The sequence below is a fragment of the Microtus oregoni genome, unplaced genomic scaffold (genome assembly GCF_018167655.1).
Source record: "Microtus oregoni isolate MIOR12 unplaced genomic scaffold, Mior012 000000F_ref0000247, whole genome shotgun sequence".
Lineage (NCBI taxonomy): Eukaryota > Metazoa > Chordata > Mammalia > Rodentia > Cricetidae > Microtus > Microtus oregoni.
This window is the reverse complement of record NW_024543059.1, coordinates 81,318,184-81,462,362: the sequence shown is the minus strand read 5'-3', so window position 1 is coordinate 81,462,362 and position 144,179 is coordinate 81,318,184. Positions and strand designations below refer to the sequence as shown.

Sequence of the window (144,179 nt, the reverse complement as noted above, 5' to 3'; positions counted from 1 at the left end):
TAACCAGAGACCCTTGGTTTCTAGAACTGACTTTATTTCTGGAAGATACTTTTTGGCGTTTATTTCGCCTAAAAGGAAAGGGAGTTGGTACATATTCTTCAACCTCATTTCGTAACCCCACAGTGTCCTGGAAGAATTCTTTCCCTTGGGACCGAATTGCTAACTTGTCCAAGAATGCATGAAAGAGAGAATCTGAAGTGTAATCTTTTGAGTTTACATTACAAGGGAGGGAGACTAATCCAGGCAAGGATAAGCAAAGCCTACCCTTTCTGAGGTCCAGACGCCTGTCGTCAACATGAGACGTGAGTACCGCAGCGTACCCAGCTTTTGCAGTTTACCGAGCTTCCGCAGCGTACAGAGCTTCCTCAGGCTGCTGTACAAGAGACTGTTAGACGAGGACCAGAAGACACTGGAAAGATGGCTCAGTGGCCAAAAGCCCTTGTCACTGATTTCCACAGAACCCCAGTTTGGTTCCCAGAATCCACATCCCAGCAGTTCACAACTGCCTCTAACTCCAGCCCCAGGAGATCCAATGCCCTTTCTAGCCTCCTCGGGCAACCCCGCACACTGTCATAAACATATATTACACATAATTAAAACAAAACAAAAACTATGCAGGTAGAACCAATGGCTAACAAAGAATTAAAACACTACACTGGACCACTGACAGAAGAGATAAAGGAGCAGGGCAGAGTACAAAATGATCTGATAACTGGTCTTCACAATGGTTCTTAGAGTCAGCATGACCACTGGGACCTGACAGTCACTGCTCTTGTGTTTTGTAAGGCACGGGCACCCAAGAAGTCTAGACAAACCTTCCATCGGAAGTGTTTCCCACCGTCTTGAGTCCCTCAGTGAATATGAGTTAGACCAGAAGTTCTCAACTTATGGGCCATGACCATCAGACATATTTCTTAGGGACCCCCAACTCTACATTTATTTTTGTTGCTACTTTGTAACTGTAATTTTGCCACTGAGCGGCGTCTCAGTTCCTAAGAGAACCACTGAGTTAGATACTTGACTATTTTATTCTTCTGAAATGCCTCATCCCCATGATGGTCCCAGACAAATTGACTGTTACAGTATAATATAGCTGCTTTGTGGTGTGTGGTGACACACATTTCAAAACATAGCACTCGGAAGAGGCAGGAAAATCTTGAGTTTGAGGCCAGCCTGGGCTACATAAAAAGACCCTTCCCAAAGGGTGAGGGAAGAACCCTAAAGTTGTTGCTTCAGATAGCAAACGACTTTAGCGTAACATTTACTCAGAACTATATTGTTGCGGTCCATGAAATAAAAATATCTTTACTCGATGATCTTCTAAAAATCTTAAATCATTGGCAGCGAATGAAACCTTGTGTGATTTGCTGTATTCATATACACACCCAAAGCACCGGTTTATTTATTTATTTTTATCCGTTTTTAGTTTTCCACAAATCAAGTTTTCAGTGAACACCAAACAAGACATGTTTTCTCTAGTAAAACCCAGCATATTCCCAGTCCCTAAGGCTCTTCAGCTGGTTAAACATTAAGGGACAAGAGAAGTCCCATGAGGGAGGCGGCTGTCTGCTGGTCGGGAGGGGGACCCCAGCTTCCTACTTCATCCCTCTAGAAGAGATCAGCTTTCCAGCCGCCTGAGTTTGGGACAAGGATTCTGCCTCATCCCAGCCGGCCTCCTGAGCACCTCGATAGAGCTGCCTGCTCCAGGATAGGCAGAAGAAGGCTAGCAGGCTTTGCTGCATAGGTCAGTAGAGACTCCTCCTTAGCAACATCAGCCACAGGTAAGCCAACTCAGAGACCAACGGAGTGGTTGTTACCTGCTCAGGGTGTCTCCCGTTTGGAAAGAACAGAATGTCTCTTTGGAAGCTAGACACGCCTCTCGGAAAGAACAGATTGTCTCTTTGGAAGCTAGAAATGCCTCTAGGCTATCTTCATCAACAACTTCTTATAGACTGTCTCCTACAGAATGACAGCCATTTAATACTGTTTGTTTTAGACGGAGCAGGAATGGAAATCTACTGTGTTAATCTCTTTCAAAATCTTTCCTGACTCCCTACTTCCTCCACAGTACGGCCTGGGACCCTTACTATAGACTGAAAAGTCTAATATCAACTAAACTAACTTCCCATACTTCTCTACTTCATCCCACCCGAAGTTCGTACCAGCTTTATTCTTCCTGCTCATGCTCATGCCTCCCTCCACACATGCGCACACAGTCACCCTCCACACATGCGCACACAGTCATCCTCCACACATGCGCACACAGTTCCCCAGCTCCAAAGGCTCTCAGCTGGTGACTTTACCTCAGGTTCTCTCCGCCCTCACCTCACTTTCCTACTTCTGGGTCATTCCTCAGAGTGACCTCTGTGACCTTCTGTGCTCCTGAAAGACAGGGCCATGTCCACTCCTCTTTGCAGCTTTCGAGCCCTGTCTGGGTTTTTTTGCCTGGAGCAAAAGATCGCTAACTAGTAGAGCTTCTACTCAGGGCCCATGGACCAGTGCTCGTATTCTAAAAGTCATGGAGCTAGACCTAGCCGCAAGGGAAAATGGGCAGCTAATACCGAGGGAGTGGAAGACAGCTACCGGCCCAAACAACTGGCAGCCTCTGCCGTAGGTGTTCAGTAAAAACCTCACAGATTCTGTTAGGGTCTTCTTTGCAGCTGGACACTCACCCCCTTCACCAGAGGGGGAAAAAGGATCAGGATGTAGGATGGAAGCTTCATCTACCGTCCACGCTGAGATGTGGTGACTGGCTGTGCGTCTCCAGCTGGCTTTACCGCAGTTCTGTTTGCTTTACAGGGAGACTGACAGACGGGCTAACATGCGAAATTTTTACTGCCACCTGGCTTTAGTGGACAGACATTGGCCTGGATGCCTGCAGGGCAGAGCAGACAGGAAAACTGTTGAAGTCAGTGTTGAAATTGCTGGCAGTACAATGTTCGCTTCCGCCTAGCTTCCTGCCTCGTGGTTTCTTTAAGGATGCAGGACTTGAGGTCCCTCCACTTGAGTTCAGCTACGATTAGTGACCTTCCGCTTCAGGTAAGACCCCAGACAGGGCTTGAAGGCTGCAGAGAGGAATGGAGCACGGAAGGTCATACAGGTCACTCTGAGGAACGGCCCGTAAGTGGCAAAGTGAGGGGAGGGCAGAACAGGAGGTTAGGGGACAGTCAGGAAAGAGGAAGCATTTGAACTTGGTTTTGAAGAGTAGTAGGAATAGTGACCCCCAAAGAGAGCCCGAGTGTGAGCAAGAAAGAGCAGGAGAGACCCTGAGGCTAAGTCGTGAGTTTAGAGCCTTTGGAGCTCAGGGAGACCCTGTGCGCACCTGTGGAGACAGACTGTGTGTGCATGTGGAGACAGACTGATTGCGCATGTGTGGAGACAGACTGATTGCGCATGTGTGGAGCTGTCATCATCCAATACCTTCTAAGCTCTGGAACTTTTGTGGCCAAACTTCTTTCCTATGACAGAAAACTACACTTTCTGTCACAGGCATCCACATCTAAGTCAGAGAGAGACTTTTCTCACCCCTGAGTTCTTTCTAAGAAACCACTGACGTCAGAGCATTCTTTATAAAGCCTCTACAAGTCCTCACCTTGAGGCACTAAAACACCAGGTGTATCAGTATCTACCTCTTTTGCAGCTCAGCTTGAGCGGTTTAGCTGGAATTTTGACCCGGGTCCTTCAGCGCATGTGCCCTTCCGAGTTCCTGTCCTAGAAGGACTAGAAGACAAACAGCTGGTGGGATTGAAGTGAGAAGTTTTGTTTCTTACGGAGAGTTTGCTAAACGCCGGTCACTGCATAGAGTCCCTTTATGTCTAAGGACCCATGTGATTGTGACAGGTGTACAGTGTAAGGTCACAACCTCTTGCTGTGCTGAAGGAAGCCTGAGGTTCAAGGAGGTCCAAGGAAGTGAAATGTCTGCCCAAGGTAACACAGCTCCTCCGACAGAAGGATCCATGTCCAGGTTGTCCTAGCTCTGGAGTTGATGACCTTGGTCACCCAACGAGAGCACACAAGCCTGGGATTGCAGAAGTATTTCTATGCAAAGGGTGGAAATGAAGTTGAGAGGTAAAGCACTCGTCTAGCATATGCAAGAAAAGAAGAAAGAGGAGGGAGAGGGTGGGAAGAAGGGAGGGAGGGAGGGAGGGAGGGAGGGAGAGAAAAATGCCTGCCCACACCTTTGTAATCCCAAGACTTGGAAATGAAGGCAGGAGAATTTTCATGAGCTTGAGACCAGCCTGAGCTGTAGAGTAAAACTGTCTCAAAAAACAAAACAGGGGCTGGAACGATGGCTCTGTGGGTAAAAATGCTTCCAGTGTGAGCCTGATGGCCTGGGTTCCATCCCCAGCATGCCTGTCTGGAGTCTCAGCCACCTTCAGGACGTGACTGATGGAGACAGGAGAATCACTAGAGGCTCAGAGCTGGTTGGCCTAGAATATGCAAGAGGCAGAAACAAGGCAAACCTCTCCCTGAACAGGTGGAAAACAACAGACTGTAGGAAGTTGTCCTCTGACCGCCACATGCACTCACTGTACATATGTGCACATACATCATCACACACATGCACACACACATGCATCACATACACATGCATATACACATCACCCACATGCACTCACTGTATATATGTGCACATACATCATCACACACATGCACACACACATGCATCACATACACATGCATATACACATCATCCACATGCACACACAAACATCACATACATGCACACACACATGCATCACATACACATGCATATACACATCACCCACATGCACACACAAACATCACACACATGCACACACATGCATCACATACACATGTATATACACATCACCCACATGCTCACACAAACATCACACACATGTACACACAAACACCACACACACGCACACACAAACATCACACACATGTGCACACAAACATCACACACATGCACACACAAACATCACACACATGCGCACACAAGCATCACACACATGCGCACACAAACATCACACGCATGCACACACGAACATCACACACATGCATGTATACATCACATACATAAACACACATCAAATAAACTTTTGAAAACCTAAAAAAAATCCTATTTAAAGGCTAAGAAGATTGTTCAATCAGTGCATACTTGCATCTCAAGCATAATGACAAACTTTGTTCTTCAGAACACAGACTAAAAGACAAACAGCAACAAAAATAAACCACCAGAAAATAAAATTGGGCACGGAGACAAGGGAAGCTCTCAGAACTGGGGAAAGGGTTCCTAGGACTCCCTGGTCATTGAACGCAGTCTATATGGTGAGTTTCGGATGGAAGAGAGAACCCCCCCCATCTCAAAACATGAAATAAAATGTGGATAGTGCCTAAAGAACAACACCAGACATTGTCTTTTGGCTTCTGCATGTATGTGAGCATGGACACATGTAACAGCACACAGGAAACGGGAAAGATGGGGGTGGTTGGAGGGAGAGGTGGGGAGAAGGGGGGAGATAGGAAAATTTCTCGGTTATTCATCCTGCTTTTATTCCTGCTGCCCTCCAAAGCGGCATAAGGACCCTTTCCTGGGCCTTTTCCTCTTCACTCCCCAGAAGAGAGGGCAGTGGTCATGAGCTTCCTCTCCTCTGGTCCTCAAGTTGTGTGAGCAGCATGGGAAATATGCTTCTGCCTCACAGCTGATCCTAGGAGTCTGGCCTCGTTCTGATTTTCCCTCCTAGGTAAATACACACTGAGCTGTGTGGTTTTGCCTTAAGTGGCTAGAAGTTACGGGGATGTGCACATCAGCACCCGGAGCCACAAACAAAATCCATCAACTGCACCAAGCATTACACCAACACTCTGACCGGGCACGAGACTCAGTCTGTCTGTGACTCTTCAGAGCAGTGACATTTCCAGGTATGTTTCCAAGGCGACTTCAGAAACCACATCTTAGGACTCTTGGGCCTGCTCACCACTCAGGAGACTAAAGAGCCTAGAGCCTGGGGAGGGAAGAAAATTCTCGGGAGTGGCCTTAGGTGGACAGTGCCACACAGTGCCCACTCATGCTGAATGCATCCTCCCCCTCCAAAGGGTGCTGTTTATGAGCCCAACATTTGGGGACCAGGGTCTAACCCAATGGCTTTTCCTTATGCCCTCTCTGCTCTTTCATGACTTTTGTTGTCTTTTTCCAAGGTGTCCTGTGGCCATTTTCCTCTTACTTTTCTCCAGGGTACACAGAGGGAGAGCTTGGCCGACCACTTGGTTTGGAAGCTGTTGTGTGGCTGCGCTGCCCAGCACTGCAAGCCTGCTGGGGGGGAGGGCTAAGTAGCGCTGTCAGTGGACTACTGGGACAGATGGGCTGGATTACCATGGATTGTGTCCTAAAGGTCACTGGGTGTGTCTAAGAGATCCTAGCTGCAAAAGTTGGCTACACACGCCTGGTGACAGAAGAAGAAATGACAGCTACCTCCAAGCAAAGCTTCCCTAAACTGGAACCAAAACCACCATGGAGGGGACTTCTCAGTTAAGAGTCTACCAAAGCACTCCCAAGACATCAAGAGCCAGAGTATGGGGCACTAGGGTATAACTTCCAACTGCAGTGAGATTTTCCTTCCCTCCGCCTTCCTTCATCATTCCCTCAGAAGAAGCTAGCCTGACCACCGCCCAGTTCTCCAGGGCTAGCTTCCAGCTGGAAGGACAAAACATTCTCCATCTTCCCAGGTTCAGAGGTTTGGTTGCTCTCTGGGACTGGACATTCTGACTGCTAAATTAAGTTAACGTTTACTGTTTACAGAGATTCAGAATTGTCCATTACATATGAGTAAGCAAGTCATGCCTGGAAGGGAAGGGTCATAACTAGAAAGTAGAAGATAAGGAACTTTGAGAATCTCCAAACTAGTCTGCCTTCTGTTTACCTTAAGAGTTGGCTTGTGCTCACCAGTGATGTTTAGACGGTGGTATTCATGCAAACGCAGCTGGCTGCACAAACAGGAAGGTCTATATCACATAAGAGGGGACCACTCAGCTTGCTATGACATGAGTCAAGAGAGGAGGCACATCCTCTGTGTGGGGAGGAGTCTTGTTCTCAGTGTTCCTTTAGAGTAAGGGTTCCATTCCACAAAGAAGGCCACCAATGAGCTCTGACCACACTTCTCACTGGACCCAGGCAGGATCCTGGGTGTAACTGGGCCATTAACACAAAAGACTATGACATAATAATATCAAAGCCATTCAGGAGAGGACATGAGGCCCACAGGTGCCAAGGGATACTGGAATCCTATAGGTAGTTGCTCTTTCCTTCTTTTTCCGTGGGCGTAACTTTATCCCTTCCCTGGAGAGAAGAATGAAATGCCTCTGAAATGGTTTCAGGGCATGAATTTTGGGCTTTCCAAGTGCCTCAGCTTGTAATCTCTCTGCACCAACTCTCTATGACATGTCCTCCATCTAGGAAAGCAATATGGCTGCTGACAAGTTGTCCCTGGGGTTCACCTAGCTAGGTACACAAGTGACATTCTCAAATCTGACACAACATTTTAAAAATTGGGTTAAAACTGAAATAAGCTAAAAGAAAAGTAATCTATACTTGGAAGTAGCTTCAGCATACAGGGTCCTTGCATTCTGGAACCATTACTTCTGGCCACACATTGGGGGTACTGCTGGCACAGAGTCCTCCCCCAGCTTCTCATGGCATTGCACTAGTAGCTCCTGGGGACTAACAGCACAAACCTTGACTATGGTCAAGTAAGAGCAGATCCAGGGGAGGTGGAAGGAGTTCATGCCATTCTCAGTTGGGTAACAGAAGTGGCTTGAGGGGGATTCTCTATGGAATGCAGTATTATGGTAGGATCCACAAGATACTGAGGCATCATTTACAGATACAATGACAACTGGGCCATGTCATGTCAAGCTCAGGTTACTGAACAAATAAGATGCTTCTTCCCCTTTGGAGTTCACATTCTAAGAGGCAAGGCAGGTACAGAGAAGATCTATGGGGCAATGTAGCCCTTTAGGCTCCATAGGAAGCAGAATCCAAGGAAGGGTTCGTGAGCACCCAGGCTGTCCTTGAGATCGGTGCTGTGGGAGGTAGGGGGAAGCAGGATGAGCAGAGATGTTAAGCTGTGGCACAGGCCTAATGACAGACTCGGGAATGCCAAAGGAAGCTCTGGCCCTGCAGAGTCGTCCCAGGTTGTCCAAAGACAGACTTTACGTTCTGTGCGAATCGACTCGGCCAGTTGCTGCAACCCTTAATACGTCTCTAGCTAATGATGTTCTATCCACACAACTTCTGCCAATGAATGACTGTCTGAGCCGTGGCTTCCAGACCACACAGGGCGCTCTCAGAGGGGAGCAGTGGACAGCCAGGAAGATCCATGACTTTCTTGAGAAGCATCTTTGAGGAAGAGAAGTGGTTTCTAGGCAGCAAAGGAGGTACATACGGTGCATTCGGACTGCTGTCTGGTGGACTTGGAAATGGGGAGCGCGGGGAGGGGGGTGTTAGAGGAATCAAGAGAAGCAGTTCTCGTGCTACTAGGAAGATGTGACTTCCTTCTCTCTCTATCCTTTCTGCGTTGGGCCAGACACACTCAGCACACACCATAAACACCACAGGAGCACACCTTTTACGTTAAGTTGCTTTGTCCAGGAAGAAATCAAATCATGATTACCTGGTGAGCAATTCGACTGGGTTTTCAAATTAGCAAATATTTAGTTATTAATAGACTCTGCTGCTTGTGCAGCTAGCCAGCTCACTTCCTTCATAGGACAGAAATCTGGCAGCTTCCACAGTGGAAAGGGAGGTTTACACCACACAGAGCCAGGGCCCAGGTTTGACTCAGCTGTTTATTTTCCTGACTTCACCTTTCCCAATTTTGTGTCTGATATCTGTAAACAAAACCAATCTACTGTCCAGGACTGTTACACAGCGTACATGGAATGAAACCACGCTATGTCTGGTGGGCCCCTCACACCCGTTTGCCCTCTTGAGCAATTTTCTAGAGTTACAGGAAGGGAATTCACCCCCCTTTAAGGCCATTGTTTTCTTCTCTCACTCTGTCTTGAGTCAGTCCCCTTACGGTATATTTGGGGGACACTTTTGTATATTCACAGTCTGCTCAGACAAAGCCATAATGGGTAACGAGCAAAGACTGGGAAAATCAGTGGCCTCATTCTTTCTCATCTTGCTAGATCTGGACTGCAGTTAGGAGTGGTTGCTTAGTGACAGCGTTAATTCATCAGTGGGAGCCACAAGCCCAAAGCTCCCCCTTCTCATTAGGGAGGAATGCCATCCTATCAATCAGAACTCTGGTTCTTAGCATTACTTGGATGCCTTACCCAAAGCAGGGAGGGGAGCCCTTCTGGGGTAAACTGGGGACATGCCTCTGCTGGGAACTATCTCTAGGAGGGAAGGGGAACAATGGGATGTGAGGTTGGAGGTGAGGGATGGAAGCTGCGTGGCGGGGGAGGGGGGCCTGCCCACTCTTCTCATTAAGCCGATTATTCCTGATTATTCCGGAACAGAAGCAGGATGACCAAAAAAGAGCTGCACAAGTGGGCTTCTGTTTCATGCTTGGCAGGGGGAGCTCGTGATCCTTTTACTATTTTAAGTAGCAGCCATTATCCTACCGCAGCAACGGGAACTAGGCCGCTAAGCTCCAAGAGCGGCACCGGGTACGAAAGATGAGCCACGGCATCTCTGATTATGATGGTGCCACACTGCGCTGTAGGAGGTTCTTGAAACGCTTCCATTGCCTTGTGGTCCACTCTCCTCTCCGGAGAGGACATTTGGACGTCTCATTTAATCCTTCAGCAGCTCACTGCCTAGATCCCTACGGCTTCTGCAGGTTAAATTAGGTTACCTCGAGGCCTTCACAGTCAGGTTTTCCATAAAGAAACTGGAAGAAATGAGCCGTGACGTTTTAGGAAAATACCGTTTCCTCAGTCGGCGAGCGGTTTCAAATACTTTCAAGGTGGAACAAAGCAGCCAGTCAGTTCCACCTGCTTGTCTTAAGACTGACTCACAAAGCAGGTTTTCCATGAGAGAATTCTTTTTAAAATGAGAAAATGCACGAAACCAACTCCCAGTGAATTCTATACGGGGAAAAAACCAACCAACCATAAAGCATTCAACTGTGCGAGGAAGACAGAGCAAAAGCCCCCGAGAGATTGTCGGGGTTAATGGCTCTGACCCTGGACTTTTCTACTCTCAGCAAGTGTGAGTACAGGCGCCTTCAGCACCTCCCACACAGGGACAGAACTTCCATAGGCCCATGAAAGACGCCAGGTGAGCTGGAACCGCCCTAAGATCAGGGTTATTTGCTGAGACATTTTTCTTTTAATTTTGGATGACATTTATTTATCGGAGGGGTGTACACATCCCTGCAGAGTGCGAGGAGGTCAGAGGACAACTTGTAGGAATTGTTTCTTTTCTACTCTGTGGGTCCCCAGGACCGAACTCAGGTCATCAAGTTTCATAGCAAGCATCTTTACCCATTGCATCTTCTACTGGCCTGCTTTTCTTGATTCTAATACCTAGTAGCTGGCAGAATCAAAGTATATAGTGTTTTCTGTTTCCTACCAAAACATGTCCTCCTCTTCCTTTTTTTAAAAATAAAAATATTGCGTGTATTTTTATCTCACATGTATGGGTGTTTTGCCTGCATGTGTGTCTGTGCACTGTGTTGTGCCTTGAAGTCCAGAAGAGGATATCAAACCCTGTGGAACTGAAGTTACAGATGGTTGTGAGCTGCCATGTGGACGCTAGGAACTGAACCTGAGTCCTCTGGAAGAGCTGCGAATGCTCTTAACCATTGTAACCAGCTCTTACATCATCGGAGGTCAGCAGGGCACTCCAGGTCACTTCCTGTGGTTGGAGGCCTGGAGAACAGATCTTGCATATCAGATAGGACTCAGGGTGGTCCTTTTGGCAGCAGCATTTGAAGAGGTGATGTTTAATGTATGCAAAGCCTTGGTTCTGGCTAAGCAAGACAGCCTTGGCCATCTGATTTGATGGGCAAGCGTATCTGATGCTATTTCCCTTGCATAAAATTGTTTCATGTTCCAAAGAAATAAACACAGACAAACTGCGAAGTGTTTGCAGTATTAGTGAGCTTCAGGATTTGGTGAGAACAAAGTTCTGGTTTAGGAGAAATAAATAGACTCCACAGACTGTCTTGACTTTTGACCCGGAAGTTCCGGCTGTGCAGAAAGGAACCTTTATGTTTGCTAGAAGATGACTCAAAGTTAATGAACAGGGGCTGTTCCCTCAGAGCCAGGGAGTCCTGCTGGAGGACGGTGCCTCACTGGCTCCCACCTGCTGGGTGGAGAGCTGGCTGAGCAGGGGCTTGAGGCTCTCCCAGACTCTCACTCAGCTCCTTCTGTGCACGCACGAAGGGGCCCTCACCTGATGTGGTATCTGCTTCTGAGAAAGGGAGGACTGACTGGCAGGTTTTAGAAGAGTCACATTTGGGAGCTATAATCCTCAGCCTCCTTGTAACAGTTACACGTGTGTAAACTGCACCATTGTGCCACGACTAAGACAGTCTTGCTTCTTGGAGGGTGTGTGTGTGTGTGTGTGTGTGTGTGTGTGTGTGTGTGTGAGAGAGAGAGAGAGAGAGAGAGAGAGGAGAGGAAAGAGGGGGAGAGGGAGAGAAAGGGGGAAAGAGAAAAGAGCGGAAAAGAGTGTGTTTGTGTGTGTGTGTGTGTGTGAGAGAGAGAGAGAGAGAGAGAGAGAGAGAGAGAGAGAGAGACTATAAACCCATTACTGCTGAAGTTCCTAAATCCAGTGGCTGCTCTGTGGGATGCTGGCCCTAGTGATGGCTCAAGCCAGCTTTAGAAGGGAAGTGGGCTTCTCTGCAGAACACTGGCTAACCACAATTCCTGCTACTTTGAATATCGGACTTTAAAAACAGAAGGGCTCTTCATTTATAAATTCAACTTCATGACTTTGCTATTATTTTGGCACTCAGTGTATGCAGTTTCTGAAATGTGAACTGTGCACACGCATGAGAAGCACAGATGTAGCCATGAAGCCAGCCAAGAGTCCAAAGGGCCTGCCCTGGGGAACAGTGTTTGGGAGGAGAGAAAAGGTGGCATAAGAGAGGGTATTTTTCTTTTCTTTTTTAATATTTTATCAATCCTTTGAGTATTTCCTAAATGTATTTTTATCATTTTTATCCCTCCTTCCTTCCTCCTCTGAGATCCAGCCTCATCTCCCTCTTGATCCAACTTTCTGTCCTCTTTTCTTTTTGGAAAATCTAATAACCCATCCACTCCAGTTTGCACTTTCCATGTGTGTTCTGGGTGTGAGCTGTCTACTGGAGGGTGGTCAACTGCCAAGAGCAGCACTCTCAAAGAAAACTGACTCTCCCTCCCTCGGAAACCATCAGTTAAGCATGGGGCCTGTGAGTCCCTTCCCAGTCGTGCTGGAAGGCTGGCTGGCTTGATCTGGTGAAGACCTTGTGCGGACAACCGGACAACTGCAGCTGCTGTGTGTTCTTGAGGGTCGCCTCCTGTCATGCCCATCAGACACTGCTTCCATCCAGCTCTCCTGGACCCCCGGCTCGTAAAGTCTTCCCATCCCTCCTCCTGCTATTTGAAATAATTCAGGACAATTTTTAAAACTGGCTTTAAAAATAACATTCACAACTGGACAGTGGTGGCCATGATGGCGCACACCTTTAACCCCAGCACTCGGGAGGCAGAGCCAGGCAGATCTCTGTGAGTTCAAGGTCAGTTTGGTCTACAGAGTGAGTTTCAGGACCACCAAGGCTACCCAGGGAACCCCTGCCTTGAAAAAACAAAAATAAATAAATAATATGATTTAGCCAGAACAAAAATTATTGATGCCATTTGCAAATGTGGGAAGAAACTGAGGAAAAGAGAAACTAGAAGGTGTCTCTTGTGCACAGCATAAATCCACGAGGACTTAAATCCTTCTGCCAGACTCAACAGTGCACAGCTATAATTTTCTGTTTCCATTTCATAGGATGCCTGCTAAGATGTTACATAAACTGAAGTTGAAGGCAAGACTAAAATAACTTCACTAAAATATAGAAGAATGAATTGCCCATGCCAGCCCAGGGTCACATTGGTGATCATGCTGTAGAAGAACATGGCCCTTCCTGGTTCAGCCCCACAAAGGACGTGGTTTAGTTGCTGGCTCACATGATCCTGGCAAGAAAGATCCATTCTTGAGAAGTCCAGAACAACAAGCTGTTATCAGCACCCAAATTAATATTATAGACATCTGGAAGTCACTAGCCTTCAAAATGACAAGCCCTTGGTTATGCTTATCAGGAATATCATTATGTAAAGTTCCAAAGAGTCTTGTAGGGTTACTGCTTGCCATCAATCACTAAATGCAGAAGGGCTAAGTGATAAGCAAGCAGTATCAAGCAATAGTACGAAGGGACTTGGGCCATTGGGGTGAGTCACTGACTTTCCACAAATCATTTTTTAAAAAGGTTTCAGATAAAATGAAATCTACAGAAACTATACATACAGTGTATGTATGATTTAGTTAATTTTTTAAAACAAAGAACACAGTTGTGTAACCAGTACCCAGAGTCAAAGAATATAAAACTGCCAGCACCCCAGATGATCCCAAGGTCGGAGTCTTCATCCGCATTCCTTTTCCTGTTTCTGGATTTTAAAAAATAACTTATTTATTTTATCTCATGTGCATTGGTGTTTTTTCCGCATGTATATCTGGGTGAGGGTATAAGATCATCTGGAACTAGAGTTACAGGTAGTTGTGAGCTGCCATGTGGGTGCTGGGATTGAACCCAGGTCCTTTTGAAGAGCAGTTGGTGCTCTTAATGGCTGATTCATCTCTCCAGCCCCCTTTTCTGGATTTTATGTAACAAAAATCACATAGCGTTCATCCTTCTCTGTTTGGTTTCTTTTCTTTTGTTCATTTGTTTAAGACAGGGTTTCACTTTGTAGCCCTGGCTGTCCTGGAACTAGCTCTGTAGACCAGGCTGGCCTCAGACTCACAGAGATCTGCCCGCCTCTGCCTCCTGGGTGCTGGGATTAAAGGCGTGCGCCACCACCTCCTGGTTTCCTTTACTCAGCCGTATGTTTATGAGAGTTACCCATTCCACTGTGGCGAGTCTGTCCCTAGAATATTCTACTACTGGTGTACATTTTGACTTGCATGTTGTGAAGCAAAATTTATTCTCTGATTTTGGAAGGTCAAAAAAAGTTTCCCTTGGGAGTTGTACGCTCAGATGGCAGAAGAGGATAAAGCGGCTGCTTCACTTGCCCAGACCTTTTGGGTCTGTTTTGCTCTCTTCCTCTCGGCCTAGCAGACACTTATGAGAGCAGAAGTGTAGCGGAGATGAGGTCTAGAGTCTTGGAGAATTAGGGAGAAGCCATGGAAGTCTCTGGAAGAAGTTTTCACAGAAAGCCGACTGTGTGCAAACATGGGAGACGCCCTGAGTTCTCTCGGAAATTCTCTGTAAATACTTCCAAGTGACAAAGACCCTCCTCCTTCAGCCCCAGGTGGCTGTGGCTCCAATCTAGTTTCTCAGCAAACTTGAATGCCTGGCTACTTCTTATCTCCGAAATTCTTAAGAAAAAGACTGTGGTTAGAGATTAGATGCCAGCACTTAGGTCCTGGAAGATTTATCTTCCTTAGACATAATCTAGGCCAAACCTTTCTGCTGCTTTGCTCAGTTTTATTCCTTTTTCTAAGAACACAGTAATTATCTGCTTAAAATTACCCTTGGGATTCTAAAATATGAATACGTTTCCAATAATTTGAGGCAAAGCTGGTTCACTACAGTTTATGTTTATCCTGGTATAATGATTTACAGTTTAGTCCAGGCCTGATGGTGTTGGTTTGTAATCCCAGCTACTTGAGAGGTTGACCTGGTAGGATTGCAAATTCAAGGCCTGTTTAGCCTACAGAGGAAGTTCAAAGCCAGCCCAACTATTTTAGTAAGACTATCTCAGAGCAAAAAGTAAAAGGAGACTAGGGGATATCGCTCATAATATAGCACCTGCCTAGAATGTACAAGGCTCTAGGTTCAATTTCTGGTACCAGAATAAGTGTGTGTGTGTGTGTGTGTGTGTGTGTGTGTGTGTGTGTGTGTATGAGAGAGAGAGAGACAGAGAGAGAGAGAGAGTCAGAGAGAGACAGAGAGAGACTTGGTTTTCTCTCTGATTTCAGTACATGAAATCAAGTACCACTGGTGAGAGAGAGAGAGAGAGAGAGAGAGAGAGAGAGAGAGAGATTGTTCATTTGATGGGGAGGCTAGGAAAATAGAAGATACAGTAGTGTTTGTATTCACTGGTTTAAAAGACTTGGAAAATATGTCTGTAGTGAGGATTTGTTTATGCCTAGCTTTTCAGCAAGGCTTTGAAGAAACTGTATGTGTGTCCTCAAAGATTTTAAACATTTCACTAAAAGCATGCTACTGTCTATACAAACAAATATATGAGACTCTAGCTTTTTTTTTTAAAGGCTTAAGGCCAAGAATTTAGTTTTTGAACTTGCTCTTGTCTCTCTTCGTCTGCACATTAGTTTTCACTGGGTTTCTTCCTGGCTTTGTAAGCATTGCAGCGACATGAAATCTCAGTCTGCAGAGTGTTGCTAAAAGGACATTAGCAAAATGAGTAAGAATATCGCAGGTTGAAAAGTACCCATGCTGTGGTCCAGAAGCATCCTTTGCTCCATACAGCTCGTATACAGACTGAAGACCCCTAAAAGGAATCATAACTCCACTGTGTGGGTTGCCGGGAAAGAAGAGAAATGGAATACTCTTTTTCTAGTTCATAACTACCAACCATTTGAGCTAACATTTTCCATAGTTTTAACTTTTTTGTCCTAATTATTGTATACTTTAATACATTTGACAAAAAAAGAATGACATTTTTACAGTGACTCTCTGAGGTGGGCAGTGGCATCACCTTCCTTTTCCAGATCTGGAAAGTGGACTTAAAGAGTTAACACTTGGCAAAGTGACAGGGCTGTGAGTAACAGAACCAGAATTTGAAATCAAACTCTCGCCAAAAGCCCAAGGCTTCACCATGTAATGCCTAGCTTCCTTATTCATCTAGGCAAACTGTCCACAGGGCTGATACCACCTGAACACAGAGACTCCTTAAGGGCCTAGGGAACTGAAGACTTAAGTTGCTAACTCCAAAGAGTGGATATCTTCTACTGAATTTGTTTAAAGTAATGAAATGTAGCTCTCTAACGATTAAGGGGGGAAAGTCAGTATCAAATTTGGATTGGGTTTTGGCTCTCTGTTAAAGCAGGTGACACAAGGAAGATTCCACTTGGAGACCAAGAGCTATGACATCCATCTAGTATTCAGGCTGCTAGAAACAGGAACGTTAACAAAACACATCGGCGCGCCCACAGTGTCTGTTCTTGGGGCAAATATGGCTGTGAATGGCGGCTTTAACTCAGACATCTGGATAGACTTGCACAAAAGGAAGTTTTAGAAATAAACTTTGGCTCATTTTGCCCATCCCGAGAGACAAGAGTTGGTAGACTGGAGGAAGTTGTCCAGCACGGCCTCCTCAGGCCCGTGAGAGTGTAGCTATGCCTCTGGGAAGCACACATCCAGCTGAGATGCTGAGTCCCTGGAACACTCCCCTTTGCTTCCGATTCCAGCAGCGCTGGGTGGACAGTCTGGCCCTCTGTGCAGCTTTGCAATGGCGGAGGCCAGACCGTGAGCTTGTTTTGATTATGCCTCTGATATTTCCCATCGTGGAACATCAGTTGACTTTACTGTTGGAGACAGCAGCTGGGCATGGATGGAGCCCACATACGTAATGAAGCGCAGTACAAAATGTGTTTTCTTGTCTATACAACTTGCAAGGCAAAGGCTTTAAACTAAGCGATGATTGTGTCCCTTCTCCCAAGACCCCTCCATGTCATTGAATTCCACAGCCTTTCCATACGATCTGCAGCAGTAGGCCAGTCATGTCCCAGTCCAGCAAAGGCACCCAACTTGAAGTCTGCAAGTTAAGCTTGTTGAACACTTTAACAGCTGTGGAGACTGCAGGTGTAAGGGGGAGTCGGGGCTGAACTATTATCCAGCATCTGCTCTTGGGACTTAAAAAAAAAACACTGTAGTTCTGTTATGCACCTTTTGATGTCTAAAATATCAAACCAGGATTGGTCTCTCCATATTCATGCATACTCAACAAATATATACTGAGCATCGGCTGTATATCAAGCCCTGATCTAACTGCTGGAGGCGCAATTAGTGATGACCATACAGGGATGTCGATATCTGTGCTCAAGGAACTTAGTCTGGGAGGGAGGGAGGGACGGACGGACGGAGGAGACCATCAGTCAGCATCTTTTCTTTCTCTTTTAGGAACAATTGTTTGGGGGATAGATTTTATTTAAAGTTTTAAAAACGAATATAGCCGGGTGTGCTGGTACATACTTGAATCCCAGTACTTAAGAGGTGGAATCAGGAGGGTCAAGAGCTGAAGGCCAACCTTAGTTACAGAGCGCTCTAGGAACCAGCCTGGGATACAGGCATCTTTGTCTCAAAAAGGAAAAGTGTTCTAAAAAGTCAAAATAGAGCAAGAGAAGAATTTGGAATGTGCGCTAGGGAACTAAGGCGTCTCCGAACACTGACTGGCTCGCCTCCACCTTGAACCCTGACCCGAGGGGTACGCAGGTGACTACCACAGACGCTTTTGGGGGACTAATCTGAGAAGACCTCCACACCAGGGAGGAAAACAGAAAGGATTAGCAGACTATGACACCTGTTCTGAGAAACGACAGGTCCCGAGCCCTGCTCTCATCAGGAGCCACTGCGGAATGAACATGCGGTCTGCTCAACTGCTAGGACTTGGGAATACACGGAGTCTGGCTCTTTGCCAGTTTGCATTCTGCTAACTCAGGAGTGCCCGGCACCAACACTCACCAGTTTCTGCCATCTGCTCTCAATGGGTGGGAGCAGGTAAAGACCTCCCCAGCTGCTAATCAAGGCCCTTAGTCACCCTCCATGGCAGAAGTCTCTCTGTCTGAGGAGCACCAAGGCCCTTTGCTAACCTGCTACGCCAGGCTGCTCCCCCCTGAGTGTCCTAGATCTATACCAGTCAGCCCGCTGAGCAGAGCCTTCGGATGCAGGCTCCCTTTCCACATTTCCCAGCCACGTTTCTGGATGTTAGACTTCGTGAAGTTTCGATCCAAGTTGTCACTGACTTTTCTTTTTGATTCCAGTTTAAAACACTAAAAACATTCAACAAAATTGTTAAATAAAATCAATGTTACGCTTTCTTATCTTAAATCAGGTCCTCCCAACAGAGCTGGAGCTGGAGTAAGCACGACCTTGAAGCTTAGAGTTTGATCAGGCTAGAATTCATAATGAGAAAACACCTGTTCAAATCCCTCAAGGTCATGCACTTCCATCAGCACCTTTCAATATTTACCTGGTCCTCTGCGTTATGAAAGTCAAACATTACAAATCTTGACTCCCCCCCCCCCTTTTTTTTAATTGTATCTTATTTGTAAGAACTAGGCAATCAAGCATGTGATAGACAGGCCTAGCGAATAAACACAGAAAAGAACTCACTTAAGGAATAGGATTTTTGTAGAAACAAATTTATTGGGGTTCTTAAAGGATCTTGTAAGTTATTTCCAAGCTCGTCTGGAAATAAAAGAGAGTTGCTTTTGTGGTCTTGAGAGGCCATCTTAAAATGAGGTCACCTTTTATACTGTGGGGATGGCAGAAGGGAAGACAAGGTCTTAGGTGCTGGCTTGTCACTTCCACGCCCTGGGTTTTCCTAGGGGACAGTAGGGGACAGCTACTTTAAGAGCCCTGCTGTCATTCTAAGAGGACCCCCCACTGGCAGTCAAGCCCAGGGTGCCTCAGAGCCCAAGGCTCTTCCCAGGACTCCTGCTGCCTGGAAGAAGCAGCTGGAAACCCACAGCAGGGGCCTCTTCCGTTTCTCGAAAGGATGAGGGGACTAACAGTCAATGAGTAACACAGCACCTTCTAAGACACTGAAAAAAAAGCAACAAACAAACAAACAAAACCCTGTCTTCAGAGTATGTTATTCATTCTCATTTATGTAATTATATAACAAACAGAGAATAATGCCCATGCAGGCTCCAGGGGTGTATGAATATGTATGCACACAGGCAATGATCTGGACACATAGAGAAGGACTCACAGCTATGGAGAGGAGAGAATTAGTGGGGAGCAAAGGGGACTTTCAATCTTTCATACATTTTCCTATTTCATTCAAATTATACAAGAAGGGTTATTTATTATTTTTAAAGTTTAAATTTAAACTCACAGTGTACTCATATAGCTGTTGGGTCAAAGTCTTAAGACTAATAAAATTTTACAGATTATTATCTGGTTTCACCTATCCCAGATGCCTAACTAGAAAACATTTTCACGTTGGGTGGTGGTAGCGCTCACCTTTAATCCCAGCACTCGGCAGGCAGAGGCAGGCGGATCTCTGTGAGTTCGAGGCCAGCCTGGTCTACAGAGCTAGTTCCAGGACAGGCTCCAAAGCTACAGAGAAACCGTGTCTCAAAAAAAAGAAAGAAAGAAAGCATTTTCACTTAAAAACAAAGCTTGTAAAATGTTTTATAGGTGCTACTTTATTCAGCTAATAGGCAAAAGAAGGCAACATAGGACACAATTATTTTACAAAAAATATTAAAACATATTCTCTCATTTAATGACTGGACAGGGTTATATGACTTTGTAAACAAGTACTGAGCATTTGTCTAATATGTCACAAGATGCCAGAATTAGTTAGTTGGCATTCATGCAGGATCTGGTATGCTGTTTAATAAATCATTAAAAAATACGGTTTATTTTTAAAATCGTACTTTATCTTATGTGTAGCAATAGCTGTTCTGATTGAGAGCTGTGAAATTTTTATAAAATGAACTAGGCAACAAAAGAAACACAAATATTTTGCAACAGTATTTTGGGGGCGGGGTGAAGAATGTAAGAATGAATTGCTTACAATTCTACCAGTTCAGATGTGGGCAGGATGCAAGGTAATGATTTATTTACAAAGCAAACGTGAGGGTTTTTTTTTCTTTTTTTCTTTCCCCCCTTTGAGTTACCTCATAGCTATGAACTGACAGCCAAAGCCATATTTCCTACAACTAAGGTGGGACTTGCCAAATTCTCATGCTTAAACAGAGCAGACTTGGTGCAAGGATTGGTTGCAAAGATATGGAAGAGCAACCTCAAGAGAAGCAAGAACGTAGTTCCATCCTTGGGGTCAAGGAATAACAGGAGGAGATGATTCTGCCGAATCCCAGGAGCAGATTTCCCAGAGGGTTCCAAGGAGGCTCCCTCTGTTCACCAGAGCTAGGGCTGAGAGTAGGGAGGAATGGCCTCCTACTATCCCCTTCCTCTCAACAGCCTTCCATATTCCTCTCAACGGTTGTAATGTCCTGAAGCCAGAGAGCAAGGAATCCTGGGAAATGTGCTTCCCTGTCTTACAAGAGTAGCCTCAAATCTAAGGCCAAAACGCAAGTGATTGGCATTATCCTGAAATCAACAATGAGGTAAGGGGTAGGTTGCAGATATAGTAAGGGAGGTAGGGCTGGGGAAGAGAAGGGCTGGACACCATGACGTCACATCTTCTTCCGCCATAGTCCCAATGCAACAGGGCCAAGCAACCATAGATTAATACCCCTCTAACCACGGGCCAAAATAAATAAACCTGTCCCTTTTCTCAGTCGAGTGTCTCAGGTATTTATTATAGTGCAAAGCTGACTAACACACTTAGTGCCAAGTACTTTAAAGTTCTTTTTCTTTTAGGAACACGGGGAAGAGGCACAAGAAGGGGCCAAAATTAAGTATGATCCCAAAGACACTCCGCAGAACAGTGAATGCATTCTTGATCCAAAGCTAGGTTTAGAAACAGCACTAAATTCTGGCGCCCACAATTCGTGGTGATGAAGCTGGTAGACCAAGGAAGAGGTCGACAGCTGTCAGAGGAGGATCTGCCAGACCTGAACAGTCAGCCCCGCCCCACAGAGCTGAGGGTGGAAGGCTGAGCAGCCTGAACATCCGGGTCTCCATGTCCGCACGTCCAGGGTTGCCGAGAGCGCTGCCCAGGCTGCAGTTCCTGAGGCCTGGATGTCCCGGAGGTAAATACCCATCGGTACATTCATCCATTTCACAGAAATTCACGGAACCCCCCACAACACCCTAAGAGCCGCAGAGAACAGTCTAGTAATGGGGATATTCCAGCATCTCTATGAGTCAGAGCGCTGTTGTCCAGCCCATCTGGAGTACAGGGAAGGGCGCTGTGAGGACAGGGTTTGGCCAAAGAGAAGCTCGGACACATACCTCCTCCCTTGTCAAACTCAATGTTGTGAAGATTTCCCCCATGTTCCTCTCTTACATTGTTTTTGCTCTGATATTCAGACTTCGTTAAGTTTTTTTTTTATGCAGTGCATGGGCCATGGATTGAGTTTAATCTTCAGTGTGTAGATATCTAGTTTTCCCATCATCCTTTGTTAAAGACTGGCTTCTCCTCACTGAGTTCTGAGGCACACGTGTGTGCCATAAGGACACAACTGCCCCACTAATAGAGATAATACCACAAAACCAATTACATTTTCTCCTAGATTCTGGTCTATTCTCCTCACTTCAACAAACATCTGTGGTGGACCAGCTGGGTGTCTGGTGTTGGTGTTGTAAACATGACATGGTCTTTAAAAAACGGTCTCTTCCCTCACCAAGGCGGCAGTGGTGCATCTAGGCAACTTCAAATCCAGACACTGTTACCAGAGACCTGAGGGTTCCTCTATAGGTTTCTGCGAGGAGGGGTGGACACTGGTCGGGGCCATGGGAAGCTGGGCTGAGGCATCTCTGTAGTTCTCCAGCTGTCACGGGAAAACCTTTTCCTCATAGAGTGTCTTCAGGATTCAAAACAGCCAGACAGAGCAAGACAGGCTTCCAGCCTCTGCAGGGCCCTGAAGAGCCTCCTTCCGGTTCTCAACCACAGAGGCCTCACAGTCCGGCTCTTCCCACCCGGAACGAGGCAGAGAATAGAGACCAGGATATCTATTTTGCATTGGCATCTGATTTTCTTCTCTTAGAGTAATGCTTTATAAAAAGTACCTGTGTAATTTAACCCAGTACTATAATGTATTTCTGACCTATTAATAATTTTAAAATATACACTTGATAAACTCTTTGCCAACCCTTTTCTTTAAAAACAAAAGTGTTCACATGGTTGACAAAGGGCTCCATTCACTCCACGCATGTATTTACCTCTTCTGTACAGAACTGCATTCCTAGGGTGCTGCTGCTGGATCTTAGGGCACAGACACACTCTATTTCACAAGAGGGAATGAGTCACATCCAAATCTAGCCATTTGGGGCGTAGAAAATTTGCTTCTTGGAATACCAATTTGCTTTGAAAAGTTTTTTTTTTTTTACACACAAAGAAAGATTATGCATTTTCAAAGCATAAGCAAGAATGTAAGCAGCTGGGTGTCTCCACTTTCCTCCAGGATGTGGGATCTCAAGTGGCATTTTGCTCAGAGCTTTCGAACCATTTGTTTCCAGAAAGCACAGCAGGACCCTTGTAGTCCTGCCGAGATCTCCCCAGCCCTCCACCTCATGGGGATTTGCAATGGGAAACTCAGAAGGTCACCTGAGATACCAGTCTGCCTCTCCTGGTCTCCTTTATGCCTGTCCAGGGCTGACCTCCTAACCCCTAGCATCCCACGGTCCTGCTGCCTCATTCTGGGGGAATTTGTTTAGAAAAGAACCCCACCTGATGTGCCGTCAGAAACTGCTTTGTAATTGTAATATACAGTGAGGATTTTTGTTGCTTTCAGCACCTGAAGTCATCAGCAAAGTTTTAGGCGTTGCACAATGAAACCAGCTATTGTCGTTGGCTCACGCAGCCAAGTCAAAATACCACACATCACTCAAAGGAGTGTTTGGGAAATGAACTTGAGGGTGGGGTGGACTGGGGGCTTGTTTGCTTCTTTGACAAGTTTTGTTGACTGAAGTGGCTGGGCCTGTTGAGCGGGTGCGGGAAAGGGCGGATCTACTTACGGGAGCATCCCTCCTCCACCCTCCCTCAGTGTTAACTGAACACTTTGTCAACATTAACGCCTTTGGAGTTAACAAAACAGCCAAAGCTGAATTCACCTTTGGGGGGAATAGACAATTAGAGAACAATAGAATAAAATGAAAAGGGGTTTAAAATTTTCCCTGTCTCCCATGGGCCTTGAGCACTTGAAGCCAGCATAGTTTTTTTTTCCTTTAACAAAGGCACTTTTACTAGTTTTCTAAGTCTGAGTCATTACTTTAATATATAAATCATTTTAGCCTGATGAGATTGAAAGGAAAAATGCTTCCCCACGAAGCTGAAGGCTTTCCCCAGGCCTCAGCAACACTCTTCTTCAGTATGTGTCATGAGCGTGTCACAGCGCTCTAGAGTGATTCTGCCCTCACCCTAGGCTCTGCGGGACTCGGGGTGCCCTGCGGGACATTCTCCTGTGAGGTGCTTTTCAGGAGCTTAGGCACAGATGCTAGCAGTCTGTGGCGGGGGCTAAGCTCACATACTCTGGGTCCACACTGCTGCGAGCAGAAGCTTTATCCAGCCCAGCCCCTGATCCCAGGCACTTGGCATTAGTCTTGGCAATCCACAGTTTTCTCAAGGGGAAAATGAGGGTAGTTGGAGTATCTGCTTCCCAGGGCTTACATGAGCCGTAAATCAAACATTGAGAGTTTTATTAATGACTAAACATGAGCGGCCCAGACACACCTTATCAATTCTGATGAAAGAGTGACCTGTTTATGGACTGGCCAGGCTAAGGGCACCCTGCTGATTTCAGCAGCGCTTCATGAAGGTGGGAACCGGAGGATGCCTACTGCTGAGGAAACTTCACCAGGCCATCTACTGTCAGCAAGAGAACAGAAGAGTTGCAAGGCCGGAGGAAGTTGGTGATGGAAGAGAGAAAGCAGTGTGTTTGCCTGCAGGGATCCTGCGCAGGGATAGTCCCAGAAAATTGCTTGCCGCCTCCCTCTCTGGCCTGCACCTCTCAAGTTCTCTCAGCCCCAAGGCCCTTTCTCAGAACAGCATGGTAAGCTGCTTACAATGCAAAATGATGGTACTGATCAACAGGGGTGGAGCCTCGGATCCCTTTATGTGTAGGGTGCCCACTTGAGTGGTCTGCCCAGAGCTAACTAATAGAGACCATGTAACCATAATTCCTGCATGTGCCAGCACTGATATAGGACATCCAGACCCACAGGCAAATGGTCCCCGTGTCTGAGTTAACTGCAATGAGAAGAAATGAAGAGGCCAAGCTGGCTGTCAATTCTCAGACCCACGCTGCACCTGAATACTTTCAACAAGTCACTTCAGAAGGTGTGTTCAGAGGAACTATTAATCATAATCATTAAAGATAAACTTGGGCTTAGTCATTACTCGAAACAATTAGCACAGGTCAGCCGTGAAACTAAGTTCTGACCCAGAGAATCAAGGTTTTAAGTAGCAGAGCACAGAGTTCAAAATCAAAGCCCTTGTCCCATGTTCCCTGGTACAGAGAAGCTTAAACTCTGAGAAATTAAATGGTAAGGACACAGTACACACACACACACACACCACACACACTTCTCTCCCTTAGTGTCAAGAGCAGCTGTTCTTTTCCCTATCTGCGCTCCATCTTGACAACTCGACTACTTTGCATGACCTCATAACTCAGTGTTCTTTGCTCCCGGATGAACTGCGGTAAATGTCTAACTTGTAATCATTTCTTTGAAATGCTGACTAAAGTGAATTTTAGTATCCTGCCCAACAGGTCACAAGCACAGAAGGAGGCCAAGACCAGAACATTCCTCCGCAGCAATTACAAGCAAACCCTGGAACCGTGTGTTCATGTGCCCGTGTGGGAAGGTAGCGCAACATTTCAGAGATGAAAGGTGGCCAGGAGCAAGCCTGTGCTACCAGGGGTGCCACTGCTGTTAGAAAGAGAGGCAGAGGCAGGAGCTGACCCAGATTGGAGGAAGCCATTCCCGTGGGTGTTTTAGAATGTGTGGGTTTCTCTGTGATAGACCCACACCTGCTGTCTTCATCACCCATCATGGTGGAGGCCGTGATCAACTGTCCCTCCTCACTAGACTCAGGCGCTGGGACATGAGAGACTGCGGTAGAACGTATCACCTCTGAAGGCAGGCAGATGACTTTCTCTCATCTACCGTTCAGTTTTCTTTGATCTCTTCTTGGGGTATTTAGAGATTTACTGTAGCTGTTTGATTTGTTTCAATCCAGACTCCATATGCCTTGTGATCATAAAGTTAAGATTCTCTCTTTTGTCCCCTAAATCTTCTCCTCATTCTGCCTCCAGGCAGATTTGTTCTCCTGTCATTGCTCTTTTTTTGTTTGTTTGTTTTTTGGTTTTTCGATACAGGGTTTCTCTGTGGTTTTGGAGCCTGTCCTGGAACTAGCTCTTGTAGACCAGGCTGGTCTCGAACTCACAGAGATCCGCCTGCTTCTGCCTCCTGAGTGCTGGGATTAAAGGCGTGTGCCACCACCACCCGGCCTGTCATTGCTCTTAATAATGTCAGGAACCTGCCTTCTAAATGCCCAAGTGCCTCGGAGGGGAGGGAGAAAAAGGACACGTGCTCAGGCTCAGTCAGCCCTGGGCTCTGCAGACACCAACGGCATTTCTTTCTTAGACTGCTCCACAGGTGGTATAACAAGAGCACAGGGTGGCCTGACACCTGGAAGCAGAGCTGTCCAACCTTTCCATGGGGCCGGAGAGGTGGCTGACTAGGTAAGAGTGAGCATTGCTCTTCCAAGGGTTTGGTTCCCAGGGCTCACATCTGGTGGCTCGCAACAATCTGTTACCCTAGCTCTAGAGTATCCAACACCTTTCCTCTACAGGAACCCACACACATGTGGGACAGATTCTCTCTACCTCCTACACACACACACACACACACACACACACGGGCAGGATAAAAAAAAATCCTTCAACCTGTCCCAGAGGCAGGCTCTGAGGTCATAACCAGGAAGACTAGACTAGGTTTATGAAAACAGGTCAGTAGTGGGGGCTACTGGACATCTCACAGGAGAAAATGACAGACCTGGGGAGACTCCCTCCAGAGCTTGGGTAAGGAGGAACCACTACACAAATAGAGCACAGCAAATGCAGGTAACCACATCACACGTCCTATCTTGAGCCAGGGTGGTGGCATCATGATGATGATAAAGAGACACAAAGTGATGGGTAAGAGGAGCCATGTGGAATGTCAGGATGATATGTGGAAGTGAGCACGATCAAACATACTCAGAAACTCAATCAGCAAGTCTGAAGGGCCTTCCTACCCCAGGGTATTAGCTGAAATCATGAGCCATATTTCTCAATGAATAATAGACACAGCTGGGGGCATTGATGCCATGTTCCCAGGGCAAATGAGCCATTTTCAGGTACAATTTCTTTTTCTTCTCTGTTCCGGGTAGGAATGCAACTTGAATGCGTAAATAGAAGAACAAAATAAGCTGGAAACAAAGCAAAAGAAAGAGCCCTTTCTTCTTGACCAAGGGCAGGTTTGGCTTGGTTTTCTTTTGGAAAATCGCCATATTCGAAAGCCAGGAAGTCCAGAGAGTTTTGGCGTCACAAGGTAGGAGACATTGAGGGTGGAAAAGAAATGGACTTGAATCCGTTGCTGCAGTTTTTACAGTGCTTCTATGGGGAGTGAGTTGTCACACACTCAGCGAGGCGGGTAGTGAGCGCTGTGGTCATGGAGCTATTCTGGAGCTCCAATGGTTAGGTGCAACATCAAAACAACTTGGTCAGCCATCTTGGGCTTCAGCTAACCCATCTATAAAATGAAAATTTCTCTCTGTGTCAAATGGGATTCCTATAAAGACTAACTGAGTTAATACGAAGTGGCTAATACATGGTATTTTCTGGCCATTTTCAATGGGCAGGAAGATCGTAGCTTGGTCCTGGGATTCACTCTGAGTTTCCTGATCAGCTGCTCTTCCACTGGTGACATGATGTCACTGAAGAAATAAAAGAACAGAATTCTTTGTAGAGTTCCTAGATTCTGAGATGATTCTGCCCATGACGGAGACCATTGAAACCATGTCTGACCTCTTCATTCATTATTGCCTGAGCCCTACTGGTAGAATCTGAGCATTTGAGAGTTGTATAGTGATTTTCTCTGAACTAAAAAATTTCATCCTGCAGGGAAGCTCATAAATATTCAGGAAAGTGTGTGTGTTTGTGTGTGTGTGTGTGTGTGTGTGTGTGTGAGAGAGAGAGAGAGAGAGAGAGAGAGAAAAGTGCTCTTAACTGCTGAGCCATGTCTCCAGCCTCCAATACCTTGTACGTTTTTGAGTTGTTTGTTTGTTTTGTTTTGTTTTTCTGAGACAGGATTTCATTGTGTAGCTCTGGCTGTCCTGTAGCTCACTCAGTAGACTAGAATGGCCTCATAGAGCTCTGCCTGCCCTTAAGGTAGACTATTTAAGACTTAGAAATAAACAACTCAGAAGTCTCAGGAAGTCCCTGAATCTTATCAGACTCACAAAGCTCCATTCTCCCAATGGTTGTAGAAACAGAAGAGATGGGGTGACTGAGGAGGAGAGACTCTCCCACCAGTCAAGTTGGCTACAAGTTATGGAAAGAGCTCCAAGGCCCCAGCTTCTGAGTCTTCCTTCAGGCTAGGGTGGGCTTTAGTGATAAAGCTGCCTTTAAGTCATCCTTACTTCTGTAAGAAACACTTCACCCATACTTTCAAAAAAAAAAAAAAGCTCATTTGTTACCAAATTGGACTTTGGTAGTATTAGTACTTTGATCTGTCACTAGTTCCCTATCTGGGGTGAGCAGACTATTATTCATGTCTCCCCAGAAATAATTTCACACCAAACCATGTTTCTAGGCTTTAAAGTACTGATAAAGGCAAATTCCTAGATGAATGAGGCTTACTTAGGTCAGGGCTAGACAGACACCATGAGTAACCTTGATGATAAAGAAATCAAAAAAAATTGGGAAATTTGTCTGAATCACTGATATGTATCTCTCAGGTCAGCAGTAGCTTCCTTTCTTGATAATCCAAAGACGTGAGAAACTTGACATGATTCATGTGAATTTATCCTTTGTGGCTGTGTCCTTGAGTAGCTTTCAAAACCTCACATACAACTGGATTTTTGCCATTTTAAGTTTCATGATCTTCTCTTTCTGCAATCTTTAATCTCCTGTCCTTTTCCATATCTCTGGATAGTCCTCCATAGTCTCACAGGCCACCTTCCTCCTTCAGCCACACACTAAGGACTTCTTTGTTGTAGGCCCAGCAGTAGCTCTTGTTCCTGTCTGTGAGGGTCTGAGTGAGAAGTGTCCCCATAGGCTCATGTGTTAGGACATCTGGTCCCCAGTTGGCAGTACTGTGTACAAGGCTATGGAATCCTTAAGACTCTTGCTGGAGGAAGTACATCACTGAGGATGCGCCTTGAGGATTTGTAGCCTCACCCAACTTCCTACTCCCACTGTCTGCTTCCTGTGAATGGATGAAATTCTATCTCTCTGATTCCTAACTGCCAGTCCAACCGCATACTCCTGCTTCTTTGCTTTCCCCGCACAATGGACACCTCTGCCTCTGAACTATAAGAACCTTTACCTTTAACTCACTGTTTGCCAGGGTCTTTTCTCACAACCTCAGGAAAGCCACAAATGCACCATCTGCCCCGTAACTCTACCAACCTGTTCTTCTAGCTTCAGACCCACTCTCTGACTCCAAAATAGGTCACGTACATGCCTCTGGCAACATTGCCAGAGGAGCATTTCCTGCCTCAATCAGGGACAACTAGACTCCTTCAGCAGTACTGGTGATTGTATCCCAGGGTGCCAAAACCAAGAGGATGTGAGACTGGGCTACTGATGACTTATTTCTAGGCACTGCAACACAGAAACTGACTAAAGGAGAAGTGGGAGAAGATTCCATTGGTTCTTTTTTTTTTAAGATTTATTTATTTATTAAGTATATAGTGTTTTGCCTGCCTGCATGCCTGCAGGCCAGAAGAGTATACCAGATCTCATTACAGATGGTTTTGAGCTACCGTGTGATTGCTGGGAATTGAACTCAGGACCTTTGGACGAGCAGGCAGTGCTCTTAACCATTGAGCCATCTCTCTAGTCCTTAGTTTCATCAGTTCTAATGCTTCCTGGGCTCATAAACTGTAATGTGCTTCTTTACATCAAATTGAGCAGCTCCTGTTAGTTGTTTCAGGGTTGCTATCACTTTAGATGCTTCTAGGAGACTTTGTCCAGCATGGCTTCCCATTTCTCCCTCCAGCTTTTTTCCCCCTCTGAGCTATGGCCCACTTCCTACTCTATGTTAGCAGTCCCAGGGGGTCCCTCGGCTTTGGCATCTCTAAGTTTATCTAAGCTGCCCACCTTTGTGTGGTCTTGCCTGTGGTGATGCCTTCCTATGTCCCCAAACCTGCTCCTCGCTCTTCCTGTCCCACTCACGTCAATCACTAGACTCCACCACTCCTTCTTTCATGGTTTCTTACAACTGTCCTTTCGGCTGATGTCCTGCCGCTGTGTAGGCTGGAGGCTCTGTTCTGTTTGTTTGTTTGTTTGTTTGTTTTTATGTGACCTCAACTCAGTTCTTCAATTCTCAATTCTGCTGACACTTTATAACCAGAAGAGTGAGCTTCCTCAGGGATAGCCTGGTGACACCAGTCTCTTTGCACTGGGGCTTTAATGTGGAGACAATTGTCGCATCTGCAGGATTCCTATTCCCAAACCTGACCCACACCCCTCTGCCCACAGACTCAGTCCTCTGTCTCCGGCTCTGCTCTTCCTCTGTTCTCCAGCTAACCATGATCTGAATGTTGGTGAAAATTCATGGATTGGAACTCCATGCAGGGTGCAATAGTATCAATGAGAGGTGTGTGGGGGGCGGTTCTGGATAGGATTAAGTCAAAAGGTCTTGTTCTCGTGAGTTATATAAAGAACCAATGCCCTTATGAAAAGGCAGGGAGAGGGGGCGGTGGTTTATTTGTCCTCCCCTGCTCTGTGAGGACACAAGTCACCATCTGTGAAGCCCAGAACAAGCCTTTGAAAAACCCTGAATGGGCTGGCACTTTCATCTTCACGGCTGGCCTTCTGAGCCTCTGGCACTGGGATTTCTGTTGTTGTAAATTATACAGTCTGAGGGCGTTTCCCCCTCCTCCTTCTGTCCGTCCTGTTCCCTCCCCCCACTCCCTGCCCCCCCTGTTCCTCCTCTCCTTCTTGTGTATAGGCTGCCAAGTGAGCACTAAGGTATTCTCTTAGAGTAGCCCAAGTGGACGAAGATATGGCCCAAACTCTGCTTTCCTTCTAAGAACTTTTTCTGATGACCTGGGTGGAAAAGAGTTCTCCAGAGGGTCCCTGAGCAGCTTTTATGATGTGAACAATGCTTTAAGGACAAGGGAGCCTGCTGTGTGCCGGGAAGCCTGTGTGTTACCAAAGCTAAAGCAGTCTCCCAACATGCTCTCAGTCTACTAGTGAGACTTGGCAATGTAGCGCAGACCTCAGCTCTGCTCTTTCCTTGTAAGGGTTCTGTATTTGCCTTTTCTCTCTGACTAACGTATAGGCTATTTTCCAAAACAGACTCGAACATAGTTCCTGGTATATTGTCCCATATGTGGTAATCTCTCGATAAATATTTCTTAAGTTATGTAAACCAGGATCTTGATTAATACCTAGTGGTAGGAAGTGAATAAATGCTTTTCTTAAAATATAGATCCAAGCTTAAGGCTTGCCACATGGCCTGTTGAATAATAAAGGTTAGCAAATTCTGAGAAACCGTTCACAACCATGCTACCCCGAACACCCTCCGTAGCATAGGGCCTGCATCTGACTCACAACAACAGTACTATATTTTGAGTGACTTTACAACAGAATTTATGTCTTGTGGTCCTGCATATTCATAGATTTAAGATTAGGATTCTGATAGATTTGGTGCCTAGCAAAGACTGGCTTCCTGATTCAGTTTCCTGGTTTACTCATGGCCCATCTTTTCCTCGTATCTTTACGTGGAACAAAGGAAGGGAGAGCTCTATAGAATCCTTTAATAGGGCACTAATCCCATTCATGAGAGCTTCACCCCTGACTTATTTATCTATCAATGGTCCCACTTCTTAATCATGACATAGAGGATTAGGACTTCTACCTAGGTATTTGCGAGGAAAGCAAGAGAGAGATATATATACTAACTATAGCTTCCTGCTATTCCCCTAATGGGAGAGAATAACAGCTATTCTGTGTGCTGTTACAATATGCTAAGTTAAACGATAAAGACTTAAAATGATAATTACAACCAATTAAATGTTACCAATGGTACTGTAACACACACACACACACACACACACATATATATATATATATATATATATATATATATATATTCTTCAGTTATTAGAGAGTTACTCTCTGCCTTGAGGGTTTCCTTTGAGCTCTTGACTCAGGATAAGATGAAGCAGCAACATCAAAGGCAAAAGTGACTGGATAGACTTCAAAACGTAGAACACCAGGGAGCTAGGCTATTGGGAAATGTCACCAAGGAAATATACAAACAGGTTAAACGCACTTTCGAGCCGGTTATTTCATTCATTCGTTTCACTCCCTCAAGGAATTTTCAAACCCGTAGGTAATTTTCCGAGTGAGGGGTACCTGTTTGGAGCTGGGAAGATGGCTCAGTGGTGAAGAGGATGTACTGTTCTTGCAGAAGACCTGAGATGGGCTTCCAACCATCTGCAACACCGTCTCCAGGACATCCAGCTCCGTCTTCCTGGCCTCCACAGGAACCTGAATTCACGCATGCGCATGTGAGCACCCGTGCACTTAAGAAATAACGCAAATCTTTTTAAAATGCCTGTTAGAAAGACTGACCATGGCAGGTTATTTAAATCTTTTTGCTTAGGAGGAAATAGAAAGTTTATCAATAAACAACACTATTGAAAGTGTTTTCTCTTTTGCCCATCTGCTGACAGAAAAGCATTCATACCATTAAAATCTTGACCCAAGTAAGAAAGAGGGACTTCTTGTTTTATTCCGGACATTCTAGCCCAGAATTCAGCAGCTGCTCCGGCATTTGAGATCTGTGGAATGATTTCAATATATCACATTCAGAAGTCTCAGAAATGAAGGACTGAAGCTTTCTCGCAGAAAGGGCTAGCCTACAAAACTTGAAGCCACATGATGTTGTATCAATAAAAGTACAGGTTAAAGGTTTCTTCTCAGCGGATTTTGTTACTAAGATCATAGCTGTGATCCATTTGTAATTTATCATCATTGCATGTGCACAATAAAATGTTAACTATTGATCACCATGAAAGCGTGTTTAATAGGCAATCTACTAAACCTTGAGTTTGAAAAAAAAAACAATTCTTAGACTGAAGATGTTTCTCTAAAATTGGGTTGTTTTTTTTTGTTTTTGTTTTTGTTTTTTTGTTTTTTTTTTGGTTTTTTTGGCCAGGTGCCTTAAATCCCAGCACTCAGGAGGCAAAGGTGGGTAGATCTCTGTGAGTTGGAGACCAGTCTGGTCTATACTAGTTCCAGACTAGCCAGGGCTATCTAATGAGAACTTGTCTCAAAACGAACCAACTGAGTAATTAAAAAAAACAAAACAAAACAAAACAAAACAGTGCTGTGTAATGACTGGCCTGGTGAGCGGCCAGGCTGGTGAGCAGAAGCAGGTTGGACAGGCAAGGGAGCAGATTCTTATCGCACAGGATTTCAACTAATTTTGGTAGAAACATAACTGTTGAATAGTGCATAATTATTTTCACAAAATCCACAGCCACAGCTGGCAATCTCTCCATGACTAACCCTGCCAGATGTTTCTGGTTTTGCTGAGTCACTTTTTCTCCCCCACTCAGAACTCTGTGTTCTCACCAACTCTGAATTCCCTCTGGTTTCTTCTCACATTTTGCCTTTTACCTGCATTGGGGAGGCTTTAAATTGCTCTTTCCCCCTTCTCCCATGCATATTACCGTTGTTTTTTTTTCTAAATTACTCTAATTTTACCTTTTGTCATAAATCTTAACCTGTTCCTTCCCTAGGAAGACAGACGTTTTGAGGAAATTACACTAAACAGCCATTAAGCCTGTCTATCAACAGTCTCATCACAACCCATGACTAGGCAGATTCTGAATCACCCTAGAATGTAGGCTGCTAGAAAAAAAGAACAGCTCCCAAACTTCTTCGTTCTGTGCTGAAACTACCTCTTCTCCAGTTGGAAGTCCTGGGAGCCAGAAATGGCCGGCTGTGGAACAGCGCGGAACAATACAGCCGTGCCGGTGCCTTTGGATTCGCATAGATTTGCGTTTTCTCACCCATCCGACCGGCTCACTGCCTGGCTTCAGGGACAGAGTGCGTCTCTTGAATGTTAATTAAAACCTTCAGCTGTGTGCATGGCTGCATAATAATCTTCACTGATTCAAACCTGCGAGGCACCTCCTAAGAGCTGGCAACTTGTCCTAAGGGCTAAAGGGAGAATATGTGACTCCCCCACCCGCTGAGAAAAGCTTGAATGGGGTAGACTGACAAACTATGTCAAGTGCTTGATGAATTGGTGAAGCTGGGAGCATGCTCTACAAACGTGCACAGGAAGGGCTGAGAGCTTGTCATGGTCATTTGCAGACTCCTCATCAGCCACATTTCACCACTGGTTATGCAAAAGGAAATCGCGCTTTCTACGTGTCTTCATGCATGTGTGTTTTAGGGAATAGCCAACAGGATATTTCTGCCGACAAACAATAGGTTCCCCAAACTGCAAGTGTTTTCCGCGCCATGGCAGGACACTTTTGAGTGTCTGTGAATGGAAAAATTGATCATTCTCTGAACCGTTTTCTTGATGCAATCTTCCTTTGCTCGGTCAGGAGTAGAAGGCAAGAGGGAAAGCCCCTGGCATAAGGGACCAGATAGCGCCACGTTGTGCCTGCCGTTAGGCCAGTGAGTCCATAGGAGCGGCTGGCCGCAGGGTTGGTATTGTAAAAGGATGTCGAGGAGGTTCTGCCCTGTCTGTTCTCAGACATAATCGGGAAGCCTAATCAAAGTCACTGTAAGTGTGACGACAGTTTAGTGCCTTTTTACACTCCTCAGAGCCTACAAGGTGGACCTGAGCTTGACTTTACTGAAGGAAGTGGGGAAAAAAATGTAGGAAGCAGTGTTTCTCAACCTGTGGTTCGCAACTCCTTGTGGGGATTGAAAGATCCTTTCACGAGGCCGCCGAAGACCATAGGAAAACGCAGATATTTACATTACAGTTCATAACAGTAGCAAACTGCATTTATGAAAATAATTTTATGGTGGGGGTCAGCACAACCTGAGGAAGTGTATTAAAGGGTCGCAGCGTCAGGAAGGTTGAGAAGCACTGCTTCTCAAAGGAAGGAATAAGTTGAATACTCAACCAAGAATGAGAAGAAATCTCTTGACAGGACGTTGGCCAAATGCTACCAATAGGATCAGTGACGTCCTCAGACCCGAACAGCTTCACAGCAAAACCTAGAAAAGGAAAGCGGGAAACAGACGAAAACCAAAGCTTGCGCGGCGACACCTGGCTGCGGCTAGGCTCAGTGACAGAGGTGTGCTTGGCACGGGTGGCCTCCTGGGTCCATCCCCAGCATCTAGAGAGGAAAACAGACAACTGGAAGCCCCAATGTCATTTGTTTTTCAGTTTCATTTTTTGTTTCTCTGCATTTTGGAGGAATTCGCTCTAAACCCACAGCTGTCTTCCTCAACGTGAGTGAGAACCATTTTTCCTGGAATCCCCTAACTACAGACGTCAAGCTCAGATTCTCCCAGACTTCAAGCTCCTCGGTCCCTCTCTGAAGCTGGGAACCGGAACCCGGACGGGGTGAGGGTGGGGGAGATGCCAAGTGGCCTTTAGACCTAATCCAGGGCATTTGTCCATGGCAGACACGTGCATTTACTGCATCGCCCTGCATAACATACCAAGGGACTGACTGAATGTTCTGCTAACCACGGGGTGCTCGGGCAGAGTCTTGGAACTGCACTTGTCTACTGGGAATGATCCGGTGAGCCTGATATATCTTGTGCTAAGGGCGCAGCCTTCAAGGAAAGCAAAGGGAAAGTAAGGCTCCCTTAACTTTCAACTGAGGTCCCTCCAGCACGACTCCTTTCTCCCTCCCAGACTACCAAGGCTGTTCATCCAGGGATCGGCCGGCAGCCTGGATTCGCAGCACCTGGATCCGCCTGCGCCGAAGGGGCAGCTGGGTGCTCGACGGCGCTGTTGAATCACGGGTGAGTCACCCCTTTCGGGGTCTCGGAGTTTCCTATGGGAGGAGGCGGGGCAGGGGTGTGGATTGACCGGGAGCCGCCCACCGCCAAGATGAGTGACCGGGGCTGGGGGGCGGGGAGTCGCCGGCCTCTGCGGAGGCGGCGCGGGGTGGAGAGGCGCCCGTGGCCGCTCTGCCCTTTATAACGCGCCCCGCGCGGACCCCGGCAGCCTGGGTAGAGCCGGTACCCATCACCCACTCCCCCCGATCGCCTCCGCAGCGCAACCTCCGCGTCGCCACCGAAGCCTTGCGACCTCCCGCCACCAGCCCTCGGACATGGCGATCCCCGTGCTCCCGCGCCTCCTAGCGGCGCTTGCGCCCACCTTTCTCGGCTGCCTCTTCGTCCAGGTGGCCCCGGCTGCAGGTGAGTGGCACCGATCATGAAAAGCCCAGAGCACACGGGAGACAGGGGATGTACCTGGCTAAGTGGGGGTTGCTGTGGTTCCTTGGGGACCCTAACGTGTCCCGCCCCACCTGTGGACGTGGACTCGGCTGCGCTTGTCCTGAGGGTTTGAATGAAAACAGGACGGAGAGGTAGTTGATGCCCAAGCCGGCTTTTGCCGCCACTGGAGATGCCTGCTCTGTGCGTTTACCACGGTTGCACAATGATCGGTGGTTCCTGCTTTGACTTTGAGGAAAGAGCTGCCTAGGAAGTTGAACCCTTGAAGGTAGCGGGTGCGTGGATCCGTCTCTGTCCAAGTCTGCGTGCTTCCGGTGGCTTGCATTTTATCTTTGACAAGGTGTGCGCCTTCCCGTAGCAAACAGCTATTCTTGCGGCCTTTAGTTTAGATCTGGCAGAAGCAATCCTGTTATAAACTCAGGCAGACAGAGTTCATACCCCACATCTACCCAATGTTTGGGGCGAGGCAGAGACTGAATGAATCCCGAGGACTTGCAAAAAGAGACGTTAATAACAGAGTATTTTTAATGAAATGGCATCCCACCACGTGACAGGTGCCGCGTGGGTCACGCATCTACTTTGCTCTCCGTGGGAGTTTCAGTGTAGAGATATTTTAGATTACATTGTCAAGTTTGACTTTTTTCGTTTATATACACTCCTGAATCGTCTTACCTGTGTGGAACGTGCCCTCTTTGGAATTTATTCAAACCCACCTTTGCGTCTACTTTGATCCTGTGTCAGAAGGGTCTCTGGCACGTATGTAGACCTTGGGTCCTCTTACCACGTCGCCATAAAGTGGGCTTTCCCTTAAATAGTTTAAACAAGGACTTCAGGGTCTTTAGCTACTTCCACGGACTGTGGTGTGGATGTTACCAGGAGCACGATATGGGTCTAGAAAAAAAATGGACACACACACACACACACACACACCGTCTCTGTTCTTCCTAAGTTAGCGATGTTTTGTAATTGACATTTAAAATGTGCTCCTTCTGCTGGCGGTCGCTGAGTAGGTGTTTCATGAACGAAGAAGTGCATGCAATTATAGTTCTCTTGTGTTCTTTGTAGGTACTCTACAGAAGGCGTTTAATTTAACTTGGAAGTCAACTAATTTCAAGACCATTTTGGAGTGGGAACCCAAACCCATCGGTTATGTCTACATTGTTGAGATAACGTAAGCTAAGTTCAAAACGAAAAGATAATGTTTTTGTCCTTACTAACTCTTTAAAACTGTTGCTAGGTCGGACTGTTCAGCAAACGATAGAGATTTCATGGTATTTTGCCAGGCCGTCATGTCCCATCAAGGTGAAAATATTTCCATACTTTCAACGGGTATGACAGGAGCTGGGGATGTACCTCAGTTTGTTGAGTGTGCATCTTAGCACATTTAAAGCCCTGGGGTAGGTCCCTGGCACTGCACAGAATTGGTATGGTCTCACCCAGGAGGTGGAGGCAGTAAGATTTAAAATTCACGGTCAGTCTTAGCTATATATAGGAGTTCCAGGCCATCCTGCAATATGTGGGATCCTGTAGCAGAATAAATAACTAAACAATAAAAATAAATAAATAAAATGATGTAATGTCTAGTTATTTGGGGGAAATTATAGGAAAAGTAGTAGGTGCGTATAAGCTGTAGAGAGGTGAGCCTAGTCACGCAGGCACTTAGTGGGATAAATGGCAGCTAATCTCCAAAAAGCACCAATATACTTTTCCCGGTTGCTAGCTATCTAGACTAGGGCTCCTGGCATGTCAGGGAGAGGTAGGAGGAATCTCAGTGTCTACACTGCCCTGAAGCAGCATTTGATTAATTTATCTATGGACTCTGGGAACCAAATTTTGGTTGTACTCATTATCTTGGTGGAAGCCGAATTTCTGACTCACTGAGCTGCTTAGAAAACACTGAAGGACTGTCTATATCTTCTGCCATTTGGGGACAGCTTGCCTCATTCAAGCCTGTTCACTGATTGACAGCTCTCAGGAATAAATAAGTCAACACTTTAAATCTAAGTATCAGGGTGTGCCACGTTTTCCTTTGACGGTTTTCACACATTCTTGGCAAGCCTTTGGCTTCTGATAGGATCTAAGAGATGTACAAGGAGCTTGAGAAATCGAGGCTGCCTGGTGTGGACATTATTTCAATAGCGGTGACGTAAAGACGTAGAGCATCATTGGCAAAAGTCAAGCATGTTTTTGCTTCTTGGTTTTGCTGTTTCAGCTTGTTCCAAACATTTTATAGTTACAACTCTCAAGTGTGGGTCTTTTAAATGTCTGTCTTGTTTTTCTAAATGATCCCCATGACTATTGACAAACCAAAGGGAAGAGAATTTGAGTATGAGCACGCATGCATATATGCATGTATAGCTATGCATAGATATATAGAGATAAAGAAATTTCATAATCTATTATTACCATTGTAGTCAAACTTATCAGTTAAAGGCTGGCAATTTGGTTCAGTGGTAGAATCCTCTTCTACTATGTACAAAACCTTGGGTCCCATCTTTAATCCATGCCCCCCAAATTTAGTTGAGCTGGTAATGGTGGAACATACCTATAATCCCTGCACATCTTGGTCATATGAAGCAAGAGGATTAGGAGTTCAAGGCTACACATATGCTCAATGCCAACTGGAGCTACATAGTGAGACCCTGACTCGAAACAAATTCAAATCTTGCCAATTCATATTTTAATAGTTGAGAGTTATTAAAGTTATCAATTTCCTTTATACAGACCTGACATTTGCCTTAGGAAATGCTTTCCTTCTAGATAAAAAGATTAGATTTTGGGAGTAGCTATTATCTTCTAAATATATCATCTTATTTGTAACGACATTGGGAATATATCTTGAATTGACTAGGTTTTTTAAATGTTAGCCTTTATTAGCAGTAATTTTTAAGGGGGTCATTATTGAGAGTAGTAGGACTTACGATCTACGAACACGAGAGCTCAGGGCACAACTTAGGGATGCCCGCAGACTTGGGTATCCTACGAGCCAGGTCACCCTCCTCAGGCAGGCCCTTGCTTCTGAGTTGGCTGATCCTGGAAGCATTTCCATCAGTCAGTGCCTGAGACCTGAGCTAGCTTTCGCCTTTCTCAGGGGAAAGGGGATTCTAGGGCTAAGGGAACCGTAGCAGCCATGTTGGAATCTAGACAGTTCTGGTAAGCCAGCGGCATACACTGACGGTTCCTGGTGATTGCCCAGGCTGCCTGGAACCAAATGTACCACATCTCTGTTAGTCTGAAACAAGGTTGGGAGGAAAACCTCACTCGTCACTGCTTCTCCTGGATTTCCTTTATTTCTGATCTCCCCACGAAGGAGGCAGCATCTTAACAGGGGACCCCGTTCCCCACCCCCACCATGCTGCTGAAGCTTGATTGTACGGTGCTGGACCCAGGACAGCTCTGTGGTGCCAAAGCCTCTTGGCTGAGCCCACAGCATCTTCTCTGAAAATAGGCTCAGTGGTAGCTGGGAAGCCTCCGAGGCCCAGCCTCAGCCCCATGTGCCGTGTGCCATCCAGTCCGTAGTGTGTGCTGAATTCGGAAACTGAATTGAGAAGTGTCCAGACACAGTCTCTAACTCAATTAGTGAGTGTCTGTTTGCTGTTGGAACTCCTCAGCAAACTAGGAGGGACTTTTATTTCCAAATTTGGGGAGTTTTTCACTAACCTAGAGGGACCTTGAATACTTTTAAAGTGGTTGTGCTCTTGGCAACACCCAGAGGACCTCACTGGAGAATTGTCCTCTCTTTGACCTGTTGTCACGGGACAATGTAGGCCCCTGTCCTAAATTTTTTTTAAGAGCGCACATGTTCCTACTTTGTGAGCTGGGCAGAACAAAACAGCACATCTCTCAGCTGTATGTCCTTGCTCAGAGCCTAGCCCCTGAACAACATGCTTGTCTTATTGGTGGAAAGAAACCATTAAAGCCACCATTGGCTGTTGATATGGAATCAAGGTGCATTTTGGTCATTCTGGATCCAAACAGCCTCTCTATACTTATCATAGAGCCTCTCTATCATAGAAGAAAATTGTAAAAATACAAGAAGGTAAAATATTCTAATTTTAAAGTTAGTTTGAAGATAAAGGATATTTGTAACCAGGTTCTTTCAGTCTGGTTATGTTTTTGAAGAATCCACTTTTGTGCGGATTTAGATCATTGAATCTACATGTGACTCCCCCGCTCACTGTTATATCATATTCTATATCTATGTTGAATAATCAAGTCTATCTGTAATAGATTCTCACATAATTACATCCTGTCGTGGTCATCCTAAGTGGTTAGTCAACATTTCTATATGCCCGATATTATGCTGGTTCCTTTGCTCAGGTTCCCTCATGTGCTGTAATCTCTTTAAGGAGATGCTGGATTCTTTTTCATGTGTGTGGTCATGGGACGTGTGTCTTCACCCTGAAAGCATAGCAGCCTTACACTTAGCACACACCCAAGTCCCACTGCTTGATAGAGAGATGCAAACCAGAACTCTTGGTCCAAAGAGTGCCCACGTGTTCAGAGCTTCCATGGCAATAGGGTGGGGGAAAAAGCAAGTTCCGTCCTCTGCCCTCGGAGGCTCCGACTCGGTTGAGAGGGTGTTACCTGCATTGGTTTTCTCTGCTCTTTGAGGAAGCACGTTCTCATTCTGGACTCACAGCTAGCATGTGGTGTGATCAGGCAAACAAACCAAGCTCTACCACTGGTTACTGTGTGACTTTGAAAGTTGTTTAGTGTCTCTGAACTTATATGCTCATGCATTTTTAAAAAGGGGGGGCGGGGCTGGGGAGACCTCACTGGAGAATTGTCCTCTCAATGGTTAAGAGCACCGATGCTCTTTCAGAGAATCCAGGTTCAATTCCCAACACCCACACAGCAGTTCACAACTGCCTGTAAACTCCAGTCCCAGGGTATCCGACACCCTCACACAGATACGCATACAGGCCAACACCAATGCACCTAAAATAAAATTAATTAATTAATTAATTAAAAATTTTTAAAAATCCAGCAGAGTCAGCCTGGCTTCTGGGTGAGCATGCATTCATGCGTCAAACGCAAAGGGTGGGAGATGCCTCTTCACGTTTCCCTGTGGCTACCAGTTGGTAGCACAGAGCGTACTGGCGGTAGAAGGCCACCCATCCTGGTGGACACAAACCCTGATATCCCGTCTCTTTCTCTCCTTCCTTCCTTTAGCACTGGATCTAGAGACTGGAAGAGCAAATGCTTCTTAATCCAAGACACCGAGTGTGACCTCACAGACGAGATCATGCAAGATGTGCACCTGGTCTACCACGCAAGGGTCCTATCTGTCCCACCAAATAACACTTACTTTGGGGACCCGCCATTAGCAAATGCCCCAGAATTTTTACCTTACCGAGACAGTAAGTAGCTTGGTTGGCAATGTCTTCATTCTTGGTCTAGTCTCCCGTATACTCTTGTGCTTTGTGGTCCCTACTGGCCATTAGATTAAACACATATCTCTATACACACAGAGAGGGGCATCTAATAAGTGTGTCTCCCACTCTCTGCAGATGTGGCGGGTGGGTCACAGGATGTGAACCTGTGTGTGTTGATCACTGTATCAGTCATCCACTGTCTTCTCCAGTCTACCCCTAGTTCCTACCAGTAACTGGCTGGAGGTTGCACCGAGGCTGGGCTTGTTGTTTTTCCTCGGGACGCTCTGCCAGGATACACGTCACACACTCGAGATGAGCCAGTACCTGCCAGCTCTGGGCTGGCCTCCCTCATGTTGGGTTTGAACATGTGGCATTCTTTCTTCTGCACCTTTATCCCAGCGGGCTAGGCTGCCCTCTAATAAGGAAATGCAGAGAATTCCTGTCAAATACGAGATTTTTGTGTGTTTGTGGGGTGGGGGGAGGGCAGGACTGCGGTTTAGAAGCAGACATTTCATGAACACAGGAAGCACATTAGGAGGACTGAACTCTGCTCCTCTGCAAGGCCTGCTGGTTCAAACTAAAGCATTGCGTTTTTGGTGCTCCCATCTGTACCCCTCTGACGGCTCTGAGATATGGATGGTGGGACTGGTGAGGGCCAATTGGCCGGAATTTTACTTCTGAGATTTGCGCTCATGGTCTAATTACCCAGATGAATGTGACCATCTCCCTAGAGTCCTCGTTAACAAGCCTCTCTCTTCAGACTCCTTTGTGTTTTTACTTGTGGGTTTCTGCATGGTAATTTCATGTCACGCAGGCTCACCGACAATCATTCTCCCCCAGCCATGATTATCCTTTATAGTTCTTGAGTGTTCAGTAATCCATATCAAATCCTCTGTGGTACATGACAGAGCACACATGCTCACACACACACACACACGCACACACACACACACGTGCACGCACACACACGCACGCACACACTCACAAGCACACTGTCCTGTGACTTGCATAGAGTGAGGACTTACTTGACTATCACATAACTAGAGCACAGGAGAGGTAACTGAACCAAGAACCAATGACTTAAAAGAAATTCCTTGGTGAAACAGGGATACTAGACCTCTAATTTATTGCACATAAATTATGGAAGCTTGCAGCCATCCACACATGGTCACCAAACTCTAGAAATACGGCTAATGCTGCCAAGATGAAATATATGACGGTTTTTGAAAAACGTAAACTATTCATAAAGTGCTTATATTTGATTGCATGTTAAAATGTTAACCTATTAATGGGTTAATAATAATAACCCTATTAAAGTTTAATATTAACTTGAGTTCCACCAGCTCCTTCTCACATTTCCTAATGCCTGTGAGGAAAGCTCTCCTTGTGTTTCCAGAGGACAGCGCTGCTGTGTGCTGTCTTGGGACTCAGCTCTAGGACCCCAGCTACTGGAGCTGATTCTGTACACATGTTCTATGTGCGTGATGGAGGAGTTGTCAATGATGATAACTCAGTGATCTTTTCTTTGTATGGATTCTCATTTCCAACCAAGGTAATTTGTCTCTTTCCATTTCAGCAAAGCTCGGACAGCCAGCAATTCAGCACTTTAAACAAGTTGGCCGAAACCTGAGCGTGACGGTAGAAGACACTCCTACGCTAGTCAGAAGGCCGAATGGCACATTCCTCACCCTGCGGGATGTTTTTGGCAAGGACTTGAGCTATGGACTTTCTTATCGGAAAGAGACAAGCACAGGAATAGTGAGAAGTTTTTCACTCATTTTGATGCCTTCTTTTATAGGTCCTTCATTCTCCGCAGTCCGCTTCTTTCCCAGTTCAAATGTAGAGGAATAGGGGTCGAAGTGGTGGTATGGACGACAGGTCCTCATTCTCTTGCCACTTTTGTTAGTCACCCTGGGCCCTTGGGCAGGCACTTTCAGAGATTCCAGTTTCTCAACCAACAAGCTGGGCCGGATAATCTCCAAGGGTCCTGTCCTCTCCCGCATACTCATACTGGGGATCCCAGAGGGGAAAATGACTTATTAATTAATTTGTGTATGCACGTGCATGTGTGTGTGTGTGTGCAAGCTGCTTGTGATGCTGGGATTGTTACGCAGGGCCTTGTAACAATCTCTTTACCACTGGTTCAGTAGTAAATTCTATCTCTTTTTCCTTCAGATAAAAAGAGGAGCTGAACTAAGTTGGATTTACCCAAGTTGTATCTTTTCAGCCTCGGTGAAGGCATCCTTAGCAGTTATCAGGAGTTACTGATTAGCCAAGTAACTTCCAATCCTCCTCTGTCAATGATGTCATAGACCTTGCTTAGAGCCCAGGGTTTTTTTTTTTTTTGCCTTCCTTGGTGACTAAATAAGGGGAAAGAAGTCACTCTGAGCCTAGATGAAACAAGAACTCTTTATCTTTCCACAGAAACCAATCTATACAGACACTAATGACTTCTTCGTTCAAATGGAACACGATGGCAGCTACTGCTTCACTGTCCACGCTCTGATTCGCTCCAGGAAAGATAATCAAAAGAGCCCAGAAAGCAGCACCGAGTGCACGGACCAGTGGGAAAGTATAATGGGAGGTGAGTGGCCATGGCTGTCAGTGGCCGTGGCTGTCAGTGGCCGTGGCTTTCAGTGGCCGTGGCTGTCAGTGGCCGTGGCTGTCAGTGGCTGTCAGTGGCCGTGGCTGTCAGTGGCCGTGGCTGTCAGTGGCTGTCAGTGGCCGTGGCTGTCAGTGGCCGTGGCTGTCAGTGGCCGTGGCTGTCAGTGGCTGTCAGTGGCCGTGGCTGTCAGTGGCCGTGGCTGTCAGTGGCCGTGGCTGTCAGTGGCTGTCAGTGGCTGTCAGTGGCCGTGGCTGTCAGTGGCCGTGGCTGTCAGTGGCTGTCAGTGGCCGTGGCTGTCAGTGGCCGTGGCTGTCAGTGGCCGTCAGTGGCCGTGGCTGTCAGTGGCCTGGGAGGTTTGACTACCCCAACATGTTCCTCTATGGTGCAAACGTTCGGGGAGAAACGACTTTAGGGTTTCTTTTTGGGTTCTCTTTGAGGCATTTAGAAGTGATTCCAAGTGGCCCCCTTGGTTATCAAGCACTTGCCTGGGCACTTGCAATGGACCAAATTCTATGGACCACTGGGTATGCAGAGCACAGCTAGGGCTTAAGTCTTCAGTCACAGCGCTTTCTCCTGGCAGCATGATCTGGGGGGCAGTGGTCTCTGGACATGGATCTTTTCAGGGCACCTATGAAGAACTGTTACTACAGGGGATGTGTGTGTGTGTGTGTGTGTGTGTGTGTGTGTGTGTACACGTGTGCGCATGCATGCACATGAACACACACTCTGGGTGCTCAGTGTCATGCCTGGAAGTCTGAAGGTATCCCTCTAGGCTTCGGCATGCTATCAGGGAAGAAGAAGCAAGGGGCAGTAGTAGTGGCCTGGCCCCTGTTGAAGTTTCAAGTCATTATGTTGAACCAAGTAAGTCAGACTCAGAAAGACAAAAACCACATTTTTCCTTCTATGTGGAAACCTAGATTTAAAATTATATACATGTGTGCATTTGTGTGTGTATGTATGTGTGTATATGTGTGTGTGTACGTCATGAAACTAGAAAGGGGGCTATGAGAGAGAAGGGAGAGTTATAAGGGGGGAATAATGGGATAGATGTGATAAGAAAGAAGAGGGGTGGCCTGTCTAGGGGGAGGACTGGAGAGAGACAAAGGGGCATGGGGGCAAGGAATGAATGACAGCAAAGTCTAATTGCATGTAGTTATGAAAATGCCATAATTAAACCCATTACCTTAAATGCTAACCTAAAAAACACAATTTTTTTAAATGCAAGAACACATATAAGCATTCTGCCCTCTTACTACTATTGGCAGGAAGCTCCCCCTCCACTGGGCCCCACCCCTGGGCCAGCTCCTGACCCACGGGCCCCCAGGTTCCCCTTCCTAAGCCTTACTCTAATTCTGCTGCCTCGGCCTCTTCCAGTTTCCCTGCCTCATCTCTATCTTCTGAGGTATTTCCAAGGCTTCTTCCAGGAAACCTCCTTCCTCCACCAGCCAGCTAATGTCTCTTCATCTCCTGCAGGAGTAGGCTTGTCTCTTTGCTCTTCCCATTCATCTTCTATTATAACCTCTGCCACCAAACTCGGGGGCCCTTTTTGTCTACCTTTCCAATGCCTGCTCTTCCACCCGGCTCTGGCAGCTCTTCTCTAGCCGAGGAGCACTGGGTGACTCATTTAATGCTCCAGCCATTCACTGTCGGTTTCTCTCAAGCATATGAGGTCAGGTAAACTCTTTCTTAATCTAAGCATGGTAAGAAAACTGGAAGAAATAGACTTCAAAAAATCAAGAGGGTGCGAGTAGGATTTGAACCTCCAAGTTGACTTTGATTTGATTTTTTTTTTTTTCAGAAACACTCATCATTGTGGGATCAGTGGTGTTCGTGGTCACCATCTTTATCATCCTCCTGTCCATATATCTGTGCAAGCACAGAAATGGCAGAGCCGGGCAGAAGAGGAAGGAGAACTCCCCGCTGCGCTCAGTATAGAGGCAGGAGGCTGAGGCTGCTAACTACCGCACTCCTTGAACGGCACTGTTACCAAGACCTCTGATGGGAGCAGAGGACGCGGAGCTTGAAAACCCTGGTTCAGAAAGGCTCCCATTTGTGACCTGCTATTCCAGCCACCACTGACTCCGACACTAGCATTTGCCACTTTCGAATGTACTGAACGGTACGGACTGGTTAACACTACGGCGTCTTTTGCACAAATGCTTAGACTGTGTATTATATACTACACTCAGGAAGACACTAGGTCAATGGGGGACAGACGCCTTTCATATAACCCGGGTGGACTTTTGGGAGAACCTTTGAGAAGCTGATTTCATAGGCTACAGTACAGTAAAAGGAAATTGGATGGACTTTTCTAAAGCTGTCTTTCTGTAAAGTAGTAGTTGGTTTCTTTTTTTCCCCCCTTCTAGGTACTTTTGAAAGTTCAAAGCAATTGTCAAACTTTCATATTAATGTGTTAAGTGCAGAATATTTCTGCTTGGGGCATCTTTCTGCTATGTATTACAATTTAGCACTTTAACTGACAATGGTGGGGATTAAAGATTTGATAGCCAACTCTATTTTTATAGGACTACTACACAAAGAAACTACATTGAGTTTTTTATGATTTAAGGTACCTAAAAGTGTCTATGGTTAACACTGCATATATTTATATTAATTTTAAAGGTGTTATATATGGGATTTTCTATGTGTATAGTTTCTATTTGTATATATTGAGATAATTTATTTAATATACTTTTATATAAATAAAGGTGATTGGGAATTGAGACTATCACATTTATTTCTTCCATTTATTATTTACGACTTGGTATTTGCATTAGGTGACTTCACTGCAGTGATCCCAAAAATCTTAGTGGCTTACAACAATGTAGAGTTTTCACTTATACTATAATTGTTAAGTCTTGGTAGATGGTAGCTCCTTATAGTGTCTTCCCTTTGCAAGACCCCAAAGCAAGCAGAAGTCTCTATCTAGATCAGAGCAAAGGCAAACACACACACACACACACACACACACACGAAACCAAAAACCAACCAACCTAAAAACAAAAAAACCCAGATTGCAGCACCTTCAATGTTTAAGCCACTTCTTAAAAATAATTTTTTAGGTTATAATTGATGGAGGTGAGTCTTGTATCTTATTTGTTGCTTTCATTGGTTCACTAATAAAGAAAACTGCTTGGCCTGATAGGACAGAAAATTAGGTAGGCTGAGTAAACAGAACAGAATGCTGGGAGAAAGAAGCCGAGTCAGGCAGTCGCCATGATTCTCCCACTCCAGACAGACGCAGGTTAAGATCTTTCCTGGTAAGCCAGCTCGTGGTGCTACACAGAATATTAGAAATGGGTTAGATCAATATGTAAGTGCTAGCCAATAAGAGGTTAAAACTAATGGGCCAAGCAGTATTTAAAAGAATACAGTTTCCATGTAATTATTTTGGGTAAAGCTAGCTGGGTGGTGGGACGCAGCCCCGCCGCTGCTTTCAACATATAATATAATTACATCATGTCCCCGTTTCCTTTTCTCCCTCCAGACCCTCCTGTGTAAAGCTGCCCCTTGACCCTTGGTCTCATTCAAACTCATGGTCTTAAAACTTCTGGTCCGTACTTTGGTTCACATGCCTAAACAAGTCATGTGACTATGCCTGACAAGACTTGACCTTCTGAGAGGGACTGTAAGCCCCATATCGATGGGCAGGGATACAGTCTTACAGAAAGAAGAAAAATGCTGTAATCTAGTACAGGCTTAGATTTCTTCCCACAGTTACTTGCATTGTGGATGAGGCTAAAAGAGAAAGAAAACGGCTTTGGATTATTACATTGGCAAGAATTAGAAGGATCAAAAAGGGAGCGAGCTGGATGGAACGAAGTCTCTAGATCGAGAGCTCTTTGAGGGCGACCACTGAGTTTAGTTCTCGGTTTAGACCTCATTTGAGGAAACTGAGCACACGTGTTTGGAGCTGACTTAGTGACTTCTGAAGTGGAGAAACTGAAGGAGTCCTTCAGAGGAGGCAGACAGGATAAGGGTGAAGTTCTGAGCTGGCTCAACCACAAACCTGCTTTGGCTTCCCTCTGGGGGAAGGCTGGGGAGTCTCCAGTGGTCCATTTGACTCGGTAGGGTTTGTTTGTTTACTCAGTAACAAACGCACTCAGTCTGCACCTCAGCCGCTGGAGCTGAGACTGCTTGCAGCCAGCGCAGCTTTTGCTAGGCTGTCCAGAAAGAGAAGAGTCAGAGAGGCTTTGCCCTTATCTTGAGTTCCTGTTCACATGTTTTGGCCAGGACAAAGAGCTCCATGTACCACATGAAGGGCAAAGCAGGAGCTCGTGCCTGGCCCTGAGTTTCTCTGCCAAAAATAATTATAGCATTATGTAATTGCCTTTCTTCATAATCTAAGGAATTTGAATTATCCGCAGACTGAAAGCAGGTCTAGGTATAAATAAATAAGGCACCTAGCTGTTCACAGAGGGAGGAAGGCATCACAGGTCTTGTGAGGCAACAAGGAAAGGATTCGAGGGTTCCACTCCGAACGTTAACCGCATACAGCCGCTCTTTATTGCCGACACTAAACAGCTGCTTTCGGAATCAGCACCGCAGTGGTCTCGACGGCTGAAACCAGACACCAGGACTTGGCTGCCCTCTAGTGGGCCGAACAGAACGCCTCCTTACCTATGCAAGACCTTACTGCTTACTGACAAAGCTTACTACTAATTAATACAGAACTAGAACTTATTGATAAAGCTTACTACTAATTAATATACAGACCTTACATGCTTTCTACAGATATTTTTTTCTACCTTAAATCACTGTTTGGCATATTCGTAAGAAACTAGAATTTGAGTTGGGTGGCGATGGCGTGAAGTAGTATTAGGGGCGGCGGGGCTGCATCCCCAGCACCCCCGGCCGCCTGCCCGGCTAGCTTATGCCCAAAATAATTACACGGACACTGTATTCTTTTAATCACTGCTTGGCCCTTTAGCCCTAGCCCTTACTGGCTAATTCTCACATCCCGATCAACCCATCTCTAATAATCTGTGAGAACCGGTCTTACCGGGAAGATTCTAGCCTAGTCCATCCTGGGTCGGAGCTTCATCCCGGGAGCAGGGCATGGCATCTCTCTCTGAGGCGTCTGCTCCCGAGCGGAGAGCAGTTGAGTCTCTGACCTCACTTCCTCTTCCTCCCAGTGTTCTGTCCTGTTTTCTCCTCCCACCTATCCTCTAACCAATAAAATGGGCCAGGGCAGTGCCTTTATTAGCCAATGACCTTCCTCCATCATTTCCCCTTTTTCGGTTTAAACAAAAAAAGGCTTTAACTTTAACATAGCAAAATTACATATAACAAAACAGTTATCAAGTAAAAGTTACAATAATCTTTATCATAACTAAGGAAAACTATAACTATAACTAACTATTCTTAACTCCATCAAAGACTCCAGAAAGATACACTACTACCTAAGCAAACAAGAAAAAGCAACTTTCAAACTCTAGAAATGACAGAGACATCTCACTGCCTGGACAGTCACCCAAAGTTGCTCTGTACCGTTGGGGCATCCATCTTCAGCCTTTAGGCCCATGCTATCCAGCAGACATTTCCATAAAGCAGGAAAATTCAAAGTCAATTCAGTCACTATCTGTTGTGTCCTGCAGAATGTCTTGTAGACTCTTTCATGAATCAGGAACCCTGAAAGATCATCTCACCTTAGGCAAGTTCAGTAGTCCTCTCTCTGTGGGTTCTGTGTCCAGTTTATGCAATAGTCCAGGCAAGAGCAGTTTCTTGCCCAAATGGCTATCAAACTCCATAAGGTGCCTCTTCGATGCCCATCTTCCTCTTTAAGTAGATTGGTGCTGCCAGGAGCAGAGTGTCTCATTGTTATGAAAAGTCCTAAGTTATTAAAACATTTAAAATGCCATATTCTGTAATCTTTTAAAGACATGAAGAATGTCTATCTAAAATATATCTACGCACATCTAGAAAATCTTAACTAACATGACTACAAACTTGACTATTATTTATGATTATCCATCAACAACCTGTATTTCCTAATTATACATTACATTTTAATAATGAACTACACAATCACAACACCTTAATCAATATCAGAAATACATATACATATAACAGAATTGACCATAAATCTCTAGCAAAATCTATACTAATGCACATTATTCATACCTATATCATATCCCCTTTTAAATGTAAAAGAACATTTATAAACATTTTTTGGGAATATGGGCGCAGTTATTTCTCTCCAAACTGCTTCCTGCTGAATGGGGGCGTCGTTAATTAGGTCTTTCATGGTATAACCTGTGTGCTAGTTCCATCTCAGTTGGCAGTTGAGCGAAGCAATTTTTTGAAGGCGTTCACACCAACCCTTCAGGAGGGCGTGGTCCATCATACCAAATCGGAATAGAAGAAATGAACAGTGTCTCATCCTCTGTGAAAACAAAATAAGAAACTCCTTTCCAAAGTATCATATCCTTAGATCCAAATTGAAAATATCTATGTTGGATTAGTTCAGCAGTATTTATAAATAAATATCTTTTAGCAGCTGTTGCTCCTTCCTCAGCATTCAAATAATTCAAAGAGAGCATAATAGCATACAGTATCAAGATTCTCTGTGTATTTTCCATCTTTGTTCGTTTTATTTTAACCTCTATTTTATTTTTACTTTTAACTCTTTGCTTTTTGAGACAGGTTCTCTGTATCTTTGACCTGAAGTAACTCTGTAGACCAGGCTGTCTTTGAACTCTCAGAGATCCGCCTGTCTCTGCCTCCCAGGCATTCAGGATTAAAGGTGTTTGCTACTACACCTTGAACTCACAGAGATCTGTTAGTCTCTGCCTTCTAGGCACTGGGATTAAAGGTGTGTGCTACCACACACAACAACTCTCTTTCTTTTTTTGTTTTTTACTTTAAGAACTTCAACTTTTAGTCTGCATATATTTTTAACACACTTTAAACCATTCAGAAATTTTCTTTGTCTTTGAATCTCTCTTTACTGTATATCTCTCTTTTTCTGACCACACGAGCCTTTAAATTACTGAGCAATATGGGTAGGATTAAAGGCGTGGCTTTGCCAGCTAGATCCAGTCCATTCCTTAGCTTTCCAGCCTCATGGCGGATATACAGGCTGTAGCCATGTTTACTGCAACAACTGTGTGGCATTTCAAGGTCCCTGCCAGCAAGTGAGCTACAACAGACAACACTCACGTCCTCTCTTGGTAGCCGGCCCTCCTGCCTCAAACGGTCAGAGTTTGCCCTGGCAGGACAGCCCAGAAAGCCAGCATTTTTAAATGGCGCAGCTTTTTTCCTGCTAAGGCTGAAAACCGAAAAGCATGCGTTCAGCTTTTCATCAACACCGTTTAAGTGTTTCGTGGCAGGACCTCTTAATGAGCTGCAGGCTTTGCAGCTAAAGCTGAGTCAGGAAGCCTCTCTTAGATGAGGCGCTTGCTTGCCTCTGGCAAGCAGAGTAGACCCGAGAAATTGCTGCTACCAAGAAACCAGGCACAATGCTTTCATTTTGTTCTAGAATTACTTCCCAAGCTGTCTCAGGCTTTATGTGGAAGCAGTTGTCCACATGGGCGCCATATGAAGTAGTATTAGGGGCGGCGGGGCTGCATCCCCAGCACCCCCGGCCGCCTGCCCGGCTAGCTTATGCCCAAAATAATTACACGGACACTGTATTCTTTTAATCACTGCTTGGCCCTTTAGCCCTAGCCCTTACTGGCTAATTCTCACATCCCGATCAACCCATCTCTAATAATCTGTGAGAACCGGTCTTACCGGGAAGATTCTAGCCTAGTCCATCCTGGGTCGGAGCTTCATCCCGGGAGCAGGGCATGGCATCTCTCTCTGAGGCGTCTGCTCCCGAGCGGAGAGCAGTTGAGTCTCTGACCTCACTTCCTCTTCCTCCCAGTGTTCTGTCCTGTTTTCTCCTCCCACCTATCCTCTAACCAATAAAATGGGCCAGGGCAGTGCCTTTATTAGCCAATGACCTTCCTCCATCAATGGCGCACGCCCTTAATCCCAGCATTCGGGAGGCAGAGGCAGGTGGATCTTTGTGAGTTTGAGGCCAGCCTGGTCTACAAGAGCTAGTTCCAGGACAGGCTCCAAAGCTACAGAGAAACCCTGTCTCGAAAAACAAAAAACAAAACAAACTAACAACAAGAAAGAAAGGAAGGAAGAAAGAAAGAAAGAAACTAGAACTTGTGAACTCTGAGGACAGTGACAGATGATGCCTCTTAGTCTGAGCACCTACCTCTTGAATAAACAATGGTCTGGCTCCATCAGGAAAAACTCATTTCCAATGTCCTTTCTATATGTTCTAGGACATGTGCATTATATTCCTCTAATCGTTGGTCCCTTCCCCCCCCCCATTTAATCTTAGATTTAATATCGTGGGATCAATTCCATTTACAGAGAAAAACTTTCAAATGACTATCATGCAAATTTGTTTAACACAACAGGAAACCTTGCTTCATTTTACACGAAAGGATGATCCCACTGGGTGGTGCCCGCAGACGACCCGGGGAGCAAAGTGAGAAGACAGTTTGGGGATGTGACCCAGACATTTAGAATATGCCTTATCTAAATAAGAACCTAAATAGAATAAGTCCCCACCATGAACTTTTCACTGGAACTCCTGAAACTAATTATTTAAGCAAGGTGGAGCTGGATTTTCTGTTCCCTGTAGTCAAAACTTTTAGGAAAAAAAAAAACCCTAAAATGGGTAGCTCCACTGTCGCAAAGAAATCCAATTAAGTCAGATCAAACCGAATTAAAATGCCTATCGTTTTATTAGGTACTGTGCTCTCAGGTGGCCAAGCACATGGCGGGGAGCACATGCAAACCCGGAACCACGTGTTTCTCCTCTGGGAGCCCACTTAAATACCCTGTGGGAGTGACTCCTAGAGAGGGGTCAGGACCTGGCATGCTGGGATTTGGAGTCCAGAGCAATATACTCCCAGGCCAGAGGGGCTGGGATGGATGCCAGGGGCTAGGCCTACACTCCAGACTTAACAAAAGCCATTCAAACTAACACTATATAACCATTAATGTGGAGGTTAAGCATAAAGGAAGAAGCCACCCATGGTGGTTTAAATGAGAATGGTCCCCATAGGCTCGTGTGTTTAAACGCATGGTTCCCAGGTGGTGGAACTGTTTGGGAAGGATTAGGAGGTGTGGCCTTGCTGGAGTAGAATTTTCACTTGGGGTGGCGTCCGAGGTTTAAAAGGCCCATGCCTTTCCAGATTAGCTCTCTCTATCCCATGCTTGTGAATCAAGACACAAGCTCTCAGTGACTGTTCCAGCTCCATGTCTGCCAGCCTACTCCCATGCTCCTCACCATGATATTCATGGACTCTACTGTTCTCAGGAACTGAGCCATAGAATAAATAGTGCTTTGTCATAGCAAATGAAAAGTAAGTAAGGCAGCATGTATAATGAAAACTTAGGATGTAGAGAACTCCTAATGTAAATAAATTCCATTCCCATGCGGCCCTGAAATCATCCTTTTCTAGCATGACATTTCTCCCTTGTTTGGTCATTCATATCAGAATATGGACATACTATTGTCTGCCTCAAAAAAAGAAAAAAAACAGTCAACATTATAAAAACCCTATTTCTGGGACACCATCCTCTACCCTCCAGCTTGTAAATGCTGAGTTATTCTAGTGCTTGAACCAACCCCCATGGGCAGTTAGTTACTTGGGCATTCTATCCACGCCTGTGGTCTAGTGTGGAACACACATGCAGTATGCCCGCAGCATCTAACTCTGATTCCTTCCAAACATGCATTGCAGCCCCCACTTCTTCCAAAGTTCAGAGTTGATCCAGCTGCTTACACAACAGACCCGCTACCTAACAGGGAGCTTATTCAAACCATCCAAAGAGAAACTAATACCCTACCGTGCAAACCCATTTCTCCCCCATCTTTCCCATTTCAAGAAATGATAGCACCATTGGCTCAGCCACAAACCCTGGTATAATCATTAACTTCTCTTTCCTGTTCCCATGGACCCTTCAACCTAAATGAACTTGGTTAAACCAGATCCCAGTTGCAGCCATCACTGCATCAGTTCCCTGACCCCACTTCAAGCCTCTCCCCCCCACATCTCATTATTCATCTCATCTCCTGTTCCAGCCATGGTCTGCACAACTACCACACACAGTCACAATAGCACATCAGGGTCCCAAAGCCCAAGGACACAATTATCATAATATGCTGATTTTTTCCCTAAAACTTCATTTTAAATTTAGGATCCTCCCCCACCCCCTTTTTTTAAATCTATGAGATGGAAGCAATCATCACAGGCACCCCAGTAATTATCCACTGCTGTGTGGGTTTCCTGGGGGCTGTGTACAAACTGCAGATCGCACACCAGCAACAGACCAAAGGAACAATTCCACCCTGTACTGGCTAGTTTTAACTTGACAGAAGTTGGAGACGTGAGAAGAAGGACCCCCAGTTGAGAAAACACCTCCATTAGAGCAGGCCGTAGACAAGCAGGCCTATATGGCATCTTCTTAATAAGTGATTGATGGAGGAGGGCCCAGCCCATTGTGGGTGGGGATATCCCTGGGATGGTGGTCCTGGGTTCTATAAGAAAGCAGGCTGAGCAAGCCAGTAAAGTAGCTTCCCTCCATGGCTTCTGCATCCATTCTTGCCTCAGGTCCACCTGGTTTGAACTCCTGCCTCGCCTTCTTTCAGTAGACTGTGAATCACGATATGTGAACCAATAAACTCTTTGCTCCCCAAATTACATTTGGTCATGGTGTTTCCTCACAGCAATATTAACCCTAAGACACACCTACATGTAATTTGCTAAACCGAAGAATTCAAGTGGGATGACATACAGCATGGGCGAGGGGGTTACTCACAGAAGCATGGGCAATTTGGTGGCAGCTTCGCCACCGATGAAGAGACCCCTTCCAACAGTGCGCCTTTTGGAGAGGAGCCTTGTGCACCCTCCTGCCCTTCCACAAGACAGTGCTAGTGGGCTCAGTCTTGTGAAGATGCCCTGCAGGTGATCACAGCTGCGCTGGTTTAAAGGCAACAGTTACATCACGCTCAGAGGACAGAGTATGTCACAATGACCTCTGTCACATCTCTCTAACTCCCTCGCCTCAATTCCTCCTTGCTTGACTTGGGCAATCCTTTCCTAATCTGAGGGTGGGTGGGTGGAGGTGGGACAATGTTTCTTATTTGATACCACACTCTTTCCAGCTCTTGTCTCTGCCCTAGTCCCGATTACCCTGCCATAGAAGACTCCATTTCTAGCTGCCACATCCCTCTCTGAGACAAGGAGCACAGAATTGCTGAGCTGAATTGTAGACACAAGTTTCTGTCCTGCCTGGTCCGGCAGCCATTCAGTCCCAAACAAAAGTTTATATTAATTATAAACTGTTTAGTCTATTAGCTCAGGCTTATTACTGACTAGCTCTTACAACTTAACCCATAACTCTTGTCTATGTTTAGGCACGTGACTTGGTACCTTTTCTCAGTGCAGCATTCTCAACTTGCTTTTTCTGTGTCTGGCTGGTGATTGCCTCTCTGCCATCCCTCTTCCTAGAATTCTCCTAGTCTGATTGCCTCATCTATACTTCCTGCCTGGCTACTAGCCAATGAACATTTTATTAAACAAATACAAGTGGCAAATCTTCTCAGTGTACAAGAGCATTTTCCAGAGCACTGACTGGATGGCAGAAGAAGGGGCAAGGGTGAAGCATAAGATGAGTGGGAAAGCAGTTGCTTATCTCAAAGTGAGCTGAGAGACGCGACACGTGGCGCCCACGTGGACAACTGCTTCCACATAAAGCCTGAGACAGCTTGGGAAGTAATTCTAGAACAAAAGGAAAGCATTGTGCCTGGTTTCTTGGTAGCAGCAATTTCTCAGTTCTACTCTGCTTGCTAGAGGCAAGCAAGTGCCTCATCTAAGAGAGGCTTCCTGACTCAGCTTTAGCTGCAAAGCCTGCAGCTCATTAAGAGGTCCTGCCACGAAACACTTAAACAGTGTTGATGAAAAGCTGAACGCATGCTTTTCGGTTTTCAGCCGTAGCAGGAAAAAAGCTGCGCCGTTTAAAAATGCCGGCTTTCTGGGCCATCCTGCCAGGGCAAACTGACTGTTTGAGGCAGGAGGGCCGGCTACCTAGAGAGGACTTGAGTGTTGTCTGTTGTAGCTCACTTGCTGGCAGGGACCTTGAAATGCCATACAGTTGTTGCAGTAAACATGGCTACAGCCTGTATATCCGTCATGAGGCTGGAAAGCTAAGAAATGGACTGGATCTAGCTGGCAAAGCCACGCCTTTAATCCTACTGATATTGCTTGGTAAATTAAAGATTCATGTGGTCAGAATAAGAGAGATATACAGTAAAGAGAGATTCAAAGACAGAGAAAATTTCTGAATGGTTTAAAGTGTGTTAAAAATATACGCAGACTAAAATTTAAAGTTCTTAAAGTAACAAAAAAAAAAAAGGAAGAGAGTTGTTGTGTGTGGTAGCACACGCCTTTAATCCCAGTGCCTAGAAGGCAGGGACAAACAGATCTCTGTGAGTTCAAGGTGTAGTAGTGTACACCTTTAATCCCAATGCCTGGGAGGCAGAGACAGGCGGATCTCTGAGAGTTCAAAGACAGCCTGGTCTACAGAGTTTACTTCAGGTCAAAGATACAGAGAACCTGTCTCAAAAAGCAAAAAGTTAAAAGTAAAAATAAATGAAATAGAGGTTAAAACAAAGCTGTACAAAGATGGAAAATACACAGAAAATTTTAATACTGTATGCTATTATGCTCTCTTTGAATTGTTTGAATGCTGAGGAAAGAGCAAAAGCTACTAAAAGATATTTATTTATAAATGCTGCTGAACTAATCCGACATAGATATTTTGATGCCTTGACTTTGAAATTTGGATCTAAGGACATGATGCTTTGGAAAGGAGTTTCTTATTTTGTTTTCACAGAGGATGAGACGCTGTTCATTTCTTCTATCCCGATATGGTATGATGGACCACGCCCTCCTGAAGGGTTGCAGTGAACATCTTTAGAAAATTGCTTCACTCAACTGCCAACTGAGATGAAACTAGCACACAAGTTATACCATGAAAGACCTAATTAACGACGCCCCCATTCAGCAGGAAGCAGTTTGGAGAGAAAAAACTGCGCCCATGTTCCCAAATATGGTTTATAAACGTCCTTTTACATTTAAAGGGGGATATGATACAGATATGAATAATTTGCATTAGTATAGATTTTGCTTTATTGATAGAGATTTAAGGTCAATTTTGTTATATGTATAAGTGTTTCTGATTTTGATTAAGGTATTGTGATTGTGTAGTTCATTTAAATATGTACTGTATAATTAAGAAATATAGGTTGTTAATGGATAATCATCGATAATAGTAAAGCTTGTAGTCATGTTAATTAGATTTTCTAGATATATAGAGATATATTTTAGATAGACATTCTTCATGTCTTTCAAAGATTACAGAATAGGACATTTAATGTTTTAGTAACTGAGGACTTTTCATGACAATGAGACACTCTGCTCCTGGCAGCACCAATCTACTTCAAGAGGAAGATGGGCATCGAAGAGGATCCTTATGGAGTTTGATAGCCATTTGGGCAAGAAACTGCTCTTGCCTGGACTATTGCATAAACTGGACACAGAGAACCCATAGAGAGAGGACTACTGAACTTGTCTAAGGTGAGATGATCTTTCGGGGTTCCTGATTCATGAAAGAGTCTGCGAGACATTCTGCAGTACACAACAGATAGTGACTGAACTGACTTTGAATTTTCCTGCTTTATGGAAATGTCTGATGGATAGCATGGGCCTGAAAGCTGAAGATGGATGCCCCAACGGTACAGAGGAACTTTGGGTGACTGTCCAGGTAGCGAGATGTCTCTATCATTTCTAGAGTTTTAAAAGTTGCTTTTTTCTTGTTTGCTTAGGTAGTATTGTATCTTTCTGGAGTCTTTGATGGAGTTAAGAATAGTTAGTTATAGTTTTCCTTAGTTATGATAAAGATTATTGTAACTTTTACTTGATAACTGTTTTGTTATATGTAATTTTGCTATGTTAAAGTTAAAGCCTTTTTTTTTTTTTTTGTTTAAACCAAAAAAGGGGAAATGATGGAGGAAGGTCATTGGATAATAAAGGAACTGCCCTGGCCCATTTTATTGGTTAGAGGATAGGTGGGAGGAGTAAACAGAACAGAACGCTGGGAGGAAGAGGAAGTGAGCTGAGAGACGCGACAGCTCTCCTCTCAGGAGTAGACGCCTGAGAGAGACGCCATGCCCCGCTCCCAGCATGAAGCTCCGACCCAGGATGGACTAGGCTAGAATCTCCCCGGTAAGCGCACCTTGGGGTGCTACACACAGATGATTAGAAATGGGTTAAATTAATATGTGAGAATTAGCCTAGAAGAGAATGGGCCAAGCAGTGTTTAAATGAATACAGTTTGTGTGTTGTTATTTCGGGGCATAAGCTAGCAGAGCAGGCGGCCGGGGTGCTGGGAACGCAGCCCCGCCGCCGCCCTTATTACTTCATCAAAGGACATCTATCATTCTACCATTTAATGAAGGAAAGGATTTAAAACCCATTCACATCAAAGTACCGATGTCTCATAATATTTTACCAACTCCGTGTTCTTAAAATAACCCAAGTTTTAAAGAGCGATGGTGGTACTTCATTCCTTGGTCAAAGTTTTAGAGGGGAAGGCAGGAGACTTCTTTTTTTTTTTTTTATTGTTTGTTTGTTTTTTGAGACAGGGTTTCTCTGTGGCTTTGGAGCCTGTCCTGGGACTAGCTCTCTAGACCAGGCTGGTCTCGAGCTCACACTTCTTTTTCCTACACCCGATTGCACACTGCAGACTGTCTTTCTGATTGTCCTGTTCGTCCTGCTGTCCTTTGCTCTGAGCCCAGGTATCCACCTGTCTACAATTTTACCTCATTTCCCCCACATCAGGTAAGCCAGGCCATTTCTTTTTAAAGGACACTGTACTGACCACGATGAAATCTTGTGGACATATTTGTCTGGCAGGGCTAAGCCCGTTCCGTTTCCAGCATGTTTCCAAGCCATTGTGCCAGATAACCAGATTGTGCTCCAGGTAAAGCCTCCAGGTGATCAGCTCTGGTGTCACCCAAGACATACTTAATTAGTGGCCTGTTTGACAAGAAGCTCTGAAATCGACTCTGATACCTGAAGTTTGAGGCCTCTATTAGCAACTGCAATTAGACCAGTTTATCACTTGCCTCTGGACGAATCTGGCGTAGGCACAGACCAGAACAGGCATTCCTGATTGTTGGAGAAGTCAGAATGCAGCCACTTCTGAACTCAACACAAATTAAAAGCAGGAAAAGCAAGACAAAATTCTCCCTCTGCTCATGGCAATCATGTGAAGGTCAGTTGCATGTGAAGCTGCAGGGGACTGGCCATATTGAACGAAACCATCCTGAAAGTTTAACTGAAAATTGGAGGTCTGGTGGAGGCCCAAAAAGGTGAGCCTATTTCCACCTTGACCAAAGGTCAGAGAGTTGGAATTTACCTCAATTCCTTCACAGTTAACACACTTCTACCTCAAAGGTCCCACCTAGATTTAGTTCAGAGAGTTCTGCTCTCTCAAGGTTATTGTCAACAGGTGTAGCTAATAGCGAGACCTTGTATTTCAGGAATAGAGAAGTAGATATGTTCCTACATCAAACAAAAGTCTAAGGATCCAAGGGTCCAGTTCCTTTATGGAGATAACTTAGAATTTCACCCAGGGAGTGGTTTGCTTACAGAATGTTTTGGTCTAGGGGTGTGAGTGTGACTTGTTTTGTTTTAGCAACAGAATGTTTCAACTACGGACCCACACTTTCAATTGGTACATTTATTACCTTGTATTATGTTAATGCAGTCTTTTGTCTGACTCCTACCTTTTGGAGTCAAGGGTATTTTAAGCAGTTGGAAATTAAACGTGGGCAAATTTTCAGTACTCACTGGAATCCCCTCCTGACACTATTCTGTTTCTCTATTTTATTATGTTCATTCGTGTCTTCATATTCTTTACTGTATTTCTAAATCCCCACACCTCTACCTGGGCGGGAGGTATGTTTGTCAAGGTCTGAGTGTGTGTGAAGACAGTAGCTTTTTAAAGTTCTTCATCTCTTGGCTCAGTGGGTAAAAGCAACACAAGCCTGGTGACTGAGTTCCATCCCTGAAACCCAAGTAAAAAGACGGAAGGAGAGAACTGGCTCCACACAGTGGTCCTAACTGCCACATACATACCCAGGTAAACGATAAGTAATTTAAAAATGTTAATTTTTCAAAAAAAAAGATCATTTCCTCAGGGTGTACCACCATGGGCTCCGAGGAGGAAGCAGGGTCCTGCCCACTGAGCAGGACAAAGAGACTTACGCGTAGGCTGGGACACTCTGCCCTGGATTCCAAGGAGAAAACGCAGGCCTGTCAGCACCTTGTGACTCTGGGCAGGACCACGTTGGGAGGGGGGAGTGTGGAAAGGGAAGTGAGCTGGTCCTGAGGGTGTGGGAGTGGGATAGCTGGCCAACACTCCTCTCAGGTGTTGGTGAGGGCAAGGGGAACCTTGCCACTACCACCTGTGGTGGGCAAGGGAGTTGACCCTCCCTCTTTCTAGCTTCAGCACTGGGGAAAGTGAGCCCTGCACCTCCCCTGAGCAGCGTGGTAGAGCTGGCCCTGGTGGTGTAGGTATAGGAGAGCCCACCCTGAGGGAGAACTGGGCCAGCCCCTTGCTCCTCACTGAAAGGATTCACCAGGGCAACGCTGGAGAGTTCACCCTAGTGGTGAGGATAGGGGAGAACTGGAGGGGTGACCCAGGCCCAGAACCATGGTTATGAGTTGGCCCACCTCAACATCCACCCTATCTATGATCTGAAGGGGCGTGTCCTGCAGATCCAAAGCTGTGGAATCTCCACAACACAGAGCAATGCGATAACCAAGAGGAGTTCCAGTGAGGGCCCAGGCTTGAGAGTGTAGCAGAAACCAGAGGCCTTGAACCAGTCCAGTGACTTCTTGCCATGAACACGGCAAGTAAAGATACATGGACAAAAGGGTTTACTGCGTGACTCACTGTGTCACACTGCAGCTTTCATGACCAGATGTGATTTTTCCTTTTTCGTCTTTTAAATTTTATTATTTGGTGGTGGTGGGGTGGGAGTGTTGCAAGGGCAGAGGGCAGATATGAAGGAATGGGGAAATGAATGGGGTCAGGAGGCATGATGTAAACAATACAGAGAATAAATAAAAGAAAATTTAAAAGAATAAAACAAAAAAGCCCATCTCTTTCTAACCTCAATTCTGTGACTATATATTAGGAGTATATCAATATAATTTAGTCAGTCTTTTCTGGGGAAAATGAAACCACTGAAAAGAAAATCCAGGAATTGTGAGACTGAAAAACTATGATTCACTTTAAATAACAGACAATTTGTATTTCAGACAGGATCTTGCATGTAGCCCAGGCAGGTCTCAAACTTATGACCTGTTGCTCCAGGCTTCCCAGTCTGGGAACTGCAGAGACGTGTAGGGAACTAATACAGAGACCTAAGAACACAGAGAGGCTCCTGGCATACAGTCTTTCTGCGCCCTGATTTCCAGGTACCACCAACAGAAAGCTGCTTTAGTACAGTGAGTCATCTTCCCTGACAAATATCTCAGGTCAGAAAAAGGAGAGACGGCCCCCAGGACAGGCGCTTTCCCCTCGCACAGGTTTATAACATGTCTTCATCACAGCGATGGGGGAACCATCTACGGTTCCTGCAGACAATCAGGTTAGATCGTAAAATTACTAAAAAGTCCATAACGAAAGCCAGAATGTTGCGCCTATCAATGATCACAAATGAAGAACCATGAGAGAAGAGGTGGCCAAAATGAGAACAGGATACTCTTCTCCAGTTTCCTGTGACTGAAGCATCACACTGTCCAGGCACAGACTCTCTAGCAAACGTTGGAGAACTCATTAGAAGTTGGAATTCTTGGACCGCCACTGAACCTACGGAGCCAGAATCAGAATTCTCCAGGTGCTGTGTACATACACTGAAATCAGAACTGCTCTCCGGTGACTTCCCTAACCATTCAGCCCACCCACCTTATCAAGATCCTTCACAAAGGTTGGGTGAGGGACATGGGATGGAAAGGAACAGAGCTACAGACTTGATGGGAGGAGCCATTTATTAAACTCCAAGCACACTGTTCATGCATGCTCACAGGAGAGCTGTGGCCCTATCACCAACTCCTTTCCCAGAGACACACCCAAGACCCCTAACCCAAAGCTGTGTGAACAGCAGGCTTCCCTGCTCCAGTCCCCGTGGTGGGTGCCCAGCTTCTGTCTGCCTGTTACATCTGGGTGCTTTCCCCTGCTGCATGCTATCCCCACCTCCTGCATCCTTACTGTACTTGCATGCTGTGAAGACAGCCGTTTAGCTGTTACAGCCCTTTTATAGACCATATCCCCTTGGCAAGAGCCTTGCTTATGCATTTGGATTCACTCGTTCATCCCTCTCAGACTCACCTCTGTGCTGCCAGACGTCACAGGTTTTATGAAACTAGGGCAGGTATCATCTCGGATCTCTAGAACTTGCATAAGTGTAGGGTAAATGTCAAGCCCTTATAACAGTGTGTGACTGTTATGATGGAGAGAGTGAAGGAGTTCACGAGAACTATTTAGCTTGAACTTGTGAGTGCGATACTATCTTGTTTTGAAGACAGAGTCCACCAGGAGAAAGGGAAGCAGTATCGCCTGACCTGAAGCATCCAAACAGCCCTGCGGGCACAGATAACACACATGTAAACAGGTCTCATCAAATCTGGTGTCTCTGTTACTTCACACATTCCTAGTCAGACACTACCTAAGTGGCTCCAGCTGAAAAACTGACTGGGGCCAACTAGTAAGTCAAAAAATGGCAAACAAGTAACAAAATTGGGGAAAATTTAAGTATTGATAATAATTTTTAAAATTTAGGATGACCGTTGAATTTTTAGTTAGAGGACCATAATGACCACGAGACCCCAGAGCAGGCAGTTCCAAGTCTATGTTGCCCTATATCATGGCCCTATATTTTGACTTTTCTTAAATATGCTAAGTCCTAAAGCTATAAGCACCAATTTATAAACATTATGAATATAGGAACTGATAAGTACTTCCAGCTAAAAGTGCTTTTCTTCCCCTCCAAGGCCCTACAAAGGGGATTCAAAGCAATATTAAAAAGGATTGAATCTACAGGGCAAACAGGGAGGGAGAGGGAATATTTATCCATAGCATTCGTGTAAGAAAGAGAGAACAATTTTCCACCACAGCGCTAACAAGAGGTTAAGACACTAAGACTTGCCAGACGGAGAAGAGAACATTCTCGGAATGAGGAGGGGAAGCACATAAGTGGGGACAGAGAAAGGATTAGAAAAAGCAGTAGTAATGCCACATTCAAAGAAATCAGAACATTGGCTCTTCTCAACAGCAAACTCAGGACAACAATGGCCACAGAATTTAAAGGACAGGCTGGAGAGATTATTGGGGAATATTATTTTAAGGTGTGCTGCTTTTGTTTATGCTGCATTTGCTTAATTCTGTGAAGCTCTGTTACTTTGTCTGAACCACCAACAGCACGGCAGGAGCAAGGAGAGGTGGGGCTGGCAGTCAGAGAGGATACAGAGGAGAAAAGGAGTAAGAGGAGGAGCCAGCCAGCCAGGCACCTAGCCAGCCACGGAGTAAGTCAAAGTAAGAAATACAGAAGGAAAGGAAACTGCCCAGAAGCAAAAGGCAGTCAGGATACATTAAGAAAAGCTGGCAAGAGACAAATCAGGCTAAGGCTGGGCATTTATAAGTAATAATAAGCCTCTGTGTGTGTGTGATTTATTTGGGAGCTTGGGTGGTAGCCCCCCAAAAAGCCAAGAGAAAAGTATCACACTATAAGACATGGTTCAGCAGTTAAGAGTATTTGCTCTACATCAGGTGGCTCACAACCACCTGCCGACCTCAGTTCTAAGGCATCCGATGCCCTTGACTGGCCTCCACAGGCACCCGCACAAAGGTGGAACATGCACACGCATATTTAAGTGAAGGGGGGGGGGAAGACTCCATGGGCAAAGTGCTTCCTTCTGCATGAGGACCAGAGTTTGATATCCAAATTAAAAGTAACCCTCTGGGTATAGTGGCATATACCTATCAATCCCAGCACCAGGAGGGCTGATGGAGGAGGATACCTGGGGAATCACTGGCCAGCCAGTCTAGCCCAATTGATGAGCTTCAGGTTCCAGAGAGAGACCTGGTCTGAAAAATAACAAAAACTAAAAGCCCCACAGGAATACATAACCAGGTGAGGGGATGGGTGTATGGCTCAGTCAGTAAAGTGCAAGAACAGCGAATTGAGTTGAACCCCTCTGGCAGGATGGTGCGCACATGGAGTCCCACACTGGGGAGGCAGAGACAGGAGGATTCCTGTAGTTTGCCAGTTACATCTAGCTTAATTGGTGGTCTTCAAGCCGAGAGATCCTGTCTCAAAGGAAGTGAACGGCTTGACTGAGGATGACCCAAGGCTGTCTTCTGGTTCACAACACACATGTACACACAAAAGGACACACACATAAATATGTTACAAATTAAAAAAGTAATGTGAACAGCTCTTGAGGAATGATATCCAAGGTTGATCTAGCATGCGCGTGCGCACATGCATACACACACACACACACACTTACTTGTGTGCACACACATACACACTAATTTTTAAAAAAATTTTTTTAAATTTTTGAGACAGGGTTTCTCTTCCCTGTGTAGCCTTGGCTGTCCTGGAACTCACTCCGTAGACCAGGCTGGCCTTGATTTCCCAGAGATCCACCAGCCTCTGCCTCCTGAGAGCTGGGATTAAAGGTGTGTGCCATCACCACCCAGTTTAAAATAAATCCTTACTGAATTTATCCAAGCTGGACTTTCCACAAGTATAATGGAATAGATATTTTCAGACATATGAAACCTCTCCCTCCCCGCACCCTTCCCAGAAGCCACCGTGGATAGGGGCATGTTCTGCTAAGTGAGAGAATAAACCAAAAAGAGAGGAACACAGAGGATATGGAACTTTATGAGCTTGGCTCACAGCACCAGCAGCCTGGAGTGCAGGAGTCTGGGCAGCCTGAATGAGAATTTTTCCCAGAGGGACACAGGCCACAGATATGTCAGACAACTGGTTAGTTCCCTTTTCTTTTCTTTTTTTTTTCAGGACAGGATTTCTCTGTAGTGGAACTAGCTCTTGTAGACCAGGCTGTCCTCAAACTGACAGAGATCCGCCTGCTTCTGCTTTACTATGATTAAAGGCATGCGCCACCCCTGGAGCGGCTGACAACTGGTTAATTCTTAGTTATGGTTACTATTGTTGTGATGAAACACCATGGCCAAAAGCAAGTTGGGGAGGAAAGTAGTTTATACTTCCACATCGTAGTCCTTGAAGGCAGTCAGGGTAGGAACTCAAACAGGGCAGGAACCTGGAGGCAGGAGTTGATGAGGGGGCATAAAGGGGTACAGCTTTTTGGCCAGCTTTCATATAGAACCCAGAACCACCAGCCCCCTCCCACAACGGAGTGGGCCCTCCAACATCAATCTACTAATCAAGAAAATGCCCTATAGGTTTGCCTGCTGCCTGATCTTAAGGAGGTATTTTCTCAGCTGAGGTGACTCTAGCTTGTGCCAACTTGATGTAAATACAGCTGGCATAGTAATAAAGATTATTACCTGTTGTAATGATGGCTGACAAGGCTAACAATAATGGTAGAATCAGATTCCAGAGGGAGGTCAGCAAGAAACAACGTGCTCTATTTGACTCTGCATGCCCCGCCGGGACTGTGCAGGATTGTTTAAAAACCAGTAAAGGGTTTACCCACTCCAAGAGAACTTCTACTGTAGTCAAGTGAATGAGCGGGCCAGGGATGGCCCTACATTGTCTACTCCTCCACAGTGGGCTAGCAAATCCAATTCTCATATCTCCAACAGATAGTACCATCCTCTTGTGCAAACCTAGCTACACACTATCAAGGTAAAACTTGTATGTCAAGCCCCTTCTGACCTAGTCTCTTTCTGTATCGACACCCAAATCTCCAAATTTATCACAATGAGCTCTACAAGTTCAAGAGGTACCATGGACTCCCCTTTTCATGGATGATGCTGACACCACACTGTTATAAACAGCAGACAGGATGGGAAAATGCAACTCCCAAGTAAGGTCAATGTATAAAAATTGGCTGCGCTTTTTATCATGGCAAAAATGAAAAAATGAAGTGTTAATAGCCAAGATACCTAAGTCAAGATGCTAATCAACAGACGAATGTAGAAAATGTGGTTTATATATGCAATGGAGTCCTATTCAGCAATAAGGAATGAAATTATGTCATTCTCAGGAAAACAGATGGAATTAGAAATCGCCATGATCAGTGAATGTCAGACTCAGAAAGACAATTATATTTTCATACATATATGAAACAGGAAACAAGGGAAGGAGGGAGAGAGGGAGGGAAGGAGGAAGGGAGGATATTTGGGAAAAGGAACACCACAGAGAGGAGCTGGGTGGAGAGTGTAACGGGGCAAAGATGACCGAAGTACAATGACATGACTGTGTGAAAATGTGGTAATGGAAACCATTATTTTGCACACTAAAAAAATCAATAAAAATAAAATGTTATATACAAGTGATTTTATAATCAATAAGTATAGTGTGCAGTAGTGGTGTAGTGTGCAGTAACCACAAGCTGTACGCACAACTGGACACACTGTTGCACACCACCACAGGAATGCTTAGGAATAAGACTAATTAAGGAGGTGGAAAACACCAACACAGAAAACCACGAAACACTACTGGGCAGAAAGGAAAGTCCTAAATAAAAGGATTTTACATGTGTTTCAGGATTGCAAAAATTCTGTATTTTCTAGATGTATATGTCTATTAAGACTGATTAGTCATGCTCAAATGGGGTTTGGATGTGGGTCTGGGAGGATTGTCTTCATTTCTTATTAGTTTTCCTTGCAAACAGTTCAGTTGCCCATTTTTTTTCTTTTTTCTTTTTGCTGTCTAAAACTATAAAACAAAAAATTTTAAAGCTCATTTAATAAGGTTTTGTAAAAAGGCCATCTGGATACTAAAAACACTTTCTGAATGTCAGTATTCAAGCACTAGAATAAAACAAACAAGCAAAAGTTGTGTAGGTTATCCATTTTTTTTTAATCTGAACAGAAAATAAGTATACAAGTTTGCTGAGGAGACATGGTGAAACTGAATGTGATGTACTGATGGAATCAACACATCAAGGTTATTTTGGTAGCCAGTGATTCTGAGTTATGCAGAAACAAGACTATCAACTGCCCCTCTCTGAACCCATTTGATAAAACTAATTTCACAACCACTTATTGATCCCGTTCAGTCTTGGCTCTCCTTCATGCAAACAACACATGTAGTCAGTCATTCATGGTGCTCGGAGCCAGAGATGATTTCTCAACACAGTAATCCCGATGCAAACGCTGTTGTTCAGACAGTTCCTAGGAAATGTCATTCACCCATGTGCATGATAATGTTTAGCATTTTTAGGAACATAAAACCACAGACGAGGACAGCATTAGCACTGCGTGCTCAGTGTGCTTACTTCCTGTAGTGCCTCTACAGCCACACGGCATTCACCATTACACAACCACATTTTTGATGAACCTGTCCAATCTTCTGCACAAATATCTAAGATCCTTGTAAGACCTTGAGCTCGACACAGGACGATCATGCCGGGACGTCCCACACATTGAAAAGACTGGGTGTAGTGTGCAGTAACCACAAGCTGTACGCACAACTGGACACACTGTTGCACACCACCACAGAGAACCTTCAGAAAAGCTCAGTCCAAGACACTGAAAGGGGTACACTTATTATTTAGCTAAAGAAAACGCAAACGGCTCTCTTGGAGTCAAATGCACCTCAGGGCGTGTATGAGGAATGAGTATAAAAGCAGCAGGTAAAGAAATCTGCCGCCGTGTAATAAATGCTATCCTGTACCGATGGGATACATTTTAACAATGCATTGTAATTGGCTGGTTCCCATTACCATGGGGCATATAGAAATGAAACTCAAGACTACTTTGTTAGAATAGAACAGCTAATGACCCCAGTTTTAAATAGGGTTCTTCATTAAAAGAAAAGATAGAGCCATAAAAGTCAAATTAGTTGACTTTAAATGGTTTACATCCCAGGATGAATCAGGTTACATTGATTTAAGCCCAATTTAATTCAGGCAGGTTTTATAACCACAAGAATAAGGACATTCTTAGTACATTATTAATAATTAAACCAACATATACACAATTAGCAATATCCTATACAATATTAAGTGTTTTAACATTTCAATTATCCTGTATCTAGTCAATTTGTTGCTTTGTTTTTTGAAAAGAAAAAACAAGCTTAACCTTATTTTACAATGCACTGTGCATTAACAAATGCATTCTTGTTTCATGGAAGCAGGGGAAGTTCTCGAGATGGTCTCTAGGATCCGAACTCAACTGTGTCTTCTGTGATCTTCTTGAATTCATAATTGCCTCTACCGTCCATATGCAGGTAGTACTATGGAGAGACGGGAGCATCAGTAACTAAAGAACTATTCATGTGCCTTCTGAGATACAGAACAAAGCCTCCTGTTTTCAGTTAGTGAAGTTTTATTCATAAAGATTAGTTTTTTCTGTTTATTTTTCTGTATTGCTATTTCTTAGCAGCTCTCTGTGTTCCCCTCCTTCACATGACCACTGCTCTTGCCTAACAAAGACAAGGCCTAGGGCTAGATCCCAGCACAGAGAGGGAAAGAGAAAGAGGAGGAAAGACTAGAGAAGTGGAGGCCAGGGAGAGAACTCTGTTCTCAACACCACCCCACCAACCTTATGGACACTCCTCAGAATATGCAGCACTTTTGGACCAATGCAAACCTCAGCACAGTACCTTTGTAAATTCCGTGACTGTATATAGATCCTGTTTTATTACATTTCAAACACAGTTGGCATTATGCCATCTCTCCACATAGTCCTGATCTTTACTGAAAATGCTCCTAAAATTTTGCCATCTAACTTTTTAAATTAACTAATTAATTAATTAATTTACTTTTATGTGCACTGGTGTTTTTGCCATGGGCTTCGGGTTCCCTGAAACTGTAGCCACAGATAGGTGTGAGCTGCCATGTAGGTGCTGGGAATTAAACTTGGGTTCTCTGGAAGAGCAGTCAGTGCATTTAACCCTTGACCAATCTCTCTAGCCCCAGCCATGTAACTTTTAAGACTTTCGCTTCTTATGTCAAACCTGCGTTATAATGACACAGCTCAGTTACCCGTAGCTATTACACACCAGTCACTTACAACACTCGAGAACTGCTCTCTAATCTCAGTAGAGCTAGAGTTTATTTACATTATAGCTTTCAAAAGTGATGGCAATAATACTGAACAAAGTCCTATCGTATACTATAAAACTCAAAATCACCCTTTGCCTTCAGGTATACGCCCATATGGTAACATTCACCATGAAATCCAAAATCAGTTACCAAAACTCACATTTTATGTAAGATAAACACTTATCATCCCACAAAAGGAAAAAAAAATACAAACCTCATGGTGTTTCCAAAGGGATTTTCTGTGTGAAACAGTAAAGAGGGTGATGCCAACCTAATTCAAAGAAAAGGTTTACATTTATATCAGTAACAGTAAGCCACAAATTACACATACATTTAAGTTGCTATAATACCATGTACAGCGGCTACAGTTAGGAATTAATGTCAAGGGCTGGAGAGATGGCTCAGTGCTTAAGAGCATTGCCTGCTATTCCAAAGGTCCTGAGTTCAATTCCCAGCAACCACATGGTGGCTCACAACCATCTGTAATGAGATATGGTGCCCTCTTCTGGCCTGCAGGGATATATTGTATACATAATAAATAAAATTAAAAAAGAATTAATGTCAAAATACATCCCCCTACATTTGATTTATTATGAAAAAACAGTAAGATAAAAATAGTGAAATGTAGCCAGGTGGTACACGACTTTAATCCCAGCACTTGGGAGGCAGAGGTAAGCGGATCTCTGTAAGTTTAAGGCCAGCCTGATCTACAGAGAGAGTTCCAGCACAGCCAGGGCTACACAAAGAAACCCCTCCACCCCCAGAAAATGCAAAAGGTTAAAATTGGGACAAAAATAGCACAAATGGTCTACAGCCAAATTGCTTTCAAATGCAGGATCATAATTCCCTAATGTAGAGTCTTGTTTTGGAATGAGTCTTGGAGTTCAGACACATTCCGAAGTTTGATTATTCCATTTCTTCTACAAGGTTCTAAGACAGAATTCTGCATGTGTCTACAGTAACATGTACAAATACTGAAAAAATTGAAACAAAACGTTTAAATATCTTTTGTAAATTTGAATCAGGTATTGCTATCCAATAAGCTTGCTATAAAATTATAAAAAATGTTCAGTCTTGATCCAGCTTTCAGGATTCCAACTGCACTCAGGTTTTCAGAGAAGCATCAATAGATACAGTTGTCCTAGAGCAGTGAGATCAATAGCTCTCAGCTGAGAGGCGCCTTCTCTCTTTGGTGAACATTTTGGTTATGACTGAAGGCTTTCTTCTTGGTATACTGAGAACAATACTGCCATCTGATGGACGGACAACAGAATTGTTGCTAAACAGTATAATGCCTAGCACAGGCTCTGCACGGACAGCCTAGGAGTTATCCAGCCAATATATCTCAGGGTGAGAAGCACTACCTTAGGTCAGAGCCTCAACACACAACCTCTCATGCTTGGGAGAGCTGGAACTGGAGAATAGGTGGTTGTAAGCCACATGTGGATGCTGGGAACTGAATCCAGGTCCTCATATAGCGCAGCAAGTGCTCTTAAACACTAAGTCATTTCTCCACACATTTTTACTTTTATTTTGTAATAATTTTAAGATTAACCTAAGTAAATTCCTGATAATTTCTACCATGAAACTTTAGGACTAAATTATTCTGCTGGCACCAAGTGATATCACTTAAACTGTGCCCTAAGTTTGGCTGCCATGTGCAAATTCGTGAGAACCTGCATAAGAAGATAAGAACATTATCATTTTTGTTAAACATACATTTCAACTACATCAAAAGCCCATTTAGACATATTTTTCTGTTCCTAATTTTGCAATTGGATTAGACCTTAATTAGAGTAGGCATACTGTATATTAGAATTATTTAAGCCAACACACAAAAGCAATGTTGGTTGCTGAGCTCTGAACACCAGATGCTACCTTTCCATAATTAAATTCATGCTCATGGCTTAGTTCTGGCTAAGCAGCATCACTGTTCTCTTTAATGTTAAACATTCTAAATTGAGTTTAAGTGATGCTTTATTCCCTTTGTAAATTAACACTGGTTTTGTAGTTAGAAAAAAATTCTCAGGCGGGCAAGACGCCTGAGTGGGTAAAGACACTTACTTGCCACTAATGCTGAGTCTAATTCCTAGGTGGACATGGTGGAGGAGAACGGACTCCCACAGCCGTCCTCTGAGCTATACCATGAGCAGCACGGCACGCACACGTATACTAGATCCATGAACAAATGGCTTTAAAGGCTCTAAACTTAAGGAGTCATTTCCTTGTTTTCTGCTTCTTTGTATTCAGTGCTATTGTGGCAATGTTAAATTATCATTGAACCCAAGTGACTTTTCTTCCCTCAAATGCAATGTGTTTTATAAATTTAGACAACCTTAAAACATAGGAGGCAACAACATAAAATTGACAGGAAAATGCCCTTTTAAAAACAGTTTGTCTGGTCTTAAGCATGAAAACACTACAAAGATCTCTAATACCTAGAAAACAGAAAACCACATAAGAATTACTAAAGGGGATTCAAAAATCAGAAACAAGCCACTAAAGAGCTGTTCCAGCCTTCCTATGGAGAAGACTACTGAGGATCCTTTGGTTATCACACCACAGGTTCAGCCTTTCATATGCATTCGCATGGGAATTTTGTTAATGTGGCAAAGCTAGAGATTCTGACTTCTCACTAACTCCCAGCTAGGGGTGCTGCTGCTGCTGGTCCACGGCTATCTTCCAAATGGCCAGAAAGTGTGTGTGTGTGTGTGTGTGTGTGTGTGTGTGTAACATGATTATTTTTATTTTTGTAAATGCCCCAAATACAGATTAAAAAATGTTAAAATACTCTTGTAACTCATTTACTTACACAGGACCTCTAAAACAGAACGTATTATTATTTTTCCAATCTAACAAGAGTACAGACAATTGCAGCAGTTCCTAAAAACAAAAACTCACCAGGACTAGTGAACAAGCTTAAATAATGGCAGCAGAGCCAGCCTCATATTTGCCAAGCAAAAGAAATCTGGTAAAATACTGTCCAGTTAAAATAAACTAGATGAATTAAGCTACTCTAAAAAGGGCTGGGCGAGGACTCAGTGGACACAGGGTCGCTATGCAAGCACGAGGACTAGATTTTGACTCCGCAGCACCCGTGTAAAAGGTGGGCCACCTGGAATCCCAGTGTTCAGGATGCAGGGACAGGGCAAGCCAGCTGGCTAAACTAACTAATCCACACACTCCAGGTACAGCAGGAAACCCTGCCAGTGAATGAAGCGAAGTGCAATTAAGGACAGCAAAAATCCATCTGTCTCCTCCACATGCACCCTATGCATGCACACCACCACACATGTACCCTATGCATGCACACCACCACACATGCACCCTATGCATGCACACCACCACAATGTACCCTATGCATGCACACCACCACACATGCAAACACACCCAAACATAGGTACGTATGCCACCAACACAAAAACACACAAAATGAAAAACTTTTAGACTGCCAAAAGGTTACTACTGATTTTTCTTGATTTAAAAGTGATATATAGGTAAAGTGATGGGACAAAGGAAAGACAGGAATTCTTTTAAGTCTGAGAGTAAGTAATGAAGTCACAGGTGGATATAGATATACTTAAATACTCTCCATGTCTAAGAAATTGCTAAAGAGAGATATTTAGAATGTATGGATAATTCCTTATATTCTGTTCATATCTACAGTTGTATTTAGAATGCATTGATAATTCCTTGTACTCAGTTTTTTTTTTTTTTTTTCGAGACAGGGTTTCTCCATAGCTTTTGGTTCCTGTCCTGGAACTAGCTCCTGTAGACCAGGCTGGCCTTGAACTCACAGAGATCCGCCTGCCTCTGCCTCCCGATTTCTGGGATTAAAGGCCTGCGCCACCACCGCCCAGCTCCTTGTACTCAGTTTAAAGGCAATACAGGGCATTACCTTCTGGCAACAATCTCGTTGCTTGGAATCTCCTTTGGTACAGACTTACACGACACTTACCTTCCGACAGTGGCTGTAAATGTAGTCTTCCACATCCACACTAACCGCGCTTGTGCACTCATCCAGAATGGCAAACTGGGGTTTATGATAAAACAATCTTGCCATCTAAAGCAGAAAAGGAAATAGTCTGTGTAAATAGAGCAGGCCTAAAAATAAAACTAATAAGGAAAAATAAATTTACTTCAGCTAAATATACTTTTTAGAGTCTTAAAAAAACTAAAATATGAAAATTATTCTAACTAAAAAAGCACCACCACTCCTAGAGATAAAAATAATATAAATAAGACAAATTGTTTTCACTATCATCTTAAACAAAGGGAGAAATACAGTGTGTGGGAAATATTTACTGCTAAGAGAAAAAAACTGGTGTGAGATGAGATTGAGTTTTAAAATAATAAAAGTTCACTTAGACAAACAAGTTTTGTGTTTTAACAAAACCTTAAAATTCAGATTATAGATGACTTAGACGTTATTTAAGTAATGGCACCTGTTAGAATTCCCACCAATCATCTTATAGTACCTGCCAAGGCTCCATTGTTGGTCCCGGGTGTGCAGTTTTTGAAAGCTTCTGCTGATCTTGTAAATGGACTTAGGAGCATTAATCCGTATAGTTCTTCCATTAGCAGAAATGTGAAATATTTTTCCTTAATTATATTCCAAATATATTTCTGGAAATGGTCTGTCCCCGTCTTGGACAGTTATTCTAATTTGTCACTTGTCCCCAACAGAGATCACCATGTTGCAAAACCAAGCAGCATGTTCCTAAGCCCAATCAACTATCTCCTGTGAAGCATTCTATTCAGACCACTCCCTTCTTGAGAGTTGGAGTGAAGCCACTGGGAGTCCTCCCCTTCTGCTGAGGTCTCATTCCTTCCAGTGCTTTCCCACTTGGCCATTAAGCATGTGTATCTGGGGTCCTCAGAATTAAATCCCAGGTCCTCTTTCTTCTCCCTCAGAGCTAGAAGTTGAATCTTCCTGACCCTGCTTTAACCCTCCCTCTCAGGCACCCTCCATTTCAGAGTTTAAAGTCCACTTGCCGTTCCTGTCTCTGCCATGCCCTTATCCCAGAGAACACTCACTTCTGCCGGATTATACAACCTCCAGCTCCCTCTCTGCTTTCCTCCACTCTCCGTGAAACTAGGGAGAACCTATCACATGTAAACCAAAGAACCCACTGACTAAACCTTCTCCATGGTTTCCCCTCTCTCATCTCCAAGGTCCTGCAGAGTCTTTCTCCTGCCTGCTCTGATCTAGATATCCCAGCCAGGGCTGTCTTTTCCCAATTGTTCCACCACTAGTTAGCTTCACATGTCACTATCCTTTCTCTTCTTTCCTCCTAAGGATGGTGTCCTAAGCCTTGGACTCTGCATGTCACCCTTTGCTTTCTTTCCTTCCATTTTTGTTGCTGTGTTGTTTCTGTTTGACAGAGGCTCTCATTCTGTGCCTCTGGTGGGTCAGAACTCACTATGTAGTCTAGGCTGGCCTAACTTCATGGCAATTCTCCTGCCTCTGCCTCCAGCATGCTGAGACATGCCTGTGCTGTCACATCAAGCTTAGTCTTTCTTTAGTACCAATGCCTGACTCTCATCCAGGCATCTTTCAAGTGGCTGCTCAATGTCACTCTCTCAATCCAAGTGGACGCCTTATGGAACTGCAACAGTCTATATATGGCACACTTGACTTCATCTTTCTTTGTGTATTTGCCTGAGCTGTGAGAAACACTGAAGTAGAAATCATGATTAAACCACTACAATATACCCAATATTATACTGCTGCTCCATTCAAATACATATCAAGGAGTTGACTAAAGCAAGCTGATTTTGGGAGGTTTATACCCATGAGCATGAAGTGAGGAACGGGAAGCAGCAAACAGACACAATCACAGAGATATAGTTCATTAACTGCCTTTCACAAGTGCCTTTCTCTTTTCTAATCATGCACACGCGTGTATGCATGTGTCCATCTCCATCCATGCTGTTGTCGGCTATACGTCGCCACAAGACAAGGAATTGTAAAGCAAATATTCAAACCATCATACTGCCTGAGCTGAGCGTGATCAGCCCCTTTCACCAGATCCCCAATTTATATGAAGTTAAACATTTCCTAGAGCTTTTATTTACAATTTAAACTAATACTTTAATAGCTGCTGAGTAAGACAAAACCCTGTGCTAAGATTGGTCAAACTATGGGTTCTAACAGTGACTCTAGCAAGTATTTGTTATCAGTCCAGAGGATACTGACCGCCATCCTTTGTTTCTCTCCTCCGCTGAGTACATCCATCCAGTCCTGAACACTGTCCCAGCCTCCTTCACGTTCAAGAATATGACCTAACTGCACATTATCCAAGTACTCTTTCAGCACCTTTATACAAAGATAAAAGACCAAAAAAAAAAATTAGAAGTTGATTATTAGAAGCTGTCCTGTCTCACCTTACTTTTTAGACTAGCTCAGAAACTCCATGGCCAACCACTTGGAAAGCTAGGTCTCTTCAGAAAAAAATGGCACAAAGCTGACCTGAGCTGTCAGTCTCTAGCCATACTGCCCTTGACACAATGTCTGACAGCTTAAAGGCGTAACAATATCACACAGCCATGCATAATACTTAAGCAAAGCAGCTATCTTCTTGCCATTGCCTGGAAAGTTGTGACAATGGTTTGGAAGGCTTCAGAGGCCACACTATCTGATGTTTAAAATGACAAAGAATCTGAGTGGGGCATGCTCGGTGAGTGTAGGATGTAATCCCCCCTTACCTGGTCAGATATCCCCTTCTTCTTCTGATCCTCTTTTCCGTCTGGATAGATCACTTGGTCTCTCAGTGTTCCCAGGGTCATATAGGGTCGCTAGTCAGTAGTCATAATGACACAGCAAGAGTCATTAAATGTACATTTTAAAATATTAAACCAAAACATCTTAAAAGCTACAAAATAGCTTAAAGTCTTACCTGAGGAACATAAAATAACTTTCCTCTCTCAGGTTTAGTAAGACGCCCTCCAAAAAGAGGCCATAACTATAAACGTAAAGAGAAGACAGAAGTGCCTGTGAAATTCAAAACCCAAGAGCACTACAAAGTAAGACGCAAGCTCTGGAGACCAGTTTGTACATACTTCACCAAGAACACGGAAGAGGGAACTCTTTCCACATCCATTTGGCCCACAAATGAGAACATTGGCTCCAGATCTAACCTGAAAGACAATTAAGACTTTGAATTAACTAATTAACTAAAAGAAGCATGTATATTTCCTTAGAGTTGAAGAGGCCTTTGCTAATTATTATCAAATAATTTCACTTGTAAATGTGGTGTCAGCACAACTATGGAGCGAAGCAGGGAAAATCCTTTTACTTCTGCTTACTTTCAATTTTTACTAAGCTTCCTTTTTTTCTCACTTAAAAACCATTATTGACTTAGATTGTCCAATGTAGTCTCAGAATGCAAAATTTGAAAGCTTAAAAAAATCTGAGCATTCTTGAAAATAATCATTTTGTATATTCATGTTAATTAACATTTTCAACTGCACTGCAGAGCAGATTCTTTTACTTAGAGGTCTAAATTTACTTAACAGTATGTCACAAATATTCTTCCAGGTCACTGTATTTATGACACTTTTACCCATTCTTTTAATGACTAAAGTACATACTGAGAATGTACTATAATTTATTAGAAATTCCCCAATAATTAGATATGTAAGTTATCTTTTCTTTTGCTCTTTTAGATAACACTGTGCATAACTTCTGTGTCAGCAAGAATATATATAATAAATAAGTTAAATTGTATCCTACAGACTAAGTACTGTGGAAAAAAGCCACAGAGGTCAAAGTACACCTCACTGCAAGTGACAACCGGGAAAACTTCCAGAGATGTGTTAGGAGCTTATCATGAGAAAAGCACTCCTGTCCACTCCCAGCAAGTAGGCGTGAGGACAGGAATGAGCCTCGCCTCACAGGACAAAGACTGGTTCTGTGGGGAAGACAGCAAAGACAAGAGCAGAACTCACTCAGAGGGGTAAGAGGTAGGAAGAGTGGGTCTAGTCAGCAATCCTAAAACACAGCACAAGCCAACTGAAGCCTCCTACTGTGATAAAATAGACAATATCAGCATTATTCAAAGTAGTCAAAAGGTGGAAAGGGCCAAGCAGATGAAGGGGCAAACAGAATGCAGTCTGTGCACACAGTGAACACCATTCAGCTTAAAAGGGAATAGACTATGCCTGTACTGAGAGCTCATAAAGGATGAGGGTAAAATCTTAGTCTACAGAAAGCCCATTTGTTTAGATATAGTGTAAAACAACATGCAAACAAGTAGGAAATGTGTGCTTTCTGATGGCCGAGTCTGCCTTATGAGGGCTTTCTAAAAGAAAGGAATCCTGATTTTTAAAAGTGAGCCACATGGGCACTACTAACTGGAAATTAAAAGGAATTAAAGGATGCTTGTTCCATAAAGAAACTGCATGTTAAGGACAACCCTAGGAAGACAAACAAGAAAATGCCAAATCTAACCTAGAGGTAAGTCAGAAAGAGGCAGAGAGGGTATTTTTAACAGCAGACCAAGAGGACAGGAAGTCAGACAGTTTCCCATGAAAGAGAAACAGGGGCCAAAGGCAGATACCAGGTGAGTCAGGAACACGTTTATAGAGGGGGAAAAAAAGATTTCCTATGGCAAATCTGGGAAATCTAGGGACTCAGAAAGACTTGGCCAATGAAACTAAAAGAAAAAACAAGCAGCAGTGAGCACAGACTGAGTGGAGCTCAGGGCTGGTTGGCAGCAAGGAGAGCAGTTGCCTTAAAAGGCAGCACCCCGTGACTGAGAGAAGTGCTTTTCACCCTAGGCCTGTCAATATTTACCAATCACAGTCCAGTTTCTACCTCCTGTTATAGCTCCTGGCTTTAAAGTATGATAACGATACAAAACTCACTGTGCATAACTAACATTCTCTAGTTCTCTTAGTTACTTAGGACAGTAAATATATTTAGTAAATATAAATTAGTAAGGGCAGAAAACTAAAGAATTACCTAAGATAGTAATTAAAACAAACCTAACAATATTCCTATTTTATAAGCTACTGGAAAACATTTCAGTGAAAGCAGCTAAAAAACAATCTTTACATTAAAAACATATAAATACATAAGCACAATGGGTAGACACAGAGGCAACGTGTTCTAGAGCAAGACTGTCCAATAGTGTCACATATGGCTATTTAAATCAAGCTAGTTAAAATTAAATATAAGCTACAGCTGAGTCATCACCTGCACCTGCAAAATTAGATGCATCTTTTTGTCATGGGCTTTATTTACAAAAAATTTTAAAGATCATTTTTTCACTTGCGTTACGTGCATGCCTGCATAAGTTCATGAGTACCATGGTGTGCAGGAGCCTGCAGAGACCAGCAGAGGATGTCAGATCTCCTAGATTTGGAGCTAGAGTCAGTTGTCACTGACGCATGGGTGCTGGGAACAAAAGCTGGTTCCCCTGTGAGAGCTTAAGTTCTAACCACCGGCCATCTCTCTCCAACCAAACAAATTTGATATGGTGGTAATCCCTGAGATTTTGGGTTTTTTTGTTTTTGTTTTTGTTTTGTTTTGTTTTGTTTTTTCGAGACAAGGTTTCTCCGTAGCTTTTGGTTCCTGTCCCGGAACTAGCTCTTGCAGACCAGGCTGGCCTCGAACTCACAGAGATTCGCCTGCCTCTGCCTCCCAAGTGCTGGGATTAAAGGCGTGTGCCACCACCGCCCGGCTCCCTGAGGTTTTAAAGTCCAGTGAATTTTAGAAAAACCGGGCTTTCTAGATGGTTCAAAGAGTTGGTTTCAAATGTAATCGTATGGGTTTATAGAGACAACTCAAACGTTAAAAGTTAATTTCAATATTCAAACTTTCAGTTTATATTTTGAAGACAATTTTAACTCTCACATGAACATTTAAAAACTTACTTCAAAACTAAGATCTCGGATCAAGATGTCTCCATTTGGTGTTGCTAAAGGTACATGATCAAACCTGAAAACGGCATTAATAAAAAAAGGAAATTAAAAACTAGCAAGGGACTCAATACCCTAAATAGAAATAACCCAACACAACAAAAGACCACTCAGACGCTTCAGAAAAGAATACACTCAGAAGACAAAATGCAACTAAAAGGTTCTCAAGCTCTCTATCCACCAGAGAGATGTAAATCAAAGTTGCAGTGACTATCACCCTGCCAAGGAGGATAGTTATCACCAAGGACATCGTGGCAAGGTGCAGAGGAAAGGAATCCTTAGCCACTGCTGAGAAGAATCTAATTAAACAGCAGCGGGAGGAAAACAGTATGGGGATCCTTAAAAAAATAAATAAATAAAGATTCAGCTGCTATAAATTCTCTGCTTCAGAGAGAAAACCCTACTCCAGAGGAAATGAAATACTTGTCAGAGTGGCATCTGTGCTCCCATATGCCCTGCAGTATTTATTCAATAAACCAACAGGGGAAACTCCCTTAATGTCTTTCAAGTGATAAAAGGATAAAGAATACATCATATGTGTAAGCACACACTCACACAAAAGAAGTATTATTCAGCCTTAAAAAAAAAAAAAACTAAATCTAGGGGGCTAAAGAGATGGCTCCATGGTTAAGAGCACTTGGTTTTCTTGCAGAGGGCCCAAGTTTGGTTCCCAGCAACCATATCAGGTGGCTCACAACCACTTGTAACTCCAGTTCCAGAGGATTCAATGCCTTTTTCTGCTTCACATGTGCCTGCACAAACATGGTACACAGATGGACAAGGAAAAATCCATTTCACATTCCTCAAAACCACAACGTTTTTTTTTTTTGTTTTTTTTTTGTTTTTTTTTTTTTTTTGGATTTTTCGAGACAGGGTTTCTCTGTAGCTTTTGGTTCCTGTCCTGGAACTAGCTCTTGTAGACCAGGCTGGCCTCGAACTCACAGAGATCCGCCTGTCTCTGCCTCCCAAGTGCTGGGATTAAAGGCGTGCGCCACCACCGCCCGGCTCCACAATGTATTTTTAAAGAACTCAATCAGTCATTTTTGATGGTAGAGAACATCATGGTAAGCAAAGTAAGACGGAAAAAGAAGTGTAGTTCATATATAACTTATATGTAGAATCTAAATCATTAAATTCATAGAAGAGAATGTAGTAGTCGTTGCTAGGGGCTGAGCGAAGGGGACATGGAAGTGGTGTCATTCAAAAAGTATAATAAAAGCTTTGGCCATGAAGGAAGATGAGTAAGTTCTAGAGGTCTACCCAGCAGCAAAGGGACAACAGCTAAAAATATGCTCTACACACATTAAATGGCATATACATACACACATTCAGATGAAGAGACAAGAGATACAATAATTTGCTGGAATATGGACATTATTATAGTATGTATGTAGTATCAAAACATCAAATTATATACCTTAAACATATATAGCTTTATGTCAGTGATATCCCAAAGCTATTTAAAATTTTTAAAGAGTCCATTTTAAATGACACATGTAACTACAAGCTGAAGAGAAAGGTTGCCATGAAGTGTAACAAAGGCATACAGCGCAGCACAGCCTTTTCTGTACATACTTTATAAGGTTGTCTGCATTGATGATTTCTCCAGCACCAGGTATCAAGGGACTAACTTGTGCTCCTTCTGTACCTTAAATGGAAAACAATTATTAAAACATCATATATTAGGAAAACCTTAAAACTGTGACTGCAAACTATGATGTTTATATTTACCCTTTTCCTGTTGTGACACCATTGTGCGTTCGTATTTGCCATGGTTTAAATCCTTTAGTACTTGCATTAATTCTGTAATCCGAGCCGTAAAACTAAAATTTAACAGAAACCATAATCAAAAGTCCAGGCTATTACTACATCTTTTATATAAACTGAACAAGTGTCTAAAATTGTAACTTAGGTTAAAGGACACAAAAGAAGTCTCATCGGCATAAAATACTAAAAATAAACACACACGCCCTATTTTGCTTCAGTAAATGAGAAGGAACAGGAAAGTCAGGGGAGAGGCTTCACGGATCCCTCTACCAAGTATTCTTGTCAGTACACTCTGCAGCCACAGGAGGCTGTGTCCTGAGCTGCTGGAGTGGCTTGCTGTCACAGACAATACTTTCTCCAATAGGAAGGATACACAGATGCATACTGCTTCTCTATAAATGGGGAAACTGAGGCTACTTCTGCTCTCATATTCTGAAGAAGGAAAAAGTTGAAGAATTCTTAATATATGATTGAAATCATGGGACACTAGAAATCAATCCAGTGGCAAGAAGTTGGGAAATATAAGAAAGTCAATGAAGGTCAAAGAGAAGTTTTCTTATCAGAGAAGCAAAGGGAAGTATTTATTTATTTATTTGGTGTAAATAACAAGCAAAAAGTCCCAAAAGGAAGCCTTGGGAGGTGACAGGCTCTCTTGGTGTTGATAGTTTCATATAAGCATACTTATTCTTATATTCATAAATTTTGTATGCATTAAATATGATGTTTTTAATATGCCAATCACTCTAATGCCCCACAAGAAAAGCTGGGACGCATAAACTTATACAAAATCTGAGGAAGTCGCTAATGAGTGCAACCCACGGCAGCTTCTCAAGAATGATTCTTCACAGTGCTGGCTGTGTCTTGTTATGAAGACCGTAGCAGTTTTGACAGCAGAGAGAACACAGTAACAGACACAGGCCTATGAAAGACCTCAGGGCAGTAAATTTCCTTAGGCAATCCAAAGTCTGTGGTACTTTTCACACCCTGGTATTGTTTGAGGTTTCTGCCTTCTATTTCAGCTTCTGAGGTGTTTAATCCCATCCCGTGATCTAAGACAGTTTTGTATTGGGTAATATATCTACATGGTAATTGCTTAATTCCATTAAAGCAACCTCCATTTATTTAGCTAATTGGTTGGTATAAACCTTAGGGGTAAAAATCTATAGACGAGAAAAAAACCTGCTTAAATGTAAAACTTCTGCTCTAGCTTAAATTTCCAAACAAAAGGGCTAGCAAGAATTATCATTTCCCAACTCACCCAAGACCAGTGTCTGTGAACACAGCAAATACAACAATATCCTAGTTAAGACTCAAAACAGCTGACGTCAGGAAGCGAGAGAAGTTCACTGACAGAGAGGCCCTCCTTAATTTTCTACCAAAACTAACTTCCTAGAGGAGGAAAGTCGCTCCCTCATCTTAAATCTCAACTGGGTATCAGAACCATAAGAACAATATATATTTAAAATTTATTCTACGCAATTACTCATTATTACAGATCTTACCCAGCCAATCTAGTCATTTCACGCCCGGCCAAAACTATACGACCCAGAGCTTGAGACATTCTCAAGAGCATTCTTCCACTTTGGTAGTAATCCTTAAAAAGAAAATGTATAGGTTTTCTCACATTTCTAAATTAAAAACACAGCCTTAATTCTGAATTTCACTTCATTAGATCACTACCTTACCTCCAGGAGCTCGGAGTGTGTGCTGTGGAGATGTCGAGGGTGTGACAGATCTAGGAAAGGACGGCTGACAACCAGGTACCCGACGACAGTGGCAATATCTGGAACAAAACAGTTAAGATCTTAAGTATCATTATTTCCCTTTTCCCACAAATCTTGCCACACCATCTCTTTTAAAACATACTTACATTTGGCAATGATGCTATCAATGAAACCCATAGAAAACCGAAAGAAAATGAAATTATGTAGGTGTTCCACCTGACAGAAAACAAAAGAAAAATGTATTTTTTCTTTTACAAAAAACTAATTTTTCCTAAAGAAGAAGCACAATTAATTCACAAACAGGCAGTGAGTATGGAGGAATCCTCACTGTTATACACCCCACAATGAGTGCACACAGAGAAGAAAGCAGGTTCCACACAGCCCGTCAAACGGAACAACACTGACTACTTAACAACAATGTACACACGTAAAGTAGAACAGTTTGCCACACTGCTGAGCACATATACCCAAACTCATCAGTCAGCAAAGCAAAAAGGAAGGCTGAAGAGCCATTAAAATTGTCAGAGAAAATAAAGCTGTAATACAGTCTTAGTGTTTGGGCTGAAAACCCCCAGGCTGAGAGAAGCGAGTGAAAAGTTGGTGTGTGGACAAGTCTTAGAGAAAGGAGCTGTAGACACTCTTATTGGTGAGCACTCTAAAAACTCAAGTTATGTTAAATGGCAAAAATCCAATTTTGAAAGAACCTAAGACAACTTTTTAGTATTTGTAAATTATGTACTTAATATCACAATTTTCCATTGAAATATTAGCCCCCCCGGAGGCAGGATTTCATCTGCCATGCTTACCCCATGATTATCATTAGCACCTAGTAACGGCACCCACCAAGACCCGACTTGGTACTTAATATCTTCTGAGTGAGTAAAACTATTCGAATTCAAAATTGCCAAGCAACAAATAAAGAAAAGCTGTTTTAAAAAAGTCTTTCTATTCCAAATCAAAGGTCACTTGTGTTTAAACCACGTTTTATTAGCACAGCCAGAGTCACTCACACATGTATTACAGTCCCAACACAGCCTATACGGGAAGGAAACAAAAGATATACACACTATTTTGTCCTTCACAGAAAAAGGTTGCCGACCCCTGCTCTATCAAATATTCTCCAATCTGTGGGAGTCAGTAACTTAACTATCCATGAGACTTCTTTAGCAACTACTGCAAAATTGCACAAGACTATTAGTAAATCAACCCATTTTATAAATGGAGAATCTAATGTTAATATAACTGTTTTAAAACTGATTTTTAGTTTAAAACACAGCATAAAGACTTGCTACTTGAAATATATCTTTAACTATGTATTTATACATATGTAAATGCACAGAAAAAAAACCATGTGAGCCTCAAGTGTTTTGTTTTGTTTCATCTGGTTTTTCGAGGCGGGATTTCTCTGTATAGTCCTGACTGTCCTGGAACTCAATCTATAGACCAGACTGGTCTCAAACTCAGAGACTTGCCTGGCTCTGCCTCCCAAGTGCTGGATTAAAGGTGTGAGCCACCACTATCTGGTGACCCTCAAGTGTTTTTCTTACCAGTTTTTGGAAGACTGAGTGGATTGTCCGCTTTTCTTGTTTATTCCCATTGTAAAAGGCAATTTCTTCACTATTAAAGAAAGTAATAAGCAATTAATGCCAATGTTCTCTCACCCTGAAGTGTAACTAAAATGCAGTGTTCAATGAGTGGACATTTATAGTTGTATGGACATCTTGGTCCAGTGTAATGTCCCAGGAGGTAAAATGTTTGCTCTACAAGTCCGCCAACATGAGTTTAATTCCCCCAAACCTACAGACAGGCAGAAGGAGAGAACAAGCTCCATAAAACTATCTTCTGCCCTCCAAGAAAACTCTGTAGCAGGCCCCCTGCTCAATAATAATAAACCAAGTAAAAATAAAGATAAATGGACATCTTGTCACTAAGAGAATATCTGGCATCAGCCAAAGCCAAGGCCTGTTCTTGAGATCAGTTCCTAGGAAAGCTTCAGGAATATATGAGCACACAGCTGACTGGATCACAGACTGAACTGTAACCTGTGTGTAACCTGACATTAAAGATGCAGTGAGCAAACGCTCATTAACTGTAACTGAGGCAGAAGAAGGAAGACACTTTGATATAAGGAAAGATTAGACTGGGACAGACATTACAGACCACAAGTTAAATTGAAAACCTGAACCAGAGAAAGGACAAAAATAACAGAAAAATACAAGTAGTGGTATTTTGATATGCTGCCCGGGAAAAACAGAAGAGCCAAGTACTGACTGCGGCAGTGCCCTCGGGGCTAGCGCACCAAAGCTGTTCCTAGTCTTGCACCACACTGTTCCGAGAGTGTGAATGGGTCCACAGGGGCCACGAAGATCTTCAGCAGGAAAAACCAGTTCCATACAGAGGGAAAAAGGCTCAGTGTAATTAGATAAAGTCTTTAGAAGCTAGCAACTTAGAGGTGAAGAAAGGCTCAATGTAATTAGGCACATTCTTTAAAGTCACGGAATCAGTAGAGTTCAGCAGCTAAAATTATCACTTGTGTCTAAACTAAAGTTTATAGTTTTTCTATCCCGTAAATATGATATAAACTGCCCAAGCAAAGAACTTCTGGAGTTACACCATGTGGGTGCTGGGAATCAAAGATTCTCTGGAAAAGTAACAGGTGCTCTTAATCACAGAGCCATCTCTCCAGGGCCCCACAAGGTACTTCTTACAGCACCAGAAAGTAACTATCTACCTGGAAGCTCAAATGACATACAGAGAATGTATGTGCAGGCTGGTGAGATAGCTAGGCAGCACTTGCATGCGGGCTGACAACCTGACTGCTATCTTTGAGCTCAGGGTGGCAAGAGAGAACTGAGACCTCCACACTGTTATGCACCTGCTTATACAGTCTATGCACGCAGTCTAATCAAGGTGCACACCTAAAACCTCAATATTCAGGACACTAAGGCAGGATAATTGGAAGTTCAAAGCCAGCCTGGGTTACATGGTAAGAAAAAGAGAGAAAATAAGATCAATGAAAAAATAAGGTGATGGAAAAACAGAAGAGGGAAGAGGAAGGGAAGGAAGAGAGAAGAATCTTCTAAAGAAATAAGAAGCTGTTTCTCCTTTTCATTTCTGGCAGTGAAGCCTGGGGCTGCTTTTGCCATTCTGTGACCACAAGAGTTAAGCTATTGGGAAGGGGTATGTGGTGGATTGAATAGAAATGGCCTCTAGAGGTCCATGGGGAGTGGGACAATTAGGAGGTTTGACCTTATTGGAGTAGGTACGGCTTTGTATGAGAAAGTGCATCACTAGGGGGTGGGCATTGAGGTCTCAGAAGCTCAAACCAGGCAGAGTGACTCAGTCAGTTGCTTCTTGCTGCCTGCGGATCCAGATGTAGAACTCTCAGCTACCCCTCCAGCACCATATATTCCTGCATGCCACCATGCTTTCTGCCATGACAATAACTAATTAAATTTCTGTAATCCAGCCCCAATTAAATGTTTTCCTTTATAAGAGCTGCCACGATCATGGTATCTCTTCACATCAATAGAAACCCTACCTAAGTCAGGGTGGTATACAAGGCAGGACAAAGCAAGAGAATAACTCCACTCCTACTGTAGGTACCCTCAACTGCTCTGTCCTAAGAACATAGACAATGTCTCTACTATGGGAGCATGCTTGTTTTCTAGTAAAAGCATCCTGTAAACAGCTTTTTACTAATTGTACCCATTATTCCCCTGCCTCCCTAGAGAATGAAACTCCACCATATAAAATTAATATGATTTTAACAAGGAAGCAAGGGAAGAGGACACCATTTTTTTGAGTGTTTGATTTTTCTGTTTGTTTTGCTTTGTTCTGTTCTGTTTGAGACAGGGTTTCTCTGTGTAACAGCTCTGGCTGTCCTGGAACTTGCTCGGTAGACTAAGCTGGCCTCCAACTCATAGAGAACCACCTGCCTCTGCCTCCTGAGAACTGGGATTAAAGGTGTGCAACACCACCATCTGGCTGGAAGAGGAACTATTAAGAAAAAAATCTCCTAAGTAATTCTGTAATTTCTTGTACAGTAACCTACATAGTATTACATAAATACTAGGACCTTCAAAATTCAAGTTGGCAGATGGATACAAGAAAATTTATAGAGCATCCTAGATCCTGATCAAAACCCAAGCCAAAAACATATATGTAGTTAATCCTCCTAACAACTTCATTATCTATCTACAAGAAAGTGAAGCTATGAATAACTTGCTAAAATTATGTAATATAGAAAGAGTTGATAAGTAGAAAGGGTAGATCTTGAAACTATTATAGATGGCTTCAATGCCTACATTTTTTTTTCTTCTTCCTACTTTAGATCTCAAAACTGTCCAGAGGTCTAAGGGCATTCATTACCTCAATGTAAGGGTACCTGCCTGCATTCAAGAGACCCTGCAGCTCAATTCCTAGCACCCCTTCTCCCCACAAATCACATCTGAAAACACAATTACCAAGTACTGCAAAACAGTCACAACTTTAAAATGTCTATAAGTTAAAGCACAAGTTTCCTTGAATAAATACAAACAAACTTGAACTATATTATGACTAAATTTTAAAGTGAATTCATAGAAAATCAATAGATAGAAGATATGAAGAGGTAAATCAAGGAAACTACACAGCTAACAGAAAGAATACCTGAAACATGTAGGATTCTACTTTATAAGACTAATGTTCTTCATAATGTTTATTTTCAAAATAAGTAAAAACTACAGTTTTAGTAACTGTATTGTTAGACTTTTAAGTCAATATAAATGACATCAATATCCACAAGAAGAAATTTCCATTATGGTTTTCCCTTACCTATTTGTGATAAGTCGAGAATTAACGTATCTATATTCTCCTTCATACTTCTGCTCTGTTATTGTCATCTTGCCGATGGGTCTTCTCAGTCGAGTTAGGAATAGCCCAGAAACAAGCAAGTAGGCCATCATGCTTGCTGGTCCCTATGGTTAATGAAAGAGAACGATGTACAAAGCTCAAGAGCACGGTAATAAAATCCACATGTAGAACGCCTGTAAGTAACAGACTCTGAGAGAAGCTGAGTCTTTATTTTTCTTTCTGGGAAATGGAATGCTAGTCTCGATCTTCCTAATACTATCATCCACCACAACTCCTGTAGCTCCCCTCCGGAACAACTGTTCACGTAATCCTCTCTCGAGACTCTGTCATCTAGCACTCTTCCACTGCAACCATCTTAATGCTCTCAAGTCTACAGGAATTCTCAGAGCTCGTTTTCATAGTCTACCTGAATGTTATTATTCCCTAGGTTCCCTCCTCAGCTCTCATCTCGTCCTAGATTTATAGCTAGGCCCATCACTTTTAGGGTAGAAGATATTATTGCCAAATATGTGCCAATCCCAACAGCTACAGGGGCCTCGAGTACAATTCCTTAAACAGCCTCTCCCTGCTTGTACACTAAGTTTTAGCCTTCAATACTTTGAATGAATTTTGAAATGTATGCCCTGGCAATGCCCTGGCAGCCCACATATGAGTTCTGCAGACTTGTCCATATTGGGATTCATGCACTAGGTTGATGAGGCCCTTTACAACTCCATAAATGACCTCACAGTCCACTGACCATCACAGGAAGCTGTAACCAGTTCCCAAACCACCCTTACTTCCTATATAGCTCTCATGTTCAGATCAAATTTGCCTCAATCAAAACTGTTTTCCTGAACATGCAACCCAGTGGGGCTATTTTTACATTTGATAAGCTTAACATCTAAGTATCAAAACAGTTAAATGTCAGCTCCAATTCTTCCAGGCACTAAACACTTCCCTGAAACTTCCACTAGTGGATATTTCTCAATGCGTTATAATTGCCTGAACAACTACTTCCTTAGCCATTGCTAATTTCCCTTCTGCAGGACCTGACTTGCCTTTTGTGGCTAGTACACTGTATATGAACATATGCACAGAGTTTTCAAAATTGTTCCTGACTGATTCAATGCACTTCAAGAGCAGAGGTGCTAGCTGTAATTCTAAAATGCTAATGCAGATTTGTACATATTGGTGTGAAAAAATACAAGAAATATTAATTGCAGTATAGAGATTAGAAACATTAGGACTGTTCACTCTTGTGATGCAGTCATGTAAAGAATCACAGGGTAAGGGGCTGGTGAGATGGCTCAGCGGTTAAGAGCATTGCCTGCTCTTCCAAAGGTTCTGAGTTCAATTCCCAGCAACTACATGGTGGCTCACAACCATCTGTGATGAGGTCTAGTGCCCTCTTCTGGCCTTCGGGCATACACGCAGAAAGGATATTGTATACTAAATAAATAAATAAATATCTAAAAAAAAAAAAAAAGAATCACAGGGTAGTAAAGAGAAAAACAGAAAATTCAAATAACAGGAAAGCAATAAAAACAACCAGGCAAATTATAAATTAACCACAAAATGAATATAAAGACACATATACATAGGGACATAAAATCAACACAGTTATATGGTTTATTATAAATATATAATAAATATTAATAATTATTCAAGTTAGACATCAATGAAACTCAGAAAGAAAGATTCTTGTCATCACAAATATCAGAGACAAGAGGAAAAGGCTCATGAACTGACTAGTCAATAATTTATCATTATGAAACACTCCTGAAATGAATATTTCATTCTGAGCATATTGCTGATCTTATTCTAACTTTTTATTAAAAGCATTTGTTGCCAAATCTCTCTTTAGACATTACTTTAGAACAATAAGTACATGTGCATTCAATGTATGTAGTGTGTGTTTCAGTATTTCTACTTAGTATTGGCAAAAAACGATTTAAGTAATTTAATAGACATTAAAAAGCCCAATTAGGACACTTTTTAAAGCCTCCATTGTAGTATTATTTTACAGCAGGTCATATTAGGAAGAATGTGAAGATGTCCTCAAGGTTAATTTTTTTTCTTAGACCTTCATAATGATCACAGTACTGTAGATTTTTTTTTTTTTTCGAGACAGGGTTTCTCTGTGGTTTTGGAGCCTGTCCTGGAACTAGCTCTTGTAGACCAGGCTGGTCTCGAACTCACAGAGATCCGCCTGCCTCTGCCTCTGCTGGGATTAAAGGCGTGCGCCACCACCACCCGGCTAGTACTGTAGATTTTAAAATGTAGAGCAGGAGTAGCAATATGTCTCAGTGGGTAAAGACACTTTTTGCCAAGGCTGAGCTTAATCCCTGGAACCCTACATAGTGGAAGGAGAATATAAAACTCCTACAAAGTAGTCCTGTGACCTCCATGTGTGAGTGTATGTCGTGTGTGTGTGTGCTGTGTGTGTGTGTACATGTGCAAAAAATGCATCCAAACATGAAAGAATCAAAGTGGACTCACCTGAGCTCCAATTGCACTTGTTAACTTGAAAATATATAAAACTATGTCTAAAAATGGCTGTAAAATAAACATTAGAATACACAGAATTAAATCTCTTGAAATGGAGATATCCCAAACAATGACTACTGAGCATCAAGTGGGAGAATCACCCATTAATAACACAGTAATATAAAGACATTAAACAAAATTACTTGAGTTATAATTCCAAATCTGCTATGTATTTTTCTGATTTTGATATAACTTCATCTATAAAATGAGAGGGTCCTTCTTCTGTAATACAGTTTGAGCCTATTACTTTATTATAACAATGACATAAATGAAATAATCAAGTGAGTCATATGACATAGTCTTATGAATCTATGAACTTATTTGATGATACAATTCTAAAGTTTCAACACATTAAAGTACTGCTACTCACTGAGAACAAATTCAACCAGTGTACTGACAGTAACATGTACCTTAACCTTTTCAAGGAACCCAAAATATGTTCACTTATTTGAAGTCTAAAACATGAGTACTAATACAAATGGCTTGCTTTATAAACTGGCTCATACAAAGATGTATCTTACCCTTTCTCTTTGTCCTGCATACTATTAAGAGCTTAAACTATTTTTAAAATTCAATTCAAATATATGTAAAGGTTACTGGCCAAAAATAATGTTCATAATTTACGTCAGGAATTAAATTGATGTTTAAAACAGAGAATGCACTATAGTGCATAGAAACAGTATAATTAACATTTCTCTATTACGACTATGACACTTTATGAACTGCAGATTTGCTCAAGTGCTAAGAGGAAAGAATATGTAACAGTGTCTGTACAAAATTAGCTCTATAGATCTATTAATATACTGAAGAGAGAGGTGCTAGGGAAATGGCTCAATGGACAAATTGTTTGCCATGAAAGCCTGACCATCTAAGTCATGATCTCCAGAACACGGCAGCACAAGCATCTGTAATCCCAGCATGCCCCTCTCTGGAGACAGGAGAATCACCAGAAGCTTGTGGGCTAGCTAGCTTAAACACAATAATGAACATCAAGAGAGGTGCTATCTCTAATACAGGTGGAAGGTAAGAACTGTCCTCTGCCCTCCACTTGCATGCTGTGGCCCCTGCATACATGAATACATTCGACACATGCATGTGCATGTGCACGCACACATACAGCTACTTTTCACATAGAATGATGCTGAAGAAGAGAAACAGGAAGTCTCATCTCATTTTATGGATGTGTAATTGGAAATACAAACTGAAAAGTCAAACCTGTATCAAGTCTAGAAGAAAAGAGGCAAGGAGATCCTTTGGCTGAAATCAGTCCACAAAATTCTTACAGAACTTTTGTGAGGCACTAATTTCAATTCTAAGCCAAATACTTCACAGAAATAAGATTTTTAAATTAATTATATAATTAAAACAATTATAGTTATCCCCATTTTCTTCCTAGAGCAATACTGACGAATATCTTGCATATCATCATAGAATCTTCATCTGGTGATGGATAGAGATAGAGACAGAGACCCACACAGGAGCACTGGACTGAGCTCCCAAGGTCCCAAGGAGGAGCAGAAGGAGGGAGAACATGAGCAAAGAATTTGGGACCACGAGGCGTGCATCCACCCACTGAGACAGTGGAGCTGATCTACGGGGAGCTCACCAAGGCCAGCTGGACTGTGACCGAAAAAGCATGGGATAAAACCGGACTCTCTGAACATGGCGAACAATGAGGGCTGATGAGACACCAAGGACAATGGCAGGGGGTTTTGATCCTACTTAATGTGCTGGCTTTGTGGGAGCCTAGCCAGTTTGGATGGTCACCTTCCTAGATATGGACGGAGGGGGGAGGACCTAGGACTTAACACAGGGCAGGGAACCCGGACTGCTCTGTGGACTGGAGAGGGAGGGGGAGAGGAGTGGGGGGAAGGGGAGAAGGGTGGGAGGAGGGGGAGAAGGGTGGGAGGAGGGGGAGAAGGGTGGGAGGAGGGGAAGGGAAATGGGAGGCTGGGAGGAGGTGGAAACTTGTTTCTTGTTTATGTTTTTTTTTCTTCTTTTCGCAATAAAAAAAAATAAATAAATTCTATATAAATTTGCTCAGATTCAAAATTCAACAAATTTGACCAAAATTTTTTAAGTAGGTAAACTTACCTTGCTAAGATTTGAATACAGATCAACTACACTGTTACAAAATTTTTCTACATCTTGTGTAAGCAGCTGGTCTGGATTTGCTATTCTGTTATCCAGGTTGCCCATTTTATAATAGGTGAACGCTCTGAAAGGGCAATTAAAGTGATTTCAGAACAAGCAATTACGGAAACCAGGCATTCATCTCACACCACCCTCTGCATAAACACACACATACCCGTCTAGACACTCTAACTTACGTCAGCCACGGGGAAGCAAGCCCGGAAGAGGGTGATTTGGTGGCTAATAGGAGAGCTAGGACTAGAGCCCCACCACTCCTCCCCATATGCACCTAGTCTAAGACATTTTCTTGAAAAACAGTCCAGTAAACAAGAAAACCGTGTGCTACCATAAGCACTACTGTCCGGCTGAAGTATCAGAGTGTCACTTACTGGAGATACTCCTCATAGAGGTATCTGGTGAGCCTTACTCGGAAGCACAGTTTGAGCTCATTTAACCCATACTTCAAGAAGTTATTAACCAGAGAGATCTAGAACAGACAAACAAGCATCATCGGTTTGGCTTCACTTCTACTTACCGAACTGCAATTTACTTCTCTATCAGTTTCTGTGTCTACAAGTTCTGATGATCTTCACTCACAGGCAATACTGTAGTTCAGTTCTTTTTGTTTATGTTTTATAAAATGCAAAAGTAATAAGCTAACTGTGTATATTTAATTACCCTATAACTTGGAGCTTAATTTTTAAAACATTATGAAATCCCTTCTGGGTAATCAAATATGCAAACCTTTTCAATTTCTACCTGAAAGGCAGTTTAAAAGTTCATAAACTTGTATCTCTACATTTGCTCCTCTATCAACACTACGACCTAGAGGGCAAGTGTTAGTCACATGCCATGTGTCTTAGTTCAAAGTGTGAGTTTTATGTTACTTCCTGGATTATTCTAGAACCACTTTACTATCTATCCCACCATTAAACCAATCCGTCAACAGTTCTGTTTAAACTCACTTTATTAAAAATGTTTCCACATCGTGCTTCCAATCTTAAGTTTTTAATTGAAAAGGTCTAAAATTTATGCATTCCCATTCTCAAATACTAAACTATAGATGAATTAGATTTCACAAGCAAATTCCTCTTTTCTCCTTCCAAATATGGACATTAAAAGTCTTATAGGGCCAAGAAAATAAAAATAAAAACCAAGGTAAGAAAATTATTTGAGTTTTAGCCTAAAGTAATTTCTAAGTAAACTCAAATAGACCAGTTTATCAGTGGTTCAACTGTTTATGTTTTCTATCAATATCCTGGGTAGTCTGCCCATCTTACTCCCAATTTCACAGCCTGGAAATGTTTTCAGTTGTCACAAGTGGGAGAGAGGTGTTATTGCCATTTACCAGAATGTGGTTAACACTGGAGAAAATCTGGTCAGGAGACAGTTGAAAGAAAAAGATGGAGAGAGAAACAAAAAGGAGAGAGAGAAAGGGGAGGAAAGTGGGGGGGGGGACAACAACTAGAAAAAATGAGAAAGAAAAACAACATATGTGTGTATATATATGTGTGTGTGCTATATTACACACGCACTAATACAAATAAAATCAAACTAAATAACTTTTTCTAAATTTTCAATTAAGTATAAAGGTTTACACTGAAAAATTAGGATATAAACTATACAAAATTTAACACAAAATTAGAATTTAATACCACAGATCTTTAAAGTTAGTAAGAACAAATTCAAGATTTAGTGAGGTGCAAAATTCTCACAAATAAGGGTTCTAAAGAAATGCACTTACAAGAGGCATGGCAGCGATGAAGTTGAATAAGTATCTCTTGAAATCTTTACTGTTACGACCAATGATGCCACTGCAAACCACCACATGCAATGCATTAGTTGCAAAAGAAGTTAAATGTAACATCAGAAAACCTAGAGCCCTAAAATCATTCTTGGGAATTTCTACTGAATCATTAAGTAATAGCCGGGCGATGGTGGCACACGCCTTTAATCCCAGCACTCAGGAGACAGAGGCAGGCGGATCTCTGTGAGTTCGAGACCAGCCTGGTCTACAGAGCTAGTTCCAGGACAGGCTCCAAAGCCAGAGAAACCCTGTTTCGAAAAACCAAAAAAAAAAAAAAAGGTTCACAAGTTTTAACGGCTAGCTTAACCTTGACTCTGAAGATGGTAAGATGAAGCAAAAACAACAACCAAGGGGAGAACTGTAGAACCTGTGCTTAGTTAGCATAGACAAGGCTCTGGGTTACAGCACCCCAGAATTCTGGGACATTACAGACAAACCAGAGTAGTATTTGCTTGCTTTAAATATTTTAGCATCCTTGATTCTCACTGGAATGAACTAATGGCAGTAGAAAGAGTAAGAGGGCTACCTCAGCCAGCTTGATAGGGGAGAGGTAAGTAGTGTAGGCTTTGTGGTCCTAAAGTTCTTGTTGCAACTACTCAATACTGTCACTGATGGAGTATAAGTAATCTAAGACAGCCTGGCTAGACTCTAGTAAAGTCCCCCCCCCACCCCAAAAAAAATGAGGCTGAGTGTGGTGGTGCACACCTTTAATTTCAGCAATCAGAGAAGCTCAGAAGCAGGCAGATCTCTGTGAATTTGAGGCCAGTCTGGTCTATAAAGAGATTCAGGTCGGTCAGGGCTACATACTGAGACCCTGTCTTTTTTTTGAAAGGAGGGTAATGAGACTTCACTTGCAGGTTCTGGTTGGCCAATCCTGGGACTGGCTGACATACTAGAGAAGCATCAGAATCAGACTATAAAAGCTTTAGGTCCCTAACTCAGTTTAGCAAAATCAGCTCCTCTTTTATCTGCTTTTGGTCTGTTTTATGTATTTATCTGCTTTTAAAATACATACTTGAAAAGAATCTAAAAGAAGGGCTCTACTATTTTATTTAAGAGTTTGAAAGCCAGGAGTGGAGAGATGCCTCGGCAGTAAGAGCACTTGCTCTTCTTGCTGAGGACGTGGGTTTGGATCCCAGCAACCACATGGCAGCAATCAACTGTCTGTAGCTCTCTTCCAGCCTCTGCGGGTACTAGGCATGCATATGGTGCACACACGTTCATGCAGAAAATCCATAAACATAAAATAAAAATAAACCCTAACAAGAGTTTGAAAGCCATTATGATGGTAGTATACTATGCATGTGTATTTTTTAAAGAGGTAAAATGTGTGATCACAGAACTTTCTTTTCAGAGAAATATGTATGCATACACATATGTATGTCTGTATACACACACACACACACACACACATTCTCTTTTTTGGAGACCCATGGCAGCAAACAATTTGTATAGATCTCCCAACTACCTGACTAGTATGTAATAAGGCAGTAATTTATTTTTTTATGAGGGAGTAGGTAAATAAATTTGGAGAAATCTGGATTAAACAAAGTTATCAAACATCTTTACCAAAGATCTTCTCAAAGTCTTTTACAGAATGCTCTATTTCTTAACAAAACTTTTAGGAAAGGTTACCTTATACTAATGGAAAAATAAAATAGGCAATTTTCTATAAAGAAATAGTGGTCTTTTTAAAAGCTGAACTAGAAGGGAAAATGGAATAGTACTGTGATACTGTTTATAGCAATAATTCTACTTGAAATATGAAGCAATTAGGACAGTGCAAAAAAGCTTCTAAGTTTCAGTTAAAACTGAGTCAAACTACAGAAAACCGAAGTGCTTTCATGCTTGAAACTATGCATAACGTTTGGTACAGCACATGCCATCCATCGCTGTGCAGGGTTTACCAATGGAGTAACTGCTATAAATTTAAAAAATGGTTCCTTGAATAAAGCCACACTTCTGCTTATTATTCCACTGCAAAAGAAAAATAATTAACAATGAGTAATCTAGTCACTATTACTCCCCAAGACATAAGGACATTTATGAAAGACTGTTTGGTACTTTAGAAATAATGCCTATAACAAACAGATGAAAAATAAATGCATCTTTATGGCTGGATAAAGCAGCCACAGTTAAGAGGGTCCTCTTCCACACTGTGGCATCACTAGTTTCTACCTTATAAACGTCTGACCTATTACAGTTTGCTCATTCTACACACGTTCTGGCCATTACTAACAAATAAGTCCTGCATATAAAAGAGGATAAAATGCAGCACATTAAAGACACTAACAAAGCTCCTGGAAACTCTAAACCTACTCAGAAGAGTCAAAAAGGAAAATGTAACTTTAATAGAGACAAAAATGTGTTAATTTTTTAAATAAAATTGTCCTGCAATATTTAAACTATTTTAAACTAAAAAACTCATAAATATTTGTATTTAACCAACTGTCAAAGTCCCATACATTACTGAAGCTCAAGAAGAGTACTGCAGAGGAAGCCATCTCAGTTACTTTCTCTGTGAGAAATCCATGACCAGAGAGAGAGAGAGAGAGAGAGAGAGAGAGAGAGAGAGAGAGCGTGCACGCGCGCACAGGGCTACTACTGAAACCTCAAAGCCCATGCTCAGTGAAAAATGATTAAAATTTTTATTTTATTTTAGGCAGGGTCTTGCAATAGAGTACAGGCTGGCCCCAAATGTACAATCCTCCTGCGTAGTCTCCTTAGAGCTGGGATTACAGGTGTATGCCATTACACTCAAGTCCTAAATGTTTTAAATAAAACAAAACTTCAAGAAAACTTGTAGAAAAGAATTTTTAGCTTCACAATTAGATGCAAAACTAGACACCCAGTAGGCTGACTATCAGAATTATAAATTGGCTCATGTCCATCATCATCATTGAATTATGTACTATCTACTCTCAGCAATTCATTTTCCATGCTACTAAGTATGTAAGAAAACCAATAAAAAATAGAAATGTCTAGTACATAAAAATCACTATTTTGGACTATAGAAGAATGAATTTATAATATTGGAAAGGAAAAAACTTTAAAAACACAATTTTTCACTTTATTCTTTAAGAGATAAAGTAATATTCAATACTGTATCATTTTTATGCAATTCTATCCAGATTCTTAACATAATATTTATAGTAGGCATAAATTGTATACTTTCACCACACACAAATGCAATATCGTTTGTAAAAACTGTAACAATTAGAGAGATACTTAAAATTAAAGATCAAATTATCAGAGAAAAACACAAAATTTTACAAACCATATGGAAGGTTAGAAATGTCTTCTGTGTATCTATCATATGAAGACCTCAAATTACTTGGGCTTACAACTTATATAAATGGAGCACGCGCACACTTAAGACTCCTACAGGCATCCTCCAAGGGAAATCAGATGACCGACACTGTTTTCTAAAGCAGTCACTCTTAACTGTGAATTCCCAGTCAAGAGCCAAAAGCTGCTTGAGAAAACCCTCTAACAAACAAGGACCAGTAAGGACACAGAAATAATACTGGGAACTAAATGACAAACCAAACAAAATAACTAAGAAAAAAAGGTAATAGCTTTAGAAATGAAAAAAAATTGAAAGTATGACTACTATAAAAATGCAAAAGATGGTTCTTGGGAATAAAGTGGTATCAAAAACTCTCTAGAAAATAAGTGTGGAGAATTTTTCTAGTAATAGAATTAAAGCGTCAGACATGACAGGTAATGAAAACTTCCTGCAAATTAGAATCACCTGGGCTAGCTATCTCAGCCAGTGTGAGGCCTAGGCATGGGCAATTCTTAAGATGTGTCGTACTGATGCTTCTACATCTGCAGTCAAGTTGAGAACTAGAAGCCACAGAGTGAGATCTACAAAAGCTAATGACAAATGATTTTCAAACTGGAATGCATAAACACAGTTCAACCACTGACTGAGTGTGAACATAGAAGACATTTTCAGAACCACAAGGTCTCAAAATTTTACTTTCCTTGGCCTGGTCTTAGAAAAAGACTGTGTCTACCAAAATGAAAAAGTAAACAGGGAAAATAACAATAAAAAATTCAGGCACACAGAAAAACTACAGAGGCAATGGGGTGGGGTGAAAACAGGGATATAAAATTAGACTGCCTGGTGTGCTCGGCAATAATTACATTAGGTGTGCTGTGGAGATTTTACAGTACTCTGAAAAATCTCGAGCTGAGTCAGAACAGTGGGCAAACAAAAACCTGTAATTAATAAATGGCAGGACAAACAAGATGCTTTCAGAAGAGCAACTACCAAAGCACAGCCTGCCCCTTGGCTCCCTCAATACACACTATCCCATAACCAGTAAATACTGACAACCAAACAGAGAAGGACACTGAGGAGAACAGCAAAAGCGGCTGCTCTCCTTCCGAAGAAGGGACAAACACTCTAAATCCACGTGGCCTACAAGAAATGCACATACATTCAGGGAGATCCCTGTTGAGTCTGAAAGCCTAGATAATTTACGTATACATGTTACAAAGGGCTTTTATCCTAGGCAATCACACTTCTTCACTTTCCTTCAGAAATGAGTCAAAAATAAGGACATAAAGCACATTTCCTACAGACCAAGGATCTAAATAAAAAACAGCATTTTAAGAGATTTCAAAAGTTTGGATACATTATCCAAAAAGTTACTTTAGATTATGTATTTTAATACATAGCCAATAAACATTCTATACTACAAAAAAAGAATTCCAAAAAAACACTTCACTTTGTCATTTGTATTATAGTAGTAGTTTCTTTAACAATTAATGAGTATTACAACAACTTGAGAGATCCCAACTGCCATTTTCAGTATTAAATCCAAAATTTTCAATTGCAGTGATTAAGATATGTCAGAAATATAATAAAAACCATGAAAAATTAAGTTTAGAATCAGAAAAGTCTGCTTCTATTCCTATTAAAAACAAAAAGGCAAACTCTATATGCCTCACCAATTTGGCACGTTCTTCCAAATTACTTTATTAATTTTAGGCACTGGCTACTTGCCTGCTCTTTTAAGCGTCAACAATAGCACCTGCTACACTGCACTTTAGTTTCTGGCTTGTCTGCACTCCTTTACACACAGTCAGCTCCACACGGCTCGGGACAGAATTTCTCCTGTTCACTGGTACTCATCCCTGCCATCTTGTACCTGATACACAGGAAATATTCCAAAAACTGTCTATGTAAATGAACAAACACATGACTAGACTTCAATGTATTTACCCTATTTTTTTTTGCTTATAATGGCAATACTTAAATACAAGGAAAACTACTATTTCACACATAAAAGAAAAAGGTGAAAGAGCAAGTACCTTTCAATGAGAGTCCCATTTTGAATCATCCAAACATCACAGTATGTTCGCGAGACCAGCATAACAGCAATAAGTATTAAGTAGCCTGTCTAAAATAAACCATACAGAGTAAACTAAATGTATTTCAGAATGTTAAAAGAAACAACTTGGTGAAGTTTTTGGTTTCAAATTTCTGAGTTTTATTCTAACAATATTTGTTTATATTTTATGTATATTTTATCTACAATAAACTTTAAATAAAGATTAAAAGAAACTTAAAATTATACCAAACAAAAATGTCAACGGTGGAAACAGTGGAAATTTAAGATTACCTGGCTTGGTAATTTATGATTTCCAATTTATTTTTAATATACTACTTTAATAAAGAAAACTAGTAATAGTTACTGTGTTAACTAAACAATTAACAAATACTGAAGCTTAAAGTTTTGTACAAGTTTAATAAATGAGATTTAGCTTGTTAAATAAAAAGTCTCTAATGCTGTCCGGGTTCCTTAGGGCTTTCAACTTTAGCATTTAAAGCAAGAGTTAAACATAAAAAGCAACAAAGTTAGTCAAATGGAGTTGTGTGACTTTGTGGAAGTGAGAGGACAGGAAAGGCTAGAACAGCAAAAGTACTGTGGCATGGGAAATCATTACACACACTAAGGAGACAGGAGAGGATGAAGCTAAGGGCAGGAAAAGATTAAAACCACATGGAGCATGAAGGTGTGCTGACCCAGCAGATCCAGAAAACATAAAAATCATCACAAGCGTCTACTAGGTAAGCACGTGTTAAAAAGTGACGAGCAGGGAATGGTTACATCAGCAATACAGGTGCTAACTTAGAGACAAATTTAATAGTCTTCTTTACCTACACAGAAAACATCTTACCTGAATTGCTATGACCTATTGTTCTGAGTATGGTAAGTTAAACATACAGTATTATAATTTCAGAAAACTTACCTCTTTGCAAAATGTTCTAGGTACCATGATTTTCAGGATCCGTGAGAGCCTTGATAAAAACACTCTGTCCACCACAGCTCGCTCTTTCTTTCCTTCTTTCTACATTTAGAGAGGAAAAGGACCATTTTAAGATGATAGCTGCAACAAATGCAGTGATTACAGAACAGCGTTTAAATTAGTTGCAGTAGTGCACAGTGATTACAGAGCATATTTAAGATAGCTGCAACAAATGCAGTGATTACAGGACCACATTAAAAATAGTTGCATAGACAAGTGTTAAGATGGACAGATGAATTTAGAGTGCACACTTGAGCAGCTCTGCAAATTCAGACAGAGCCCAAGAAAACAGAATTACCTAAAAGGTGAAAAGAGACATGAGGTGTGCTCCGAGAGAAGAGCATAATCGAATAAAAACCAGTGGGAATAAACAGGGACAACAAAGTGAGCAGTGTAGATGAAGCTCTAAATGCACAATAAAGCAGTCAAGTATTTACTGACTTATATTTGCAGTGACTGGTATTGAAACCAGGGCCTTATGGTAGGCATGTACCCCACTACCACTGTCCTACAACCCTAGCCTACACTTCTCAATAAATAGAAACTTTTTAAAAATCCTGAACATGACTTTTTCTAATTTAAAGAAACTTCTGCAGGCCTTTAGTACCAACACTGTGGAAGTAGTTCAAGGCCAGCCTAATCTACAAATAGAATTCCAGGACAGCCAGGGCTACACAGAGAAACCCAGCCTAGAAAAACAAAACAAAAGCAAACCCAACCAACCAACCAACAACGAACCAACTCCCCACCCCCCAAAAAAAAGAAAAAAAAAAGAGTCTGGGTTACTAGATTTATCACTTAACGTTTCCAAAATGCAACCCTTTACCACATGCAATCCATGTCTATCAGAGGGAACGCAGACAAAAGTAAATTAAGAAGTAAATAACTACATATCAATTAGTCAGAATCAAGAGAAAAAGAATAATTTGGGCAGGGAGACACTGACAGATCTCAACATTTAAACTATAAAGTGGAGAAAGACGGGATTAAAGCACAAGTAACAGCAAGCTTTTGTGCACATGCACACGGCGCTGGGAAGTCCACAGGTGGGCATGCTTAGCAAGATGCTGGAATATAGAGAACACAAACGACAAAAGTTAGGAGTGCCTACAAAGAACAGAGCATAAAGGACACAGAGGGATAAGAATCTGTTCTCAGGACAGAGACTTAAGACAAGATAATGGCTTTTCCCTTAGAGATTTGTTTTCAACTGTGCAAGAAAACAGAAATACAACTCATTTGCGAAGCTAAGGAGAAAGGGGTCTTTACAGTTTTTGGTAGGGAGCATTTACTTTACTGCCCTTAAAGGGGGAGAATAAGAAAGAGACCCTGAAAACTACAAGCTACTCCAGAACACATCCCACCCATCCCTTTACAAATCCCACAGGCAACAGTTCACTTGTTTAACTACTATGCTCTCAACAAACAAATGCCCATGACAGAGTAACTATGACTATACAGTATTTGTATAAATATGTTTTAATTTAATTAATACCTAAATGACTGTTAAATGTATAGTTTGCTTTTGTTGTTGTTGTTTGCTTTTTGTTTTGTTTTGGGAGAGTGGGGGGTTGAAATAGGGTTTCTCTGTGTAATGCAGCTATGAACATGCATATACCAGTTTTGAGGTGGATATATGTTTTTACTTCTCTTGCATGGTCTGTAACTTAGTGTGGAATTTAGGATTATATAGTAATTCAGTTGACACTTTTTTTGCAAATAAATGGTATTTATCCCCATGTCAGTTTATTGGCTTTAACTGTCTGTACTATTAGTATAGTTTTGAATGTAATTCTTATACCTAGTATTTTAGTACAGGCTATTACATACAAGTTTAATATGCCTTCTTTTTCTTGCTTAAAAATATTGCTAGAATTGACTAAGCACCAAAATCACACTCTTACATCCCTACCCTTTCTATCTCAGTCTGTCTCTCTGTTCACTGTGACGGTATCTAATCATAGCAAAACTTGTAATTCTCCATTAAGGTCACTCTTCACCCCTATGCCTCCACCGCCCCCTCCCTGCCCACCCTTTTCCTTCTTTTGAGACAGTCTTACTTTGTAGCCTTGGCTGGCCTTGAACTTGCTATGTAGACCAGGCTGGCCTTGAATTTGTAGAGCTCTGTCTGCCTCTGCCTCCTGAGTATTGGGATTGGAGGCAGGTGCCACTATGCCTGACTTTCTACAAATGTTCTATGAGAAGGATGAAGGTAGGACGACAGCTTGAGGGGAGTGGTTCATTTTCCACATATGGTCCTGCTGAGGCTGTCCCTAAACTCGGGATCCTCCTCCTTGGCCTTCAGAGTGTCGGGACCACAGGTGTGCCTCATCATGCTCCATGTAAGGTCTACTTGATTTAGCTGTTTGTCTGCTAGGTCTTCGTCCTGTGAGGGTACTGCTGTAGCTTTGTGTTCTGTTGTAGGAGTGTGAGCTGCTTCTCCTGACAGTAAAGTCACCATAACTTTTGTAGTAGTGATGAACATTTAGAACAATTAAAATTCTTAATTTTATAGTATTTTAAACTATGCTGAATGTATGTATGTATAGGGATATCTGAAAGTTAAATTTATAGGAGTCTTTCTCTGTCCTGCCAGCCAGCTCCCACACAACCACGTGGAGACCTTATTAGTTATGAAAGCTTGGCCAGTAGCTTAGGCTTGTTTCTAACTAGATCTTATAACCTAAATTAGCTCATATTGTTATTAATCTACATTTTGCCATGTGGCTTTTACCTTACTCCATTTTGTGTGTCTGACTCATTCCAAATCTGACTAGCTTCTCCTTGTCTCTGCCCTTTTTCCCAAAGTCCTCTCTGCCCCAAAAATCCTGCCTAGCTACTAGCCGTGTAATGTTTCCACCCACAGTCAGAGTGGGTCCCTCCACCCCGGTTAACCTAATCTGGAGACTGATTCACAGACAGACCTAAGACTTGTGTCCTAGGTGATTCTAGATCCTGTCGCAGCGACAGTATTAAGGTTCACAACAACTTCCTCTGAAAGACAAAAATCTGAATCTGAAATCCCTAGTTCTGTCTAACCCTTTAAACACATTGCTTCCAGACTTCCTTTTAAAAGTAACTACTGGAGAGGAAGTGAGAGGGAGAAGAGAGAGAGAGGGAGATGAATGCATTTAGCACAGTATGAGACCTGGGAAGGTAGTTTATGTTTTTTAAAATAATTTTAATTTATTTACCTATTTTATGTGTATGAGTGTTTTGCCTTCATTTACATGTTTGTATCACATACATGTTCCATGCCCACAGAAGTCAAAATAGAGCTTTGTCAGCTACCATGTGCGTTCTAGGAATCCAACCCAGATCCTCTATAAGAACAAGTGCTCTTAACTGCTGAGTGGTATCTCCAGCCCCAGTTTATTGTTTTAATTCAGTATTAAAACTTTTTGCCGGGCAGTAGTGGCACACGTCTTTAATTCCAGTACTTGGGAGGCAGAGACAGCCGGATCAGTGAGTTCGAGGCCAGCCTGGTCTACAGAGAGAGTTGTAGGACAGGCTCCAAAGTTACAAAGAAATTCTGTCTTGAAAAACATACAAACAAAAAAATTGCAAAAGAAATTCAGTTGGTAAATATAAAAATAGAGAATCTTTTATCAGAGAGATAATCAAAAGATACCTAGAGATTATAATTTGCCAATAACTTAATGTGAAAAAGTTATAAATAAATAATATTAATGTTAGGCTGAATATTAGCAATATGATATTTGCACAAAGTAATTTAGCAGTGTTGATGTATTTGATGCTAGTTAAACCTCCTTTGGGTAACTGTATTCTATTTTAAGCATGTCTAAGGAATTCTAGGATAAGTCCAGAAGCGTGTATCTAGAATTTTAAAAAGATAAAAATGATGTTATAAATATCTGAAAAAAAAGTTTCTCATCATAGTGTTACACATATGCTAAATAATACATTCAGGAGGCTGACGTAGGAGAATAAAGGGTTTAAGGCCATCCAAGACTATACAGATAGTGAGATCCTGTCTCAATAAAAAGAAGAAAAACAAAGCTATATGGGCAGTGAATCTCATCATCTAATAATAGTCATAATAAAAATAATAGTCAAAATAAATCTAATAATAGTCATAACTGCCTCCTTACAAGAGTGCTTTCCATGAACAGATACTAGGAGCAATTCTAGAAGACACTAGGTGGGACTCTTTAAAGAGAAGTCCTATAGTTCTATATATCCTGAAGGTTGGAAGTGATTATTTTTAAAACTTCATTCTAAAATTCTGACTTCATCCTAATTCAAAACTATGCAATAAAATTAACTAAATAATACAAACCATCCCCAAAAGTAGACTTAAAATCCTTACCTCATTGTTTCGTAATGGTGGTTTTCCACTTTTCTTACTGCAAAGGAAAAATAAAAGAGCTTTACTTTATTTGGTATATGCTTCCATAATTAAAATTATTCTAAGATGTCAAAAAATAAATTATCCAGATGGTTATTCACCTCTCATAACCTAGAGAGGTGAAATTCATTAATAATAGTTCAGTTGCCTCTTTATAGGTTGAATATCTGCTCCATGAAATGTTTGGGCCCATAAGTATTTCAGATTTCATAGTTTTTCAAAATTTGAAATATCTGACACATATAAACTTTACTAGATGCAATAACCCAGGCTGCTCAAAAAGTTTCATTATTTCTGATAATTTCAGGGCAGACATGTTTAATTTGTATTAAGTATCGGTTAGAGAAAGTAATCACTAAATGCTAGCTTACTAGAATTATGAACAAATGCTGTGTCTGTGTGCTTATGTGTGTAAATTCCCATACATCATGCCTACTTTTTCCTATAAATCTTCCCACGGAATGGTGACGATTTACCTCCCCATTCTTGAATCAAAGCTTGGCCTGAGAGGGCCTGTGACTGAGCTTCCTTTTATCCCTGTACCCATCTAAGCTCCCAGACTATTAGATGGTGCTTCTTACACTCAGGACTGGTCCACCCACTAGTGAATCTCCTCTAGACACACTCTCATAGATAGCTCTGGACTCTGTATTCTATGCAGTTTCTCTCCCAGTCATGCTGACAATTGAGATTAGTCATCATACTAGAAAAACCTTTCCGCCTGTGTCCTCCCACACGCTGCTCCAAATCTACACCCTCAATCACATGAATAACCAAATCTAAACTAAACATCTCAAGGAAAGAATCTGTCATACTCATTTTACAAGTGAGGAGAGTGACCTGGACAGAGTAGTTCATGTTCATGATCTGATCACTAACCTGTGTTTACACAGTATCATTAACCTGGCTACAACCTGTTTTAACACCTATCCTTGTGCTTCTTCAATGAAACACAGAGAACGTTTTAAATCCTGTTTGCTGTGTAAGCAGTAGTCTGAGGAGAAGTTAGTGCAGATTGGCTTCCCGAAGTTGAGGATACAGCATATTTGGAATATGAAGTCTGTATCAGTGAACAGAAGGGGGAAAGCAAGTTTAGGGAGAACTCAAACAGACCCAGCAAAATTTCAGCCAGTCCGAAAGATGTTCTGTGGTGGTTTGAATGAGAAATGTCTCCTATAGTTAAGGGCATTTGAACACTTGGTCCCCAACTGTGGCACTATTTGAAAAGGTAACCTTGTTGGAGGAAGTATGTCACTGGGGGCAGGCTTTGAGAACTTAAGGCCTCACCCTGCCAGCAATTCATTCTGTTTCATGCTTGTCATTCTAAGTGCAAGCTCTCCACTCCCTGCTTGTGCCACCATATCTGGCACTTGCTGCCATATGCACCTCTAGAACAGTAAGCCCAAATATATTCTTCTATAAGTTCTCTTGGTCATAATGTTTTATCACAGCAGTAGAAACGCACTAAGATGCTCTCAGTAAGTACTGTCATACTCGCAGTAAGCTCTGTGATGAATTGAAATGTCTTTATACCTCGGCTTTGCTCAGGCTTACCCAAATGCATGCTGCTCTTGTTAAGTCATGACCTTGAGGTCTGTGTGCTTGAAGTAGAGTCTAAAGCATAGGCGGGGGGGGGGGGGGCTGCCTGGCTTATACATTCCTCAGAGGTAGTCAGTAAGTCACACTTTAAGGGGAATCTTTGTTGCACATCAAGTCTCTTGCCAGGGCCACATATACTTAACATTCTACTGTCAATGCCTCATTAAGTCAAACAATCTGTAGGCTTCATTTTCAGCATTAAGATATACAAGACCAAGCAAAGCTAGAATAACAAACCTAATAAGTGAAAAAATGTTTCATTTTTAAAAGTGCTTGAGTTGGGGCTGGAGAATTAGATCAGCAGTTAAGAGCACTGGCTACTCTTGCAAAGGACCCAGGTTTAGTTCCCAACAACCACATGGTGGCTCAAAACTGTAACTCCAATTCCAGGGATCTGGTGCCCTCTTCCAATTTCCATGGGCACAAAGCACACATGCAGTGCACTTATATACATGCAAGTAAAACATGTACACATAAAAAGTGAAAATACATAATTTGTTTTTAAAAAAGCAGCACCTAAGGTTATTATTGTTCTTAAGTGTATTATAGGATTGTTTAAAACACACTGCAAACAATAGAACTGTTTCAATGGCTCAGCAGTTGAAAGCATTTACTGCTTTGAGAGGGCCCAGGTTCTCAGAGCCCTCATCAGACGGCTCACAACAACCTACAACTCCACTTCCAGGGAATCTGATGCTCTCTGCCCTCCCCATTTACCTGCACAGACATGGCACACATGAACTCACATAGGCACACACACATCAATGAAAATGAATAAATAAATTAAATACTGTTTTAGGGTTACAATGAGATACATCTAATATCTAGTAGGATTGTTATTACCAGAAAAACAAAAGATAACAATGATGGTAAAGATGTACAGAAGAGGTAACTCTTATATAGCTAGCAAGAATGTAAATAAGGTCATTAAAAAGAAAACACAGATTCCACAAAAAATTAAAAAAGAATTATCACCATATGATCCAGCAATTCTACTTATTGATATTTAACCAAGGAAATGGAATTAGGATCTTGAAATAGTACCTGTACTCTGGTTTCACTGCCCAATAGACTCTCCCCAAGCCTGTACTATCACGTTCACAGTCAATCAGCTCTCCCCATGCCTGAACTGTCAAGTCAACCACCAAACAGATCTCCTGGTGCCTCTCTCTACTATCATGTCCATTGCCAGTCGGCTCCCCTTTTCTGTACTCTCTAGTCCTCCACCAATCGGCTCTCCCCTTTTCTGTACTCTCTAGTCCTCCACCAATCGGCTCTCCCCTTTTCTGTACTCTCCAGTCCTCCACCAATCGGCTCTCCACCAATCGGCTCTCCCCTTTTCTGTACTCTCCAGTCCTCCACCAATCGGCTCTCCACCAATCGGCTCTCCCCTTTTCTGTACTCTCTAGTCCTCCACCAATCGGCTCTCCCCTTTTCTGTACTCTCTAGTCCTCCACCAATCGGCTCTCCCCTTTTCTGTACTCTCCCGTCCTCCACCAATTGGCTCTCCCCATTACTTTCCTCCTATAAGTCCCCCACAGCACCCTCAGCTTGGATCACATACCTTATAAATACCCTCAGTTGGCCCAAACACACAAGGCACAGAAAAAACTGTCAACCTTAAGCAATAAAAATCCATGAGCTAGTTCTTTAGAAAATAAAGCAAGAATACAGGCCACATAAGGCTGTGCTTGTCTTTAATCCCAAGACCATGGAGACTGCAGCAAGACCAGGAGGCCAGCCAGGGGTACATAGTGCCTCTCTCGAAATTAAGAAAATAAGAGGAATACAAAAGCACACACACACACACACACACACACACACAATTTAATTTAAAATAGGAAGTCTTTGTCTCTGGATTTCTTACAAAGTTACTCAAAAATTTGGATGAAATGAGTTACTTCCTAGAAAAACATAATCTTCCAAAATCCATTACCTAATCAGGAGGGGAATGAAGAAGGGGAAAATTAAATGGATTGAAAAGCTGGGAAACTCTTGTCAAACACTATCTCCTACTCATCCCAAGAAAAAGTACTTCGCCCAAAACACTTTCAAGGCAACTCCCAAAGAACGGATAGGCTCATGTTTTAAGTAACTGAGCACTCACTATAAAGCACTATTTGCTGCATGTAAAGTGTCACTACTAAAACCTAACAAAACCAGGTTGTTCTCACTCCTATCAGTAGTTTTTTTTTTTAATTTCACATCATAAGAATGTATAGCTTGTAATTAAAACTTTAAACAGAGTTTTCAGAACAAAGTCCAAATTCTATAGCAGCTCAGGGCTCGGCTCCCGCCCAGCCAGGCTCATCAGTCACTAAGCACAGACTCTATATGCTGAAGGTAAGCTAACGTCAGTACTGTGAAATTACAAGGATCTGACCATCTCCAACTTAACAGTGCTAACTTCACATGCGCTCACACAGCAGTGTCTTTACGTTACTGCTGCTGCTGAAAAGAAGTCCTCTTAGGCAAGAGTCAACACACACCTATAATCCCAGGCTGAGGCAGGAAATTAGGAGCTTCAGGCCAACCTGAGCTACGCAATGAGAACCTATTTCAAAAAAGCAATCAAGGGTGGAAACAAGGCTCAGCTGTTAAGAGAACTTGCTGGTCTCGGGGAGGACCTGGTACCCACACGCCCACTCATGATCATCTGTGACTTGACTTCTTGAAATGAAGGTCAGACTGGTCCTTCCTCGCCTACTGTGCTTATGACAAAGTGATTAATTATACCTCCCTTCAGTCTTAAACTGCACCAATCAGGATAATAAACTGTCCAGCACTTCTATCTTAAAAGTCTTCGTCCATTTTCCTCCCCTCCAACAGAGAATGTCAGGCATCTGCTGCCTCCATTCACAATGGGTACGGTGCATTTGCTGCTCATCAGCACAAGAACAGGGCCTGTCTTGCTCATCTCCAAACCACTGAGGCCCAACACATGGTAGATACTTGTGAAACGTATTTTGTCTTCTCCTTTAAATTTAGTTTCAGACTAAGACTTTTGGAATCTGCCTAAGAAGAAAAGAAAAAGAATCTAAGTGACCAGATGTGGTAGTGGCAAACCCTGGGGAAACTTCAGGAAACATGCCAGAGTCAAGGCAGCAAGTTGGTGGGGACAGGTGAGTGAGTAGCTTCTTTCAACAAGACATCAGTTTTTCTTGAGACACACAGGGCATGACTGTTTTTAAAAAGCACTGTTTCAGAATAAAGCTCAACAAACCACTGTAACCTCCACATTCCCTTCCTCCCACCGCCTAGCATTTGCCCGAGTAATTAAGCTGTTTTATCTCGTTGTGAAGAAGCATTTTTATAGAACCTTAATAATGCTTACTGTTATTCTTTATTATGGTTAAGAAATTGCTCCCTCCACCCTTCTCAGGGACTCACTGACTCTGAGAACAAAAAATGTTTCATTTTGCTGGACATGAGTTGGGAGCTAATGGTTTCTAATACTTCCCTTCCTTAAATATTTCTCTGAGTTTGTGCTCCTTTCTCCCTCTCGTTTCCAAATTGAGTTAATTCTCAACTCTAATCTGTTTCTGCTGTCATTTCTAATAATTTTCCTGGCTTTTCTTCCTATTTACATAGCTCCTGCCTTTGTTAGGCTTTTATTATGTCTGACTTAGGATAATCACTTTATATACTCTAGTATGTCGTGAGGGTGAGATTTTTTTAAGTATTGTCCCCACTCCTGAACACAACTACCAGTTCTTCCTCACATAGCCACTAACCTCTGCACTTCTCATGTGTTTGCGTCTGTTATAAGCACTATATGTATTTTAGCTCATGACGGTGACATTAATTCCATTTTTGTAGGCAGGAAAACAAGGTACAAAGCGATTATATAAATTGCCCAAAGTCACACAGCTAACACATGGTGTCACTGGGATTCTGACCCAGGAATCCCCTCCAAAGCTGTACCTGCACATAGCTAGAATCTGAACGCGTGTCTCTAAAATGAGTATCTTTTTTTGTTATCACACTAGGAAAAGCTGTTTTTTTCCTCAGTGTACTCTACCTTCTTATTGAAATAAATTGTTTTGTTCATGGTGCTCATGGTTATGACTCACCTCCAACCCCCTTTAAATCACCTTCACACCAAGTCCTGTTCAATTTTAAGCCTCAGTTTAGATTTCGCATGTTTCTGGAATAAAGGCTCGGTATTTCAGAGCACTCTGCTTGGGTCTAACATGTGTCTAATTTTACAGTTCTATCAGTATTTAAAACCTCAGCATCCTTTGAGAAGTTGATTTATATCTACCTGCTAATCTCAGGTCAGCCTGCTTCCTCCAAATCTTAGTCTGTAATGAGGAAAATAGATGATTCTATTACAATTTCTTATTTTCCTACGCTTATGATATACTGAAGAACAGTAAGAACACTGAATTTAGCGTCTTCCACATCAGCGGACATACAATACTTTTACAAACAAGAAAAAGGCATGCATAATAAACAACCTAAATACATCAGTTGTCTTTTGCAACTTAATTTTAGAAGCTAAAATGTGAAAATGGATGCTATAATATGAAAAAGGTAGATTTAAGAATCAATGAAACAATGTAACTGTGATAAATGACACACGTTTTCTTTTCTTTTTTAGTATTCAAATTTAAGGTGCACTAGTTTTTTCTTGTTCAAAAATGTTTAATATTTGAAATAATGAAAAATTAAAAGAGTAATTTTAAAACTATTTCTTGGGTCTAGTGCTATTCACTACATTAAAATAAAGAATTACTCTTTCTTTAGAGATACCATGTTGCTTAGTTCACACGGCTGGTTAAGTTTCATAAACATTTAAAAAATGAGAACACATATTGAGCAGCATATAAACACAATACACTATCTAAACTATAATATACTATGATGCCAATCTGTTCTACATAGTGCATAATTTGTTAATGCCAACAGACCTGAAATATTAAGAAAGAGCTGGTAGCACATGTCTGCAGTCTCAGCACCTGAGAAATAGGGAGGCAGGAAATTCAAAAATTAAGGTCATCCTTGGTTACATAGCTGAGTTCAAAGCCAGCTTGGGTTACATAAGATCTTGTCTCAAAAATGTGTGAATAAATAATAAGTATATTAAATTGTGGTCTGAAAAAAACCCACCACTATGCATCGAGATTATTTACAAATGGAGTAAATCATACTGTCCACTTTAATGTCTGCCTTATGCAACAGTACAATGCTGAGATGTCTACACCTATTTATAGGCATCATGCTAGCTGGGGATGCTCTGATGAGCTTCATTTTCAATGTATATTTTATTTGGTTGCATTCACTCAGGTCTGCTACACTGTTAAAAGGATAAAAACGTTATTTTAAAAAAAAATACAAAGACATAGTAGCACATGTCAGTAATCCCAAAATTTAGGAGATAAAGACAAGAGGATCAGGAGCTCAAAGTCATCCTCAGCTACATAAAGTTCAAGACTAGCCTGGACTACACAAGACCCTGTCTCAAAATATTATAGCATTAACAAGACAAACAAAACATTCATAGTCATTCCTAACAAGACCGGTAAAAATGCCCTAATGTGCGTTACAGTTTCCACTGATGAACAAAGCGAACATAACCTATGTATTGTGTCCTTATGTTTACCTCTTGACACATACATCTACAACAAAAGGGACTTTAATAAGAATGTCCTGATTTTTATAACCAAGAACCTAATGCCCTTGTACACAGTTTAAACAACAACCATTAGGAATATTTCTTAGAATGAGCCTCTCCACCGACACAATTCCAAATCAGACCAAATCAGACTGAATAAAAGATGTCCATGTTTAATGCAATGCTCCCGGGTGGCACCAGGAAAGCATGAAGAGGGAAAAAGAAGGGGAGACCACGTGTTCATTCTCTGGGGGCAGTTTAAGTAGCCTGTGAGAGTGGTCTTGACCTTCCCCAAGCCTATGGGGAGGGGTTATCATTTGGTGGGCCTTCCTGACCCTCCCTGGAGAGGGGATCATTGTTTGGCAGGCTTTCTTGGAGGTGGAGTTTGAACTAAGGCAACTCCTAGGGGAGAGGGCTAGAAATGGAGTTCCTGCCCAGTATTCCAAAGATGCATGTCAGGGGACTGGGATAAGGCTCCCAACTATAATATTCCAGACTCTTTGTATAAAGGGGTATTAGGGAGCTAGGTGATGCTTTTGACCAAACACTAACGATTCTTAAAATTCTTCAAAAGAAATTACATTTTGAATAAAATTGAATTTAATTTGCTACGTGTATATATAACTGCAAAGAAAATGTAATCTTTTTTTCCACATGATTCCATTGTGTATTCTTCTCCAAAAGATTAGAGATGGAGGATAATCATCAGGTCCTAGATGAGGGGATCCTGAGAAAGCATTACAATGTATTTCTCTAAAGGTACAGTATGGCCTGAGAATTTAGAAGGGTGTAGCAAATTCTAGGGTTAAGCATGAGCTCACCTGCTAGATTAAGGCCAATCTGGTGACTGAAGGGGTGGTGGCAACTCTAAGCTGTTCACCATGCTACATAGCGCTTAGTGTTAGACTAGATCAGGGGTTCTCTCCCTCTTCTATGTAAAAGAACCACTGGCTCTATGGCAGCATCCTGACAGCTCCATGGCCAAAACAGAAAGACCCTTCCCTCTGGCTCCACTAGAAATATGCTAAAAGAGAACTCTACTCAGTGCGGATGAGACAGACAATGGCAGGTCTGTTACCAGAAGGTGCTAATAAGTTACAGGTAAGAACCAGAACAAGTCTCAAAGGGTATCTATTAACAAAATACTTACTCTAATCTGATTCTTTTAATTTACTAGGAAAATATGCAGAAAGAATACCAATTAATAATAAAGACACAAACAGTTTTAGAGGAGAGACACACAAGAACCAGCAACAACCAATACCCAAGATTCAGAAATAACAGTAACAGCAAAGGAACAACTTGAAGAGAGGAAGTCAGCAAAGAACATGTGACTGTAATAAAAATGAATGCAATTTCATGCTATTTCAACAAAAGCTCATAGTCTACAAAGTAGGTCATAGTTCTGTTGTGCACCCCTGAGACCACACTTGAATACTGTGAGTCTAAACTACCTCTTTATCAGGTGGAGAAGTACAGAGTATCCCACTTAGATGGCAACTGGAAACATGTAAGACTGAAACTATGACTCTGAAACCAATGTAATACTCTAAAAGTAAAGAGATCTACCAACTTAAAATCTATTTAAGAACATTTTCATTGACACATCTACAGCATTTTCAGGAAGCCTCAATAGTTTCTGAGAAGCTAACAAAGGAATAGTTTGTTGCCCTTTAATTTTCTTTTAGCAGGCATAATGATGGCTTTTGAGTTGAGCACTGAATCAAGATGTTTTCTTATTCAATATTCACATAACCGATGGCTTAAATAAATACTATTATCCTATTCTTCTAAGACTCAGAAAGGGTAGGGAAATTGACAAGAAGCCATAGAGCTAAGGCATGGCTAACTAACCTCCAAACCCTTACCTGACCTCAAAGATCATGTCCTTTAACTATATCAAGCTACTTCACAATCAAAATGCTGCTGCTAAATGAAAATAAACAAAACCTCACTGTTGTCGATCTATAAAACACGTGTAAACTAACTTTTCAACATTGTTTTGAACCTCTAGAAGAGAAAAATATCCCTCAATAATGATAAATTAAACTAACACTCATTCATAGCATTACATGAATTCACAGCATTACATTTGCATGAATCATTTTAAAAAGTCATGTCAATTTGCATAGTTCAGAATGTTCACATCCCTTCCATCATGATAAAGACATCCATAGACTTTCACTTATGAATCCAATTTCTGAAATTTAGTCCCAAAGAAATTATTCAGCAGAGATATAAATATTCACTAAAAAAAAACACACTATCCATAAAAATCCACAGGCATGGATCAGTGATAGGACCCCTGTTAGTACAAGCAAGGCTCTAGATTCCATCTCCAGAACTACAAGAAAAAAAAATGTTTCACAGGCAGTCAAAATATACAACATGTAAGAGTAAAATAAAAAGAATAAAGTCATGCAAACTACAGTTATAAGGGCCATAACAAAAAACAGAATTTATGTCTTAAATGAAAACTGCAAAACATTATAACTGCAAAAAGGCATATAAGTACATAGTAGGCAAAAATAAAACAAATGTTTATTATATTTATGGTCATATGAGTAATTTTCAGTTTTTAATTATCTTTAATATTTCCACTCTTTAACTGCCAAAAGTTGGTTTTTAAAAATCGTAAATTAATGCTATCGTTTATATTGTTTCTGAAGGCTTAAGAGGTCTAGTTCCTAAAGAGATAGATAACATGCTTAAGACAACATACACATTTATAACAAGAAAACTGTTATTTAACTTAGCAGTAGCCATGCCCTAAGAAATCAGCATCTCACAGGTAAGAACCACTGAACAATATTTTCCAAGTACACCATGCCAGGCACAGTTCTACCTGCCAGAGTTATACCAACGAACAAATCAGATGAAAACTTCTTCCTCTGTGGAGCTTAACTACGTACATCCCAGCAGCACAGATACACAGGTACAATAAACAGCACATCTGATAATAGTAAGTGCTAAGGAGGAAAGTATAGCTAGGAAGGGACATAGAACATGTACACACAAAGGATGTTTTTAATCGTATGGCAACAGGTCTATCATCTAAACGATCAATGACTGAAAGAGGGGAAGATACAAACAATGTGACATCACTGCAAACAACATCCCAGGCAGGGAGAAGAGCAAGTGAAGAGGCATTGAGCCGGAAGCTAAGGAACCAAGACCTGAGAGCTGTAATGAACTGGACAACCCTTACCCAGTGGCCCGGGCAGATCACAGGCACACTTCTCACAACTCTGCTCTGGCCTGAACTGCACCAACTGGGTTCAGTACACAGCTGCTGATGCTGACATACCCTTTTCTTAATGAGTTTCCTTAAGTATCCCCTTTTAATCTAGAAAGCCAAATAGGGTTAATTCTAAGGATGCCATTCAGATCCAGTTCCTCACATGGCTCATGCTTATACAAAACCCTCAGAGAACTTGTGAAACGAAGAAACATGAAAGCAGCCCCCAGCTTGATTTAAAGAGGACAGGCAGATATAAGGAAAGGACAAATTAAGTTTGCAGGAAAGTTACCAGGACTTAGAGACAGGAGTGTATTCAATGCTAAAGCCAAGGCCTGGCAACAGGCCCTAAGACTCGGACTGGGAAAACAGCAAAGAAATTTCTAGCAGTGGGAAAACATAAGAAATAATTTAAGGAAAAGAATCTTAAGATGTTAACTAAGCTCAGATACAACCTTTGCTACTAATTTTCTAACAGAACTCTTCTATAAATAGCACTGTGGGGACCTGCTTAGTGTAGAGAAAGCAACATAGATATGAGACAGCCTCAAAAGATGAGTGAGTGGGATCTAAAATAGAGCGGAAGCAAAGAAGATGGGAGTAAGAGAAATACAGGTTGCCTGGAACTCTGCAGAAATATCTGGGGAGGAAGTTGTGGCCCACCACTTCTAGACTAAGACTTTAAAGGGACAAAAGATGAAGGTGTACTCGACACACCCAGCTAGATAACAGCCAGTGAGGCAGAGTACACCAGGCAAGGCACTTAAATGTGAGGTTAAAAGCTGGGTGACCATCACAGAGATCGTCAAGAGCAGCTAAATACTTCACATCAAAGTGACCCTTCTCTAGCTCTTTAAGTGTGTTAAAGAACTGGAGAACAAGGAGACAGAAAACTTGTAGATAAGACTGGTCACAGGGATAAGGTCCAAGGGCAGGACTGAGGGTAGCCTGCTCAGAGAACAGTGCAGAAACTGGCCTATTTGGACCAGAGTACCAACTGGCAGGCGAGACCACAACAAGACTAGCCAGGTAAGATGAGACTGGACGGAGGAAAGCTCTGAAACCTCGGATGAGAAATCTGAACTTTACTTCACAAGCACTGTGGGAAGGGAAATTGCTTTCTTCTGCTTTAATGGTTTAATTATTTAGCATAGTAAAATACTGTGGTAACATAGACTGGTCCCATTCCCTGCACTGGAACTAGCCTACTGATTTCCCACTGTTCAGATCATATTATAGACTTTTGGGTACACTCATGACTTCTATGATGATAAGACCTCTATTTCCTTCTCCAACGCCTGTCAACTGTTCTGAAAAGTTCTTCCACAGTTCTGCATCACTTATTCCCTCCGTAACACTTCTTTGAGTGTCTATCCCGGGACATACCCAAATGAGGGATTTAAATATGACTCAAAGTCTCCCTGGCTCACTTGCCTACCATGCACTAGGCCTAGGTATGCTTCCCAGTACAGCAAAAAACAAGAGTTAAGTAAATTGGAAAAACAAGCATGACTCAGTCCAAAGTCTCAAGAAATTCAGAGTTGCCGGGCGATGGTGGCGCACGCCTTTAATCCCAGCACTCGGGAGGCAGAGGCAGGCGGATCTCTGTGAGTTCGAGACCAGCCTGGTCTACAGAGCTAGTTCCAGGACAGGCTCCAAAGCCACAGAGAAACCCTGTCTCGAAAAACCAAAAAAAAAAAAAAAAAAGAAATTCAGAGTCTTGGTTTCTGCTTATGCAGAAGCCAAGAAAAGAGACCAGAACAAAACCTAAGCAGTGAGTGCTAGCAAAGAGAAATAGGACAGTGTCAGAAAAGCGAAGGATAGCTCTATTACCTGGGGTTAGGAAATCCAGAAAACACCTAGCAGAAAGTTTTTTTACTGAGCCAACTTTTGAAGAAAAATATCTAAGACAGTGGGGGAAGTGGTTGAGACAGCATAGATCATAATCAGACTACAAGTTAATTGTACATGGCTGAATAAGTACAAAACGAAAACAAGGACCAAATCACTAACACGGGTGAGCCAGGACAGTACAGTGGCCGTACATGCCAGCGTGTCACCTGACACTTTTAACACTTTATGCGAAGTCTATTTTCCCCAACAAGAATATAAGCTCCTTAAGACGGCTGACACTTTTTTTACATGTTACACATATGTAGCACAGAAATACAACATTCTAAACAAGCAATTCCTTCTGACTTTTGCCAATTGTTTGGAGAATTGAAGGAGTCAATTGTTTAAGGAAGAGTAAAGTAGGGTAAAGTTAGCAAATAGTGGTAGGAAATAATTAGAAAGAAATACAAAGGAACTTTCTGGGGAGATGATGTTCTACTTTGTAAGATAGGAATATAATACAAATGTGTCTATTTGGTTGAAAAAAGTGTAACTAAGAATTGCACGTTTTAATGAACGTATGTTTTACCTTAAAATCTATAAAAAGGGCAGGAAAAAAATAAATATGGATGAAACCATATGGGTAAAGTTAAAAGGGGATCATTATTCTACTTACTCTGTATATTATGTAAAAAATTCCATTATAAAAGAGTGTGCATGTGTGACTTAATAAGATGATAAAATTACATTAACAGAATTTTAAAACAGAATTTTATCCACTATAATATTCAGAATAATGTTGCAACATAACTCCTGAAGTGGTTTTACTAGCTCTGTTACCTATCCAATTCCAAAAGAATATATATTCTAAGAGAAACCTACTATTCACAAGACAGATAAAAAGGACTAGAAACCACTTATCCCTTAGTTAAGCACCAGATATTAAGATAATCAGCTGTTACCAAACACATCCAAAGACCAGTATAATAGGACAGAATATTCTAACCTCCAAACTGTGAAACCAAAGGTAGAGACTGAAAGACAAACATAAAATCATGGAAGCACACAATATCTAATTTATATATTAATATATATATGATCAGATACATATACATATCACTAAGAATGATATGTGTGTGAATGGTGTATATATGTCATTCTTAGTGGTTTTTGCTAAGTTCAATCATTTTATCTCAGTTTATGTCTCATATTTATCTGCTCATAATATGCATTTTCATCCCTCAAAACATTAATGCCTAAAACAAAGATTTCACTGCTCACCCCAATATGAAAGATTAGCAACTCTATTTTGTTCATTAAATTACCAGTTGCATAATTCCATCATCAGAAAGTTCACAAAATTTCTCAAAAAGAATTTTGGAAATGGCAGATGAATAGTTTCGATTATTTAGGAAAAGAAATTGTACTACACTATGTCGTCACTATTGCTACTATTTCCCATTAGATTATGTTTAAAACTCCCTGTACTCAATAATCTAAAGCATTATGAATCAGCTGAGCGTTGGCTGGGGCTGTGTGACTGGAAAGGGACATGAAGGGGTTTCGAGGGTGCTTCTTGATCTGGGCACTGATTACACAGGTGCGTTCCACTTGCACATGTCTTACAAGCCTGACACTTAGCCTGTGTGTTATCTAGTAAAGAGAACTGTGTTGAAATAGTCAGAAAGGTTAGTAGTCAAATTCCCTTCCTACTAAAATATCTGTCTGTTCTATGCACTGAAACGCTTCTCTGCAAAAATAAAAAAAAGTACTTCAAAGCATTTAATATTTTCTATTGCCATATCCCCAAATAGCCGATAACTTCTAATTGCAAATGGGAGTTCAGAAAGGTCACAATCTAGCGGGAAAATTTCCTCCTCCCCCCAAAAAAAATTTAAAAAGGCAAATAATTAGTGAATGACGGTGATGTGTGTCATTATTTTGTAAAGCTGATTTAGGAAGAAGCACAATGCTGCAGGCAACAGGCAAGTCAAAACAGACAGAAGGACAAAAACTACTTTATGGAAAGGGTACTAGAACTCCGCTCTAGTGTTTTGGGCCAAATTCCAAATAGTTCAAGCATATCCAAAGCAGGTGACAATAGTACCTGCCCAGGGGGTTGATGAGATAAAACGCATGGAAGCATTATTCTAAGATTGGATATTAAATAGCCAAAGACTAGCAAGAACGCTTAGGAAGTCGAAGTCGCCTTTTCTCAACCACTTGCGGAAATCCATTGGGCGACAAGAAATAAAATTGTGCCTGTAATCCCACCACCAGAACCCAATTCTCTTCTTCTTCCCTCATCTCCCAAAAGTTCAAAGTAAACCTGTACGTCCTCTGCAGGCAGGAAGCAGTACGGTACTAACAAGTGATCGTCACCTAAAACACACTTTCACCTTTCACCTATAAAGCCGGGGGAGGAAACTTTGTCCTCCACACACCTCGCAGCCAATTCAGCTTTTTCCAAAGAAATGTCAGGGAGTTCGCTGGCCAGTTCGGAGAGCAGGGACCCCTTTGAAAGAAAATCGTGCCAAGTAGCCCCAGAACACCCCCCTAGGAACGCCCTGGCGACTCTGCACCTCCCCTACTCCGGAGTCCAGCCAAAGCTGGTCCCAGGGACATAGCCAAGAGCGTCCACCGAACAAATCCTTAGCGCTCTCGGTGGCGATGAGATGGCAAAACCAGGACGCACCCAGAAAGTTGGCATACAGGAGGGAGGCGGCGAGGGGGCGCGGGGACACGGCGCGCCCTCTTCCCTCCCACAGTCCGGCGACAGCGCGGCTGCCACCGGGCCGAGGGCCGCGGGGCTCGGGGATTGCTGGCCTCGCTCCGCGGACACCCGCGCCGCTCGGGCCCGGGAGGAAAGGGCAAGGCGCGCGCCCGGAGCCCCCGCTCGGGCCCGGGAAGGCGACGCGGCTGCGAGCCTCACCCGTGCTGGCCGAGCGCGCGGCGCCGCTTGTGGAGCAGGCAGAGCAGCAGGAAGGCGGCCCCCGCCAGCGAGGAGTTCCGCGCCGTCAAGTACTTGCTGAAGGCCGCCATGGCACCGGCAGGGCGAGCGAGCCGCGGGATAGGGGACACGCCGGCAACCGCCTCAGTGCAGGAAGCGCGGGGGAGACTGGGAGGCTAGCTCGGCGCCGAGAGAGGGCGGGGCCGGCCGCGCGGGAACGCCCCCTGGCGCGCGCCGCCGCGCCGAGCCCCCCGCGGACTTTGGCTTCGCCGACGGGCGCGCGCGCGGGCGGACGCGGGGAGGTCGGCCCCCGGGGCACGCTCTGCGCACGCGCGGACCCCCGCGGACTCGCCGGAAACGCGGCGGGCAGCGGCTGCCTGTCCTCGGCGCTGGTCCCGGGCTCCCACTGCTCAGTTCTTGTGAGCTCCGCGTGCACACGCCCTGGCTTTCACAAGACCTGGGAGAGCGGGCCAGGCCTGCGCCGCCGACTCAGCGTGCCCGGCCCCTCTGCCATCCCCTGGACGAGTCGGTGCCACCCTCTTAAAGAAGCCGGAGAAGGAGGGGACCGGCCCCTTCGCGGAGCACTAGCAAGGCTGGAGGCGTGGTCATCATTTGCCACTTAGCGAGTGAGGGGAGACCCGGGAAGAAAGACTGCAGATCAAATACCTTATTCCAAGCCTTCGTGGGTTATGATCCCTGGAGTTCTGTAAGATCAGTTTAGGAGAACGGGCCTACCGTTCTATTTTTTTTAAAAAAAAAAGAATATGTAGTAGAAAAAAAATCTCAGAATTCAAGTCAAAAAGGAGTTTTAAGGAAAAAATTATTTTTTTTGTTGATCTGGTCAAGGAATGGCAATTAAAATGTATATTTATCTTAGGTCTGGTCAAAGAAAGTTTAAGAAACGCTGTTCTTTGCAAAGGGACATTCAGAAATAACAATCGTGCGTTGTCTTAATGCTGGCCTTACTCCCAGAAGCAGAAGGGCTTCACAGACTACAGCATTCTTCTTCTGCCCCAACCCTATCATGCAGGATTTGTTATCCCTAGCCTTCAGTCTATCCCATGCACAGTAACTTAATGAATGGCTGTTTTCAGTCAAGGAAACAAGTGTCGGCCATAAAGGAAGCTTATAAAGCCTCACACAGTACATACACCTTTAAAAGTTGCCTACACGTTAAAGTAGCCCAATGAAACAATGGTGCCCTAGGTATTTTCTCTGTGTGAGTGGGTGGTTGTTTAAAAAGTTATGAGAATGGCAAAGACCAGAGACAGTGGCGTGTGCTGTGTACAGGTGCTCGATCAGTCAAAATCTAAATTACACGAAAGTAGAGCCTCTACCAAACTCTCCACATGCCATCGTGTATTTCCCATTACCCTGGGAATTATTTAAGTAATTAGGTATGCCCGGTGCAGAAAAAGCTTGTATGAACAATCAATCCCTTATTCTCCAGAGGCTGGTACAGAAGAAAAACATGAAGGAAAATATGGATGAGTTAAATGCCACGTTGGGAAAGTGACCTAGGTGCTATGAGATACCAATAAGAAAACTCAGAATTTTTCCAGAACTTTTAATTAAGGTTTGACAAAAAAAAAAAAATGATTCCATAGTTACACCCTAAGGCCAAAGGAGCCTCCTAGCCTGTGGGAAGGGGGTGGTGCTAGTTCACTGGGAAAGCATTGGGAACCTGGGGAGAAAGATGAGTTTGAGTTTGTAATAATGAAAGAAGTGTTTCCAAAATTAATTGAAAAAATCATCTATGAGAAAATAGATTTCAAAATATTCAAAAAAAGAACAAAAAAGATAAGAATAATTCACAAACAAGATGGTCTACAAAATACCCTTGCTCAAGAAACATAGAAGAGTCTTAAGGGGGAGGGAGGGAGGAAAGCAGGAAAATTATACAAGCTGCAATGTTTTCTAGTTGTTGATGTGCCCATCTGATAAAAACCACTGAGGGCTAGTCCAACAAAGTTAGCTTTACCAAGCTGATGCAAAAAAAAGGAACACTGCACAGCAGGACTGTGGTCCTGATCCCCCCAAAAAAGGATGAAGTAATTTCTACCCTTAGTATAAAATCTAAATGAAGTAATGCTTGAGAGGCTCAAAGCAAACCAGATCTACTCCCAATATAAAACCTGAGTTGAAAAGTAGACTCCAGCACCCGTTTCTTTGGAAACATACATTTTCCATCAGCACAAGCGTCAACCCCTTGTCTCCAAATGCTGCCGTTTTAGTGTGGGTTTCAATCGCTTCAATGAAACACTATGACCAAAGAGCAAGTTGAGGAAAGGGTTTATATTGCACGGTAATCCTTCATTGAAGGAAGTCAGGTTAGGACCAGAAACAGGCAGGAACCTGGAGCAGGAGCTGATGCAGAGGCCATGGAAGAGTGCTGCTTACTGGCTTGCTCACTCCTGGCTTTTTCAGCCTGCTTCGTTATAGAACCCCGGAAACCAGTCCAGGGATGGCGCCACCCATGATGGGCTGGGTCCTCTGCCATCAATCATTAATTAAGAAAATGCCTTACAGGGATGCCCTTATGGTTCTTATGGAGGCATTTTGACAATTAAGTGTCCCACCTCAATGACTTTAGCTTGTGTCAAACTGACATAAGATTATCCAGCACCCACTTCTCTCAGTCAATCTCAGGTCATTTAAATCTTCCAGGCAAGAAGGTGTTTCTCTCCTTAGTGATGTGATCTCAGAACCCGATGTTTAGGACTTTAGAGGGGAAATACTCTTCAGCACTATATCATTTGATACCTTTTTTCGGATTCACATTTCACTATGCCATAAATATAAGAAAGAGAAAATAGAAGTTTATTAAGCACTCTCCTGGAGACCTGAGCTTTCAAGAATTTGGGCTACTGCAAATGGGCCATAGGGGACGTACAGGGTTGGAGAATCAAGAAAGCCTCCTGAAAAACATGCTACAGTCAACTCTCACGATTGTGTCCTGAGCATTGCCTCATGGTGTCTTCATCGTTGTCTCTCCTTTACGTCAGAGCTGGTCCAAAGGCTAGCCTGATGGTATGTGACTCTCGACTGAGATCCCAGTGTGCATCATGACTTTTGCCTTGATATCCTGTTTTCCATAGAGCAGTGGTTCTCAGCCTGTGGGTCATGACCCCTCAGGGTCCCCTAGCAGATATTTACATTATGATTCATAACAGTAGTAAAGTTACAGTTATGAAGTAGCAGTGAAATAAGTTTATGGTTGGGGGTTGCCACAACATGAGGAACTGTATTAAAGGGTTACAACATTAGAAAGGTTGAAACCACTGCTCTAGAGGAAGCCAACTCCCATGGAGAATTCTCTGGGAGCCCCAGAGAAGCCAGCACCAGCGTGACAGTCACTTGAGAAACAGACCTCTCCCTGCAGTCAAACCTTCAGAAAACTCTAATCTCGTGAATGATTTCATCCTACAACTCAACTAAGATGCTCCCAAACTCCTGACTCACAGAAGCTGGGAAATTATTCATGCTTTCTGTGTTTAAGACGCTAAATTTGGAGTGTGATCTTTTTGCAACTGATTGATTTGGGTCAACCCTTTTATGAAAAAAAAAACAACTGGGACATTTAGAAGAGATAATGGGATCAAAGTCGCAGGAACAAGAATCAAGCAGATGGGGGAAGACTGTGAAGGCCAAGTTGAAGGAGGGGTGTGGACCGAGGGGAAAAGTTGAAATGTTAATATAGATTGGTGGAAGGCATAAGTGCCCAGTTCAAAGGTGTGATTTAGTCTGCATGCAAGGATAAGTGTTGTGTACCTCATGTGGAAGTTTAGGGAAAGAGTAGGGCCTTGGCTTTGCTTTAGGGTAGAGAACATGTTTCTGGAGCGTGAAGGGTAGACTGAAGGAGGGCACACAAGCCGAGAGACCAGTTTACACCCTTGGGTGAACACATCCATCGAGGTGAAAAGGTACGGAATGGGAACTGAGTCAAGGCAGCACCAAGCAAACAGCAAGAGAAGCATTCTGTGTGTTTTTTTTGGTCTGGGGGTAGGTGATGCTGTTAATTAGCAGGAAGAAAGCTTTTTAATCAGCTGTGCTATCTCCTGGTTGACAGGATAATATTTACTCATAGGCACAGAAGTGGCGCACACTTGTTATACAGGAGAATGGGATGCAAAGGCACAAACCCCTTACTGTTTTCTCATCACCAGGATAAACTCCAGGATCCTCAACACCCACACGAAGCCAGTTGCAAGAGAAGCTCTGCCTACTTTTCCCGACCTCCCACCACTGCAGGAAGTAAGAGGACACACCAGTTGCTTTCTCCCTGGATCCTCCTGCCTTAGATACCAGATACTTCCTCCCCTGATATCCCTATTTCCAACTCAGTTCATCCCACAAGATAAAGGGCCCTTTTCCAGCTTCCGGTGGGATCCTTTCAGTCAACCCAAGCTTCAATTTCAAGTTTTGACAAAAAGTCATGAAGCCCTCCACCAACGAAGGGGAGGATGCCTAGAACCTGTTCTCCAAATAGGAGAATGGGAAGAAGAAAATGTTTAATTGATATCTCAAGAAGTTATCTTGTGAGTCATGCATTGAGAACACACCTAAAAGTCAATAAAACAGCCCTGCCCTATTGTGATTAGCAATGTGAACAAGACGACAATTACAAAAGAAATGTAACCAAAGCTGTGCTGGGTCAGATTCACATCAGACTGTACGTGAATCTGCAAGAGGAAGAAACAAATCCGGGCTAGGGACTTGCGAAGAGACAAGTGCAGGCTGCCAGATGTTCGCTGTAATCTTTGCCTTACTTTCTCTTCACCGTGCCTGCCTTTGCATGTTCAGTTTCTTTCACTTGTGATCTAGGTCAGATGCAGAGCAAGCTGAAGTTAGTCTTTGTGTTCAATCCAGCAACCCAGTGTCCAGGCACCTGTCTGTATGATCCGATCAAACACTCCTTACAGACAGATATCGCTCATCACTCAGCTTGACTAACTCTTCAGTTCAACATCACCATCCTCTTTTGAAGGCCCAGATTGCTAGAGTGAACCCACCTATGGTTGAATTCTTCCCTGAGCCAGGTCAGGTCTCCTTCCTAGAAACAGAACCTGGCACAGTACCCTCCTCAGGCTGAAATCCTGCTCTGCCATCTTCATTAGACATGGCCCCACCATCTGATGCCCATGTTCTCCACCACTACTCACCAGGATGGAAAATTGCATAATTGGAGACAGAGTCTCATATAGTTTAGGCTGGCCTTTAACTCACTGTGTAGCTGGGAATGACCTTGAACCTCTGACCCTCCTGCTTCTAAATACTGGAATTACAGGCTTGCTCACCGCGCTCAATGCAGTGCTGAGGATCAACCAGGGCTTTTTGAATGTTAAGAAAACACTTAGCTATGTCCCCAGCCTAGAAAAAATAAATAATGACGCAAGGTAGTTTTAAAGTAAAGTTCAACAAAATCCCAGTGCACTCTTGATTATTTTCACTTTTATAATTTTTCAAAAGTGTAAAACCATAGTTTCGCCAATTACATGTTATAGCAATATGTTTGAGATAAGAAACATATAAATTGACTTACATTGTAATATGTATATACATTAACTCATACCAAACTGTCTGCTTTATCTAGGTTATGAAATGTGTTAAAGACCTATTAGTGGTTACTGTCCTGAGGGAGAAAAGACAGAACTCCACAGCAGAATCAGAAGGCAAGGAACACCTGAGGATGAGTGTGGTAGCAGAGCTGGTAGCAGCTCACAGTCTTGTTATATTTTGATTCAGGTGCTATATTACTGATTTATAAAGTTAAAGAAATCCAGTGAGCCATGACTTTCATCATGACTAAAAACTCAAGCCAGTCATGATGGCCTGTGCCTGTATCTCAGCACTCAGGAGTCAAGAAGAGCTCCACAAGTTCAAGGCCAGCCTGGTCTCCAGAGCTGGTTCAAGCCAACCATGGTTGTACAGCAAGATCTTGCCTGAAAAACAAAAAAGAACAAGAACAATAGAGTAAACTTATATGCAATAGAAAACTGATAAATATAATACCTCAATGTTATATTTTGTGAAAAGTTATCTTCAGCAACGCCATGTAGCAAACGACTCTCTGGAAGGAACTATTTCCAATGTAGAGTGCAGATAAAGGGTTAACATCCCTAATTTTAAAAGAACTTATTTAAGTAAAAAGACAAAAATGTCTACAGAAAATTGGTCAAATGACAAGGCCGATTTACAAAAAGGATATCAAAATGGTCTTTACACATGTTGAAATATATTCAACCTCACTCAAGGAAAAGACTTGTAAGCTATGTAAAATGTGTAAAAAATAAAGTCACCCATAGTACAGTTCATCTTGCACCCACAACACTGGCAAACATTCTAAAGCTTATTAACATGCCTCTCAGACATTGTTGGTACTGACAGAAAGAAAAATAAAGGAAAACGGGCAATCTATAGGCAAATACAACTCAAGTTAGTGTTACCGCTGTAGGGCAGATGGCTGTCTCACGCCTCTAAATGCATCGTGCAGAGGAGCTGGAGATGGAGGCTTCTATACAGGGTTCCAGGCTAGAAAACAAAACGGGAATTATTTGTGAAAAACTATCAGAACTTAAATGGGAACATGTTGTTGAAAAGGGAAGCCCATACTAGTCAAAACTTCCAATGTCAGAAAAGGCAAAGAGTGGAAATGTCTCAGAGTAAGGCTAAAGAGAGGTGACAGCTAAAAGTAATAGTTGACTCTGAATTGAAGTCTGATTTGAAATGAGCATGGGGACATTAATGAGTTGATAACAAGCAAAATTGAAATACTACTAATAGATCAGAGACTTATTACATCAATATTAAATTTACTAAAATTGGCAATTTCTTTAATTGTATTATAAGATTCATATTCTAATTAAACATACATGAAACTGTTCCTTTATATAGGAGTCAATTTTTTTTTTTTCCAAACAGGGTTTCTCTGTGTAGCCTCTGCAGTCCTGGAACTCTCTCTGTAGATCAGGCTGGCCTCTGCAGCTCCGCCTACCTCTGCCTCCCAAGTGCTGAGATTAAAGGCAAGGCATGTGCCACCACTGCCTGACAAAAGGGCTATATATAATTGAAGAGTAAATGTCTCCAAATAGTTCAGTGGATAGAAGCACACATGTATAAAAAGGAAGCATACACACAAATATGACAAAGCAAAATGATCATTTAACCAAGAATATGTTTTGTGCTGTTTTAGTTTTTGCAGCTTTCAGTAAATCATAAAAAATTTCAAGATAGACTTGTTAGAAAACTAAAAGAGAGAAAATTTAAAGAGTTATTGAAGAATGTCTTTAACAGCTATATCGGTCCGAGTTCTCTAGAAGAACATAGCTCACTGAATAAAAAAATACATATTGGAATTTATTAAACTGACTCACACTGGGACTTCACTGTGAAGTCCAACAATAGCAGTGTACACACTAGAGAGGCTTAGAGAACCCCGTAGATACTCAGTCCAAGAGGCTCAACAGTCCCTAGCTGGCACCGAAGGCCTGCACACACCCAGAGAGCTGCCGGCCATCAGTCCACACTGGACAGCTTAAGGAACTGGGTTCCAACATCAGCAAATTACAGATACACTTACCAGCCAGGAGCAGAAGCAGGCAGTTTATATTGCTGTTGCCCTCGGTTACTCCCTAGAGGTGGAAGGTAAGTCCCTGTTGCTAATGACACCATGCACTTCAGAAACTGGACCCAGAGACCTGAACTGAATGCCCCTTTCCTGAGGAACAGCTTTCATAGGATCAGAAAATCACATAAGCTTCCAAAGGAGGGAAGCAACTGACAGTCCTGTGGCCAGGTTGGTTGTGGACCAACCTATGAACCACGTTAACAACAACCATGGCACAATACCGCTAGCAGTGAGGTGGTAGCACACACACCTTGGTGGTAACCAATCACTCCTAATTGGATTTAAGACCTGACCATCGAGAGGAATACTGCGCCTGGTACTACAAACCTAGCTAACACCTCAGCAACAGTGAAATAGCGGTTATTAGGGGGAAAATCTGCGTCACTGAGTTACTAAGCCGGCATAATCCCTAATGATGACCTACAGACATTTGTCCTGATATCCACAAATAAGTATAATATGCGTGCATGCAATAGCCATTGATGAAGAAAAGAGGCCCTGACTTTGAAGGGAGCAGGGGGCGGGTATGCAAGAGTTTGGAGGGAGGAAAGGAAAGGGAAAGATGTTGATAAAAATAAACAAAAATAAAACCAAAAAGTGAGTTATTTAAAAAAAAAAAGCCGGCAGCAGCAAAAGCAAAATTGTTTGTCCACCAGACGTCTTTGGGTCTGTATTGCCCCCGGAAGGAGCTGTGGGCTCTCAGGGCGGGTCTTCTCCTCAGTGAGTCCTTCCAAGAAAACTACCACAGACTCATCCAGAGATATTCCTCTGAAGTCACTCCAGGTCCAACCAAGTTGACAACCCAGATTAGCCATCACGGCAGTTTTATTCAGAACAGTCTAAAATGAGCAACACCGCAGTGTCCGTTAACAAGAGAGCGAGCACTTTGTTGTTCAGCTACACAACTGCAAGGTGATTTGGTGGCCGAAGCAAAAGACCTCACAAAATTAGAGCGTGATAGAAGTCAGAAAGTGGTTTCTTTGAGAAAGGAGTAAAATCCTCTGAAAACTGGCATGACAGAACTTTCTGGAGTTGGGAAAATGTTTTATAATATGTTTATGGAAGTGGGATTCTGACAAATGTCAAAAGTCAGAAAACCAAGTACCCAAGATCTACATCTTTTATGGTACGCAAACTCTAAGTCTACCTAAGTAATAAATGAGCAAACAAGTTGACTATTCCCGCCCCCCATGCCATTCTTTTTGCTAATTGTTTACAACTCATAACTAACGATATGTCTGTCAAGATGTTGGGGATTGAAGCTAGGGCCTCAAGCATGCTAGACAAGTGGTCTACTCAGGAAACCGTATCTGAGATCACTAATCAGGTTTTCAAAAGGAAAAAACTTAGGGTAAACCAAAATAGAGATGTCAAAACCATTTGCTGATACATTCATGCTCTGTGAAACACCTGGAGTACTTCAATCTGTGGAGGAGAAGCAAAAGCAATCTAGCTCAGATATCCTTGAAACAACCTTTAGAATATTTCAGAATGCCCCGTGGGAAGTAAAGGTAATGTCAAAACACTTTCTAATCCAAAGAGATGCCTACAATCAGGGATATTGCTTTATACATAAGGAGTGTGTGGCAGTTCGCCCTAGAGCTGGGGCCTGTCTGGGCACCATTGTGTGCTGGGTGTGTTGTCTGGGCCAACCCACGCTGGGCATCAGGGCTGTGATTATATATATTAGCAAGTTCCACTCAAGTATGGCTCCTGTACAGTACAGAAAGGAGTTTATTTTACTCAAACAATAGGAGGATTAATACAGAGAAACAAGATTCTATAAATGGCAGTGTGTTTAAAACCTGTGTTATCAGGGCTTGAGAGGTGATTTGGAAGTTAACTGGTCTTGTGGTCCTTTAGAGGACCCAGATTCAGTTCCCAGTATCCACCTGGTGGCTCACAATCATAAAAAAAAAATCAATTGTGCTATATTTCAAGTACTCTTGGCCATCTCCCATAGGCTAGCTTGATAGAAAATAGTAGGCCTTCCTCTAGAGGCCGTAAAAGCTGAAAACTGACAGGCCCTGGCAGGCATCCTGCCTAATTGTGTGGAAACTCCACCTCTAATGTCAGAATGCTCTGTCCAAAAGCCCAACCCAGGCCCAGTGTTTCTCCTTCTCTTTCCTGCTGCCTGCTGATCCAGATGGAGAACTCTCAGCTCCTTCTCCAGCACCGTGTCTATCTGTCTGTCTCCATGCTGATAATGGGCTAACCCTCTGAAACTGTAAGCCAGCTCTAGTGAACTGTTTTCTCTCATAGGAGTTGCCATGGTTATGGTGTCCCTTTACAGCAATAGGACAGTGACCACGACGACTAGGGACATTAGGAAGATGGGATGGCTCTGTTTGATGCCAGTGGTGAAGAGAAGGACCGCGGCCTTGGTACGATGTGCTGACAGTTGCACTACAAGCAGGAAAGTTTATCGTAGGCCAACTTCAGAACTAAACCAGGCCGTTGAAACCCTCAGGAGGGAACGTAGACGCTTCAGATTCATCTTAACTGCACAAACTTCATGGGGTGCGGGAAGAGCTGACAAGCAATTTTGGAAAACAGTGTTCGGTGGATTGTTTTGTTTTGTTTTTTTTTTTTTTCAAATGTAGGATTAAAGACAAAAAGAACCGTAGAAAATATTTGCTTTCTACTCATGTTTCACACACAAATATAGCTCAAAATTAAACAGCCATACCTCTTTACAAATGTTCCAGGACAGAATATGTAAACAAACAGGCAAGGGAAAACCGTCAGTCATGAAGTCAGGCTTCTCGCTGTCAGAGAAAATAAATTATAATAAATAAGAAGGCAGGAGGAGCCTTGTAGGGCTGGAAACGAGTCAAAGGTATCTATCTGCATAAACTCAGGTGGGGTGAGAGCTGGCTGGAAGATAAAGAAGCTAAAAGGGCCTTCATTAGCCAAGACTGGAACAAAATTAGCAAGCATAAATGGGATTAAACATAAAGAATAAACTAAACATCCACCAGTCCATATTGTTATGGATGTACATATAAGTAATGATGTAACAATTGAACAAATAAATAGAGACAAAGGAAGTTTCTTTGTCACAAGAAACTTAAGAAGCTCCAGTTGATAAATGCAGAATTAACTAAGGCAATAGAAAACCAGCATTTGAGCATATTGGTAATTATTATAAAGACCAAGACTTAAGAATAAATGTTAGAACTGGAGAGATAGGGCAGAGGTTAAGAGCACTGACTGCTCTTCCAGAGGTCCTGAGTTCAATTCCCAGCAACCACATGGTGGCTCACAACTGTCTGTAATTCCAGTTCCAGAGGACCTGACACCCATGGCAAAAACACCAATGCAAACAAAATAAAAATAAATAAAATTTTATAAAGGTTCACTGATTTTAACCCAGGTCCACACATTCTTTGATACCCTCCCATCAGGAGGCAAAACAGTTCATGTTTGTCACCTTTTGTCACTGTGAAAGAATACTTTCAAACAACAACATGGGAAGCAAGATTTATTTGGGCTCACAGTTTTAAAGGTTACAGTCCATGGTTTTCTGTCTCCAAGGAAGAAACAAAACATCTTGGCCTAAGGGCATGGTGGGAAAGTTGCTCGCTTTATGGAAAGCAAAGAAGTAGCTAAGAGAAAGAGGGTCCAGGGACAAAAATATAACCTTTGGAGGTATAGTCCTTGTGGCTCACTTCCTCTGACCAGGCCGGTCCTTCTACGGTCCATTCATCTATGAATTAACCCACCAATGAAATTACCACCCTTATAATCTAATCACCTTTTAAAGACACCACCACCTAGGGACCAAGTGGTCAACATGAAGTCTTTTTCTGTGACACTTTCACATCTAAAACACACAACCCAGACCTTGAATATTAAATAACCTTAGTAACTCATTTCTAATACAAAGTATGAAAAAGAAGAACATGTAGTCATTTCACAGTTGAGGAATCCAGCAGACAGCGCTTTAACCAAGTGATCAAGATTGGCTTTTCCAAGAAGGGTGTGGTGGTACACGCCTTTAATCCTGGAGCTGGGGAGTCAGAGGCAGGTGGAGCTTGAAGGCTACACACACACACACACACACACACACACACACACACACACACGGGGGGGGGACGACAAAAAGATGCATTTCCAACAATAATTTGATAGCTACATATTGTTATTATGTATCACTGACACCCAACGAAGAAAAGGGGTTTTTTTCCCCTTTTGTGCTATTCTGAAAATTCCTTAACTCCAGTTAAATCACAAGAATATATCTCATAAACAAAAACTGAGAAATTGTTTTATGAAGCATCAGCAGCGGTAAGCTGATGAAAAGACAAGTGAGCCGGAGAAACAGCTGCAGGTTGGAGGAGAATGTGCCATCATCATGACCAAATGCAATGCAGTATTCCACTGAGTCCCGGAGTCAAGACAAAAATGCAAGGGGAAAAACTGGAAATTTTAAATAATACATGATTTAGTTGACAGTCCTGTGCCAGGGTCAGCTTCTTGGGTTTAATAAACCTAAGTACATCTGGTGCAATTGTCATGTCTTCAGAAGCCAGGTGAAAGAGATGCAGGAATTCTCTGTAGTGTCTCTATAATTTGTCTGCATATGTAAAAAGAGTTTCAAAATCTCAATAGAAAGATGTGTTAAAATGGCTCCAGTAAACTGGGCGTGGCAGCACACTCCTGCGGTTCCAGCATTTGGGAGGCAGAGGAAAGGAGTCTGAGGTCAGCCTGGTCTATACAACAAGCTCCATGCCAGCAGGGCTATGGAGTAAGACTCTGTCTCAAATTAAAAATAACAGGAGAGATGAGTAAAATCAAATGCCTTCAGTGTCCCGATAAATTAGCATATCTGGCCAAGAGCCTTATCTTCGGATCCAGAAGCCAAGTAAGAAACTAGCACACACACACACACACACACACACACACACACCTGAAAAATTAAAATACAGAGAAATAAAGGCCATTGTACCCTTTATTCGTGGGACATCAGCCTTGTGCAGCTATCTCAGGTCTATCAACAAAGCCTGGGAACATAACTTGCAAATCATGTGAGATTAGAAATTGCTATTTTGTCAGTTAGCTTACATTTCCAATCTCTGGAAGAACCTCAAAAAACATGTTGTTCTAGGCTGGGAAAGCATTTCATTCATATGTACGGCCCCAAAACCACAGGGAGGAAAGAGCAGCATCAGCACCAAGTAGGTTCTTATCTTTGTCTGTCTTCCTTCCAGAGATAGAACCGGGCAGTGTCGTAGTCATACAACTTTATAGTCCCAAAGAATTGTATAAACTCCTTCCAAAAGTACAAAATAATCCCCCAAAATATTCTATCATTAGTTAGGCACTTTTTATAGAAAGAGGAAGGAGGCATAAGGCCAAGGATGAGAGCCTGCGGGAGTCACACGTGGACGGCAGTTGTGGCTGATCCTTGCTGACGTCACAGGCGGTCAGGGGATGAGGGTGGATGGTGTGACTGGGAAGCAGCCGTGAGAAGAACCTGAGGATCTCCACCCCGTGTGGCAGGGGATGACGAGTGTGAAATCCACGTGAGATTTTTCTCGTCAGGCCCTCAGTGTGAAAGGCAGAAAGGGGATGATGAGCGGAGCTTCCATTTATAGGGGCCCAGCTCACTCTAGTCCCCCCCAAAGCCTGAAGTCCTGTGACCATCCTCAGCTTTCTAACTGGAGCTGAGAAATGTCAAGGAATTCAGCCAAGATCACACACAGGTCGTAACTCAGGAAGGTAGGAATGGAACCTAGAATTAGGAGATCGTGCCGCCTAATCTTGGCTGTCAACTTGACTGTGTGTGTGATTAACTAGAACACACGTTTCTGGACACTCCTGAGGGATGTTCTTGATCAGATTATTTGAAGCAGGAGGACCCACCCTGAATGTGGGCGACACCTAGTAGCAGCCCAGATGAATGAACACAGCAGAAGGAAACTTGTTTGTGAGCCTGCTTGCCCTCATTCTCACTGGCAAGACCATCCGTCCTGGGGCCGAGACATCTCTTCACAGATACTGGAACCCATTTCCTTGGAATTCCAACAGATACTGAAGACCAGCAGCTCTCCAGGAGTCCTCAGCCCTTTGGCGCCAGATCGGGATTCCTGCGACATCCAGCTTCTTAGACCCAGCAGCTTCTGGACTCTCGGGGTGTCCAGTGTGAGACAGCTGCTGCTGGGCCACCCCGACTGCATCCTGTAAACCAATCTAATAACTACCCTTCTAATATCTACTCATTCTGTCAGCTCTGTTCCGTTAAAGAACCCTGACGAAGTCAGTGACCTCAGAGTTTGTGTTCTCAGTTCTGAGGTAGAGTCAAAAGCCGACCAGACTTGGGCACCAACAAAGAAAAGGTGGGCAAAAGTTAGCTTGTGTCTGAAGTATCTCAGATCCGTGGGCTTCCCCCTTTTTTGATAAAGTGTCCCATTCTGAAGCCCAAGCCAGCCTGGAAATGCTACATATCTCAGCCTGACCTCAACTCAGAGTGATCCTCCTGCCTCGACCTCCCAAGTACTGGAATTACAGGCGCGAGCCAACATGCTTCTTTCCTGAGATCTGCTCTCACTGGCTAAGACTGGATTCCAGGCTGAAAAGTTGGAGCAAATAAGAAATGAATAAGGAGGAAAAAGAAGTGAAGACCAAACTTGAGTGCCCGCCTGTCCCCTCTCACTTCCCCGCCCCAGTTCTGCTGCCATGAGCAGAAGAAAGACCAAAGGGGATGCTAAAGGCGGAAAAGCCAGAGCAAAGGGCAGGCAAGCCACAGAGATCTGCAACGTTATCTGCTAAACATGCTTTTCTCAAGCGTATTAAGAGCCCTACAAAGGGAGAGAAAAAGTCCAAAGAGAAAAAGGAAAATACTGATGTTGGCAAGGATTCAGGGAACTCTGAACACAGCAGGGATGCCAAAACAACCCAGCCATAGAGAGCAGGAGACGCCAAGGAAAGCAGGCACATTTTCCATAACTATACTTCCCGGAGCAGTTTGAAATAATATTTTAATCAAGTTTTACAAAATTGCATAGCTTTATTTCACTGTTGTAAGCTTTCTTGTTAGCGCGCAGGGCACTTCCTTGTTTTATGCAGAGAGGGACAGATGTTATTCACAGAATGTCACCAAAGCTGGCTCAGTGTGGAGAAAACACCTTCCTCGGCTAGTTTTTAGAGACTTCCTCTTGGCTCCGGGAAAGGGAGAATCCCTGAGGTTGACACACATAGCCATCTTGGCAGAAAATGCCCTGTTGGTGTGGAAAAATTCCAAATTAATTTTTGTGTCCTCTTCCACCTCCATCATAATAATCTCCTTAACTCCCTTAGTGCCAGAATGCAGCCCGGTCCTGACTCCCTGCAACTAGTTTCTTCATGTGTCAGGCAGTCGGGGCTTTGCAGTGACATCACAGAGATGGTGGCCCTCAGAAGAATACTGGTTCCTTTTCTAACAGATTGTAGGTCTTCAGACTGTTCTTTCTACCCATTTGATTTCATTTCCTGAAAGTCTAAGCCAGTTTGGGGAAGGTAACTAGACTGCGTACTGAACATGAGCTGCCAACCCTCAGGTTCAGCTTTCCCTGTTAGAGCATCGCCTGAAGACGTCATCAGATTTCATAGGGCCTTTCTGATTCTGATAGTCCACACAAGAAGGGAGTTCAAAATCTCTTGCATACTACTACTAGTGATTGTCTGCCCGTGTGCTGCCTGAGGTGCCATGGTTGTTTGTGAAACGTATCTTGAATCAAGCCAGATACAGTTTAGCACAGAACAAAATGAAAAATAAAAAAAAAAAACAACAGAGGAGTCAAAAATAAACATGCTCTTTCTCTTTCTCAGTCTGTCACTGTCACTAAAGCACACACATAAATCCTAGCAACCAACAGATTAAGTGGAAATGGAGCTACCACGGGCAACCACACACACCTGTAGAAACAGAGCCTCGCTCCTCTAAATGCCAGCTCTTTGATTGGCTCTGACCTGCCCAGGCCTGGAATCTGGCAGAGTCTCCTCTAACAGAGTCAGCCAGAACTCTTTCACCTTGAAGGAGTGGTACCTGCAAGGCTTTGTGGCTCTCACACCTGTGAACTAAAGATCCAGCGATAAGTTTGTCTCTGTGAGAAGTCCTCCCCAGTTAGTCTAAAACACGAGGGTCCCCTGTTATAAACTCTATCACCCATCCTTCTCCACAGTGTGTTTTTTTTTTTGTGATACTTAGCCAATCACTTCAATTAATTTATCTGACTTCTGTTTCCTTGCATCTAAGTTTCAGAAAAATATGTCTTCATTTTCCTTTTTCTCTTAACAGCGCCCCTTCAGTTTTCGGGTCAGTGCTTGAGAGAGATGACTATGACATTCTCAGTAGTCCTCTGAATTATGAAAGACATTTACTCAAAAGACTGTTGTGTAAAAGGATAACCCAGTAATAACAATGCTGTGGTTAATTTAAAAAAAAAGAAAAGAAAAGAAATAGGACTTTGTCACTTCCCTCCAAGATACTTACAGATTAGCTGGCAAACAAATTGTGTGTATGCACACACTGAAAACACATACAAGGTGTGTTTGTTATAAGAGCAGGTAAGGCTTCTTGGCAAGTCCCAATTGTTACTCTAAACTCTGCACCATCTGCGTCAGTGATAACGTGGTGTGATTGTCTCCTGTTTTAACTATAGATGACACAGTTCCAATCAGCCTGCTTCCCTTATAGGCACTTTCCTTTCTCATAGGCAAGATTGCCCCTCAGTCCACAGTGCTAAGATTCAGACCTTTCTCTTGGTTACTAAACCCACCTAATACTGCCTTGGCTCCTTATGCTGCTCTAAATTCCATAATTTAAAGCTGTCTCCACCCCATCCTTAGCAATCTGAGGAAATCCATCATTCCAATTTGCTTCCTGATGGCTCAATTCCCTGTCATCAGGCAAATGTTCAAGATGGCATTGCAATGATAGATTCCTTTCCATGGATGCTATAAACAATCCTAACCTATAATGAACCCGGATAGATTTTCTTAAACCGCTTACAGAACAATTAAATTGCTGGAAAGAATGTTTTGGGACAAATTCAGCAAATTCCTCAGTCTTGAATGTTTTTTAACCAAACTATACATTATGCCTTTCTTCCTTTAGCTAGATTTAAAATTAAAAAGACCTAGATCCGATAAATCACCAAGGACATGGAGTCCTAAATTTGCTTCTTTTTCTTCACATCTGCTCACCTATTTGCATACAGAGGCTCCCAACATTGCTTCAGGACTGGGAGCTATCATAGGTGAAGGCTCTATTTCAAAGGAGAGCTTCAGGGAGTGACCCGGGAGAAAGCATCTAACTCTAATTTCAGTGGAGTGTTTGTTTTCACTTTTAGTAAAAACCTAAAAAGTGAATCCTGCCCTTCTGCTTGTACAGGCTCTCCTGGATTGTCTTGAGTTGTGTCCTGACTCCAGGCTTTCTTAGGTGTGGATAAAGAATGACCAACATAGATGTTGGGATATCCAAGGGATAATCTTCCCATTTGATACACTTTTTTATGAAATATTTAGGAAGTTTTCTTACATATATTCATTTTTCTCTGTTAAAAAGTTGTCTTTTTAGCTGGGCAGTGGTGGCTCATGCCTTTAATCCCAGAGCTTGGGAGGCAGAAGCAAGTAGATTTCTGTGAGTTCTAAGCCAGCTTGGTCTAATGAGTGAGTTTCAGGACAGGCTTCAAAGCTACACAGAGAAACCCTGTCTCGAATTTTTTTTTTTTAAAGTTGTCTTCTTTACACTCAGTCCTAACTTTGCAGACATCAGCTCATCTGGAGCCATCTAACAGACTACAACAGATGCTATCCTTTCTTAAAGCTTTCCTTACCATTTTCAAGATGAGATAGACTCCAAACGGACAACCTTGTTAAGATCTCAGCGTAGCTCCAAAGGAAAACAGTCTTGTTCTGGAAAATAATAACAACAAAATAAAAACAAAACAAAAAACAATGTAGGGTCATAGGCATTACAGGGTTTGGTACTATGCATTTCGGAGATTAGCATAGTAAGTACTATGTGTGAGAATACTGAGTTTTGATTGGATCAGAGATGGTGGCAGGAGGAAGGGGAAGTAGAGGGCACGAAGTCCTTGGGCTCACAAATAAACTCTAGGGAAACCAGGAATGTCCAACTGGCAGGGTTGTCTCTGAATGGATATAGTTGATAGCCTGGGGCCCTGTGCTATCCGCAGGGCCAGGGAGCACCTGAATCTCCCAGACTACTATGGTTATCCTGGATTCTTCCTCCTTTGACCTTTATCTCAAGCATTGTTTCTCAGTCAATAGAACCCATCTTTAGAGGAGGTGGCCCACGCCCTTTGTAGCTGGATGGCTTCTACCACATCTGTGTGACCCAAGACCACACCAGATCCTAGGCCCTCAAGTGGTAGTGCTCATCTTTATGGGAGAAGTCACATGCGCTTTGAAAATGTTCCATTCTTTAAGCTTTATTGTGCACATGGGATTGAGATCCTTGTTACCAGGAAACTTTTATTCGAAATTGCACTGTACCTAAACATGTCTAAAATAAACTCGTCGGGGTCAGACTCTGGGAGCTTGAACCAACATCAGCTACTGAGTTGTCTTAAACCAGATTTCCTTCTTGCTTTATGCAGGTCAGTACTCTGCCGGCCGTGATGTTTGCAGAGACCCCACCCCCCCCCCCAACAAGTAGACATAAAGCCAATGGGTTATAGTTTATTGATTTGGGAGGTCTGCTTCACGACGCAGAGTTCAATGTTTTGGTATTGCCTCCTAGACCCTCACAAGTGTCTGTGTGGTATGTGTGTGGTAATAATGTACCATGATGTGGTGGAGTAGCCAAAACTGCCTTGGCACAGTATTGAGAATGGGCTCTGAATCGTCAAGAAAGTTTTTTTAAAATGTCACAATGAATGTACCATGTGTGATGAGAGAAAATGACATCCAACAATGTACCTTTAAGGGACACAGAGGACTCCTCTTTCACTAAAATTGAAGACTGCATTGTACATTAGTTATGTTGTCTGTTGGTATCATAAAACATGCCCAAAAAAGCTACTTAAGGGAGAAGGGTTTAGTCTGGCTCACAACAGCTTACATAATGGTGAGGAAGAACTGGTGATATCCATAGTCAGGATGTCTATGGCTTGGTGATTTTAACTAAAATACACATGATACAGAAACGAGGGGCACTCCTGATCAGCTAGCACCCTCCTCCTTTTTTATGTAGGACCCAAGCTCAGAGAACAGTGCCACCTGCAGGCTGAGGTTTTCCACCTCGGTAAACCCAATCAAGGCAATCCCTCACAGGCATGCCAGCCGCAAGCGCAAAGAGTCCCTCAGGTGTGCCCAGAGGCTTGCCTTCTAGGTGGTTCCAAGTCCTGCCACATTGACAAGCAACACTAACCACCACATGGTGCTGAAGAACACTTGCTAACTGAGAGCCTCCGTGAGAACTCTCCTACATGGCTGAGGCCAGTGGGAAAGGAGGCTGTGGGGTTGATGATGGGAGAGAAGAGGTTCCCGGGATGGCAGGGGTTAAAATGGCAAGCCTTAACTGTCAGGCCAGAGGGAATGTGGTTCTTGTAACAAAGCCAAAAGAGAGACTGTGGCGTATCTGTCACCCTAACCAATCATGGGATTCAGAAGGGTGATGGGAAGTGAACTAGAAGGTTGTTTGAAGTGTCAACAACTTGTAAACAGAAACCCTCACTGATTTTCACTGCACAGAAGACAGGCCCCATTCAGTTTCCAAACAAGTTACTTCACAGGCTCGGGGCCCATTTACTGAACAAGAGAGGAGCCTCTTCAAAGAAGGACATACACTGCAAGCATATTTAATAAATACCAGGATCCTGTTGTTCTCCCCCCATGCCCTGCCAAAAAATCTAAGACTATCTAGTAAATGTGCACTGACAAAAGGAAAATCATCAGACTTTTCAAGGACCTGTAGTGTCCATGGTGCTGTGTCTATGCTGAGATAAGAAACCTGAAATACTCACATTATCTTCTGTTTAGAGGACACAAAGAAGCCAAGTGACAAAGGAAATTTTAGTGCAAGTTCCCAACAGTGAGTTCAGTATGTCTGTTAGACCCACCTTTGGTGATTTCTCTAGTTTATAAGTTAGAATGTGGCTAATAGTTGGTAGAACTTCTTCTGACTGTGGAGGAAGGGTCACTATGGTAAATTTAATAAACTATGATACACTGTTATTTTATCATAATAAAAAAAAACCTCCTCAGTGACTTAAATATGTCAAAGGAAAAAGGAATAATGTGTCCCAGGAAGGTCTACAGAGGTTGGCAACATGGTTGAAGACTCTCCAAGTGCAGAAGTAGGCTGAGGAAACACTAGTCAGTTAAGTGTGTTTTCAAGATGAAGATCTTGATTCACAGCTCCGGCACCCGCCTGAAAAGCTAGGCACGATGGCATGAATATGTAAAACCAGCTCCAGGTGGCAGAGACAAAGTGTGCCCCTTGAGCTTGCCTGACAGCCTGCTTGGGTGAACTCCAGTTTTAGTGAGAGCCCTTGTCCCAAAAGATAAAACGGAAAGAGCGAGGCTGACACCAAGCATTGCCTTCTGTCCTCCGTGTGGGTGAGCACACATTCAGGTGCCCAGTGTGCAGGAGCGCTGATAGCCGCTAGGTTTTGAAGCACTCGCTGACGTTGACTCTGCAAACTAAAAACTGTGGACCACACTGGATAGGAGAGAGAAATGAACTAAATGACAGCATATGTCACATCTGCTGTTTCAGACAGCACCCCCCCGAAAAGAACAAGGCATCCTTTGTACTGGGCGTGCCTAGTACACTCGCCTCCCATCACTAAGGAGAATCAAAGCAGCACACTTTCCCATGGGAAGGACAGTGGTACACACTTACCTCTTATGCCTGGGCTCTTTCGTAGAATCTGCTGGGACTTTGACAATCTTAACACTCTACAAAATATAACTTTGGCGGGGGCTGGCTATAATTTTTTTATTTTATTAATTTACAAATTTTAATTAATTTATTTATTTTAAAAAACTATCTTTTCTCATTTTACATACCAATTCCAGTTCCCACTCCCTCCCCTCCTCCCATTCCAAAATATAACTCTTAAATTAATGACAGCATGCCAGTTAGACCTGGTACACACGCAGCAGAGAAACACGGAGACGCGCTAGAAGGACAGATGAATGAAACTTAGGACAGCAAAGAAAAGGATAAATAATTGGATAACAATGATAAGAGCAGCTGTAGCCATAAAAAGCTGTCAAACGTGGGGGGATTGATTAAAGCATCTTCTATGTGTGACTTCACGTGATCTCTGGCTATCTTAGTAAGGGTTTTCCATGAGCAAAAGCAGCTTGTGGAGGAAAGGGTTTATTCCAGCTTACAGTTCCACGTCATAGTCCATCACTGAGGAATGCCGGGCAGGAACTCAGTCAGGCACCAACTCAAACGGGGCAGGAACCTGAAGGCAGGAGCTGATGTGGAGACCTCGGAGGAGAGCTGCTTACTGACTCACTCCTCCTGGCTTGTTAAGTTTGTTTTCTTATCCACCTGAGGATCACACATAATCAGCTAAGTCTTCACACATCAGCCATCAATCAAGAAGATTCACTACAGACTTGCCTATGGGCCAATCGCATTGCTGCAGTCCCTGGATTAAGATCCCTTCTCCCCAGAGGGCCCTAGCTTGTGTCACTTTGACATGAAACTATCCAGTACATCAGCACACCTAGCCGTTATTTCATCAACCGGGTCTGGACAGGCTTCAAATGGCCTCACACAAAGCCAAGCTGCTGGCCCGTCACTCACATCTCTTAACGACTGCTCCCAGCACTGGAGATTCTAATGATCGGGAATGAGACATGAATAGGAAGCCTCTTACCACCTACGAACAAAATGGAAATGGAAGGTTGTGAATAGCCACATGTCTGGGCTCATCTTAATATGGTTAGAAACCAGAGGATACTGTTTCTCCTCTTTCTTATCTCGGAGGAGCGGTTCTGAGATACAGTTCATACGTTGACTCCTCAGAAGGTCTTTCCAGAACTGAACGCCAGATAATCATAGTGACTGTCGAATTAGTAACTGGTTTTTCCCTTCCCTGTTTTAATTTACCCCTGTTCCATATGATGCTTTTCTTAAAAAAAAATAGTTTATTAATATGATTATTGATTGTTGTTAGCATACAAAGGAATGGGCTTCACTGTGATATTTTTAAACACATATATCATTGTAACTTGTTCTGATTCTCCCTTTCCTTCCTCTCTCCTCCCTTGCTGCTATCCCCCACAAACAGGTGAGGTAACATGACTTCTGTAGAGGTCTATACCTGCTTGGCAACATTTCCATTAGCTGGTTCTACAGAGCAAGAGTAGTCAGCCATTTCTATGAGCCATGATATTTCCTTTTCTGTAGACATTTAATTTATTCAGTTGCCACGGGGAACACATCTTATTCTTTCCCTTGTAGAAATAAAGACTTTCTCACGTTTAGATGGCCAGTGAATGGCAAACCCGGACTTTGAACTGGATGCTTTGTGACTTCAAAGTTCACGTTTCCTCTGTGCTGTGATAAACTATGACAGAGGTACAGAGAGCTTCTGGGGTATAAATAAATTAATCCTAGCTGGGGGATTCTGGGAAACCTTTTGAAGGAAGCGAGATAGAGGTCTGGCCTTTTGAAGAATTTATAGGCGACCGTGGAGGAAGAAAGATGTTCCGGTGGAGAATTGGTGTGCAAGACAGAGTAGAAGCGATGGGCAGGGCCAGCATCAGGGAACGTGGCTGCCAAAGTATTCGAGTTCATGGGCAAATTCTACCCAGTCATAGCCATCCCAGAAGGCATGATAGACTCTGCCTTCTATAATGTGGATGCTGGACCTAAAGTTGATTCTGTGTCACATTCTATAACGTGCAGAACATTATTGTGGAAAGGGGGACTTATTGTGGAAAGGGGGACTTATTTTGCCATCCCTTGAGTACAAAAGCCAACAATCTTGGGCAGCTACCCTTTACCAGGTAATAAGCCAGTCATCACGGGTAGAAAGCCTGCATTATTTTGCACGCCTCCACCTGGCCTGTGCCAGCCAGCTTCCTTGTTCTGTCGCCAGCCCCCGAGAGGACGGTGATGAGCCTGTGCTGACCACAGAGACCCTTTCAGGTAGGGGTGGCTTGCTATGACACTGGAGAACTCATCACCCAGCAGAGAGAGCTGGCCTCTGGCAGGAAAGTGCTGCCCTGGATGAAGCCAGCAGAAACTTTTGGGCTCACCCTGGATGATGGGCCTTTGACAGATTTTTATCTTCGAGAACAGTTCACGGAGAAGTGGGAGGCAAACAAGTGGCTTATCAGGAGAAGGAGATGGCCAAGTCTGTACTGGAAAGGGCTGAGCTCTGCAAAAAGGGCAGCCATAGCCTCTGCCCAGGGTGATTCCAAGGAGGTGAGGGGTTCACCACCTCCCTGGTCATTGTGAGTGACAGCTTCAGTGGGCTTGGAACCTGGAAGCCCCAGAAGCCATCGCCTACCAATGATACCCTTGGGCATTCCTGCCTACAGGCATATAGCCACTTGTTCCCCCAGTGACTCCAGCAAGACTGACTGGCCTGGAGCTCTTCTACAAAACAGAACCAGTTTCAGTGAGTCTGAAAACCTCTCCTCTTTCGGCCCCCAAATCACTGAAATTTTATGGTTAGCTTAGACTAAAGGGTGGGAAAGCAACATTAATTCAGTTTTTTAAAGACATTTTCCCCTCTGAGACAAAGGTTCTCTGTGTAGCCCTGGCTGTCCTGGAAGTTGCTCTGTAGACCAGGATGTCTTTTAACTCAGGGATTTGCCTGCCTCCCCTGCCTCCCTGAGTGCTGTGATTAAAGACATGGGCCACCACCGCCCAGTCAGTTTTCTTTTTAAAAAGAGGGAGAAAGAAAATGAGGAGAGAGGAGAGGATGAGGAAGGAGAAAGGATAAAAGGAGGGTGGAGGAGGCGAAGGAGAAAGGAAAGAGAAAGGGGAAAGAAGAGAACGGTAACAAAAAGCAGGAAGGGAGGGAGGGGAGGCAGGGAAGTCTGGAGAAAGGAAAACTGGTCTCTCTGGAAAGTGATGAGTGATCCGTGGCTCTGGAAATCAGAAGGCCAAGCAAGCATGTTCCACACGAAGCTTCATGAATCCAGAGCTGGGCCTGTAGTTTTCCATCACTGTCGTACCAACACAACACAGCACCTGACATGCAGAACACTTAACATATGTTTGCCGTAATAACTGAAGGAAGGCCAGTCTAGAAATATGGCTGAATCAAGACTTAAAGGGCTGATAATGCTAGGTGGGTTTGACCTTTACCCCGTGTGGAATAAGAAGCCAACTGGAGATCACCAAAAGAACAATCTTATCATCTTATCACTATGGAAGCAGGTTCCTACTCAGCCGTGTGTAGGAGGTCCTGGCAGCCACCAGTGAGATCCATACATCTGCATGGACATCAGGTGGAATGTTACTGGAACCAGAAACAGATATCAAATGGAAAGCCAGGTTGCCAAATGAGTTAATACAACCTGGTCATACATGAAACCGAATTCTGGCTCATCGATAAGCAATAGTGTGAAAACATTGCAAGCTGTAAGAGGTTAAGTTAGGTAACTCATCGATATCTAGAGAAAGTTTTGTAAAAGAAAAACAAGAAACTTCAGACCTGTGAATAGTCAATGACCAAAGGGATCAACCAGTAATTAGTTTTTCTCATAAAATTATTTTAAAATAACATTTTTTAAAAAAATGTTGAGGCTATCTAGAAAAAGTAGCTTACAAGTAAGTTTTGATAATGCTTTTATACAAACAGACATTCTATATCTATGAAAATAAATATTGCATAGCCATTACACTTGATAGCTTGCAATGACAAAGAATAAAATTGCTGTATTTCTTCTCCTAAAAATGTGCAGTACAGTGCC

The 144,179-nt window shown here is 42.8% G+C and overlaps 2 protein-coding genes and 1 long non-coding RNA gene across 6 annotated transcripts; 1 reads left to right on the top strand and 2 right to left on the bottom strand.

Moving 5' to 3' along the window:
* Window positions 1-31,728: 31,728 nt before the first annotated feature.
* Window positions 31,729-34,495, bottom strand: LOC121455181. The gene is made up of 3 exons (XR_005975453.1): window positions 34,360-34,495; window positions 31,953-32,046; window positions 31,729-31,753 (listed from the first exon to the last, which is right to left on the bottom strand). It is a non-coding gene; the product is annotated as an uncharacterized LOC121455181 (long non-coding RNA).
* Window positions 34,496-34,916: 421 nt separating this feature from the next.
* On the top strand, window positions 34,917-46,353 carry F3 (coagulation factor III, tissue factor). Of its 3 annotated transcripts, XM_041652557.1 has the most exons (8): window positions 34,917-34,986; window positions 35,103-35,212; window positions 35,468-35,611; window positions 36,713-36,818; window positions 40,823-41,010; window positions 42,602-42,783; window positions 43,450-43,609; window positions 45,429-46,353. In XM_041652557.1, exons 3-8 carry the CDS (start codon window positions 35,524-35,526, stop codon window positions 45,563-45,565), a joined length of 861 nt encoding a protein of 286 aa, XP_041508491.1. In that variant the 5' UTR covers window positions 34,917-34,986; window positions 35,103-35,212; window positions 35,468-35,523; the 3' UTR covers window positions 45,566-46,353. The 3 variants fall into 3 exon arrangements, with proteins under 3 accessions (XP_041508491.1, XP_041508499.1, XP_041508483.1); XM_041652565.1 differs by lacking the exon at window positions 34,917-34,986 and having other exon boundaries at window positions 35,089-35,212; XM_041652549.1 differs by lacking the exons at window positions 34,917-34,986; window positions 35,103-35,212 and having other exon boundaries at window positions 35,341-35,611.
* A 20,419-nt stretch (window positions 46,354-66,772) lies between these two features.
* Window positions 66,773-119,880, bottom strand: Abcd3 (ATP binding cassette subfamily D member 3). 2 transcript variants are annotated; one of them, XM_041650448.1, is made up of 23 exons: window positions 119,630-119,880; window positions 104,372-104,408; window positions 99,985-100,083; window positions 99,043-99,131; window positions 95,625-95,694; window positions 92,300-92,397; window positions 91,872-91,995; window positions 89,730-89,786; window positions 87,210-87,352; window positions 83,942-84,011; window positions 82,541-82,610; window positions 82,356-82,453; window positions 82,173-82,264; window positions 80,635-80,726; window positions 80,479-80,551; window positions 78,859-78,922; window positions 76,042-76,119; window positions 75,879-75,944; window positions 75,688-75,777; window positions 75,179-75,298; window positions 72,938-73,042; window positions 69,194-69,250; window positions 66,773-68,168 (listed from the first exon to the last, which is right to left on the bottom strand). In XM_041650448.1, the coding sequence occupies exons 1-23, from the start codon at window positions 119,737-119,739 to the stop codon at window positions 68,091-68,093; spliced, it is 1,980 nt and encodes a 659-aa protein (XP_041506382.1). In that variant the 5' UTR covers window positions 119,740-119,880; the 3' UTR covers window positions 66,773-68,090. The 2 variants fall into 2 exon arrangements, with proteins under 2 accessions (XP_041506382.1, XP_041506374.1); XM_041650440.1 differs by lacking the exon at window positions 95,625-95,694 and adding an exon at window positions 93,655-93,724.
* Window positions 119,881-144,179: the final 24,299 nt, after the last annotated feature.

Bases quoted from the DNA above. Each gene is read 5' to 3' on its own strand.
- Abcd3 (XM_041650448.1), bottom strand. From the start codon at position 119,739: ATGGCGGCCTTCAGCAAGTACTTGACGGCGCGGAACTCCTCGCTGGCG. The intron at 80,552-80,634 runs GTAAATATAAAC...TTTCCATTTAAG, and splicing joins GGTGTCACAACAGGAAAAGG to GTACAGAAGGAGCACAAGTT. The intron at 75,778-75,878 runs GTAAGACTTTAA...ACTACTGACTAG, and splicing joins AGTTATTTTATGTTCCTCAG to CGACCCTATATGACCCTGGG.
- F3 (XM_041652557.1), top strand. From the start codon at position 35,524: ATGGCGATCCCCGTGCTCCCGCGCCTCCTAGCGGCGCTTGCGCCCACC. The intron at 41,011-42,601 runs GTAAGTAGCTTG...TTTCCATTTCAG, and splicing joins ATTTTTACCTTACCGAGACA to CAAAGCTCGGACAGCCAGCA. The intron at 43,610-45,428 runs GTGAGTGGCCAT...TTTTTTTTTCAG, and splicing joins GTGGGAAAGTATAATGGGAG to AAACACTCATCATTGTGGGA.